The 144,179-nt window shown below is 35.0% G+C and overlaps 2 protein-coding genes, 2 long non-coding RNA genes and 1 pseudogene across 6 annotated transcripts; all 5 read left to right on the top strand.

Annotated features, from left to right (window-relative positions):
* The first annotated feature begins 7,482 nt into the window (after positions 1-7,482).
* LOC147382641 (membrane-anchored ubiquitin-fold protein 3-like) lies at positions 7,483-16,867 on the top strand. 3 transcript variants are annotated; one of them, XM_086428123.1, is made up of 4 exons: positions 7,483-7,502; positions 7,913-8,051; positions 8,837-9,007; positions 13,079-13,538. In XM_086428123.1, exons 2-4 carry the CDS (start codon positions 7,922-7,924, stop codon positions 13,129-13,131), a joined length of 354 nt encoding a protein of 117 aa, XP_086284249.1. In that variant the 5' UTR covers positions 7,483-7,502; positions 7,913-7,921; the 3' UTR covers positions 13,132-13,538. The 3 variants fall into 3 exon arrangements, with proteins under 3 accessions (XP_086284249.1, XP_086284250.1, XP_086284248.1); XM_086428124.1 differs by lacking the exons at positions 7,483-7,502; positions 13,079-13,538 and adding an exon at positions 16,848-16,867 and having other exon boundaries at positions 7,544-8,051; XM_086428122.1 differs by lacking the exon at positions 7,483-7,502 and having other exon boundaries at positions 7,547-8,051.
* Positions 16,868-47,206: 30,339 nt separating this feature from the next.
* Positions 47,207-62,889, top strand: LOC147382640 (uncharacterized). Its single transcript, XR_015173732.1, has 3 exons — positions 47,207-47,434; positions 49,684-49,960; positions 61,915-62,889. It is a non-coding gene; the product is annotated as an uncharacterized LOC147382640 (long non-coding RNA).
* A 17,946-nt stretch (positions 62,890-80,835) lies between these two features.
* Positions 80,836-84,688, top strand: LOC147382639 (uncharacterized). Its single transcript, XM_086428414.1, has 3 exons — positions 80,836-81,052; positions 83,174-83,509; positions 83,602-84,688. The coding sequence occupies exons 2-3, from the start codon at positions 83,174-83,176 to the stop codon at positions 83,689-83,691; spliced, it is 426 nt and encodes a 141-aa protein (XP_086284540.1). The 5' UTR covers positions 80,836-81,052; the 3' UTR covers positions 83,692-84,688.
* Positions 84,689-87,175: 2,487 nt separating this feature from the next.
* On the top strand, positions 87,176-89,884 carry LOC147382638 (uncharacterized). The gene is made up of 2 exons (XR_015173612.1): positions 87,176-89,449; positions 89,544-89,884. It is a non-coding gene; the product is annotated as an uncharacterized LOC147382638 (long non-coding RNA).
* A 4,682-nt stretch (positions 89,885-94,566) lies between these two features.
* LOC147382637 (pentatricopeptide repeat-containing protein At2g22070 pseudogene) lies at positions 94,567-97,627 on the top strand (annotated as a pseudogene).
* Positions 97,628-144,179: the final 46,552 nt, after the last annotated feature.

The following is a 144,179-nucleotide window of genomic DNA, read 5'->3' as shown; positions in this document are numbered from 1 at the left end:
TGTGGCTATACACATACTGTCTTGTTGTGGATCTATGTTAGGTTGAATTTCCTGTTTTGAATTAGTTGAACTTTGTTTTGAAGTAAGCTAAACTTTTTGGAATTCACTAGACAAATCCACGTCGACCTGCGAATCTTCTATTTCCGAGGTACTATTGTCTTTCTCAAGTCGTTGATCTCCATCATTGGAAGTAGTAGGATGTTCTTTGGACCTATCATCAATATTATCTTCTAGCACTTCCGTTTCCACTTGATGACATTGACACCGTGCAGACTTCCTTCAAGAGCTTCTTGGGTAAGAATTCTAGAAGAGTAACTGGCACACGGGACTGTTGCTGAAGGATGTTTTCAAGGTCTGCAGGCGGAAGTCGGAAAGCCTTCTTCTTTGTTACTCTCTTTCGTTTCTTTAATCCTATACTTTGTTTTGACTTTCTTCTCTTTCTCTTTGGCTTCAAAATAGAAGGAGTTGGTACATATGTAGGACGTATTTTCTGACGAGTGACAACTGTTCACCCTTCGTCATCAACTGAAGCAGACTCTAAGGTCTGACTTTGAATTTGAAGCCGAATGAGATTGTGATCCTTGTTGAAATGAAGTGGGAAATGTGATGATTTTTCTTTGATTTGGCCTTACCCCCAGCGTGGGATGGGCCTTTTCAACATCGAAATGTAAGGATATGAGTTGTGATGGTTTAGGTAAAACTTTGGTGATCTGAGGAGATGGAGTCTGCGTAGCATATTTACTTACTAAGAGTATTTGATCAAAAGATCCAAAAGTGACAGAGGTCATGTTGGAAGTAGCAACATTTTCGACACAGTCAAGTCCAATTTTCCCTTGACGTGCCAAATCCATAATCTTCTCTTTGAAGACGAATCATTTTTTAATCGGGTGACTAATCACCCTATGATAACGACAATATTTCGGATCATTATCGCGACCTACTTCCTCGGGTCGTTTGGGCATTGGAAGTTCAATGAGCTTTAATTTCAACAACTCTTCGAACATGCCCAAGACATTAGCATTAGGAAAAGGGTACTCTTTTACCTCAAGCTCTTTGAGAGTTTTTCAAGCTTTTCCTTTTTCTTGTGTTGAATCAGCTTTTGGCTGATCTTCTCTTCTCTTACATGTAATCTTGACAGGTTTGCTGGTGGTGGTAGATAAGACTTCTTTAGTTTTGAATGACTTGTTATCATTCTTTTCTTATCTTCGAGGCTCACCTGATCGTGGAGTCTGATGCACAGCTATACTCTGCTCCATGTCGTGGGCTAAAGTAGCTAGCTCTTCGAAAGTATGTGGTTTAATTCATTTCAAGATGTAAAGGAGTTGCCAGTACATCCCTTGAACACACATTTCGATAGCAGAAGATTGAGAAAGTCGATCCATGTAGTTGAGGGAAAGATTTCTCCATCGCTCGATGTACTCGATGACTGGTTTATCCTTTCTTTGTTTGACGGCGGCAAGTTCCACCATACTCACTGTTCTTCTAGTACTGTAGAAGCAGTCAAGAAACACTCTTTCAAGTTGATCCCAACTTTCTATTGAGTTGGGTTCCAAGTTAGTGTACCAATTGAATGCATTGTTGTGGAGGGAGCGAACGAATTGTTTCACTATAAAATCATAGAATGTACTGGCGTTATTGCAAGTTTCGATGAAGTGGGCAATATGTTGCTTTGGATTGCCTTTTCCTTCGAACTGTTGGAATTTTGGTGGTTGATATTCTACCAGAAAATGCATTTGTTCGATGCGTTGAGTGTAGGGTTTGAAGTAGACCAATGAGGACTGTGGCATACCCCCATACTGAGCATGAATAGTATCAGTAATCATTGCTTGCAGTTGTTGAACAGAAAACGAAGCAACAGACCCCTGTGGTGGATCTCGAGTAACTTTTCGTAAACCAGAATAGTCTGTTCATTGTTCTTCTTCATGCGGAGTCACGTATGCTTCAGGGGTAAATCTTGGAGGATGTGAGGGTCCAACACTCGATTCATTCTTTTTGTCTTTCTGTTCCAGACGACTGACGAGAGTTGCAATTTGGATATCTTTGTCTTCCATTGCTTTTGTTAACTTGTTGATGGTGTCTGCCATCTGAACAACTTGTTCATCCATCGTTAGCGCTTCAGCTGTCATCACTGCTCTAATGGATGTGTAAGTTTGTGACGGAGAAGTGATCGATAAAGATCTAGACGATCCCTCGCTTGACTTCCAATTAGATCCAGAATCTGACGAGTCGTCTTCTACCACGTCCGCCCACGATTCCTTCGTGGTAAGTGCCGTTTTTGTGGCATGTTTCTTGGAGTGATGCTGGAGAGGCTCCACTAACTTGGATCCACCAGTCTTTGTCATTGTTCGTGTCACATGATAATCGCGACTAATAACCTAATTCAAGATTGGAAGAAAGGATTTTTTTAACTTTTTTAGTAGCAGCAGATGCGATATCGTTGATGTTGCGAGATGTCATCGATGCTTTAGTTGATGTTCTTGCAGTTAACTGAAAGATGAGAGGTTGAGACCAGTCCCATCAGGCATGCCAAAAATTTGTCGATAATAAATTTCTACGAATCTACCTCGAGATTCGTGAAATATGATCGCAAATGATTTTATTGATTTTTGATGAAAAATGACTACAGATCTTAGTGTTTCCTCTGATTAACAGTCAAATACAAAAATAGTGATGATGACGTATATAGCTTTTCTTCTCTCCGAGCTTCGCATTTTATCGGCTGAGAAGGTTGCTTGGACGATGACTTTGCTTTGTATTTGATTTTCTGTAGAGGCTTCTGTAGATTTTCTTCTCTCTTGGCTTCGCGTTTTGTCTATTGAGAAGGTTGCTTGGACGATGACTTTGCTTTGTGTTTGATTTTTTGTAGAGGCTTCTGTAGATTTTCTTCTCTCCAGGCTTCACGCTTTATCGGTTGAGAATATTTTCTTGGCTTTCGAAGAAAGGCTTTATGCTTGATTTTCTCTTTAGTCGGAGTTTGAATCTCTGAAGAAGCTTACTTTGTTTCTCGAGGAGGGCTTGAGAGCTTCTTCTTCTCTAGAGGGAAAGCTCTTGTCTTCTGAGAGAAAGTGATCCAGATCCCCTCTCAATGAGAGAGGTTCTTATATTTATAGACTTAAAGGTAATTTAGCTTTCCAATTATACCCCTAATTTAAAGAGGTTTAATTGATTTATTTAAAATACTAAATTTTTCCAAATCCAATTTTAAGGATTTAATGGATCATTATTGGGCCAAATTCATTTATTTAGGTGTAGGGCCCAATATTTAATGTATGGATCACTTGGTTTTATTTAGATCACGGGTTTTATCTGCGAAAGCCCAAATCCAAACCATGTGTGGTCCATCCCAATCAATGGCCCCAATTTAAACTTATGGGCCTAATTTTAATTTAAGGGACTTTCGTTAATTTAGAAAACGATGGGGAACCGTTTCAATTTTGATGTCTACAGATGCAAATTCGACCTCTTGGTCTGTCGAATTTTATGAAATTTGACGGTCCAAGGCTGTCCAATTTTGGCTTTTTTCACATTGTGGTGGAGGGATAAAATCAGTCCCATATTGATCATTCATGTTATATTAATCAACATGTATCTCGAGATATATTATCATGCCACATGGCATTATGGACAAATTCTTTTCTCAGGGATAAGTTACCTTATTCTGATATGGATGGATTTTACAGTTATAGGAGGATTAAAATTCCTTTTTAGGATTAGGACTTTATGTCTACTTAAAGGGGTAAGAGGCATTGTAATGGGGATCTAAAAAAAGGAGGAAAGCTTATGGACTATCATATAATAGGGAAACCATGTAATATCAAGATACAGATTATAGTGAAATAGCTCTCATGGATCCCGTAGTTGTAGGTATCTTTGTCGAACTATGTAAAATCCCAGTGTTCTCTCTCTTTTCCTTTATTTTTTTTGTGTTTTCTCCTTATGATGTTGATTGAAATCGAGATCTCGAGGTGGATTGCAAATTGTGGATTTTTCATCCACAACTTCTATCATCAGATTTTCTACAAAGTAGGTGTTAATTAAGGGTTGGGAGTTGTTGACTCATGAATAATAATGACTCATGGAGAAAACACATGATCTCAACCGTTTAGAGACAAAATCCAAGAGTTAAAATTTATACGTATCTTGATAACACAGATCTCAGAGATATTTATCCTGCGGATAAATCTTAACCATTGGATTTTGTATTTAAATGATTGGAATCATGTGTTTTTTTCACAAGTCATTCTTCATAAGTCAAGGGATCTTGACCCATTAATTAATTTGAATTTTTAAACAGTTATTAGTGATGGTGGGCTTTTCTTGACTTTGTCAATTACTGAACTTCATGGTGAAATGGGTGGTACCCACCATTCATATGTATTACTTCAAAGAACTCATCACTTTCACAATTGAAAATGTAAATTTTATTCTAATGTTCATCAACTTACATGACATCTTTTTCTACATGAGGGTACGGCATCCTTATCATATAAAAGAAAAATTAATGCTCTCACTATTTTGCTTTAGAAGATAGCATGAACCTGGCCATAGAATCCAAACTCTAACCTTACTTTCTTTGTATATATAGAGATACTTGATTTTAACATTTTCATTAACACCCATATTTAATTACACCTTGAAATTACCAACGCATGGGTAGTCTGGTCTTTATTTTTCTGTGACATTTCAAGTACCCTCCATCTCTTAAAAAATGAACCAAACCAACTCAAGTGATCAATTGCAAGTTAGACTAACTCCAACCCCTATTCACATTTCTCTCTACCCCCACTTTATTCACCCCAACCACCATTCTTTATATGTGAGTCAATCTTCACTTGCTATCTCTTCAAATGAACATGGCACACAAGTCAGATCCACTGGATGACCTCAAACATCAGATTGCATTACCTTGTGCTTGATGAAGTTCCATGAAGAAGTCAACAAATCCGATGGTCAGGATCACAATTCAACTAATCTATTTTTTTGGTCTTTTGGATTATATTCCATCTTGTTTATACAACACAACTTCAAAATTTGAACAGCATTTTTTATTTTTAATTCTTTTACTTTCTTCTTGTTTTTTATTGTTCTTTATTCTTGGTGATAGTGATTGCTTTTGGAAAGCTTAAAATATGATTAATACTCTTTACTATTTCATTTGACAATTTAATAACATGTCATGAAGTTTGTGGGTTCTTATATCAATAACCTCAACTTGACATAAAATAAGTTTGTTTACTTCCATGTAAGGTGAAACTTTTCAGACCTACTTCTTTTATAGGTGTAAAAGTTTGGTCAGCTCCTAAATACTAGTTGTTGACTTGGATTTTATATCTACTTTTGCACTCAACTATGTTGTATCTAAATTTTAGGTAAGTAGACTTTTGCACTCAACTATGTAGTATCTAAATTTTAGGTAAGTTTTCTACTTACCCGAGTCACTAAATTTACTAAAATGCCATTTTATTTTTTTATGGTTCATATTATTTCAGCTTCAACTAATTTTATTTTTCTTTTTATTTTATTTTATTTTATTTTTTAGAAAAGCCTATTTCATGCAGAGAATATTTGTCACATCAACATCTTTTTTCTCCTTATAACTCACGAAATAATGAAATTAAATATGATATCTAGTCTAAGGTGCAGATAACTTATCTATTTTCGATATTTTGTAATGACCCTACCGTATGTTAATTTCTTCTTCACGAAAGAAACTCTTTGCTTTGGTATCTAGTTAAGCAAGCAAAGCTCGAAAAACTAGAAAGGGATTGATTATGAGAGAGAGAAAAAGAAATTTAAAAAGTTGGTCGTTTATCTAATTAACTTCAAATTTGTCCTCCTTCACAATCATTTTCTTGCATGAGTATAAATTGAGATTCAAAAGTTGAGATTTATTTTAGAGATCCATGATGTATATTCTCTCTTTTATCCCAATTATTGGATTTCACATATACACGATTGAGATTGTGTGTGAGCACATGAGTTCATTTTTCATGAGTTTACATATCTAAACCCATTAAAGCTTAGTTCTTGTGATTATTATTGTTATTAAAATTTGAATTAATAGGAATTAGAATTGTTCTAAATGATAGAGTCCAAATTTGTACATTGACATAAAAACTAGAAGTCTAGAATAGACCCATAGATATTTTTTTAAGAGTCGTGTTGGATGATCTCAAGATTGTACCTCATATCGCACATCCTGACGTGAAAATGTGTAGATAGATGCTTTTTGACTCGCATCTCAATGAAGAGCATCTATGGTTCCTACATGCTTTCATATTTGGATGTGCAATATGAGATATAATCTTGAGATCACTTCAGCATTATTCTCTTTTTAATGTGTAATAATATAAAAAACATGCTTGCCAATATTTTTCTCACAAGAAACTCGTGAGAGCATAAAATTTACCTTTCAATTTAGGCAGACATATGACACTAATAGATTGTACTTATCTTGGGGATGAATCCTATCATCGAACCGATACAAATATTGATGTTAGTTTGCCATTAATCCTAAACAACGTGGGAGTTATAAAACATCTCAATTATGTGAGAATCACAAACTCTTCTCAGTCACTAAGAGTTATAGTCTCGTCAATCAAAGAATTGTGAAAAAGAAAGAGTCTGTTGCCTCACCAACTTTTACTAAGAGCACCCCAATTCAAAAGATATCAACAAGGAATTGGCACATATCTTGGGGTGCTCTTGGTAAAAGTTGGTGGGGGCACTAGAAGCTCTCTAAAAAACCTCCTATTGTACATGGGGAAAAAAGATGAAAGGATGAAAAGAAAAAAAGAGAAAAGAGAAAAAAAGAGAAAAGAAAAGAAAAGAAAAAGACAAATGAATTAAGTCAGGCCGATTTTATAAGAATTATGTAGGTTTGATTTGAAAATTAAAAATGACACAAATTGATGCAACAACAATGTAGGGACCAAAAAACCATTTTCCTCAGAACTAGTAAAGTTACTAAATTAAGGCATAATGACCCGATACAACCCAAGTCAATTAGGATCAAAATGGATCAGATCAAGCCCAAACGTGTTTACTAAGAGGTTTGGCCTCCTTGGCCGACCCCTCATCCGAACTTGCTTCACTAGGAGGTTCAACCTCTTAGGATGACCCCTCATCAATACTTGCTTCATTAGGGGGTTCAACATCCCTGACTAATCCCTCATCCAAACGTGCTTCACTATGTTGTACAACTATCAAACCAAGGAGTAATCTTGAGAATAATATTAGGAGGAGGAAAAATCATCTTCTCATGGGGTGGGATGGAAAAACGCTTAATTTAAAATTTTTGAATTAGGGAAATTATAATAGGCAGTTGTTTATTTTGAAAATAATCTTATATACTAATAAGGTTCAATGTTGATCCTAAAATGATAATTTTTTGACAATTTATCTTTCCTTTGAAATTTCATTTTCTCTCTCGCACACAGACGCTCTTTTCCTCTTTTGATCTCCCTCCTTCTAACATCTTCCCGTTCACTGGCTCTCTATTTGTTTATTTTATTTTATTTTTCTTTTTTAGGGTCTCTTTGATTTTTCTGAGAAACCCTTTCTAAGAAAGTTTAGAGGATAACTTTGGCGTCTCTTTAACCCCAAGGGGTTGGCCTAGTGGAAAGTCGAGCCGTGATAAGCTCCTGTTCTCTGAAACAGTAGGAAAAAATATTTGATCTTGAATGAGCATATTTTGTGGGCAAGAGAGGATTTTGTGAATCTTATTGAAGAATTAGATTTGGGCTCTGGTTGATTTTGTCTAAAATTATGAATAAGGAATAAGGAATAAGGAATTTAGAGGGAATTCTTTTAATTTGATTTATAAGAATTTAGTTTCTTTTCTTTTTTTGTTTTTTGTTTTGTTTTGGAGTGAAGATTATGAGAATTTGAAGTGGATTTTTTTCTTCGAAAGGTTGTTGTAATGGCTGGAGAGGATTTGATTGAGCTTAAATTCAGGCTTTTCGATGGAACCGACATTGGTCCAAACAAATACAATCCAACTACCACTGTTGCATCTCTGAAAGAAATCATACTTTCTCAATGGCCTCAAGGTTTGAAAATTTTTTTTTTCTCTTAATTTTATGCATAATAGATCTTTATATGTTTGAATTGTTTCAAATTGCTTCCTTATTTGTCCTTTTTTTGTTCAAGATTCAAAGGGTTCGAACTGATGTTTTGAAGATCTATATGTAATGTACTAAGGCTTTTTTTGTACTTCCATGTATTGTATCTTAGGTGGATCTATTGTGACTCTCTTCTCTTAAAATATATTTATTGACATGTTTGTTCTATGTGGCTTTATTTTTGCATTTTCTCTATTAAATTTAGTATGTTCTTTAGTCTATAAGAGGAATGATAATCATCTCAGATCGTATTTATGGTGTTTTTCTTGATTTCCATCCCCTCCTTCCCTATATCTATATATGTATATATCTCTTCTTCTCTGTGTGACTGTGTGGGTATCTTCAAGGGGTCAATGAGGATTGAATTCATAGCAAGTTAGTTTTTCAATGTGGGACTAACCATTTGAATCGAGGTGTGTTGAAGATTGAGTGATAATTGGAACTTTGGGGATCTTTTGGCATTTGTTTCTGAGCTTTCATTAATGTTTACGACTTGCTTCAGACTGCAAAACTTGGGTACATCTGTGATTGAAGTAGTCTGATTTCATTTGGTTATTTTTCTTCATTTCGTGCTTCGATTTTCTCTTACTCATGTTATGTCTCGTTACACTTTAGAAAGGAAGGGTTCTTGAGTTGGTTTTGTAGTTCGATTTCTTGGTTTCTCTTTTATTTGGTTAATGATTTTCTCACTGAAAGCTGTCTTCTTTTGGTAGATAAAGAAAATGGTCCAAAGACAATAAACCATGTAAAGCTTATCAATGCGGGGAAAATACTGGAAAATAACAGGACCCTTGCTGAGTCCAGGGTGTCAGTTGGTGATCTCCCTGGTGGAGTCATTGCTATGCTTGTTGTCGTGCAGCCTCCTTTATCAGACAGGAACAATGGTACTCTACAAATCACTTAGTGTTTCATATTTATTATAGTTATGCAGACACACACACACCACACACACACACACACACATGCATTCATTTACCTAAATATACACCAACACCTTTTTTTCTCTATGCAAGCGAGATTAGTGGTCAATAATTAGTAGCTGAAGCTGGGTTTTGGACCCAGTAACGTATTGGGAATCAGTCACACATCATGGCATGTTTATTTTAATCAGTTGTGTGGTAACTTAATTTCTTTCCTGATATGTTAATTTATATTTTAATTATATTATAAATATTTCTCAATCCTATTAGCTTGAAGAAGTCTTAATATTTAGCTAGCATATTTGTCAATATTTAAATGGCATCTTGTAAGTTAGCTAAATATATTAAACGAGCAATGGAAGATGTTCTTGGGGAATCTATGAAAAAAGTCACACATAAGGAAACTTGATGGTGGAAAGATAAGGTTCATATTAGAGGAAAAAAATATCTATTACAAGTTTGTGAAATGACTAGAAATGGATAAAACTTTGAAAAGGTATCAAAATGCTGAAAAAGAACTGAAAAGAGTGGTAAGTGGAGCTACACATAAGAATATGATGATCTATATGATAGTTTGGGACTACGAGTGATAAGTAGCTTTATAATATAGAATATATTGGAGTAGGGAAAACCAAAGACTTAGATTATGGTAAATGCACTAAAGGTGAATATGACTCTTGCTAAAATACAAAGAGATTAAGAAAAGGTGGTGGGTTTATTTCCTAAAATTATTAAATAGTAACTACAGGGAGGATAACCCCAAGGAGTTGGCCTATTGGCAAAGCTGAGCCTTAATAAGCTCCTCAAGAAGGGTAGGTCAAATGTTCGAAACCCAATGAAGCAATGAATTCCTTGGGGCCACCCTCCAAGATCCAGTTGACCCTCTGCTCAACCAGTTGCACATAGGACTTTGCGAGGGGGCGGTGTGTGACCTTGGGATTAGTCTGACCCGAAGGCTGGGGATACCCATGATAAGCACAAAAAAAAAAAACTACATGGAGGCTTAGGACTATGTGAAGATATGAGAGATCAGAAAACACTCACTTCTATTGAATTAGTGTATTGGAAGTGAAAATAACTCTAGAAAGATGAAAAGATGTAGGACTTTAACACCAAATAATGTTTTGATAGAAATATGGAAGTAAATGGGATATATTAAATTTTCTTAGCTAACTAAGTTGTTCAGTAATATTCTGAACACAAAAGATATCATACGAATGCGAAAAGGAAACTACCTAGTACCTATAATGGAACAAAGGAAACATATCGAGTTACATTAAATACTGGGCGTCAAACTTATGAGTGATACTATGAAATTATGAGAAAGAGTGATGGAACAAAGATTAAAGAAATAATATATCAGATAACCAATTAGATTTTATGACAAGGAGGTTAACCATCAAAACCGTATTTCTACTTAGAAAAATGATGGAGAAGTGCAGGGAATTATCTTCATTCTATTCTACAGAAATATGGAGAAATTGAGAAGGACATTATCGACATAAGTAAAGCTGGATTGCTAATGTAGAGGTGTGCTTTTGGAGAGCTATGTGATATATGCATCTAAAATCAAAGGAATTTATATATATATATATATATATATATATATATAAAATTAGCTGAATGTTGGGTATTCAAGAAACAACATATTCATAGGTTGAGGGTAAGAACGATGAGGTTGAGTTGGATGAGTGGTTAGACTAAGATAGATAAAATTAGAATTGAAAGCATTCATGACTGTTTAGGTGTCCCCAAATAAATGATGAATTAAGGGAAAATCAATTGAGATGATTCAGTCATGTGTAATGAAGACCACCGACGATCCTAGTTAGAAGTTCTAAAAGCACAAGGGGAAGACTAAAAAGTTGTGGATTGAGGTAGTGAGGGTGGATATGAAAGCACTTAAACGAAAAAAATGACTTGAGACAGAATTGTACGGAGGAACATTCCTCCATTCATTAAGATTAAGATTAAGATGGCCCCAAAGTTTTGGAATATGATGGAGTGCTTTTGTGGCAAAGCTATGCATTGAGGTAGTTGATTGAGGGATGCTCGTTTTTCTTTAAGTCCTTTAGGATTTCTAAGGTTTCGGAGTTCAATGTCCAAGAATGATGCTTGATTGCATCAGGAATGTCTGTTCGATCATCTGTTTTTAGGAGTAGGCTTCCATTTTAAAGGAACGTGTTTTGAACACTAATTATATCATCTGTGGTAAAGCTTAAATTTTATTGGCAAGATCACTGCATATGGAAGATATCCTCTCTCTTCTTTTTTCTTTTTCCTGTTGACCAACTTATATTTCTGTTAAGAAAGAAAAACAACGTAAACCAGTCCAGCTCTGGGTATAGTGCACATATGTTTGTTGTGATTCTACTACCAATTTCAGGGTTGCAATCAATTTTCTTGTCTAACTTTTGTTTAACCTTGGGAGAGACTTATTCATCCTATGGGACATATGGCCCAGATGCAAAACAAGCGCAAGGTAAATCAGCTCTATATATGTAAATGCAAGTGAAATACACAAGCCTGAAGTTCACTCAGTTAGACAATAAGATGAAGGCTATTATTTATATATTAAAAAAAAATGGCTCCATTAGATAGGTTTCTGAATGTGGGCATTAGAGGTAAAACTAGTTAGACCATAGCCCCCTAAAAGACATGGTTTCGATTAAATTTACATCCAAATTCAAACAACCCACAGGCGACAATCCCATGGATGGGTATAAATTGTGACATGCATTTCTATTTTGGAAAACTTGGTGTCAGCCATTGTTTTTCAAACGAAGTCTAGATATACACATTTAAGATTTACATGATCTAAGAGTCATTTGGTATTGTGTGTCTGGAGGTAACTCTGATGATATTCTTTCCTCTTGAAATAAAGGGTTAGTAGATCCTCCTTGGGAAATGCCTCCTTCATGGTGATCAAAATCATTCTATGTGGTGTTGATCACCTTGTTTTCCAAAAGAATGCAAAACCAGTTTTGGAAATAATTTGAGAAGCACTTCCAAGATCGGATCTTGATGTGTTCAGATTCTTTGGAGTCCTTGTCACCATGTTGTCCAAAAGAGTGTAAAACCAGTCTGTTTGTGTTTTTTTTTTTTTTTTTTTCTGGATATGATTTGAGAAGCACTTCCAAGATTGGATCTTGATGTTTTCAGATTGTTTGGAGCCTCCTTTTCGATATGTGGCTAAGGGTGACCATTTTGTAACAAGTAAATCTTGGTAGGACAATTATGAAATCTTTTTCCAAGTCTTGTTTTGGTTGAGTGAAGGAATTTGCTGATTGTCAGCTAGTCAGCCAACTGGTTTGAATCAAGTGCACTTTGCTAAGTTGATTAGTTCTGTGGGTGTTGATACCATGGAATCGGGTCGAAACCCATCTTTACACTTGGGCTCACTAACCCTTACCTGTTTGCCTTCCCAAAAAAAGGGAGTAAGATTGAAATGCTTCTCTTCACATCTGTTGGCATGCAACAATAAAAAGATCATGACAGGACCGATTTATTAATTCAAAATTGAAGGCAAGAGGTTTAATATCCCCGTTCTTGCATTTCCATTTTTTAATGGTTCCCACAAATTTTAGATTTTTATAATTTCGTGGTGGAGGTTATTGTGTCTTGGGAAGCTGAATGTTCGTGCTTGGGTGGGGGTGTTATACTATTTGAATATGGTTTTGAGGCCAAGATTTCTACGGAAAGTGATTGCTCCATTGGAAAGTTTGAAGGATTTCCTATACGTGGGTTTTTTATTCACTTTTCAGGTTGAAGGTTTTCTCCTTTAATGTTACATCTTAGGCATGTAGAAAATAAAGGGTCCTTTCTACTGTATTTGTGATTTGAGCTATGGGATGGATAATTTTCTTTCATTACTGCCTTTGAAACCTAATCTCATATTTTTATTTAGCCCACAAGCACGTACACGTGCACATGCACGCACATATTCATACTAGCGTGCACGCAAACATAAAAGCCAGATGAATAATGCAAGTCCCAACCCATTTTTTCCCTAATACTAGAACATGTTTGTGACAGAGAGACTGCTAATTGATTCCCCAAAGAACAGATGTTCATGCTCAATCTTGTGACTTCAAATAAGAACAACAACGCTTCTTCACTAGTTCTTCAGATATCTCGACGAGTGTTATGGTATTTTCCTTGCTGAGATGAAGTTCAAAAACCGATAATATTTGGGCGTTCAATCAGAACTAGGTGCAGTAAAATCTTTCGGGTTTCAGCTGTGTATTCTCCTTCATTCACTTGTGAAGGAGAAAATGGATTGGGGACTGCTGAACTTGTGAATCAATCAAGAATGCTTTCACACACTGAAAAAAAAAAAATTCTGAAAAGGAAAAAAAGGGACAAGAAAATAAGAATATTTATCTGGTTTTGTTGGGGTTTTATACTTGACTATGATGAATAATTATTCTCATGACTTGCAGGCATTGTTTCAATTAACAGTTGCAGTATAGTGGTGACGTACTATTATGTTTCATTCAATTTCATTTGTGATTTATTCCTTTTTTTTTTCCATTATTTAAGAAAATCCGACAACTAATCCCCACAATGTAGTTCAAGAGATTGTTCCAATGCTGATATCCAACGAAGGATTTTATTTTAAAGTCTGACATCATTTATTGTTTTTAAAATCATTTAAAGATAAATCTAACTAGTATTTGAGAAAATTCTAATGGTGTACAAGGTTATAAAAGTGATGTGACGGAAGTGTGTGAATCAATAGATTCAACACGTAAACAAGTAAGTTAAAAAAGGTAATTAAGGGAGAAAAGATAGTTGAATTAATATATTTATAATTGATTGAGTTAAAATTGAGAAAAGAAAATTAAAATTATTAATTAGTTTTAATTAGGCTTTAAAGTTATTACATAATCTAAATAGGGGAAAAGACTCAAAAGGACATTTAGACTTATTTAACACTCCCCCTCAAGTTGGTGCGTGGATATCAATAACGCACCAACTTGGACAGGACACTTTCAAATGGTGGAAACACTGTGTGCAGATGAAAAGGTACTTGAGTGGGTAAAGGTAGAAATCAGCGGGGATGAGGTTTCTATCTGATTGAAGAATATCCTAAACTTGTCAAGCTCGACTTGGGATAGAGATATCGAATCCGATGAGGAGGTAGTAGTCGAAGGAGGTACTAAATCAGTTGTTTGCTGAAAGACTACATGAGCTGAAGATCGTTGAGACTATTGACGATGCTGATTAGGACGACCATGAAGTGCATAACAATGAGCCTTCACATTACCCAATTTTCTAACATGATCACACTTATATCACTGACGGGTAGGCAAAGATCCACTGGTTAGCTGTGGAGAAGATAGGCGAGCAAGCATGCAGAATGATCTCCTGAAGAAAGATGTTCCATATCCAATAAATGTAGACGACTCTCATCAGCCAAAACATAAGAATACGCAGTCTGTAGGGACGGAAAAGGTTCCATACCCACTAAATGAACTCTTGCATACTCAAACTCATCCCGAAAACCTGCTAGAAACTGAAAAACCCAATTCTTATCCATAATTGATGCATTCGATATCTCATCAATAGGGTCTTTCTAAGTGTAGGACGAGGAATAGAAGGTCAACTCTTCTTATCGAGCACGTAGCTGTGATATATAGGTAGTAACGGAAGAGTCACCTTGCGAAAGACGAGAAATCTCACGTTCTAAGTTAAAAATTCGGATGTTGTTTTGACGTTGCAAGTAAATACTCTTTGTAGAATCTCATATATGTTTTGCTGTCGAGGAGAACATAAAACTGTCTGCAATGTGTGTTGCATAGATGTAACTAGCCAAGAACGGACCATAAAATCATTAGCAAGCCAATGAGAGTAAGAACTGCCGGTTTGTGCAGGTTATTTGTCCACCCCTGTGAGGTAACCGATCTTCTCTTTTCTACCAATGAACATTTCAACCGATCGTGCCCAAAGGAGGTAGTTAGGACCATCTAATTCACGATAGTAATTTGAATGCCTGGAAAATTGGTGGAATAAGAAGGAAGACCACTCGATCCATTACTAGAAGCAGTGATCGATGATGAGGCCATCAAAGAATCCAAGTACTTTGGTTTGAAGAGAGTTCAAGTAAGATGAGGGTACGACTCCCAATGATAAAAATGATCTTAGCACCCTAAAGGTGACAATGCATGATCGTAAGAGTTGTAAAGGCTGATTAAACACTATTGTGGGTGACCCAAGTAATTATTACCGCAAGTGTAGGGAGTCAAGGAGCAAGATAAATGTGAGAACAACCTCAAATAACACCTTGCTATGATTAAAAAATTCTATAGGTATTCAAAAACACTGCCAGTACCCTCATATAACCACTACGGTGATCGAAAAATAAAAACACAGCCACCTGCTGTGTCGCACGAGGCAGAGCAGTCACCTACTGGTGTCGTCTGCTAAAAAATGATAAAAAAAAAACAACATTTTACAGCCACCTGCTGTGTCGCACAGGGCTCAGACAGCCACCTGTTGTGTCGTACGAAGTAGAACAACCACTTATAACCACCGGTTGTGTTGCACAGGGCTCAGACAACCACCTAGTATGTCGCACGAAGCAAAACAGCCACTTACAACCACCGGTTGTGTCGCACAGGGCTTAGATAACCACCTCCTGTGTTGAAAAACCTTCAAAAGATCACTTGCTGTGATCGCAGATGTCTAGGCTGCTGCCTTGGGTGTCGTAGGACTTAACTACAATCACCTTGGGTGTCGCAAGGCTGAGATACAGTCACCTTGGGTGTTGCAGGCCCTAAACAACATCGTTGTTGTGAGTACAGCCTGATCGCAGGCTCTGAATCGACTTTAAATCCCTATTGCATGATGCGATTAAGGTTTGTAGCAATAGAGAACCCCCGTAAGGGTGATATGGGTTGAAAACTAGAGGTTTGGAGTTTTGTTTTAAGGAAGAATGGGTGATGGAGTTTGTAGCAGAAGAAGAAGTGGGAGTTCATAGGAGGTAGAGAGAGGAGGCTCTGATACCAAGTTAAAATTGAGAGAAGAAAATTAAAATTATTAATTAGCCCTAATTAGGCTCTAAAGCTATTACATAATCTAAATAGGGGAAAAGACTAAAAAGGACATCTAGACTTATTTAACAGATTGAATGTCTTTTTTGAAGCTCCTTATATAAATAACTTCATCATAATAAATTACCAATATTCTGAAATACTAAAAATGTAATTTTCCTAACCTATCTATAACATAATGCTAATTTTCTAAATCTATTAAAACTTAATTTGAACACTTCTAAGCACTTTTAATTGTAGTCTAAATAATAAAAAACGGATTTAGATAAATAAAAATCCTATTAGAACTAGAAAATAGAAATTTTACTAAAAATAAAAAATAGGAACAAATGCTACTAAAACTATAGATGTCCTACATCAAAAAGTCTTTTGGAAGACTTTACTTTATACTTCTAAATGAATATAAGAGAAAAAGAAGGCCAACTACCAAGACAAAGAAAAAAAGATGTTTGACACAGAAACTAGCCATACAAGTTGGTTTCTATTAAACCAAAAGTCATCAAAGAAAACCTTTTGAATTCTTTGAACTTCATATACAAAAAAAAAAAAAAAAAACTATGGATGTCAGAACCTCCTAAAGAGAGGTCAAAAAAGTTTCCCAACATACGACAATTGGAGACAAAAACATCATTATGTATGTAAGAAACCTCCATATGGACTACCAAGGGCAATGAAAGAATTTGATTTACTATACAACATAAGGAATTACAAGTACACATGTAATTCTGTTTGATCTGGTAACTGACCAGGATAATGAGCGACTTGGCATTTGTTATATACATAAACCGATAGTACGTCTTAGCTTTGGACAGCAGCAGCTCAGAAGCCCACCAGTCTAACCTAGAAAAAAAGGTCAACCCATGGATCGGTCAGAATAGAAGGAAGATGTCTCGAGACTTACAGACATGGAGGGAGGATATCCATTGTAGGGACTAATCTTGTTGCTAGGAAGGATCCTCTGAACTGGTAGATGTGGAGCGATTCAACTGTTTTCGAGTCTTCTTGGACACTCTAGAGTTCTTTAGTGCCATCACAAGCTTTTGTCTCTCTCCTTCCACTGCTGCAAACTGGAGGCTTAGTTGAGAGTAACGGTCATGCATCTCCTTCAGCTCTGTTTCCACTGCTGTATACCTTCCCTTCAGTACCAACATTTCTCTGATCAACTCATTAATGTCTCTGAAGCTTTGGAATATGGCTTCCTTGTCACTGTGTTGTTTCAGGAACGAATTGAAACCAAAAAGAAAAATTCTAATATTTCCACTTTTGCAAGTTCAGCACTTTAAGGTTTTAATCAGTCCCTTTAAAAGTGGAAACTTATGGAATTGTATGATAACATATGCAGTCGCTAAAATAAAAACATTCAGGGTTGTGTGATTCTACTACGACAAAAAGAAAAGAAGAGAGGAAATTAAGGATGGTTGGGATTATGATTTATGATTTATGATTTAAGATTTTAGGTTGTACAGAATACATTTAAAAATAGTTATATATATACCAAGTGTAACTGCAATAATTCCCTTTGTAAACCTTGATAAGCCGGATCGAAATTATCTGCATCTTGTGGAGGAAGAGAAGCCATGTTCTCATTTTTCATTCTTTCCAACTGAAAGCATATGACAGGTTTAGCATGGATGCTCAATTTTTTATTTTTTGGAACATTAACATATAGATACCTCTTTATGCAAGAATTCCATGCTAGACTTTAAGGTTAGGGCTTTAAAATATTCTTTAATAAAAGCTAAGTGCTTCAGGTCATCCTGATCCATCAGAGCTTGTCTTGAAATTTCAACTATACTTCAAGGTATGAGACCATCCTGTTATATGGTTATGAATACATATTTAGTAAGAGAGCGACCCCCAAAATATAAATAGAGTTGCAAAAGGCTTCAAGAAGAATGATACAGAAAAAACTATGAAACAGAGATGTAAAACTTTCAGGGTTTTTTTGGTTAGTGTTTAATACCTATAAAAACAGATGCATGTCAACCCTTTTTGTAATCTCTGATGAAGAGAGCTCCATGAGAAAAGGCTCTTATCACAAGGATGCATTGGTGAAGAGTATATAATATGCAGCTTCAGTAGCAAAGTCTTAGTACTACAAACGCACAGGCAGATAAAGAGTTGTGAGGAGCTTCCAAAGAAGCACTAACATCCCTAAAGCAGCTTAAAGCAAGCCTAATTGAAAATGAATAGAATTATCGATTGTCATAAAGACCTTCATTTCACACCCCCAATCACCCCATCCCCTCTTCTGCTGCTGGAATCGTGCTTCTAAAAGATCTTTTATGTTGTACCCAATCCCGAAATTTGTTCTATACTTATGATCAACAAGAAGAAAAATAAATGTCACATATACATGTTAACGACCAATGTGGGTCAGCCATAAACTTTGTGTGCGCGGATAGAATTCCCCGGGAAGGATCATGACTAATAATGGCAGTCTCCTGCTCCTTAGGAGGTACCAAATAAATGACTGCCAATATTGAGGTTTTGGGCATAAATATTCAACTGACCTACACAAAATGGGATGTGGTAATACATTTAAAGAAATTGATACATCAAACGTACTCCCCATTAGATCCAGGAATAACGATATTAATAGATCTTTATCAATTATTATAGTGTTCTTTTGGAGGAGTGCACAAGAAGAAGAAGTTAGTTTAAGCTTGATGCAAATGGGTAAAATATCTTTCACTACATAAAAATAAAACAAAAAGTAAATTTACATATCAATGCTTGCATCTCCTTCAACAGATGGACTAATAGCTAGTTTGGTATGTTGGGAGATACCAATATTGGTGAACCTAATATGTACATTTAAGTTGTGTGGATAAAAGAGTAGTTGAGTAATTTTTTTTTCTATGAATGCAAAAATATTATTAAGTAGAAGAAAATGGAGTCAAATTATGAATACAAGAGTAGTTGACTAATAGCTAGTTTCGCAAGCCTGTACACACTCAGCATCAGCCTTGTCTTTAAGTTCTTTTAAATGTACGCACAAGTTCTTGAACTCTTCTGTTTTTATTAATGTATCTACTTGGAAGACTTCCTCCAACAGTATTGACCAAGTCTTGTGGGGACGTTTTCACATCTCCACATTAATAGGAACAGCAATACCATCTCCAGTTGGTTTCTTGTAACTCTCATAGCAGGGATTCTCTATCCCTTTGACATGTGTAATTATCTTTCTGCTGTTACGTTTATCTTCTGTAATCGATTTAAATAGTCCATCAACTCAATACAGAAGCACAGAAAAATATTTTCATCTCAAATCCTTCATAGTTTTCAACATTTGTTCCGAAAGTCTCTGAGCAAGCTCATTCTTCTGGCTCCACAGCATCATCAGTTTGTTAAAATTTTCCTCCAGCAACAATGTCTGAGCACAGTGTTCATCTAATTTGGCTCTGAGTACCAAAACTGTGATTTTCAGTTCATCTCTGGAGGACTGCAAGCTATCGATTGTGTCTTCGGTACTCAACAGCTCATGTTTCAATTGTTCAATCTTAATAGCTATCGATTGTGTAATTTTGCACTCTAACTCAACTCTCAAACCTTTCTCGGAATGCAATTCATCACTCATACACCTCAAACTTTCTTTTATACGGCAAAGCTCGATTGCCAGATGCACAGATTCTTCATTGCCAGCCTGTAGAGACATCATCAAAGAATGGTTCTCACATGTAGAATCAACAATAGTCGACTTGGCACTTTCAAGCTCTTCATTGACACTCTCCAATGCCAGGATCTTTTAAGCGATGTCCCTGTTCTCAGTCGTACGATGTTGCAGCTCAACTTTGAAAACTGCAAGTTTTGAGGAAAACTCTTTGGACTGCACTGTGTATCTTTCTTCAGCTTCTGAGCTGATCTTCAATTTATTGGCAACATTTTCTAGTTCTAGCTGAAGCTTTCCCACAAGGGCATTGGAAACATCTAGCTTAGTCATCATATCTCGAATATCAGATTCATATTTCTGTTTCATGAGTAGAATTTCTGAAACTTTGCCACTTAATGACCACTGAGCTACATCTCTTTGTTCCTCAACATCCTTCTTCTCTTGGGTGAGTTGAAGAATCTTTTCATATGCTTTCTTTGGCAACTCTTCCAAATTTAAGATAGTACTCGTGAAGTTCTCCAATTCTTGGTTTACAAAGAAGGGATGGTCCGTTGATCTGCTTGTTATAAGATAACATGGTTGATCTCAGATCCCCCTACTTATCTTGCAGAAATGAGACCATGTTCTCCAGATTGCCTTTGACTGAGGACTGCTCATCAAAATCTGCTTTCAAGGTTTTCAACTCTTCATGCACTGAGCTTACTTCATTCTGAAGATGGTATTTCTCCAGTGTTTCCTGCTTTAACAAATTCACCAGTTCTGTTTTTCAGCCGTGCAAGCCTCGTATTTGCTTCTGTAGTTTCCATATTCCATGATCATCCTTTCATATTCAGTAACCTTTTGTGTAAGAAAATAATTTTCATCGAAAATCCTTGGAATTTCTCTTCCAGAACTTTATTTTGCAAAGCCAATTCATCACACTTAGTGATGCAATTAGCCTTGCAGTCCTGTGTGTCTACATCATCCAGTGCAGTCTGCAGCCTAAGCATCAGCACTCCTTATACTCGACTGAATGTGCTTAGCTTCTGTGCAAGTTCATCCATATTCTCTTTCATGAGCTTCATGTTATTGCTTGCTTCATACAAATTTTCTAGTAAAACCATTGAAAACAGATCCAAATGTATGTTTATCACGTGCATTTCGCAAAGTTCGGATTCAACCTCTTGATAAGGCTCTTCCTGCAAATGAAGTGGTCTTTTTGGGTCATCTAAAAGGATTTCTCCACCCAAGTTTTGTCTCTTTAGCCGTGCATTATGGCTCTGACACTGCAAGATTTCAGCAGTATCAGAATCCAAATCTCTCAGAGCCTCTACAACTAGATTCGCATGTACTTCTGAGTTCTTCTTTTCCTTGATAATTTTCTGAAGGGAAGCCACCTGATCCAAGGCCAGTACATGCTCGGTTTTCTGAGATACATCAACCTCTGCTTGAAATACAATCACCCTTGTTTTGTACTGCTTTTGAAACAATGAAGCATAATCCTTCTGCAAGCATGAATCTACTGCTTATGAATTCTCATCCAGGTATTCCTGGAAACAAGCTTGGGAAGCATCTAAAAAAGCTTGCCTAATGAGGTATTCATTTGTCTCAAACATTGACAAAACCTGGAAAGAAAGCAGTTCAAGATCCTTTTGTAACTGATCCACTGCAATAGAATGATTCCAGCGGGCCCTTTTGAGTGCTGTTTCTGCAGCAATGGCCCTTTTCTTATGTTCATCGTGAAGAGATTCTAAGGCACAGCTTTCCTCAGAAAACTTTGAGACCTGTTCGTTCATGTCCTGGTGCATCTTTTCCATCTGAGTTTCGAATGAAGAAATTGTGTACAAGCCAGTGGAGTGCTCGCTTCTAAGGTTTTGCAACTCTCCCACCATTTGCTTTTGATTTTCCTCGAGTTCATGAATGAGAGATTTAGTAGCACTCCATCTGCTCCATTTTTCTTGTGAGGCTGTCGCGCTCAGTTTTCGGTTCTTCTAACTCCCTTTCGAGATCACAAATCTTTTCTTTCAAAGTAGTGGTAGCATCAACAGGGTCTGCTCTTTCTCCTGGTTCCACATTTAGCTGAGAAATTACATGTGTTGTTCCTTGTTTAAGATCCCGCAAAACTTGTTGCAATACTTCTATGTCTGGGAGAAGGAAAGTGAGGCCTGTTTCATGGCATCTGAGGCTTTCCTTGTTTTCAATCTCTCTTGCTTTATCCTCCAAAACCAGAAGACCTTGTAGCCACCTCATCTGTACATCCTGGAACAAGTGAACCTGGTCCTTCGCATCAGTCTCTTGGCCAGTAAAATAATTACTTAATGTAGAATGCTTAAGCTGTTCAACATCATCTTTGAACTGTGAACATTCTAATTTCAGCAAAGCTACTTCATTCGCCAGCTCTTCTCCTGAAGTAATCTCTGCAGAGAGTAATTGGGCAAAATTCTGTGTTTCAGCATCAAATTGATCTGCATGGCTTTGTAAAGAGCTCACTTCCAGCTTAAGCTCTAACATAGAAGACTCAGCCGCCTCCAAGCTTCCTCTAAGTCTACTGTTGTCTTCGTAAGCAGTTGCCAAGTCATTGTCCATGGAATAGTCTGAACTTCAGTCATGGACCCAATCGTTGGTCCCATGTGCCAAGAGCCGATGATTAGATGGATCTCCTTTCTAAGGATGTCTGACTAAGGGAAAGCCCACCTAAATCGCCAGATATTGTGCTCTTGAGGCTATCGATTTCATGTGTGCTAGAATCATGCTTTTCGGCATATAAACTTTCTGAAGTGTTTGATGAATCATCAACCCCCACGGCCGAGTCTGCATAATCTTCATTCAAACCTACCTCCTCTTCAAGTGAAGGAAGTTCTCTAACTCTTGCATTGACCTTTCAGAAGAGAAAAAAAAGGGAAGAAATGATCATCTTAGCATTTTTCATCAAGAAAAAAGAATCTATGAATGCATCAGCAAGAAAATAATTATTCATAGAAGATGCGTCAATGTGTTCTATAATTATATTTACCAAGCACGAAATAGACATGAAGCTCATCATAAAATATAAATATATGAAATTTCCAGCCCAAGATGTGGGCTTTCAAAATTATTTATGTAAGATAGTAACAAACTTCTAAAAAAGAAGTGGAAACCTTATCAACTAGTTTTATAATAAAAGGAATTAAAAATCTGTAGAAGATGGAATAATAGTAAAATATCTGTATCCTAAGTGGACATAATGAACCAAAGTTCCAATAAAAAGAACGGGTCTCATCCATGACAGTATGATTCAAAGGATCTGAGAATGATCATTGTGCAACAAGCCTTTACCCAAAGATTTGGGGTCAGCTTGAATGATCATTTTACCCAAAGAAAGAATAAAAAATTGAGGCCATACTGATGGCGAACGGTCCAGCATATTTGTGATTTCCTTATGTTACCAGAATTTCTTAGTGCGGATAATGGATCTCCTGCCTGCTTCTTTAGAAGCAGGAGAAGCTGAAACAAGGAGATCCAATTTTCTCATTCCTCTTCAATTACAACATTCTGCAATTAAATTGTCTTCTTCAAAAGGCACAAGCAGCAGATGTGACTGAAGATGGTAGAGGAAAAAAATGTTGATATGGGAGGATTACATGTTAAAATCCAGCCTGAGTTATGTAAGAGGATTGCCTTAAGGACTGGATAAAGGTTGCTCCAGTTTTGGGAGGATCATTGTGTGGTGCGTCACCTCTTCATGTGCAATTTCCTAATTTGTTTCCTACTTCTTCGGATAACAAACAACTTGCCTATTCAAAACGTCATGGTTTAGGATGGAAGTGAGGTTCGTCGGATTTCAGCTTTAGGAGAAACTTCAATGTCTGGGAGGTTCAACCCATCACTAGCATCATTAGGTAAATTTCATGAATTCCCATCTATCAGGCCAAGGAGTATTGGAGGGTGTGGTATTGATCTGGGGATGTTGTGTTCTTGGACAAATCTTTCTTTTATTCTCTAGCAATTGCATCGTTCTCTACTTCAGTGGAGTTTACAACTACTGTTGTCTAGGGCCCATAGGTCTTGTTGAGGGTAGCTTTCTTGCCCAACGGTCTTGGCCAGGGTCTTGTCCATGGACTGCATCATTGCGTGGGGAATTACTTTCGGTATTTTTCTATTTACTGTGTAAAGCTAGTGGTTAATATGCCAACCAATTGCTTATTCATTGCAATTTTGCTTGGATGATTCAGGCTAATTTCCTTTATGATGGTTAAGGAGTCCCAAACATAGCACACCTTCGAGAGTGTCCTCATAGAACTGGAAAATAACACATGAAGGGGAAAAAATCTCCTTTGTCCAGAGTCCAGAGGAAGATTGATAATACAAGAAGGATATAATGGTAAAAGATGGAGCATACTTAGGAGATTGATGAACTCCAAGAATGCAAGGACTCTATTATCATCATTTTGTCTTTATTTGATTTACTAAGGAACTTGTTGATGGCAAAAAGTAAGTATAACCTAGTCATGGCGAAAAACCAAATGCATGCCACTCGGACCATTGACAATCTTGATTTGTATTCTCGATGACTTTTGACAAAGCATCATGATATCCTCGAAAAGGAGTCTCATGTAAACAAGATGAAACCTACTTGAAAGGAAAATAAACCTATCGCTGGCCGCTTAAAAACCTTAAAGAGTACTACAAAATGTGGCTTAGGTGAAGATTTAAATTCAAGAACAAAACGCTGCCTTCGTTGTAAAAGACTTTTGCCATAACATTGGTGTAGACACCCCATTTTTGCACTCGCCTGATTAATCAACTCGTCAATCCGATCGCAATGATTCCCAATGATGGATGTGTATTTCTATTGCTTTATTTTGTTACTAGATGTGTTTCAGAAATCCGGATGAGGTATCTCGAACTAACAAAACCTTAGAAACCACGCTACGCTAGGAAAATATGGTCCCAGAAACCTAGAAATCATCATCTTGTAGACCAAAAAGAAGTTTCACAATAAAAATCACTAAAAATTGGCCAAATTACCAAAATACCCCTAACCTCAAAACAACCCTAGAGCCTACGTTACGCTTAGGAAAACCCATTCGAACACATAAAATGACAAATCGAAACCAAATAAATCATTTCGCCAATTTTCACAGAATTCGACAAAATTATGAAAATGCCCCTCATAAAGTTCACAATCATTTCACATAAAAATTTTCATAAATGACACAAACTAACATTCTCATTGAATTCCTTACGAAAAATCGATTCTAAAACATCCTAGAACATTAAAAATCGACTTAAAACGTGAAAAGTCCTCTCCGGGGACAAAACGGTAATTTCACAATTTTCATAATTAAAAAATTCGAAATTAATAAATAAAACATTAAATAATTAAATTTAAACATTAATGGAATTAATTTAAAAATTCGAACCTAAAAAATCGATTAATCGGACTCTCAGGCAAAATCGTTGAGGGTTCGTGGGATATTTCTTTAAGGACCCCTCAATTTGGGGGTCCAAAGAATTAAAGATATTTTAGAGGGGGTTCTCCAAAAATTAAAAGTAAATCAAGCAAGAATAAGGTCAATGTATTAAAGTCAATCAAGTGAGACTAAAGTCAAAATTAAAGTCAATTAAGCAAGACTAAAGTCAAGATATTGAAAGTCAATCAATTAAGACTAAAGTCAAAACATTAAAAGTCAATTAAATAAGACCAAAAGTCATAATAGAATTATAATTAAATAATAACTCTATCTAATAGAGTTCTAACTTAAAAATAATTCTACCTAAAACAATTTGAATTAAAACACAATTCTACTTAAAATAATTCTAATTAAAACACAATTCTACCTAAAATAAGTCAAATTAAAACACAACTCTAATTAAAAAATCTCTAATTAAACACTAACTCTATCCAAATCAACCCCTAAAAACATCTATAAATAGAGGTGCTCACACCCTATTTTGGTATCAAATCATAAACCTTAAGAGAAGTAGGTCTAGAAGCTCCCCTAGCCCCCCATAAACCCTAGTTTTGGAGCCCCAACTCCTTAGCTAACATCCCCCCTTCAATTTTAGTCTAGAAAACACCCAAAAGCCTTCCAAAAACACCTCCAAATCCGTCACAAATTTGAAGAGTTCAGATCCAAAAACAAGGAAATACCTTGATCTAGGAGATCCGAAGATAAATCCGGAAACAGAACGAAGCAAGGGAGCACGGTACAAGGAGCTCTTTTTGTCAGATCTGAGGGAATAAAGTCCTTGCATCGAAAAGGTATTTTTTTTTTATTTCTATTTTTATCTAGGTTTTAGCAATGTAGTTTACTTGGAAATTTAGTAGAGACCGGCTTTGGCCGGGCGGGATTGGTGCCTAACACCTTCCAATCCCGTAACATGATCCCCGAATTCAGTTTTTTTTTTTTTGGTTTTAGATTAGTTTTTATCCGTTTAGAGTCATTGATCGGTTCCTAGACCGTAATAACTAGGTGGCGACTCCCAAACCTCAAGGGTCAAAAGCGGATCCGCGCACCCCGCGGATCGAGGGCGCTTTCAATGGCGACTCCACTGGGGACTATTGAGGATCAAACTTGAAAAACCCCAAGTATGGGAGCATTGCCAAGATGACCTAGTTTTTTTTATATTATTATTTAGTTGGATTTATTTTATTTATTTTTTCTGTTTATTTATTTTTTTGTCTTGATTGTAGATGATTTTGGGTGTTACATTTTTTTTTTCCAATTAAGGATTACTTTTTGATGATCCCTAAATAATGAAAGATTCTGTTTATTTAAAACGTTTTTAGAAAATATTCTAGTGAGAATTAAGTCTGGGAGCCTCTTAATAAAACATAGATCTTGTCGAGTAGATTAATTTAGAATCTGAGTTCACTCAATTTCGTTATCGGAAGCCTTAGATATCATCGATGCAAGTTCAATCTGTAAATTTGGAATTATTTCTGAATGGAAGTTGGGACAGCAATGTTAAAACTTTTTTAGAGAATATTCCAGTAAGAATTAAGTCTGGGAGCCTATTAATAAAACATAGATCTCGTCGAGTAGATTAATTTAGAATCTGAGTTCACTCAATTTCGTTATCGGAAGCCTTAGATATCATCGATACAAGTTCGATATGTAAATCTGGAATTATTTCTGAATGAAAGTTGGGACAGCAACGTTAAAACTTTTTTACAGAACATTCTGGTGAGAATTAAGTCTAGGCACCTCTTGATAAAATGTAGATCTCATCGAGTAGATTAATTTAGAACTTGAGTTCACTCAATTTCGTTATCAGGAGTCTTAGATATCATCGATGCAAGTTCAGATTGTATTTTCCTAATTTACAGAAAATCTGAATTTATCTAATGTTGGCACAATTAATGTTCTTGAGAGTGAGCTCATCTCAACCATTGTCATTCTATCATCAATGTAACACCTATTGGAATCTCGATTTATTTTGGATCACCCAAAAGTGATCATTGATTGGATCTTAAAAATTATAAAAATTATGCCTATTGCAATGTTTGTTTGATCATTATCATATGCCATATTTATTGATTAATTTACCATGATCTTGCTTGAAATACATGATTGATGTTCATCGTAATGTTAATGTGCTTATGTGATGGGAATAATATGATCTTAATTGAATATTCATATGATTTAAATGATTTTGATTTTGATTAAATGTATGATTGGTTTGATTGGATCCATGGGCCCATTTGTTTGAAAAAGGTCCCGGGCACACCCTACCCTGTTTTGCACACACCACATGCACGTTTACTGTTTTACTCACTTACAAGTCCCATTTAGCCAACGTGGCACTAGTGCGTGGCCCGGTCTCTTCGGAGATGCGACGTCATTCATGAAACCCACAACTCCAGTCACGTACCTTAGGGTATATCAAACTGGGGGCATCAATACCATCTGATCAGGTGATTCTGAGAAGTATGTTGATGCACCCAGGCTGGAGCGACCTGAGCCTTTGTCCTATTGTGAGCCACACAGTCACATGTCCCGATTGCCAACGTAGTACTAGTACGTGGTCGGTCCCCTCGCGGGATGCCAAACCATTTATGAAAGCTACAACTCTTGACTCGTACCCGTAGGTATAAAAGGTAATCTAAGTATATCAATTGCACTTCTTGGTCAAAACCGGTGCCTAAGCAAGATCTTGCCCCGCTGTACCCTACTGTACGAGGGGGATAGACTGCGTCTATTCTAGACGAGAGGTATTTAAGTGGGCCCTTGCTCAGCATTGTGCGCCACCTCTCAACTGGAGATCAAACTGGCTGTTTTTGGCTTCAGAGAAGTGAATTAAGGTTTTAGATTATCACCTATACGGTATATCAAACCAAGTCACCACGTATCGAAAGGTATATAGGTGTGCTTGGGCAAGGGTGGCCAGATAAAAATGCATTGCACGTAGTAAGCTTAGAGTCTAGAAACCTTCCCAGTAGGTCACGACTCGAACTTATCGTGGGTGTTCCCGGGTTGTTCATTGAATGAAATCTTATGAGACTTTGTGATTGATATGAATGTATGTGAATGATGAGATCAGAATGCATGTGAATGATGAAATGGATGTATGTGAATGATGAGATCAGAGTGTATTATTGTCCTCAAGGATAAAAAATGTTATTTTTGAAAATCAAAATGGGTGCACCGACCCAATAAAAAATCCATCTCTTGCAAATGACCCAGCCCAACTCGATCCAACAATCCTGATGGACCGGGCCATTTCAATCCAAATAGAAATCAAATTTTCAAAGAAGAAAAATAGTTTACAAAGGGAAAGTATTTTTCAGAAAAAATATTTTCCAAAAGAAGTGTTTTCTAAAAAAAGTGTTATTCTCTAAAAAAAAATGTTTTCTAAGAAAAAATGTTTTCCAAAAAATATTTTCCATAAAAACAAGATTTTCCAAGAGAAGATACTTTTCAAATAAAAATTATTTTTCAAATAAAAAATTATTTTTCAGAGAAAAAATATTTTTCAGAAGAAAATGTTTTCCAAAAGAAAAGAAAAAGAAGGAAAAATAATTTGCAAAAGATCTATTTTTGCATGAAAAGTTTTTATAAATCGTGGAAAACTACCAAAAAATGTTGCAAAAAAATAATCAGATTTGTGAAATAAAAACATTATTTTCCAATATTTTTCAAGAGTGCAACATAATTATTTTTCTTCTGAATAATCATTGAATGGATGAATTTTTTAATGGATTGGTGCACAAATTCAATAAAATCTCAGGGTTTATTTAAAATGTTATCAAGGGGGTGACACTGAAATTGGTTAAATTCACCTTCAAAGAGGTTTAAGGGTTATCATTGTATCTAAGCTCAATCGTCTATCGTCTAGCTAGGGTTGTAAATCCGGTCAGTTAGAGTAAACGTCAATATCAAGTCAACAGTCAGAAATGACCTCAAAATTTCTCAATATCATCCAGTTGTTCTTTGAAAATCATAGTGCTTCAATCCTACCGGTTGTAAGCAATGTCTCAGTTCTCATCAAGCCCGTTTTGGGTAGTCTTGAGTTTTCATGAGTCATTTGGGTTAACTCGAGTCCTTTTTCCTAGCAAGGTCATGTCCTCCTTAGATTAAGTCTACTCTTTCTTATTGAGTCAAGTTAGTTCGTCGAGTCTATAGAGGTGTTTATCGCCCCTTCTGAATTTGATTGGATAAAGGAAATTTTTGAATACCTCGAGCGCATTAACGAGTTAACTAATAACTGGCTTCAAAGAGAAATTCCTCTAATAAGGAACCCCCTCCTGAGCAAGAAGATAAGAGTCGGGCTCAAGAAAACAAAGGTCATTGACCTCGGAAGAAAAATAAATTCCTAAAGAGATTTAAATAGAAACCATCTTATCTCTAGAGGAACACAAGGGGATAATGAATTGACTCAGAAATTTCAAAAGACTTGTTCGTGTGATCATATGAGGGTATGCTAGGTACAAGCTTGAGTGTTGTTCAACATGGAATGGATACTCGTCTATATCAATGGAATCAAAGAAGATGTTATAAAAATGTATCAGTGCTATCCTCACTACATCTTGAGTTTCAAATCATATATTATCAGTCGATATGGGAGTACCTTTTGAACTAATCTCTGATAATGGGTTGTACTTCAAAGCATAAATCATTATTCTATGTTTAAAGTTGAAGATCCGGCAGCACAAATCATCTCCCTACTGTTCTCAGATCAATGGAACGGTTGAAGCAGTCAGTAAGAGTCTCAAGACTATCATCAGGAAAATATGACAATCACATCGAGATTGGTTAGAAAAATTATCATTCACGCTATGGACATATCGAACTTCAATTCGATCCTCTAGTGGAGCTACTCCCTACTCCTTAGTGTATGGCATGGAAGCTGTCTTGCCAGTTGAAATGGAAATTTCGTCTCTGAGGGTCTTGTTAGAAAATCATTTGTTAGAAACAGATTGGGTTCGTCAGCAGTATGAAGAATTAAACTTGATCAAATAAAACGAGTTAAAGCCCTGTACCATGTGCAAGCTTATCTAAGAAGAGTCACCCGTGCATTTGACAAGAAGGTCAAAGCTCATCATTTACAAGTCAAAGATTTAACTATCAGACTTCAAAGAAAATTGAACACTCCTCCTCGATTATAGGAGAAAGTCTAAATTGGAAAAATTCATTCATTAAGGAAATACTGTCTGGAAAAGTCGTCAGACTTCAAGATCATGATGGGGGTGAACTACGAGAACCAACCAACCTTGACCAGATCAAGCGGTACTACATTTAAGGAGGCCATCTTTGACCGAATCAATTCTCCTGTTACCTAGTTCAATATATCCTTTCTCAACCCCTTTGCAACCTTTTTCAAAAAGAAAAATTATGCCTTTTTCTTTCTTAACCCGATCACCTAACCTAGGGGAGGGAAGATTCGAACTACGTTTTGGTCTGATCCCAAAATTCTGGGGTACGTAGGCAACCTGAGAAGTTACTTCAGGTCCGACCACATCAAAATAAAAAAAATCTATTTCCCCACACAAAAATCAAAAAAAAAAAAAAAGAAAATTCAAAGAAAAAGAAATTCAAAGTGGGAAAGAAAATTTAAAGAAAAAGAAACAATTGAAAAGGAAATGCCACACAAGGGGCATTTGGGTTTTTGAGCCTCAAAATCCCTTTTCTTTTTATACCCAATCCTAAGCTTACCCATGAAAGTCCTCCTAAGTACCGTGCGAGAAGTCAAGGAAGATAGCAAAGCATGATTAGACAGCGACTCCAGAAGTTCAGAAGAGAAGAAAAAGATAAAAAATGATGAAGCCTGCTAAGTTGAAAACCCGAAAATGGCGACTTAGGCAAAAATTAAGGCAAGCTCGCAAGGTTGAAAATCTGAAAGGACAACTTTGGCAACAATTAGAGCAAAGAAAAAGAGAAGAGCTCGCTAGATCGAAAACCTGAAAAGGCGATCTAGGCAAAAGCTAGAGCAAGCTCGCTAGATTGAAAACCTGAAAAGGCGATCTAGGCAAAAGTTAGAGCAACAAAGAAAAACAGAAGAAAATCCCAAGCTGAGAGCGGTTCGAGCTGAAACATCAGAAGTCCGAATAATCAAGTTCAATACTTAGCTTAAACCAGGCATAGACTCAGAAGCCACAAGTATCTTGTCTACGATCGATCTGAAAATATTTACTACCCCAAGTGAACCAAGGGAGATAAGGGTGAATTCTATGATGAGTCTCGAAAGGAAATAATTTTGTACTCTTGAGCCTGACTCAAAACCTTCAATAAAATTAATCAAAATTAAAAGTTGAGTCTTTATTGCGCTTGTGGTAATCAATTATTTCAAACCTTCATACAAGGGGCATTTTCTTTCTTTTGTTAATGTAACTTTTCCCCCTTATACTAGGGGCATTTTTTTTTATGATATGGCCATGGTCATTGTCAAACTAGGGGCATTTTGTCTTCGAGCAATGTTAATCCTAAAAAATAATAGGAACCCCAAAGTTAAGGTTACCCTCTTGATAACAGTTCTTTCGAAAAACTTTTGAGGTTCAAAAGAAATAAAAACTCAGGTTTTAAATTCATAAAACTTTTTGATAAATCCTTGAGGTTCAAACAAAAGCATATTGGATCTCACATAGGAGATATAACATTCTTTCGTTCTCCAGATTCTTTTCCAGATTCAATCATTCTTGGAATCAATCATTTCTCTTCCAGATTCATTATCTTCCAGATTTATTCATTCTCCGATTCGTTCTAATCAGTTTTCTCCAAAATTCATTCATTCCTTTGCAAGTTTTGCTCAGTCTCCGCCAAGGGTTATCTTGGATTTTGCTCAGTTGCCGCCAAGGGTTATCTTGGATTTTGCTCAGTCTCCGCCAAGGGTTATCTTGGATTTTGCTCAGTCTCCGCCAAGGGTTATCTTGGATTTTGCTCAGTTGCCGCCAAGGGTTATCTTGGATTTTGCTCAGTCTCCGCCAAGGGTTATCTTGGATTTTGCTCAGTCTCCGCCAAGGGTTATCTTGGATTTTGCTCAGTTGCCGCCAAGGGTTATCTTGGATTTTGCTCAGTTTCCACCAAGGGTTATCTTGGATTCTGCTCAGTTTCCGCTAAGGGTTATCTTGGATTCTGCTCAGTTGCCGCCAAGGGTTATCTTGGATTTTGCTCAGTTGCCGCCAAGGGTTATCTTGGATTTTGCTCAGTCTCCGCCAAGGGTTATCTTGGATTTTGCTCAGTCTCCGCCAAGGGTTATCTTGGATTTTGCTCAGTTGCCGCCAAGGGTTATCTTGGATTTTGCTCAGTCTCCGCCAAGGGTTATCTTGGATTTTGCTCAGTCTCCGCCAAGGGTTATCTTGGATTTTGCTCAGTTGCCGCCAAGGGTTATCTTGGATTTTGCTCAGATGCCGCCAAGGGTTTTTTTGGAATTATGCTCAGATGCCGCCAAGGGTTTTCTTTGAACTATGCTCAGATGCCGCCGAGGGCTTTCTCGGAATTATGCTCAGATACCGCCAAGGGTTTTCTTGGAATTATGCTCAGATGCCGCCAAGGGTTTTCTTGGAACTATGCTCAGATGCCGCCGAGGGTTTTCTTGGAATTATGCTCAGATACCGCCGAGGGTTTTCTCGGAATTATGCTCAGATGCCGCCGAGGGTTTTCTTGGAATTATGCTCAGATGCCGCCAAGGGTTTTCTTTGAACTATGCTCAGATACCGCCAAGGGTTTTCTTGGAATTATGCTCAGATGCTGCCAAGGGTTTTCTTGGAACTATGCTCAGATGCCGTCGAGGGCTTTCTCGGAATTATGCTCAGATACCGCCAAGGATTTTCTTGGAATTATGCTCAGATGCCGCCGAGGGTTTTCTCGGAACTATGCTCAGATGCCGCCGAGGGCTTTCTCGGAATTATGCTCAGATACCGCCAAGGGTTTTCTTGGAATTATGCTCAGATGCCGCCGAGGGTTTTCTCGGAACTATGCTCAGATGCCGCCAAGGGTTTTCTTGGAATTATGCTTAGATGCCGCCAAGGGTTTTCTTGGAACTATGCTCAGATACCGCCAAGGGTTTTCTTGGAATTATGCTCAGATGCCGCCAAGGGTTTTCTTAGAACTATGCTCAGATGCCGCCGAGGGCTTTCTCGGAATTATGCTCAGATGCCGCCAAGGGTTTTCTTGGAATTATGCTCAGATGCCGCCGAGGGTTTTCTCGGAACTATGCTCAGATGCCGCCAAGGGTTTTCTTGGAATTATGCTCAGATACCGCCAAGGGTTTTCTTGGAATTATGCTTAGATGCCGCCAAGGGTTTTCTTGGAATTATGCTCAGATGCCGCCGAGGGTTTTTTCGGAACTATGCTCAGATGCCGCCAAGGGTTTTCTTGGAATTATGCTCAGATACCGCCAAGGGTTTTCTTGGAATTATGCTCAGATGCCGCCAAGGGTTTTCTTGGAACTATGCTCAGATGCCGCCGAGGGCTTTCTCGGAATTATGCTCAGATACCGCCAAGGGTTTTCTTGGAATTATGCTCAGATGCCGCCGAGGGTTTTCTCGGAACTATGTTCAGATGCCGCCGAGGGTTTGCTCGAACTATGCTCAGCCAGATGTCATCGAGGGTTTGCTCAGTTTATGCTCAGCCAGTTGCCACCGAGGGCTTTCTCGGATTATGCTTAGTCAGATATCGCCGAGGGTTTTCTCAGATTATACTTAGATAGTTCATTACTCTTTCACCCCGAGTAGGTAGAGTAGAACTCCAGGAAATTAGTCCATTACTCTTTCACCCCGAGTAGGTAGAGTAGAACTCCCAGAAAAAATAGTTCATTACTTTTTCACCCCGAGTAGGTAGAGTAGAACTCCCAGAAAAAATAGTTCATTACTTTTTCACCCTGAGTAGGTAGAGTAGAACTCCCGAAAATAGTTCATTACTCTTTCACCCTGAGTATGTAGAGTAGAACTCCCGAAAATAGTTCATTACTCTTTCACCCCGAGTAGGTAGAGTAGAACTCCCGAAAATAGTTCATTACTTTTTCACCCCGAGTAGGTAGAGTAGAACTCCCGAAAATAGTTCATTACTCTTTCACCCCGAGTAGGTAGAGTAAAACTCCCAGAAAATAAGTCCATTACTCTTTCACCCCGAGTATGTAGAGTAGGACTCCCAGAAAAAATAGTTCATTACTCTTTCACCCTGAGTAGGTAGAGTAAAACTCCCAGAAAAAATAGTTCATTACTCTTTCACCCCGAGTAGGTAGAGTAGAACTCCCGAAAAAGAATTCATTACTCTTTCACCCCGAGTAGGTAGAGTAAAACTTTCCAAAAAAAAATTGTTTATTACTCTTTCACCCATGGTAGGTAAAGTAAGACATTCAATTTTTTTATGCTCAATTTATGCTCAGTTGTGCTTAGTTTATGCTCAGATTTTACTCAGTTTCACACAGTGCACACACTTGCACACTTGTTCTTTTAGTCAGGGAGAATTCTTTAAAATTCAAGGATCTGACGCCATCAGTGAGAGCTCTCGCTCGAGGACCTGACAACGTTTTAGTTCGGGGAGAGCTTTACCCTCAAGGATCCGAACACCCCGACGAATTGCTAAATCAGGCTGCAAAATGAACTGTCACTAGCTTTGACATTCGGATATCGCACTATCTACCAAAATAGATTTGCTATCTAGTTTGCTTCAACCCTCTACCAAAGAGGGGCATCTGTAGACACCCCATTTTTGCATCCGCCTGATTAATCAAGTCGTCAACCCGATCTCAAAGGTTCCCAATGATGGATGTCTATTCCAATGCTTTATTTTGTTACCAGATATGTTTCAGAAATCCGGATGAGGTATCTTGAACTGACAAAACATAGAAACCACGCTACGGTAGGGAAATACGACCCCAGAAACATAGAAATCATCATCTTGCAAACCAAAAAGAAGCTTCACGATAAAAATCACTAAAAATGACCAAATTACCAAAATACCCCTAATATCAAAACAACCTTAGAGCTTACATTACGCTTAGGAAAATCCGTTCAAACACATAAAACAACAAATCGAAACCAAGTAAACCACTTCGCCAATTTTCACAAAATTTGACAAAATTATGAAAATACCCCTCATAAAGTTCACGATCATTTCATACAAAAAACTTCATGAAAGACAAAAACCAACATTCCCATTGAATTCCTTACGAAAAACTGATTCCAAAACATCCTGAAACATTGAAAAACGACTTAAAACGTAAAAAATCCTCTCCGAGGGCAAAATGGTAATTTCACAATTTTCATAATTAAAAAATTCGAAATTAATAAATAAAACATTAAATATTTAAAGTGAAACATTAATGAAATTAATTCAAAACTTTGAACCTCAAAAATCGATTAATTGGACTCTCAGGCAAAATTGTTGAGGGTTCGTGGGATATTTCTTTAAGGACCCCTCCATTTGGGGGTCCAAAGAATTAAAGATATTTTAGAGGGGGGTTCTCCAAAAATTAAAAGTAAATCAAGTAAGACTGAAGTCAAGGTATTAAAGTCAATCAAGTGAGACTGAAGTCAAAATTAAAGTCAATTAAGCAAGACTAAAGTCAAGATATTAAAAGTCAATCAATTAAGACTAAAGTCAAAACTCTAATCTAAACTAATCGAGTCAATCTCATAAGACTAAGGTCAAAACCCTAATCTAAACTAATCAAGTCAATCTCATAAGACTAAGGTCAAAACCCTAAATCCAAACCCTAATCTAAAACTAATCAAGTCAATCTCATAAGACTAAAGTCAAAACCCTAAAACCCTAAAGACTAAGTCAAAACCCTAATTGAAACCCTAAAAGAAACCCTAATCAAACCCTAAATGCTTCTAAAAACTTTATAAATAGGAGCCTCCACACCCTATTTTCGATAAAAGAAAAAACCATAGAAAAAGTAGGTGAAGAAGCCTCCATAACCTCCCCAAAACCCTAATTTTGGAGTCCCAACTCCTTCCCTAACACCCCTACTCCGATTTTAGCCTAAAAAACACCCAAAAATCTCTCAAAAACATCCCAAAAATCCACAACAAATTCGAAGCATCCAGATCCAAGAAGGAGATACCTTACCTCGGATATCAGAAATCAGATCCGGAGATAGAACGAAGTAAGGAACACGGTATAAGGAGCCATTTTCACCAGATCTGAGGGAATAACACTTTTGCAGATCAAAGGTAAGTTAATTTTTATTTATTTTTAATCTAGGTTTATCATTAGCGATGTAGATCTATTTGGGATAAGTAGAGACCGGCATTGGCCGGGCGGGGTTGGTGCCTAACACCTTCCAACCCCGTAACATGATCCCCGGATTCAGATTTCTGTAGTAGATTAGTTCTTTTTTATCCATTTAAGGGTCAATTTGGTTCCTAGACCGTAATAACTAGGTGGCGACTCCCAAACCTCAAGGGTCAAAAGCGGATCCGCGCACCCCGCGGATCGAGGGCGCTTTCAATTGGCGCTAGCCTGATAGATCAGAACTCATTTCTTTTGCTTTTCCCTTTGAGACTACAAATGTTTTATGTCTAATATCTTCTCAGTAAATAGTACAGGACTTCTATGTAGGAACAAAAAGTAACTTGTATGCAAAAGCATCCATTTAAACATTCATTATGAGGGTTCCCCAATTCACAATAATGTCAATAAAATCTCAAAGAATCATCCTAAGCAAGACAGTGAAGGAGTAAGAAGTGTCGAATGATTCACATACCTCTCCAGGGAGTATTTCCCAAGGAAGTCGACTTGAAAAGAACAAGAAACCACAATCTCAAGTATGGCACAGGACATCCACAACAAAAAAATACACCCTCCAAGAATTACAAATGCTTGCCGAGGTATCCTCATACCTTGTTCACCTAGGAAAATTCTTTAGCCTCAAAGAGAGCTAACAACTAATGTGTCTTCTTGGGAAACTATCAGAGGCAAATACAGATTTTGAGAGCATAAACAAGCTGCCTCCATGGAGAAATTTCCATAACCATGAGGGGAGGGGCTACAAAGCAAATGTAGGATTAGCGGATAAGGCTGAATCCAGTATAAAAAATATCCCCAAAATGAATAACATGAGCATCCCCAAGTTGTACCAATATGAGGTTTTCACATTTCAGAATGGCGTCTTAGATTTGACTCAGAACCTCTTACTCGGGCCAATGCAGTAGTTCTCCCTTCCTGACAGGCAAGACTATGTTTTGGACAGTCAAATGGGAGGAAAAGTTAACTTCAAACTCTAGCAAGGAGAGTCTAGGAGTAGTGCCAGGAGGTACACAAATACAGCTCAGTTCACTACACATAGTTCAAAGATGTCAAGGGTAACATCATCTTAACCTAACTACCCTCTCAGACTTCACCAATCAATAAACTTCAGCCTTCAACCCATCCAAAACACAGTTTCACACAATATTTAAAATAAAATAAAAAAACATTGCATGTAGCATTTCAAATATCCTTTTAGCCAAAAAAAAAAAAAATGAGGGCATGCGATTTTGGAAACTAAATTGCAGTGGTTCCTACTCTGTTAGATCTTGTAATTAGCTACTTGATGATTACTAGAATTGTTCTAGTTTCCCCACTTCAATAATTTGGGTGACCAAAATCCCAAATAAAGTTCCCACTTTGTTTGATTACTCGCCTTAGAAAAGATTTTGAAGTCGTTCGTCCTATCTCTCGTTGGACATTATTGCAAATCAGTGTTTTGTGTAAGGCTAGTGAGGAGTACTAGATTAATTACCTTCTCATATGTTGTGATTTTGCTTATGAAATTTGAGCTCTCTTTTTCTCTCTATGCTATTCATTAGATTGTTACATTTTTCATTTTCTCTTTTCTCTAGAGTCAGCAATTTAATTTGATTGCATTCTGCCAGAAAACCTTATATATCTCTTTGGTCTACAGGATTCCATGCCTCACCTTATAGCTTCCTCGCCAAATTTTACGATGAAATACCATTCGGATACACCTTCTTAATCCTACTAAAGATACTGCAACCATTTTTCTTCTCTTTGGGATTGCAACATCTCTCCTCTTTCTTTTCTTTTCCTTCCTCTCGTTTCTTCATCTTCTTCTCATGGAACTTTCACATTACGTACACTTCAGCCAAACTGAATCCATTGGAAGACATCGTCGAAAATCAAGATAATTAAGAACTTGTGTCGGTCAGATGTGTGTAAGGTGATGAGATTATTGTAGTCTATGATGGTCTAAGGTTCGATAATTATCGAAGTATATTTTGTCTTGGTGGCCAAGCTGTCTTGGTGATCAAGCTATATTTTTATTCCATAGTTATTCTCATCGGTGACGATTTTAGTTTTGTTTTTATTCTCATGAGTCATAATATGAGGGACATTAAAAAGTGGTCCCTGTGTGCGTTGATCTCCCATGCTTTTAAAGTTAGCCATTAGCCACCACTGTGTGCCACGTCATACTTTATGATTGAAGGCATATAGTTGGAAAAATTCTGACTAATTGCCCATTATTCATTCTAAACTTTTTTTTTTATCCAACCTTCAAATCTCAAGAACAAGAGAGAAATTTTTGGGAAGTTAAAGATATGATGGGTTTTGGAAAGAAACTTGAAAACATCATTTGTATAATTCCCAAAAAGTTTACTGAAATTTTTATGAACTTATCTAAATTAACCCAACTAAATTCCATTAAATTATTGTTGAATGTGATTTTTTCTGTTTGTTTTGATGACGGGCATTCAGGATCCTTAGGCCCGATTAGTAAGAACAAGGCAACTGGCCTGTTAGAGTATTATATCTCAACCAAATCCCCTAAATATATGAAATACCACATAAATCACACATATCAGATAAACAAGGAAAAATCCCTAAGGATGACCAACGAGGGTCGAATATGAACGTACTTACCATGATTGGATGAAGAAAAAAGATAAGATATGATTTTAACAAAAAACACATTCTTGACTTAGTAAGGAAGAAAGGTATTATTAAAGTTTATCTAATGTCAAAACAAAACCTTTGAGATGCATAACAAATCTTGAGATTTTGTTTTGATGGTGGATGAGTCTTAGTAAAGCATTTTATCCTTACTAAGTTACTAATGCTGGCCGGATTCTAATTTTTAATATAGGGTTTCACCAAATTTTACTTTTGACACACCAATCTTTATGAATACTTTTTTATTTCAGAAGGATTTGTGTGTTCTAAGTAAAAGTTGGTGTGCCAATCGAACATATCTTTACAATATTAAAATATTAAAAAGTATTTTTAAGTAGATTTAGTTAATCCACCAAGTCTACTTAGCTGCTTGATTGACATTTCATCCGACTTTAATTCATCAAGTCAACTAAGTGCCTTGATTGGCATTTCATCCTAGTTGATTTTATAAGGAAAAAAAAAAAAAAAAATTAAACATAAAAAATTTATATTCATATGTTGGGGAATAACCACATGAATAATGATCAATGCATGCGGTTTTGGTAGGCGACTACCGTGGTAAGGGCAAAGAATTGCACATATTTTTCCTGTGTATCCCAATGAAAAATATCTATAATTACCCACTATTATTTTTTTCAAAAATAAAAGACTAAAAAATTTAGCCGGCCAGTACTAAATCAATATCATACTTACGTGAGAGGCTGGAATTTCAGTTGGAAGTTGCACGTGGTAGAGTGATTTGGGCAGATCTCACGATGAGATAAGTGAAGATTTGATTTAGTTTCGTTAGAGAGAAAGCGCACAAGATTTGATTTAGCTTATACCACCTGATACATGTAATTTAGTCCCTCTCTTAAAGGAATTAGAGGAAAATATTGGGTAACTATATATAAGCATAAGAACACTTCTATTTAATATGATACCAAACCTACTCAAAATGAAAAAAGACAAGAGCAAGAGGTTGGAAATTCTGTTTCAAATCAATATTTCAATTTTAATTTCCTCGATAGCTGACAATCGAGGAAAAACAGGTTTTGAAGGGATCAATACAGATTTCCTCGGGATTCATTCTTCAAATAACTTCCCATGTAAGCGGTACATCAAACTTAGTTTTTTGGAAACTAGACAAATCGTAACAATCCATGCAAGCCCAACTTAAAATACACATATTTTAATTACATTCTGCAAGAAAACCTTGTATATCTCTTTGGCCTATAGAATTCCATGCCTCACCTTATAGCTTTCGAGCCAAATTTTAGAATGAATTACCATTCGGATACACCTTCTTAATCCTACTAAAGATACTGCAACCATTTTTCTTCTCTTTGGGATTGCAACTTCTCTCCTCTTTCTTTTCTTTTTCTTCCTTTATTTTCTTCATCTTCTTCTCATGGAACTTTCGCATTACGTACACTTCAGCCAAACTGAATCCATCCGAAGACATTGTCAAAAACCAAGATAATTAAGAGCTTGTGTGGGTCAGATGTGTGTAAGGTGATGAGATTATTGTAGTCTATGATGGTCTAAGGTTCAGGTATTTATAGAAGTATATTTTGTCTTGGTGGTCAAGTTATCTTGGTGATCAAGCTATATTTTTATTCCATTGTTGTTCTCATCGGTGACAATTTTAGTTTTGTTCTTATTCTCATAAGTCATAATATGGGGCATATTAAAAAGTGGTCCTTGTGTGCGTTGATATCTCATCCTTTTGAAGTTAGCCATTAGCCACCACTGTGTGCCACGTCATACTTCATGATTGGGGGTTGTGGGCAGTAAAATTTAAAGAGACCTTGCAACTCTCTAAATCATCTAGAAATCCTTAAGATCAGGTTTTGACATACACATTTAAATTAGGGCCCATTGATTGAGATGAGTCTTATATGATTTTGATTTGGACTTTCGCAAATAAAGTCCACAATCTAAAATAAAGTTAAGTGATCCACATATTAAATGTTGGGCCCCACACCTAAATAAATGAGTTTGGCACACCAACAATCCTTAAAATTGAATTTGGACGAGTTTAGCCTTTAAACAAATCAATCAATTTTTTTTAAATTAAAGCATAATTGAAAAGTTAAATTATCTTTAAGTTTATAAATACCAAAACCTCCTTCATTGGAAAGGGGATCTGGATCGCTTTTTCTTTGAAGACAGAAGCTCTCCCTCTAAAGAAGAAGAAGTTCTCAAACCCTCCTCTAGAGGTAAAATAAATTTCTTGAAGAGACTCAAACTTCGATTAAAGAGAAATTCAAACTTAAAAACTTTATCCAAAAGTCAAGAAATCCTTTTTAACCGATAAAATGCTAAGTCTGGAAAGAAGAAAATTTACAAAAATATCTACAAAAGATCAAGTACAAGAAAATCCACCACCAAAGCAATGTTTTCAATCGATCACACATAAAGCATGAAGAGAAGAAAGCTATGCACTTCATCTTAACTTTTCTATTTTATTGTTAATCAAAGGAAAACACTAAGATTTTTATCTCCTTTCATTCAAATCAATAAAATTATTTGAGATCTTATTTTACAAATCTTGAGATAGATCTGTGAAATTTATTGACAACAGAGGTATATAGTCAGAAAAAATCTGACTAATCACCCATTATTCATTCTAAATTTTTTATTTTATCCGACCTTCAAAAACAAGAGAGAAATTTTTAGGAAGTTGAAGATGATGATTGATTTTGGAAAGAAACTAGAAAAAATCATTTGTATAATCCCCAAGAAGTTTACTGAAATTTTTACAGTGAACTTATCTGAATTAACCCAATTGAACTCCATCAAATTATTGTTGAATGTGATTTTTTTTGTTTGTTTTGATGACGGGTGTTCCAGATCCATAAGCCTGACTAATAGGTGTAAGGCAACTGACCTCTTAGAGCACTATATCTCGCCCCAATCCCTCAAGTACATGCAATACCTCACAAATCACACATACCAGGTAAACAAGGAAAAATCCTTATGGGTGGCCAATGAGGGTCGAATATGAACTTAGTTACCATAATTGGACAAAGAAAAAAGTTAAGATATGATTTTAACAAAAAAATGCTTTCTTGACTTTGTAAGGAAGAAAGGTCTTACCATCCATTGCCAAAACAGAACCTTAAGATGCGTAACAAATCTTGAGATTTTGTTTTGATGGTGGATGCGTCTTAGTAAAGCGTTTTTTCCTTAGTAAGTTAGTAAGGCTAGCCGGACTCTAATTTTTAATATATCGTTTCACCAAATTTTGACACACCAATCTTTATGAAATGTATAATTTTTTAATTTCAAAAGGATTGGTGTGTTCTAAGTAAAAGTTGGTGTGTTAATATAACATATCTTTACAATATTAAAATATTAAAAAAGTATTTTTAAGTAGATTTATTTAATTCACCAAGTCTACTTATTGGCCTGATTGACATTTCATCCGAGTTTAATTCATCAAGTCAAATTAGTGCCTTGATTGGCATTTCATCCTAGTTGAATTATTTTTTATTTATTTTAAAATAAACATTAAAAATTATAGTCATATGTTTTTTTTTTTTGAAATATAAAGATAGACGAGGCTCATTACGAGGAAGAACCACATGAATAATAATGAATGCACACGGTTTTAGTACACGGCTAATGTGGCAAAGGCACACAACTGCACATTTTTTTCCTATGTATCCTGACGAAAAAGATCTATGGTTCTGTGCCCTTCCCACGTTAGTTGCATACCCAACCACGTACCAAAACTACGTGCATTCATCACGACTTTACCCACATAGAGGTGCAGTCAATGATATGATTATCTTTACTATTATAATGAGAGAAGGTGGAGTAGAAGTGGTTCGACACTAAAATTTCAATGGTTATAAATGCCCCTACTTTTATATTTAAATTTAATATAATCAAGGTCATTTTTATAAAAAATCAAGAAAATTGCAATATAATCACTTTACTTAGTTTGTGTGTGTTTGCACATGCCACCTTCTGGTTAGTTATAACGGTAGATCAATTGATAATTTGGGTCAAATTATGATTTATTAAAGAGTTGATTTTGATCATTGATCAAGAAAAAAGTGTGGTATAATTAAGAGAAGATCATGATCATAGATCGAGATCAAATTGTGATTTAACGAAGGGATGGTCTTGATTGTTAATTTGATCACTTTGTTCAATCAGATCCTAATCATTAATCTAATCACTATGTTCGAGTCAGTATTTGCGCATAGGGACCCTTGCATAATTGCATGGCATCGATTGTCTCCAAGAAGTGCTATTTGAAATTAACCTTTGAACCATTGGAATATGTACAATTATGTTGTTTGGTGAATAGTATTTAAAAGTTATATATATATATATAATCCAATTTCTCAAAAAAGATCATTTAAAGTGGGGAGAGCTTCCGTGCTTCCACTTCTCGAGATAGGCTTTATACCTTAGTGATGACTTTGTTCTTGATCAAGATACTTTTCTTCAATTCTTCTTTAACTTCGAATTGTAGAAGGAAAGAAAGCAAAAGGAAAAGGCCCCGATGCGGTGCCTGTCAAAGATCCTTCGAAGATTAAGTTAGTTAAATAGTGATGATCAAAATAAATGGAGAGTTTGTGAGGATAAGATAATGAATAGTATATTTGCAAAGGAAGTTTTCTTTTTAGGGTGTATGAGAAGATTTTCTGAATCCTCTCTTGCACTGTGTTTGGAATAAGAGAAAAGAAGAGAAAATAAATGAGTCTCTTGTTTGGATTGTTAAGTGGGGAGAGAAGAGAAAAAATGATGAGTTTTCTTTCTGTCTAAAAGTGGAGAGAAATAGAGAGAAACCCTTTAAAAATATTTTATATATCCAACTTTGCCCCTAAATCTCTTTTATGATTTTTAAAATTCCAAACTCGTCCCAATTGATCTCATGTCAATCCAAATATGGTGGAGAGAAATTGAATTTCTCTTCTCTTCTCATCTCATCTCTTAATGTATTTCTTTTCTCCCAACTCAAACAAAGTGTTAGTCTTTGGTAAGTGTCACCATACTACAGGTTGAGGTGGAATGCCAAATGAGGTGCAACCTAGATGGAGGTTGTTGGTTTTATCTTTGAATTTCTTATTCATCTCCCATTAATATTCATACTTGAGTGTGATTAATAATGTCACAATGTAATTAATGTCGAGTTGGGGTGATTTCACTGTTTAGGAGTTGGTGGGTCAAGGAATGTCTTAATCACCTATATATTGATAAATACTTGTGAATATTGCATTAAATAAGATATTTGACCCAAGGAAGAGCTTAGATTGATATGTACCAAGGTAAATATATTTGATTTCGATTTCCTTTTGAAATTTGGGTGCAAGTTGGATACATATATTCTTTAAACAATTAGATAAATAGTCGGATATGAATATCCTTGGCAAAAGTGGGTAAAAGATCGGATATGGATAATCGAATATAATGTTGGATAAGGATACGGATATATGTTTTATCCAACCCACACCCGACCCATTGCAAGCCCTTCTCATTTCCTTCTTCATTGTTTAGTCACTACGGCTCAAATTATTAAAAACAATTAAAAATAGTGGAAAAAAACGACGGACTATAGCCGTCGTTTATATACGACGTTTTTCATCAGTCATTAGGCCCTTAATGACGTTTATAATAGTCAATTAGAAACAACTAATTTAATCCGTCATTAATTAAGTTAAAGAACCACTATTGCCATACCAACTTTTATTAATGTTACACCGATTCGTGTGGTGTTAATAACAATTGAGTACCACTATTGCCACACCAACTTTTACTAATGTTATATTTATTGGTGTGGCGTTAATAAAAATTGGGTGCCACTATTTGCTGCACCAAGTTTTACTAATGTTACACTAATTGGTGTGGCGTTAACAAAAATTGGATGCCATTATTTACCGCACCAACTTTTACTAATGATACACCAATTGGTGTTCCAGTAGTAAAAATTGAATGACAACTCAAATTTTTTTTGCATCTTCTTAGTCTAAAAAAACCTAGAATTTGAAATCTTTAAAGAACAAACCCCATTTTAGATTTCTTCTCTCCCGATTTAGAGTTTCAGTCTTACGAAATCAGGCGAGGTTCGTGCGACACCATCTTCTTCAGCCCACACGGTAGTTCTTCCTCTCTCTCTCTCTCTCTCTCTCAGGCATAATGTTTGCTTGAATAGTGGAGATTTCTAATGGTGAATAGATTGTCATTCCACATATGTTGATTGATCACTTCTTAACCTTTATTTATTCGCAGATCTCAAAGTTCTGTTACAGATTCTACGATTCCAATATTAATTCGAAGGTTGGCTCACATATATTTAGATTGTTGGTTCTACTCATCTCTTGAGGCTTAGTAGATTGAGCTTGTTTGTTTGATCTGGTTGGATATCTTCTCGATTTTTTGGTATGATTTTAACGATCCTCATTGATTTTTTTAGTTTCTGGAATGAAATTCACTTATCTCCTTTAAGAAAATTTTATCACTCATCTGTGAAATTTGCTGTTGTTTTGAAATTATGCATTTTTTTTTGTTGATTTTGTTCTCTCACGGAGAATTCAAGTTCCTGCGAGTCTGATTCGAGTGAGAAGTTTTGTGATTCTCTCATCTAAGCGAATGATTTTTTTTTTTTTTATTTTATTTTTTACACCAAAATGTTTTTAATTCCTTATCTTATAATATGTCTTGCAAAAATTCTTTACCTTCTTATCAAAAATTTCATGGAGTCATCTACTTCTCCAAATTCTATTTTGTTGTTGAGGGTAAATAAAGATTGAAGATGATACCGATTTTTGGGGAGAAAATCAAATCCGTTTAGAATTTGAATCTGAGGGCATTTGAGCCAATTATGCTAGTCTTTTATAGAAGACCATCAAAAGAGGCATGCTATCACCTTGTTAGCAATTCGGAATACGGCAAAAATCCAGTCACAAATTTGATAAATGAAAAATATGGAGCATATGCTTCATTCATGTATTATCCGTCTCATTTCAAAAATTTGAAAACAAAAAATTCGGTATTATAATAGTGATGTTAGTAATGATGGTGATGATGAATTGGTGATGTTAATGGTGATGGTGTAGGTGATAAAGGGACAAGCCCGGCATGCTGATGAATTGGTAAGTTCAATATCATGTTAGGAATGAAATATGTATATCTTGCTCATTTACATATTTGACTGTTTCATTTATAGAGTAAAGAAGATCCTCATAAGGAGATTACCAGGATAGACATATACATTACCAGTCATGCCAAGAGTCAACAAATGGTGAGAAGAATTTATTTAACTGTTTAGCACCCTTCCATGCCTTAATTTGCCAGCCATGACATGATATATATTCCTTAGATTAACTCCCGTGGGTAGGAGAAACGTTAAGATACAGTGAGAATGAAATGGTGGGTGAGTGTTTTTGAGTCCCACCTTGAACTAACTCAAATTTATCATCAATCCTTCACATACACTTCACTTTTATTGTACATTCTTCATTTTTGTTATCATATAATTATATCATTTTTGTGGCAATCCGATAAATCTATATTATTTTTGTTGTAAGTTATTGCTTAGAATGGGCTTCTTATATGCTTAGCAAAGATAAAAATAAAAATGGGCTTAGGAGGGCCTATAGTTATTTGTGATTTCTGAATGTTGGGATCCTTCTAAAAATGGGCTTAGGAGGGCCTATAGCTATTCGTGAATCTTGACCTTTCAAATGGTGGGTCGTCGCATTCTAAATGTCAGTTTAGCCGTTGATAGTCATATTAATTATTTTTAATCCATGTTCACACGTGACTATATTAAAATTATCAATCCTAATTTATGTTCTATTTAACACTAAAAATGTCAGTTACACGATTTGTACACTTTTGATTAAATTGGAAGAGATCAATCTCACAAATATGGTTTTCTTTGATGTATTATGATGATCTGTTTGTATGTTATTAGATCAGTTTTAAATTATGTAATTAAATATGTTTGTATGTTAAATTATGTTCTTTGTCATAAAGGTAGTGGTTTTAATAATATTTCTTAATTATTATTTATTTTGCAGGAGGCCATCAATAGAATGATTACTAATGACTCTTCTAATAAACATGACGATTTAGATCATGACCCCGTGGCTGTGGTATGTGCATGTCGTGTAGTAGGTATTGATATTAGTAAGTATGATATCATATCGTTAGTAGGTATTGATATTATACATTTTTTGTACAGGTTTGTGGTCCTAATAGTCAGGGTCATGTTTGGGGATTGGGTTCAGGTGTTTATAAGACTTCTATGCGTGCTTCAATTCCTTACAAGTAAGGCTTGGCATATGTGACGACAATCCTTCATAATAGAGTGGATAAGTTGACGGAAGAGATGCAAAAGATGAATGAGACTTTACAACAATCAAAATTTTCTATTAAGACACTAATGCGGTCTTCCACCAATCTCGGCAGTTTTTCACAGGTATAACATTGATTTTCAACCGACATTTTCTTGAACGTATTCGTTTCAAATTTTATACTTCCTTGTCTTTCCACCCATCCATCTCAACATTCTCATAATTGGGAACTTGGAATCTATATGACAGATATGACTTCCAATAGACCCCCATAAATATATGTGATGGGTTAATTAGTGATAAACTTGATGTACACTAAATGAAATGCTAGCCCTGACGTTTTAAGTCATTTTCTGGTTTCTTTATGTACGTTAATTATTATGCCATGTAGTTGGATGACCGTATATATGCCACCAGACTGTGAAGCTAGGTGATGTTTTAAGTTGTTTTCTGGTTTCTTTATATACGTTAATAATTACGATATCTCTTGGAGATTCCCCGTAATGTAAGTAAAACAAAAATTGCCCCCTAATATGATGGTAAAATTCTGACCTGAAAATGTATTAGTGATTTGGAACCATCATTTGGGATTTTGTTTCAATACACTTAAAGAGGATAGGGAGAACCGCTTTTATCAGATGCTATGTTCTTCTCTGTAATCATGTGAGGTAAGCTACTGCAAAATGATAGATTGAGATTACCTTTTTGTTTTGTATGAGATCTCTTTTTCTGCTACTCAACCCATCATATCTAGAATTTTGCAAATGCTTAACATGCTAATATTTAACTTGATATCGACATTGGCACCAGATATCTTTTGCTTCACATTGGGTTTTTTTGTGACACATGAACCTTCATGTCACCCTCCACTCAAATGCCACGTGCTCTTTTTTGAGCCCCACTGATTCCATGAACATTTACACCCCTCAAAATCTATTTGATTGATGATTACCCAAAAAATACCCAAATGCAATTGCTAATGACAATGATCAAGCTGATTGGTATAGGTCCGCCAAGAAGTGGTACAAAAGTTCATTAGGTCAATGGGCCCAAAAAGTGTCACCACACTGGAAAGGTGTGGGTTGGTGGACGTCAAGGTTTTTTGTTGAATGTAATGGGTCAGATGATTTTGGTCAACTGATGGTCACTTCTTTGAATATGATAGGTTTATGCCATCCTCCTTAATGGGCATAATCTATGCAATGTTGGTGGTTAACGCCAGATCTCCTTAAACTTTAAAAAAATAAAAAAATTGGTTTTAACTCACAAATTATATTTCAATTTAGTTGCTTTAAAAATTGGATGTTTGGCTTCGATTTCTTTTAGATACTTTTGCTAATTTATTTGTACATTACCCATGCAGATACGGCCCCCACTACTCATATGTTACAACTGATTTCTTCAATTTCTTTTAAAAATTTGTTTCCTTTAAAAATGCTTTAAATATTTCTGTAGATATTTCTTTTAGTGAACTTTGCAATGGTGGTGGTGGTTTTTTATGTGCACCTATGAATGGCTGCAATGTGAGTAGGTGTCCTACTGAAATTTATCCTTTTTTTTTGGCCTGATAATTCAGATTGATTTGATTCAAACAAACTCATTGAAATTACTTATAGAAGTTAAACAAATATGAAACTATACTATTCAAATGTAAAAGACTAATTTAGTAGAAGTAAAAAAATACAAATATTTTTCATAAATCGTAAATTGGGATATGAGATTCACTTTAATTAGAAAGTAAGTAAATAATAGATAAACACTAGCAAGTATTGCTTGGCACTTTTCCTCTTTTTTCACTTGCAAGCCCCCAGTCTATTGAGAGTTTTGCTGGTGCGTAACACGGGTGTACTGAAGAATATTGGCTCCTATATCTAGAATATGGAACTGAATTCTAGTTGTGGTTATCAGACATATTTAATGTATTAGAACACAAAATTAGGAAGCAAAGTAAAACCATCAGACTTGACCTCTTGAAAGCATTAAGAGGGCTTTGATATGCCTTGGATGTTTTTCTAATTACTTCTTAGATCTTTGATATTTTTTTTATACTAAAGGTTTTGGATCTCCATTGGTAGATGGTTAATAAGAGGGCTTTGATACTCAGCAATATGAGCTCATGGAGTGGGTATTGGTAGGGTGATTGATCTCAAGATACTTGGCAGATTTTAAAAAAACTTCACCTATTCTTTGTCGAAGTGTTTGTAGAATCTATTAGAATTGAACACATCACAGATCATTGATACAACAGGAAATATGATACTAGATTTAGAGATGGAGTTGGCACTTGAGCTTCTGAAGCCTTTTCCAACAAATATAAAACTTATTTAAAGGAGTGAACTATTATTACAATGATATTGTTTACATGACTTTGTAGGTAAGGCTCGATTCTTCACATCATGAGTCACATTCGGACCCATCAAACATACAGACAGGTCCTTGTAAGGTGAATCGTTTACAACGACCACATGATTGTGTTACCAAAGGAAGAGTGATCGGTGCATCTAATCTAGATTCATATAGTAATGATATCCTTATAGATGAGGTCCTTGATGGGAATGTGATTCTACAAAGTTGAGAAGGAACATTCGTTGATTTGACATGTGGTGATGTTATTGATTGGCCCAAATTTAGAATAAAGTTCTACTAAAGAGGTACTTTCTTAGTTGCATTCTTCTTTTTATATTAATATATCTTTTAAGCTTTGCATATCAGAAAAAATATTGTGAGCATGTATGTTAACTTAAAAGTCTATTCTTGGTTTTTAAAATTAATATTGTAGCTATCTAGATTTCCAATATGGTTATGTGATAACTCAAACATGTTGATTTTTAGTTTAGTGGATCTAAGGGATGCTGATCATTCATTTTTTGCTTTTAACATTTTAGTTATGATCCTTATTGCGCAGAAAACACATCTCATTGTTTCTCATGTTGGAGAACAAAAGTTTTTGAGAGGTAGTTTATCATCATTAGAGGCGGTGTTGGTGGTGTTGACATGTTGCTGAGTTGGTAGACATTTTGAAATAGTACAGTAAAAGGAGGTCTTAGATGTTGATTTTCAATTTTTTTAATATGTAATCTTTCTTCGAGATTGGAAATTTTCTAATATGCATAGGTTGGATTACTTATTTTTTTAGTAATGAACCTTGATTTTAGTTGTAACTATTTGGATCAAAACCTATATCATGAAAACGAAGTATTTAACTGTTCAATGCAATTTTCAATTTTTCTCACGTGAAAAATATTAAAAACGACAAACAACGATTTGTTATTTCTGAATATTGATTTCTTATGGCAAAGAGAGAAGAAGTTAGAATAAATCTTAATTTCGAAATTGAATGTAAAAGAAAAATATTACCTAAAAAGAAATTGTTGAGGCGTGCACAAAGCACTGTCCTAAAACGAAATTCGCCCATGCTACGGTACCACAGTCTGTAGGTGTTCGTTCTGCAGGATTCAACAACCCACATATCCAAAAGGGTACTCTAAATTGGAACGTAACTTCGAACTCGACGATGTTGTGTGCTCTCACAACGAATAATAGATTACTGATAATTCGAAATATAAAATAATAGAGAAAATCAAGTAGTTTAAATCGATTAAACAATTGATATAAATAAAAGAGAAAGTGACTGTTTAAAACAGTCACAAACTGGTTCCCAACAGACACATTGTGCTGGTTCAGAATAAACACACTGGTTCAAAACAAAATTTAAATTTAAAAAACGTCTAGAATTTTTAAATAAAAACGGACCTTAAAAATTAAAGCAAAAACGGGCCTTTGCGCGTACCCACGTGAGGTGTAAATCCGAGAATTTGCACCCCCCCTGCGCGCACGCATTAAGGTTTTCGGACCGGTGGATCCAAATTCCAATTAGAACCATGGGTTTCCCTCTTGGACTCCCGTGTGCGCACGTGAGCCCGCCCACTACTTTTATCCACTTTAAAGTTATTAGAAGTACAACTACTTAATAATTGCAAATCAATTCTTCTCCTAGTCGATGTAGGACTAAAATTACTCAAGGCAAAATTAAAACATTCAACTAAACATTAAGCAATAAAGTAAAAAGCATAAAGCATAAAGTAAAAAGCAAAAGCAAACATGGGATTTAAATACCCTATGGTTAATAGATTGATTTACCATATGGTTGCAATTAAATGAATATTAAAGGGTTTTCTAATTCAACCCTCTAAATTCCAACAATCCCCCACATGAATGCAGAAAATTCAAAATAAAAATATATAAAATATATAAAGAGAGAGCACTTTGAACAATCATGTTTCAGTATAGGTGTCTTTTGGACTTAAACCTTATCTAGTATAAGTCTATCGGATTTACAAGTCGATCAGTGGACTTTAAGCCTTGAACTGTCAATCTTTAGTGTAAACCTAAACAATAGACTATACACACAGATTACTCAATCAATTATCAAGTTCTATCGATGGTGTTCATTTTGGCCTTAAACATATCCTGGTATCATGAGTGCTTTAGAGAGCTTATCCTTAACTCTCATAGAATCGGCTCAATTCTACACTCATTTAGGTGTGCCTATGAGAAGTACCTTGATATACTCCACTTTTACAAGTATAGATAACATTAAAAATTATAATTCAACCTTTCTGTTTTACAAGCAACACTAAACACTTCATAGGAATGGATTTGGAACACTCTATTCCATTAGTGTTTTCTTTTTAAATTACATTCAACTGGTTTTCCCATTGAACTTAGTTTTTGGGATCTCCAATCAATTAGGTTGGGTTTCCATTGAAATAATTTTTAATCAGTAGACTTTAGGCCCATTCCCTTCGAAGTTGTTGCAACTAACTCACTAGATAATCCTTTTGTTAGAGGATCCGCCAAATTTTCCTTAGACTTTACAAAGTCAATAGAAATAATTCCATTAGAGAGTAGTTGTTTTACAGAGTTGTGTCTCCGTTTAATATGCCTTGACTTCCCATTATATACATTATTTTTTGCTCTTGCAATGGCAGCTTGGTTGTCACAATGAATAGATATTGCAGATATTGATTTAGGCCAAATAGGAATGTTAACAAGAAAATTCCTTAGCCACTCAGCTTCTTCACCAGTCTTGTCCATGGCAATAAACTCAGATTCCATGGTGGAACGAGCTATACACGTTTGTTTGGTGGATTTCCATGAGATTGCTGCACCTCCAAATGTAAAGATATAGCCACTAGTGGATTTCGACTCTTCCGAGTCTGATATCCAATTGGCATCACTGTATCCTTCTAATACGGCAGGATATTATAATGCAGCCTATAAGTCATGGTATACTTTAAGTATCTCATAATCCTTACCAAAGCTTCCTAGTGATCATGTCCTGGGTTGCTAGTGTATCTACTTAATATATTTACTGAATATGCAATATCAGGTCTAGTACAGTTCATAATATACATTAAACAACCAATAACTTGAGAATATTCTAATTGAGAAACACCTTTACCAATATTTTTCATTAACTTACAATTTGAATCAAAATGTGTTTTTGCAGGAATACAATCAAACAGATTAAAATGTTTTAGAACATTTTCAATATAGTTAGATTGTGATAAACCAAATTCATTATTATTTCTAAAATTTTTTATTTCAACAATTACATTAATAGGACCTAAGTCTTTCATGTCAAAATTTCTAGACAATAATTTTTTAGTTTGATTTATAACATTTATATTAGATCCAAAAATTAGCATGTCATCTACATATAGGCAAATAATCACATAAGAATCAAAGATAGTTTTATAATAAACACATTTATCAGCTTCATTGATTCTAAATCCATTAGATATCATTATAGTATCAAATTTTTTATGCCACTGTTTTGGAGCTTGTTTTAAACCATATAAGGATTTAATTAATCTACAAACTTTATTTTCATGTCCTTTAATTACAAATTCTTTCGGTTGATCCATATATATTTCTTCATTAAGTTCTCCATTTAAAAATGCAGTTTTTACATCAATTTGATGAATTTCTAATTTATAAATGGAAGCTATAGCAATAAGAATTCTAATAGAAGTGATCCTAGTAACAAGAGAATAATGTTAAAAAAATCAATGCCTTATTTTTGCTTGTACCTTTTAGCCACTAATCTGGTTTTAAACTTATCTATAGTTCCATCAGATTTTAATTTTATTTTAAAAAACTATTTACAACCAATTGTTTTATTACTAGGAGGTAGATTAACTAATTCTCAAGGGTTATTACTCATAATTGAATCCATTTCACTATTTATAACTTCTTTCCAAAATGGAGCGTCAGGTATTGAAATTGCATCTTTAAAAGTCTAAGGATCTCCTTCTAAGAGAAAACTAATAAAATCAGGTCCAAATGATGTTGCTATTCTAGTTCTTTTACTTCTCCTAGGTTCTATATCATATTCTTGTTCTCTAAATTCATTATTAGATAATTCAATGTGAGATCTTCTTAATGGTTTTTCAATTTTATCCTTACAAGGATATACATCCTCAAACAAGTCAGCATCCTTGGATTCAATTATAGTGTTACGATTAATATCATTTATATCAGATTTATATACAAAAAATCTGTATGCACTACTATTAATAGCATATCCAATAAAAATACAATCTATTGTTTTAGGACCTAATTTTGTTCTTTTAGGTAAAGGGACAGCCACTTTGGCTAAACACCCCTACACTTTCATGTATTTAAAAGTAGGTGTTCTACCGTTCCAAAGTTCATAAGGTGATTTTTCATAATTCTTTAATGGAATTTTATTTAAAATATAACAAGATGTTAAAAGAGCTTCTGCCCATAAATTTAAAGGTACACCTGAACTAACAAGTAAAGAGTTTACCATGTCTTTTAAAGTTCTATTTTTCCTCGTTGCTATACCATTTTATTGGGTAGAATAAGGAGCATTAGTTTGATGTATTATTCCATTTTCGTAACAAAATATAGTTAGAGGATTAGATTCATATTCTCCTCCTCGGTCAGATCTTAAAATTTTAATTTTATTTTCAAGTTGATTTTCAACTTTTAATTTATAAATTTTAAACATTTCCAATGCTTCATCTTTACTACTTAAAAGATATATCATACAAAATCTAGTGTAATCGTCAATAAAAGTTATGAAATATTTTTTACCGCCTCTAGATTGAATGTATTTGAGATCACATAAATCAGAATGTATTAATTCTAAAGGTTTTGTACATCTTTCAATATTTTTAAAAGGTTTTTTAACAAATTTTGATTCAATACAAATTTCACATTTTTTATATACATCAATATGCATTTTAGGAATCATACCACTATTCATTAACTTGATAACTAATTTATTATTAACAAGGCCTAATCTAGCATTTCAAATATTAGAATACTCAGAAACATAAGCAAAAGAATTAATATTATTAATAGAATAAAAAATTATATTGAGTTTAAATAACCCATCACATAGATAGCCCTTGCCCACAAACATTCCATTCTTTGTAACTATACATTTATCAGACTCAAACACCATTTTGAAGCCTCTCTTGCTTAAAAGAGAACCTGAAACCAGATTTCTTCGAATGTCTGGAGCATGAAGTACGTCATTTAGAGTCAGAACTTTGCCAGATGTGAAATTCACATTCAATTTTCCTTTTCCGATCACAGCGGATGTGGAAGCATTTCCCATGAATAACTTTTCATCTCCAACATTGTTATAAGAGAAAAATATGCTTCTTTCAGAGCATATGTGTTTGGTGGCTCCCGTATCCAACCACCAATCATTGGTATTTCCTACCAGATTCACTTTTGAAACAATCGCTGATAGGTTCTGAGTTTCAGTCACATTGGCTTGTTCATGTTTTTTATGGTGTTGCTGATTTTTCCTTTTGCAACAGTCCTTAGCCCGATGTCCATGTTTATTGTAAAAATAACAATTTTCCTTGATTTTCTGGATATTGGCTTTTAGACCATGCAAGTTTTTCTTTACATATTTTTCTGAAATCTGGGTTTAAACTTTCTAGTGAATTCGAAAGGTTCTTCTTCCATTATATTCGCTTTAGAAATCATAGAGTTTGTTTCACTCTTCTTCTCATTCTTTCGGTTATCCTCTTCAATTCTAAGTCTTATCACTAGATCCTCGAGTCCCATTTCCTTTCTTTTATGCTTCAAATTATTTTTGAAGTCTTTCCAAGATGGTGGTAATTTTTCAATTATCGATCCAACTTGGAATCCTTCATTTATACTCATGCCTTCAGCATGAATCTCATGAATAAGGATTTGGAGCTCTTTGGATTGTGATACAACTGACTTAGAGTCTACCATCTTAAAATCTAGAAAAGGCTCACCAACAAATTTCTTTGTGCCGGCATCTTCTAAAGTATATTTCTTTTCAAGAATTTCCCACAATATTTTAACAGACTCAATAGAGGAATACACCTTATAAAAAACAGTACTTAATCCATTTATGATATAATTCCGGCACATGAACTTGGAATGTTCCCATTTTCAATATTCGGTTCTTTTGATTTGGTCATCCTCATCATCATCTAAAGAAACTGGTTCTTGAGTGATGATATGAGCCAAATGTAATGTTGTTAAATAAAACAACATTTTCTGTTGCCAGAATTTAAAATTCTTTCCATCGAATTTATCGAGTTTTTCACTATGCACGGAATTAGAGACTGTCTCCATAAAAATCAGTAAAAAATAAAATTTCGTTTTAGATTGTTATTTCTGAATACTGATTTCTTATAGTAAATTCTCGGATTTACATCTCACGTGGGTGCGCGCAAAGGCCCGTTTTTGCTTTAATTTTCAAGATAATCGATTTAAACTACTTGATTTTCTCTGTTATTTTATATTTTCGAATTATCAGTAATTTATTATTCGTTGTGAGAGGACACAACATTGTCGAGTTCGAAGTTACGTTCCAATTTAGAGTACCCTTTTGGATACGTGGATTGTTGCCTACAGACTGTGGTACCGTAGCAGGGGCGAATTTCGTTTTAGGACAGTGCTTTGTGCACACCTCAACCATTTCTTTTTAGGTAATATTTTTCTTTTACATTCAATTTCGAAATTAACATTCTTGTGAGCTCTTTTGTGCCTTATAAAATTTTGAGAAATTTACCATCCCTTGGACAAAAGATCAAGAAATTACGATGACATTACACATTCATATGATATTTAAGAAATCACATTTTTTTACTATTATAATACTTTAAAAAAAACACAGTACGATAGAAGGGCAAAAATTATATTACAAAAAAAGCCAGGTTAGCCTGATTAAAGTAGTAAGATTTCAAATCTTACCAGGGGTGGTTGGCCCCACAAGATCACCACATTGTAGGACTGCAACCTGGGTGGGCTGGCCCAAGCTTAACCCATGCTCAACCGGATTGATGAGTGAGCCAAGGTTAAGTTATGGGGAAAATTAGTTGAGCCTAAGTTAGAATATCTCAACCTGACCTCAATTTGAGCTGAGCTCGGATTGAGGGACCCCGATTCAACTCGAATCCTACGCTTATATACTAGAATAAAAATATTTTCAAATGATTAAGTATTTTTTTTTTTTAACTTTTTGATTCCATCTTAGTATTATGGCTTGTAGACAATTGGATGTTATTAATGTGGACTTTAATTAATTATAGTTTATCTATATATTCTCTCAATGATGGATTTGGGGGTTATATGCGATTTTATTCACTACGTCAAAATGCGCCCAAAACAATGACTCTGGGTTGTTGTTTTCCATTTAATGATGGCTCCTAAAGTCACAAATGTCGTCGTTAAAAACATAGTAGCTTTTGTACAATGACTGACAATAATTGTCAAAAAAAATGACTGTCCATAGCCGTTGGGAATTCTGGGAATTTTTTATTTTAACGACTACCTAGAACAATCTTTTTTTTTTTTTTTTTAATTTTCAATTAAAAAAAATTGGTCACTTTTTATTTGTGAATTGTGATTCCTGCACAAACACACAAAACTCTAATATTCATGAAAAAAAATCACATAAATCAAGAAAAAATGGTGACTAGGCAATATGATGCATACTAAGCTCAAGTGAAACCACCAAGCCCTTTGATCAAGTAATATTCATGAGAAAAAAAATCTTAACTGCCAAATGTCTAATTATAGTACATTGATGGAGGATGAGAGAAATTCGACAGTTCTAGGCTGCTGAATCTAGAGAACATCACAAATTATCGGACCGTCAAATTTTGATTTTTAAAATTTATGGGCCTTGGCCCATCGAATTTGACTAAATCCAAGCAAATTCAACAGACCTTGAGATCAAAATTACCCTTTTTCCACTTGGTGATGGTAGTAAACATGAGCCCCATGAGCCCCATGAGGTGTTATTTGGTCAACATGGTAGTCCGCATGGGCCCATGATTGAAGATTAGCTTCAATCTTTTTTTAAAGACGTAATTTTTTTTTTTTTTGAAGACTATGGCTATGCTTGGTATTCTGCAAATTTGGGTATACTACAAATCTTTTCCAAATGCAAATGATTTCTTGGCAAATCTTTTGTATGGACCACCTAAATTCTTGAGAAATTCCTACAAATGGTTGGCAGCACAAAAAGTATGGCAAACCATTTGCATACATGTATGACACCAACTTGTGCATCTTCTCCTCTATTAACAATTCCAAACAAATCAAAATTAATTAAATGAATACAATCATCCATCTCGGCCAAAATTAGAACGTTCCTTTATAACATTTTGAAAAGAATGAAACTTGGAAGAGTTGTGAAAATCTGACTTACCCACGTTAGATACTGAATTGACACCCCTGACTTGATAGGTTCGAGAATCGTATATCTGCTCTCCTCGAAATACAAAACTGCACCTTTCTATGAGGAAGTGTAATTTTGTATGCCAAGGAGAGCAGATCTATGATTCTTGTATTAGGAAAGCAGATTTCTCACATTAATGAAATCTCTTGATTTATGCTTATTAGTAAATTACCCACATATGGTTAGCCTTGAATTGTGGATTTGTATATTGACCATGACTTGATGTACTTGTATATATATTAGACTATATCAATGGAAAAGTTACTGGTTACACTATCATATTATATTCTTCTTTATGGTATTAGAGCTTATTGGGTTAAACAAGCATTATCTTCTTTCTGTTCCTCTTCTTCTTATTATTCACTTCTGCCAAAATGTCTGAAGAAAATACCAAAATCAATTAAACAAATCTCATTATTTCAAATTCCCTTAATCTTGAAAATAATTTGATTTCCATAAACTCTGCTGCCCAAGCCCCTCTCAAACTTATTCCAGAGAATTATATCTCTTGGCACACACAATGGTATTCGCTTCTCATCGGTTATGACCTCTTTGGCTATGTCAATGGCACCATTTCTTGTCCTCTTACAACAATTAAAGAAAACACCAAAGAAACCATCAACCCCAATCACACCTTTTGGATCCGACAAAATCATCTCCTTAGAAGTGCTCTTGTTGCTTCCCTCTATGCACAAGTCATAGCGTTTATGGCCTCTACAAAATCTTCAAGCGATATCTGGTCCAAACTTGAAACCATGTACGCCAAGCCGACTTGCAGATGTATCATGGGCATCCGTGACACATTAAACAAGACAACCAAAGGCACCACAAACATCTCTGCCTACATGCAAAATATCAAAACTCTTGTTGATTCCATGGTAATGCCAGTGTACCACTGGATGATGATGAGATCGTCTTCCACGTTCTCAATGGCCTTGGGGTTGATTACAAGGAAATAGGTGCTGCCATTCATGCACGCGACACCATTATTTCCTTCAAAGAGTTACACAATATGCTTAGCGATTATGAGGCTTATCTCAAATGAGAACCTCAAACTCATGCTATTCCCATTACTGCCAAATTTGCTAACAAAATTGGCGAAGCAACCACCATCAAAATAGGCAAGGCAAAAATGACAATTACTTCGGTGGCAATCAACAATGTTACGGCCAAGGTCAAAATTACTAACACAAAAATGGTAATAATTACAATCACAATTTCAACAAAGTTGTGTGCCAATTTTGTGATAAGCTAGGACATGTTGCAAAGAATTGTCGTAGACTCCCTGGAGCTATGCTATGGATGTCTCAACCATCCTACCAGCCGTATTCACCAAATTTTGCTGCATAGTAACACCCTTCCTCTACTCCGCCTCATGCTTATGTTGCCGCTCAACCCTCTCAAACCGCTCCTAGTTGGCTCGTTGATTTAAGTGCTTCACATCATGTGACCTCTGATCTTAATAATCTGTCTCTTCACTCAAAGTATGAAGGTCACGATGACATTATGATTGGTGATGGTAAAACTCTCAAAATTACTCATACTAGCACTACCAACCTCTCTTCCTCCAATAAAACCTATTTTCCTTTATGATGTTCTTTGTGTTCCCACCATGACAAAGAATTTAATTTTTGTTTCAAAATTTTGTTCCACTAACAATGTTTCCATTGAATTTTTACCATCTTCATTTGTAGTAAAGGATCTTCATATGGGGGCACATCTAATGGAAGGAATGAATAAAGATGGCATTTATGAGTGGCCTACCAATCACCTACCTCATCTTTTCCAATTCTTTCTCTTGCTAATGTTAAAGCGACTTTTCAAGATTGGCATAATCGCCTTGGTCACCCATCTTCAAAAATTTTGAGTCATGTTATTCATGCTTCTAATTTACCTTTATCATCTTTTGTTCGTCATTTTAAGTCATGTAATTCATGCAAGCGTAATAAAATGCACAAGATTCCTTTTTCAGTTTCATCTCTTCGCAGTAAATCTCCGCTTGAAGTGGTTTATTCTAATGTATGGGGACCCTTTCCAATATAATCTCATGGTCGTTTCAAGTATTATCTTTTATCTTTTGATCATTTTATGAAATACATCTGGTTTTATCCTATAAAACAGAAATCTAAAGTTTCTGTTATCTTTCCAAAATTTGAAGCCGTTGTGGAGAAATACTTTTAATGACCATTAATTTCAATGCATTCTGAAAATAGGGGGGGATTTCTCAAAATGAAAGCTTTCTTTGAAACCAATGTTATTTCCCATTTTCTTACACCTCTGTACACTCCTGAACATAATGGGACTACGGAGCATCAACATCGTCACATTGTCCAAACAAGTTTAACCATGCTCAGTCAAGCCAACCTACCACTCCACTTCTAGTCTCATATTTTTCTTACAGCTGCTTACCTCATCAATCGAATGCCTACACCAATTCTGTCTATGTTTTCTCCTTTCGAAAAGTTGTTTGGGACCTCTCCTAATTATGGCAAGCTTCGAGTATTTGGATGTCTTTGTTATCCTTGGCTTAAACCATATACACATAATAAATTAGAAGCTTGATCAAAGTCGTCTAACTTTCTTGGATATTCTTCCACTCATAGTGCATTTAAATGCTTTGATCCCTCTACAAAAAGAATCTGTGTCACGACATGCTGACTTCGTCGAGTCTACCTTCCCTTATAAGTCTCTTGATACCCTTTTACCCAAAAATTCATCTGAAGGTCTTTCACATTGGTTACCCGCTATCCATGAGCCTACCCATACTTCCTTTTCTATTCAAAATCCCATATTTTTCTTAATCACCCATGTGGGAACTCCTTCCCATAAAAATACCTCTCAAATCTCTCCACCAATCTCTCACTCTCCATGTAATCATTCCTCATTAATTCCTAGTGATCAAATCCCTTCAAATACTCCACAAAATTCTCTACCCTCCTCTTCGTCAACTATCCCATTAATTTCTCTTCCTATTTCGGACAATAATCTTCCTTCCATGGTGCATGGTTATTTGTCAACGCCCTCTTCATTATGTTCCTCTATGAGCAAGTCTCTGCATAAAGATTTCACGCCACAAACGAAGCCGCCCTATGAGCAACAAATCAATGCTTCTCCGCCTTTAATTTCATCACCTACTATTAACCAACGACCACCACCCTTTCCACCTGTTATAAGATCCAAAAATAATATTTTCAAGCCTAACCTACGACATTTCACAGTTGACAAACACACTAATGACCCTATCTTTAAGCCCACCTCACCTACTCAAGCCCTTAAACTCCCGCAATGGCGTGTAGCAATGTCTGATGAGTACAATACATTCAAAATGGTACTTGGCTACTTGTTCCTCTTGCACCCAATCAAAATTGTGTGGGATGCAAATGGGTGTTTTGAATCAAAAAACACCCTGATGGCTCTATTGATCGTTATATGGCACATCTCATAGCAAAGGGTTTTCATAAATGACTAGATTTGGACTATACTAAAACATTTAGTCCGGTTGTATTTCTTCTAGTTGGTCCTTGAGTCAACTTGATGTTAACAATGTCTTCCTTCATGGCCATTTGACCGAGGATGTTTTCATGCAACAACCACCATGTTTCATTGATGCCAGCAATCCATCCTTTGTATGCAAGCTTCATAAGGCTCTCTATGGTCTTAAGCAAGCACCTCATGCTTGGTATAATGAACTGTGCTATTATCTCTTATCTCTTGAGTTCTCTAACTCTCAATATGATAATTTGTTGTTTATATACTCACATGGGAATGTTATGTTATTATTCCTCATTTATGTTAACGATCTTAATCTCACCGACAATTCTCATGTGTTGACAGGTTTTCTCTCAAAGATTTGGGTGCTTTAAATTATTTTCTTGGCGTTGAGGTCAATTCTACCGCAACGGGGCTCTTTCTCTCCCAATAAAAGTACATTCGTGATTTACTTGATCATACCAAAATGCTTGATGCTAATGATGTGCAAACTCCTCTCTCTACAACAGCTACTCTTTCCTTGGTAGATGGTCCTAATCTGGCAAATGCTATTAAGTATCGTCATGTCATCAACAACTTATAATACTTGTCATTTACACGATTGGATATTTCCTACGTCGTCAACAAATTATCTCAATTCATGCACAAGCCAACAACAAATCATTGGGGTACAGTTAAACGGATTTTATGATATCTAAAGGGCACGTTGCATCATGATTTATTCCTTCACAAGAACTCCCTTACCATTCTACATCTTTTTTCCGATGTTAATTGGGTGGGTAACAAGGATGATCGCACCTCCACTAGTGCCTATGTTGTTTTCCTTGACAAAAATCCTATCTCTTGGAGTTCAAATAAACAACGATTTGTTGCCCGCTCCTCTACTGAAGCTAAGTACCTATTTGTTCCTTCTATCACAGCTGAAATATGTTGGATCCAATCTCTTCTTCTTGAACTTCAAATCCCTTCCAAGCCATCGGTTATCTATTCTGACAATGTTGGTACTACTTATTTATGAGCAAATCTGATCTTTCATTCTTGCATGAAGCACATAGCTGTTGACTTCCATTTTGTTTGTGACAAGGTGCAGAATGGTGCTCTTCATGTTACTCATGTCCCTTCTAATGATCAGCTGGCTGATGGACTTACTAAACCTCTCTCTCGACAACGCTTTCACTTTCTTCGATCCAAGATTGGTGTCTCTAATGGGAGCACCATCTTGCGGGGGCATATTAGGAAATCATATTTCTCATATTAATGGAATCCCTTGATTTATTCTTGTTAGTAAATTATCCTACATATGTTTAGCCTTGAATTGTGGATCTGTATATTGACCATGACTTGATGTACTTGTATATATATTACATTGTATCAAAGGAAAAGTTACTTGTTGGATCATCATATTATATTCTTCTTTATCTTGAGCTTGTCAAATCAGGGGTGTCGATTGAGTATGCAACGTGGGTAAGTCAGATTATCACGATTCAACTTGGAAACCATGAATATATTGGTCTCGGGGACTTGAGAATGTCATCAGAGACTCTATGGTTTGTGACTAGGAGCTTAAATAAAAGGAAATAAATGAAGATCGAATAGATGAGAAACTGTTGTGGTTGTCCCTCTCATGAGGTGGGACCAAGAAGTGGGTTGGTAACCAACCACAAACCAATGTTGACTATCTTGGAGTGGTTGGTGAATCTTATTCTCCCCTTTCATCTATAAAAGGGGGAGCCCTTGAGTTCATTCAACACAACAACAATATCACAACACAATAAGACAAAAAAGTTCTCAGTGAGCCACAATTAGTGAGGGTGTGAGTAGGAATCCAAGAATCAATACGTGAAAACTGGAAAATTTGACAGACAAAATTGATGGGCCAAGGCCCACGAATTTTAGAAACTGAATTTTAGCGGTCTAGAGCATCAAAATTCTTGATGTTCCCATATTTGATGGCTTAGAGATGTCGAATTTCTCCATCCTTCATTAATTTGACAGTTTTGACCTATCGAAAAAAAAAATTGACAATGAAAAATTCGATGCCAATTTGACCCCTTCGTCTGTTGAATTTTATGAAATTCGACAACCTAGGGCCGTCAAATTTGGGCTTTTTTCACATTGTGAGTGCATTTTTCTCTTGAAGTTGTAATCCTCCGATTTTTTCTGGATAAGTTATCTTGTTTTGTAACCCCATTATATTCATAGTGGAAGAATTTCCTGGACTAGCATGCTGTGGTTTTTTACGTTCACATTTGAAGGGTTTTCCACATTAAAAATCTTGGTGTTCTTTTGTGCATTTACATTCGACTTCAATTCTGTTTATTCGGCATTTATCGACTTTGGGTGCATTCCCATTGATTTGCACATAGTGGGAAAGGCGTCAGGTTTCCCCAACAGAATCAATTATGTTAATCCTTGAATGACTTAATACACGACGAAAGTCGAAATTCCCTCACTTTGCAACATGTTATCAACAATTTCTCCATGATACAATACAATGTAGTTGCGGACAATTTGCTTCAACTTGCACTACTTTGTATAAAAGATCAACTAAAACGGGTTGATACAATTGCTCAAGAGTGGGCACAAATCTGTGGTTATTCATTATACTGATCGAGTTTTATGATTTGGGGTTGCACCTTGTAGAAGTGAACATCAACAATCAAGAAAGACTTATTAAACTCCTCTCGACAATAAACATGTCAAGTGCAAAGTGAAGCTCATAACTAGGGCTGTTAATGGATCGGACCAGACCCAAAATCCCTTCCGTTCCGATAACTTCGGGTCTAGATGGATATTTTGGATTCCGTTAAGGATCCGATCCCATAAGCTTTCAATTTGATATCTTATTAGATCGGATCTAGATCAACCATTTCCTGTTCTCATAATATGTTAGAAAGTATATAAATTATGTTATATATCTGTTGAGATGTATAAAGTTTAATTGGATTTTGTATATAGAATCGGATTTAACCTGATTCGATTGTTAATGAATCGGATCTTCATATTTAGTTCCAATAGAAAACCCAATTCGATAAGGGTCTGATCTGATTCTTATCAATTGGATCAGTCTTGGATCTGATCCTTATTGGATCAGTACCAAATCAATTCTGATCCGATCCATTGACAGCCCTACTCATAACCACATTACCCGCTTGTGCGCACAAAAATGCAACAGCTTCGCCACGGCACCACCTGATACATATAATTTAATCCGTCTTTTAAAGTAATTAACCAAAAAAAAAAAAAAATAGTGGGTAACTAAGTATAAGTATGAGATTATATATATTTTTTCTATAGGAAAGAACAGGTTTTATAGGGATCAATTCAGATTTCGTATTGATTCACGCTTCGAATAGCTTCCCATCTCAGCCATACATCAAACCTTGCATATGGAAATTAGGATTTTCTTTTATAAACAAAATAAAAATATATTACAGATCTTAAGTAACAACCCATGCAAACCCAACTTCAAAAAATAACTTCAAAATACACATCTTTGTTTAGAAAACAACTTCTAAATCTCTTTGGCCTACAGAATTCCATGCCTCACTTTATATCTTTCCAGCCTAATTTTAGGATGAAATACCATTTGGATATACCTTCTTAATCCTATTAAAGATAGTGCATCCAGTTTTCTTCTCTTTGGGACTACAACTTCTCTCTTCTTTCTTTTCTTTTTCTTCCTCTATTTTCTTCATCTTCTTCTCATGGAACTTTCTCATTACGTACACTTGAGTCAAACTGAATCCAGCCAAAGACATCGTCGAAAACCAAAATAATTAAGAACCTGTGTGGGTCAGATGTGTGTAAGGTGATGAGATTATTGTAGTATATGATGATCCGAGGTTCAAGTATTTATAGGAAATTGTTTGTCTTGTTGACCAAGCTATACTATTCCGTAGTTGTTCTCATGGGTGACGATTTTAGTTTTGTTTTTATCCTCATGGGCCATAATGTGGGGGACATTAAGATATGGTCCTCGTTGTGTTGTGTGTTACTCTCCTTTTAAAGTCATAACCCACTGACCACGTCATATTTATAGTAAGAAAAATTAGAGTCGTAATAAATGCACGCGGGTTGGATACGCAGCTGATGTGGCAAGGGCACAGAATCATGAATCATTTTCATCGGGATACACAGGAAAAGATGTGCGGTTTTGTATCCTTATCCAGTCAGCTGCGTACATGCATTTATCCTTATTCAAAATATTATGGATTAATGGATGAATATGATAATATCTTTAGAGTCGTGTTTGGGTGACTCTGAGATTTACTGCGATTCTCACATTTTTAACGAGGGGTGCTCACATAACTGTAGATGTGTTTTCTTGGGATAAAATTAAAAGCATCTATGATTATGTCTGTAAACTCCACGTCATAAATGTGAGAATGATAGTAAATCTAATGTCACCCTAGCGTTAGTGATATTTGTAAGAGCATTTCTGTGATGCATTAGGATTTATTGTGAATCTCACATATCTGACGTGGAAGCACACATAATCGTATATGTTTTTTACTTATATCTTGGGAAACATATTTATGGTTATCACATCAACACAGTGATAAACAAAGTCTCCCCAAGACTTTCCTATTTTAAATAGTCATGTTTCAAATTTTATTTTCTCTGACATTCAAATCTTGAAAACATAAGGGATTGAAAACATAAGGGATCGAATTCGTTTGATTCTACGTGTAAACGTGGTCTAGATACATCTTTTATCTCACACACCCCTATATTTTAAAATGCAATTTTTATCATTAAAAGAAATTTTAAAATATTTATTTAATTCATCAAAGGTCATTGACCAGTCACTGACTTAACTTGATAGACATTCCATCGGAGTTGACTTTTTAAAACTGATTTTTAACATTTAAAAATTTAAAGTTAAATGGTGATTTGTTTTTTCAAACATAAATCAGACTAGCTTATAAGGGTTGACGTAGATACTTGAACTATCCCTCAAATGGCTCAGGAGAAATGTGGAAATATTGAAATAATATAGATAATAGTCAGGAGATCAGATGGTTAGGATCATTTGATAAAATACCTATTTTGATTAATATTCTTGAAAAATTAGTTGTAACATTATGGACCAGATAATTATTATCATTCTTCTTTTCTCTTTGTTATAGGTGTTCGAGAGTAAGTTATCCCCTTTAGGTGTATTCATCTTCTTGCCATCAAACGAGTTTTCTCAGTGGGTGACACATGGGAACATCTTGACGCGGTCGTGGGTGCATGCTTATAGATGCATTTCTCCGAGATATAAGTAAAACGCATATACAGACATGTGCACGCTACCTCATCAAGGTGTCGCCGTGTGTCCCCTGCTAAAGTCACTCTAGCACGACTCAATAATTAATTTAACTATCATGTTCTAATTTTAATCTCATCAACAACCTTACTACTAGCACCTTATTTCCTTCTGCATTGATTGGTAATCTGAATGTGGTACCGGTCTTTCTTGACCTAGTGAAGTATTGCATGTCCATGCATACAAATGGGCTCACAAAGATATTGGTAACAGTAAAAGATAGATTCCAAAAATTAGTTAGATTAAGAGATGTTTTTTTTTTTTTTTTCCTTCAAAATATTTTCCTAAGTTTTTATTTTATTATTTCTATTATCTGCAAAGAAATAATAGATGGTGTGCAAAAATGTATAGTAGTTGAATATCAACCGTTCGACGAGGTGAGTACGCATTTTACTGATGCAATATTTTATTTGGGAGGAGACATCATTCAAGAAGCATTCCCAATTTTAGTACCTTCTTCTAGTAAGCAAAGAACTAATGAAGGAAATCATACTGTAGACACGGGATTTCGTCATTACGACGATCACATCTACAATGGTTTGGAGTCGCCACCATTCATTTTTGTAAGTGGGTGTGAATGGTCACCCGATGTGCATTTTTTAGAGAAGGTGACATTTTCGACGTTTAGTGACTTTCGATGGATAATGATAAATCAACCCTTGAGATTCGGGTAAGCGACTCAGTTGGGGAAAAGGGAAGGTGTTAGGCACCCTTTTCTCCCCGTCAAATGGCGGTAACCTCAAAGAAACTTGGTCATTTTTTTATTTAAAAAGATGTGAAAAACAATGTGCCACGTGGGTGCATTTGTACCCTAGATAGGGATTCATTTTCGGCTTGATCATAGGGTCATTCCATTAATGGAAATGACCCTTATAGACCTTTAGGCTTGGGGTCCATTCATCCTAAAAAATAAAATGAAGGGGAGAGGGGTGATAGAAGAGGGAGGAGGAGAGGATAGAGAGAGGGGGGGATTGCCTTGAACCCACCTTGTATCTTCTTTCTTCTTTTCTTCTTCTTCTTTGAGTCTTTTTGAGTCCTTAGTATTTTAGGAGAATACAACTCTTGTTTGTTGGAGGAGTAAAGAAGAGATGATGAGAGAGATGAGTGTAATATGTGATTTTTTTTTTTTGTGAGACTTGGGGAGAGAATTGATAATATTTTTTTTAGTAAGAGTGGGAGGGGAGAATTTTTGTAGTGAAAAGTTGAGGATTTTTTTAGGAAGAGGATGAGGGCATTTATAGATGTTGAGGAGTTTTTTTAGGGGTAAAGTTGGATGAAATGAAGAAAAATGATAGAATGGTTATAAGTTTGAGAAAGAAATGGGTGTAATTTAGAGGAGATTAGAGGGTATTTAGGGAAGGGGGGGGGGGTTAAATGGGTGAGTTTTGACTTAAATGATTTGGATCCTACCCCAACCCATTTGGGTGGAGTGTTTGGTGAGGTGAGTTTAAGATGGTGGTTATGATTAAATGGTATTTGGTTTAAGAGAATGGAGAATTTAAAGAGGTGGTTGATGATATTTTGGGAGGGTGAGGGAGATGATGCCATGTGTCAAAGTGGGTGGAAATGAAGGGTTGAGATAGGTTGATGGGAGAGGTTGAGTGTTTGACTTGAGAGGATGGTGTAGGTTTAGGTTGTAGATGTGAGTTTTGTAAGGAATGATGAGGGTAGATTATGGGAGTTATAAGTTAGGGGTGTGGGTAGATGTGTTTGATTTGAGAGAAAAGGTGATGGGTTGATGTGTGGGTAGATGAGGTTTAAATAAAATTAATGAGGTAGATAGTTGGGTGAGGGAGGTGAGATGGGGTGATGACATGTGTCATCTTTTGATGATAAAAGAGTGATTGGTTGATGTGGGTTGGATAATGAATTGGATATGATTAATGATTTGTGGGCTTTGTAGTGTTGGGCTTGGGTTTTAGAAATAGTTTTGGGTTTTAGGGATTGGTTGAGGGTTATTTTGAAATGGATTTTGAGGGTATAGGTTGGTTTTAGATTTTAGGTGATGTGGGATTGATTTTAGATTAGGGGTAAGGTGAGAAATTGATTTTGGAAAGTGTTGAGGGCTTGTGGGCCTAAGGTGGGCTTAGGGTTTTTGTGGATTCAAAGGCGGAGCGGTGGTAGTAGAGAAGGGGTAGGCATCCCAAGTCTCACATTTTTTTAATTTATTAATTTTTTTGAGATTTTTGAATTTGTTGAAATAATCAAAATGCCACGTGTTGGCAAATCGGGCTTTTTAGGCCCGTTGGTGAACTTTATCGAAAATTTGACGTTTTTTATTTTGGAAGAGGAGCGGTGAATATTGGGAAAGCGTAAGGTAGGCCGAGTCCTTTTGGTGGACTCCTTAGACCCTTAGGGGGTCTTAAGGGCCTTGATTCGATTAAAATGTCATATTTCGATTGATTTAGGCTTTTGAGGCCCGTTGGCAATTTTTATTAAAAAATCTGTATTTTTGGGCCCTTTCGAATATGGGCCCGTTCAAATTGGTGTGTCTACACATACCATAACTATTCCAAGAAAACATTTCTTATTCCTTAGCTTTAGAAAGAATAGGTAAAGGAACATGAGCTAAAAAATCAATGGATCAAGGTAAATCAACCAAAGTTGGACGCGTCATCCACAATTGTGCTGCTAACCCCGATGCTTCATTATGTATCACAATCGCAACGAAAGTCAAGACAATCTCATTTCGAAGAGATTTCTTCAAAGTCCAACTTTTTTGTCTATAAAGTTGAATTAGAAATGCTGAAAAAAGAGTTAATCCTTCCAATTACACCTTTCCAAAAATCTTACATTATAAGGACACTCGTGAAAAATGTTATCCCAACTACATCAATCGCAAAGAACCATAAAGACAATCTCACAAAAATAAAGTCCTAGAGTTGGTTTAGCCCTATAGTGGAGGTCATCAATGAGTCTGTTAAAAAAACACCGATTCCACGTATATCGATTTTTGATCGAATTGGTAGTCACGTCCCGACCACATCAGTATTTGACCGATTGCATACTTTAAATTACCATCACAATACACAAATTCAAAAATCTCATGCATCAACATTGTTTATACTTGGTCAGAGACGCTAACATAAGTAAAGAAATAAACATGTTAAGTATAAAGATAGTAGTAACTTGCATAGCACTATTCCGTCTTGCATGAAGCGACAAGTAACTTTAGTGATCTCAATATCAGATGCATTTGTTGTAAAGCGAAACACCATCATCCATACAAACTAAACAACCAACAGTCGAGTTTTTACTAGGAAATAAACAATTTCGAAGATGTCGTTTCTGTAAATCACATCACCATTGAGGAAGTTATTGAAGAAGATTATTTATCGTCAGATGAAAAACTCGAAAATGTTCCACCTATTTTCGAAGAAGATGGACATGCCACTATCGACGACTTGAAAGAAATAAACCTCAATACAATGGAAGAGTCACGACCCACGTTCGTCAGCTTTTTTCTAAGCTATAATGAAAAAGTCGAGTACTTCAGGTTGTTACAGAAATACAAAGATGTTTTTGCTTGGACTAGAAATGTCAGGACTTGACCTGAAAGTTGTTATTCATCAACTTGCAATCATACACAAAGTTCACCCAATAAAATAAACACAATACTATTTTTTACCAAAGTTGGTGTCACAGATTGAGACAGAAGTTAACAAGTTAATCGAAGCCAGCTTTATGGGACAACTATTCTTCGTTGGTATCATTGCCTCCATTCTATAGGCCATGGCGAATAGAGACGTCCCGATAGAAGTCCTAACAATTGTCTTGTAGGCCCATAGTACTCCGTGCAGGATTACTGTCTACTTACCATTCGCTTCTCCCAATTTCTTCTTCAGCATATCTATCATCACTTTGTTCATGGCTTCAACTTGTCTGTTGGCCTATGGATACTGTGGTGTGGAAAATAATCACGTTATCCTATGCTCTTTACAAAAATCTTTGATCTACTCTCCTGCAAATTGTCTCTCATTATCTAAGACTATTATGCGTGGCAGATCAAATCGAGAGATTACATTCTCCCATATGAACTTCTGTAATTTTTGTTGACGAATTCTGGCTAGAGGAATTGCCTCTGCCCATTTCGTGAAGTAATCTGTTGTCACTAACAAGAATGTTAGGTTTCCTGGAGCTCTAAGCAGTGGACCTACCAGATCAATCCCCCATTGTGCGATCGACCATGGGCTGATTAGGGAATTGAGTTGCATTTTAAGCTGATAAATAATCCTTTCATGTCTTTGGTAATTATTACAATGCTTAACATACAGAACTGCGTCTTTTTGCAAGTATGGCCAAAAATACTCTTGGGAGAGTACTTTATGAGCCAAAGATCATGCCACTAAGTGATTCCCGCAATCTCCTTCGTGGATCTCGATCAACACTTCCTCTATTTCTTTTGACATCCAGCAGCGTAGGAGAGGTCCCCCAATAGATTTTTTGTACAACTTCCTGTAGACACCCCATTTTTGCATCTGCCTAATTCGACAATTCGTTACCCGGTTACCGTGAATTCCTAATGATGATCGTAAAGAACTCAAAGGCTTGTGAGTACTGTCCCTGATTCCCTTCGTTTCCACTCTTTTCATCTCCCCTACTCGTTGCGACTCGACATAGAAATTTACGCACGCTTAGGATCGCCATACGTCACACTTGATTTAGCAAGCATACACGCTTAGGCTCGCCATACAATTCGATAACCTAGAGACCTCGCCACGCTAGGAAAATACGACTTTGAAACATAAAAATAATCACATTGGGACTAAAAGAAACCTCACACCAGAATTCATAAAAATTCACAAAAATCGACAAAATGACGAAAATACCCCTCATAAATTTCGGACCTTCGAAAGACTTCGAAAATACCTCCATTGCACTCAGAGCATGATTTCGAGTCTAACGGGACCCAAATCGATGAAAACAGAGAAATTTAGGAAAAATCATAAAAATGACCGAAATGCCCCTCGACCTCCAAACTCAACTTAGAAACCTCGACCGTTAGGAAAATGTAACAAAAGCAAATCTAATTAAAAATCCACTAATAATAAAATTCAAATTAAAAAAAAAAAATCAAACAATTCAAATTAAACAATTAAACAATTAAACAATTCAAACAATTTAAACTAAAAATTAAACAATTTAAACAATTAAAACTAAAAAATTAAACAATCCAAACAATTAAAACCAAAAATAAAACTCAAATTAAAAAATTCAAACAACTAAAACTAAAAATAAAACTTAAAATTTAATTCGAAATTAAACAATTAAAATTAAAATCAAGTAACAATTAAAATTAAATAATTAAACAATTAAAACTAAAATCAAGCAACAATTAAACATTTAAAAAATTAAAATCAAACCACCGATAAGATTAAAATAAAAAAAAATAATCAAGAAATTAAAATCAATAAAAAAATAAAAAATAAAAAATTCTAAAATAAATCGACCAAAATTCCAATTTACCAACCATTAAAATTAAATTCAAAAGCTAATCAACAAATTTAAAATCCAATTAACACAATCCAAAATCGAATTAATACTCAACCAATCACAACCCGGTGGTAGATAATGATTGTAATGCGAGTAGCGTGGGATTGCCCCACCACCACTCTCCCAAAAAAGAAATACGTGTTAATTGAAAAAATTAAAAAAAGAAAGAGAAATAAAAAATTTAGAAGGTTTTTATTATAAAAACGTCTTCTTCTCCAACGTGAAGGGAGAGGGCTTCATCTTCTTCTCCAACGTAAAAGGCAGAATTTCCTCTTCCTCCTTCGTCTCTCTTCCTTGGATCACGCCCTCAACACCGTTCTCCTCTTCGGCAAAACACAGCCCTCTTCACGTCTTCTTCTCTTTGGGCTGCAAAACAGCTTATGAGGACAATCCCTCTTCATGCCTGATTCGTGCTCTCTCTCTCTGCTCATCTTCTTTGGACGAGCCACATAGCTCTCCAACGTCCCAACAGCTGCTGCAACCTTTCTCTTATTCTTCTCTACACTTCTCCCTCTCCACATTGTCTTCTATAGGCCCTCCTCCCTCTCCACGTTGTCTTTTACAGGCCCTCTACAGCATACCCAGCCGGCCATCTCATTCGTTTGGGGACAAAACCTTTCCCTTCAATCTTCCTCTTTCTCCCTGCTATACTCTCTTCCTACTACACCATTAGAGCATCTCCCATATTGTCTGCAACAGCCCTCATAGTTCACATCTTCTACAGTCCACGTTTCTTCTCCAGCATCACCCACAGCAGCCCTTGCTGCATCTCTTCTTCTTATCTCACTATTGGACGACCCAAGCTTGCTACCCCCCACACATCTTCCTCTTTTGGCTGCCCCAACACCCTACATCACCTCCATTTACCTGCAACATAGACTGCAGCCATCTGCCCTTTAACACAGCCCCTTTGCTCTTGCACGTTCCAACCTTCAACGTCCCTTTCTCTATGTCTATCTCCTAACAGTCCCCTTGCTGCCCAACGTCCCTCTCAGCCTCCTTTCCTCCGTACCTAGCTGCTGCATCAGGGACGTTCTGCCCATCTCGACCATCGTTTTTTGGCACACTCATCTCTCTCGGCCCACAACGTTTCCAACACTCTTGTTGTATTCACAGCACTGTATCACAGCCATTCAAAGCGCTGTAACACAGCCCCTTGGCTACCCAATCTTTTCACGCCATTATTACAACGCTTCTCTCGCTGTCTTCGTCCATCGCACCCCTGCAACAGCCAACACTCACAAGCTTTGGAGGTCGTACCTGAAGGAATCGGATTCTAGCATCCCTCTATAGGTAAGTTTATTTATTTTTTATTCTTGTCATTTTTATTTTTTTATTTTTTTTTATTTTTTTTGTGTATATCGATAGGGTTGGTAGAATTAGAAGTTATATATATATATATATATATAATATTTCTCTATGTTTTTATTTGTTTTGTGTCTCAATAGAGTTAGGATGATGTATTTTTTATATGCTTGTTTATGATTTTTCTTTTTTTATTATTCTCCTTGGCATATTGATGAGGGCAATATATATATTTTTTAGGTTTTATTCATTTTTGTATATTGATAGGGTTAGGGGTTTCTTTATATTTATTTTTGCACATTGATAAGAATAGGAGAATGTTTAGGTTTCATGCTTTGTTTTTATTCATATTTATTTTTGTTTTTATTTTTATTTTTTATCATTGCATGTTAATAGTTTTTTTTTTTTTTTTTTTTTTTTTTTTTTTTTTTTTTTTATCATGATCATTATGCTCAATTTGGATTTACATGTTTATTATGACGTTTGAGCTCTCCGTTTTATTTTGAGATTTGGAAATTTTATGCAATGATGTTTAACAATCTTCACTTTAGTAAGTATGATATCTTGGATCTTTTGTTATTTGGGTGAATTCCTAATTTGGTGATTTTTGGTCAATTCATAATCTTCTAATTCGGGACTTCATTGTTTATGTAGTTTTCCTTTCTGGAGATTATTTGTGGATCATTAGAATATTCACATATGAAAATTTTCTAATATGGGATTGCATGGTTTCATAATTTGGAAGAAAATATTCACGGATTTCTAATTTAGAAATTTCATATTTTATCAATTTCCCAATTTAGAGAATCATGCATCCTTGTATTTGGAAGGTTCACATTCATGGAAATTTGGGGATTTCAAATTTAGAAACTTACATTTTTTAGAATATTCTATTTTTAGAAAATGTATCTTTTTAAATTTTTAATTTGGGAATGTAGCATATATCTCATGAACTCTAATTTAGGAAATTTTACATTCCTAATTTAGAAATATTAAGTCCCAATTTGACAGGTTTCTATTTGTAATCTTCCTATTTAGGATATTCTCATGACTTTCTATCTTGGACAATTTGAGGAATACTTGCAGGTGGAGTTTCTTAATTAATTTCAGGTCATGGAGTGGATTGAGGCTTTTTCAAACCCTCCCATACTTTGTGGAATTCAAAGAAGAATCATGGATAATTGGGTTAATTTTTAACCATGGGATTTGGTTGGAAAATCTAGCATGAATTGATGATGATGATTGGACTGTGACCTTGACTGTAGTCTTTGCATGTTGACCATAGGACGATTTTGAATCGTAGTAGAGACCGATCATCTTGATCGGGCGGGTTCGGTGCCTAACACCTTCCGAAACCCGTAATCTGACCCCTTACCCATACCTCTGATCCGTAGATCGACCCATTATCCATTTGGAGTTATTTATGGTTCCTAGACCTAAATAGGTGGCGACTCCCTTCTTTTAAAGTCCCCCATTTAATAAATCGGACCCCTATCCACTATTTAGTGAAAACGGGTCGAGGCGATTTCACTTCCCATTTAGGATTGTGTACCTATCTACCTTGCTTTTCACATGTCTTGCCTCCTTTGGATCATCAAGCAATATTTTCAACTGTAGGAAGGCAAATATTGGACTCATCTACTCTTGATTTCCAATCACAACTACCACACTAACCAACTTTTGTTCATCCATCATAGGCCTTTCTTGGTAGTCTAGTGGCAGTTCTCTCTTATCTTGACCTGTCAGCATTGAGACTGTGAAGGGAAAAACGTCTACATATCTATTGTTTGCTTTTGATATGTGCTCTATTTTCACTTCCCTAACTCGAAGTATGGTAGATCTGATTTTTTCCAAATAGAGTTGCATCTTGGGATCTTGTGCCTCCAACGTTTCGTTAAGATAATTAACTACTAACTGCGAGTCACTATATATTATAGCTTCTGTTACCCCCAACCTTGTCAACATATTGAGGCCGTGCAGTATTACCTCATACTCTACTTTATTGTTTGATACTCTGAAGCCAATTCTGACTATCTTTTCTATTTTAGAGTCGTTAAGAATGACTAGTACCACCCATATTCCTGACCCTTTCAGATTTGAAGGCCCATCCACGTAGGCCTTCTACCTTGGATGGTTGCTCATCTCTTGTCCATCTTCAATATTCTCTAACTCTTCTACCGGTAAATCTTCTTTTTTCTACTGGAAAGTCTGCCAAGAAATCAACCACTACTTGGCCTTTTAGCAAGACTCTAGGCTTGTATTCAAGCCTGAATTCTACTAGCTATACAACCTATTTTTCTATTATTCCTACTCTGATCAACTTGTTCACCTCTTCATTTACCGTTTCCCTGAAATGAGTTGCTAGTATTCTTGGCTTTTGCTTTATTGGCTTTACTATTGACTCAATGTTTAAGTGATAGCAAATCACTTCGGAGCTAATCCCCAGCATCTCTTCTATGAACCAGGCGTAAACATCAATGTTCCTCCTCAAACAGTCTACTAGTTTTTCCAGCTCCTTTGGATCTAGTTCTGCCCCTACCCCGATCTGTCTTCCTTCTTTCATGTTCACTATTTAGATGTTCTCCAAGCATGGGGGCTCACTAGGCTCAGCTTTCTTTCATGGTAATTGCTATTGTTGAATTTTTTCCTCAGAGAGCTCTTTCTTACCCAACGTGTATACTTGGACTACTACCTAATCCCCTCAAATGTCCCACATCCCTTGCGGTGTTAGGAATCTCAAGACCTAGTAGTATGTTTTTGGTACTACTCTTATCTTATGGGTCCAGCGTTTGCCTAGTATAGCATGGGAGCTTGCTTCAATGACCATAAATCTAGTCATCAAAGTTATCGGCCCTACCTGCACGAGCAATATTATTTCCCTCCATGGTTGGCTCGTTCTCTCGTCGAACCCAATTAGAGGGGCTCTTGCTTGTGTGAACACATTTCTACTAAGAGCCATATTTAGAAAAGCTGAGGTGTATAGAATGTCGATTAAGCTATCACTATCAATCAACACCCTTTTTAGAGTGAAAATGCCTACTTTGAGGGTTACCATCAACACGTCATAATGTAGCCTTGCTACTCCTTCCAAGTCTTTTTCCATGAAGGTCACAATCTGTTCTTCGTAAGACTCCATCTACTCTGTGGACCCACTTTTCATTGTATAGACATGAGCAAGGTGCTCTGCCAACATCTACCTTTTGACTCTCTCACCAGTCTTGTCCAGCTCTGACCTCTTAGATTCTTACTTTAGGAAAATGTGAATAACTATTGTCCTTTCATCCTACCCTTCAATAGGTAGTTGATCAAGCCTTTGATCCCTATTTCGAAGATGATTTTCTCTCCCTCTTTTGGGCAGATCCTTCAGTCGACCCTACTATGCCAATCTCTACAGGAATCTTCTCAAGGCCTAGTACCTATTGGTAGTGTAGGCCTGCACCTTATGATATTCGTAGTATTGTTTATCTTGCTTTATTTGATTTCGAGAAGATGTGTTAGCCACTCGAAATACGGTTCATTCATGATGAGGGGTAGGATCTCACTAGGAGGCATAGATAAGTATGTTCCCTCTCTCCTCTGCTCTCTACCATGTTCGAGAGGTCTCTTCCTACTCTATTGTTGTGGCTGCGGTTGCTTGCTGGGTTTTGCCACAGTGTGTATGACCTTGCTCTTTCTAACTAAATTTCGAAGGTCATCTTTCAACTTGATGTATTTATCTGCTCTTCTGAACAGTTCACTTAGTGTTTCTGGTTTCCTCTTCACAAGAAACCTGTACAACCCTGAGCCAAATGACAAAGAGTTCTTGAATGCCACTATTACCGTTATCTCATTACAACTTTTTAGGCCATCGCTTCTTCCTTTATCTGCTTGTAAAATCTCTGAGGCTCTCCCTAAATTGCAACCTTGAAAGTGGAATAAGTACTCTACCAGGTTTTTCATCCCAGAGTAAGTGGTGAAATGTGGAGGTACGAACTTTTTCGAAATCTCTTCGGCCAAGATCTCTGTTGTAAAAGGGAATTTTTGAATACCCCAGATGACTTGTGCCGCCACTGTGCCAATATCTACATTTTTCATAGTCTCATCATCATTCCGGATCATCTCTTGGTTTAAACCCATTGTTGGTTCAACTTGAGTAGTAGTAGTAGCAGTGACAACTTCCGTTTGTCCCTCCAAGTTGGGATCTGTGGTTGAGAACTGCCTTTCGCATTTGATGCGTGATCATTTCCAACAAGAGGCTAAGGATCCCGCGATGAGAGTTCTTGTCTTACTTTCTTCTGGTTCTACTAGACACTGACTCAAATTTCTATTCTGTTCAATCAAGTCATCCATCTTCTTCTACATATCCTCCTGCTACTTCCTCGTGATTTCTAACATTACTAGAAGGTGAGCATCTGCAACTGGTTTCGTGGGTGGGGGAACATTGACTTCAATTGTTCTAGTGAATCTCCCCATTGTTTCTATTAAAATCAATATGTTGTTGGGTTTCCACGGATGGTGCCAGATTTGTAGGGTTAGATTCCAGTGAACAATGTTGATGGACTCTGCCTCACATATCCTAAGTCGCTCATTCCACCTCCCTGTTAGCACCTGCATGATACCTACAAAAAACTTTTCGACGCTCAAATTAGAATAGTAGAGGAATAATAGATACTACTGGTTAGACTTCCAATCGACTAAAAAGATCCCTAAGCTTATGTTCATTGTGTTATTTCTAGATCCTTCCTCTGAATTAGGGTTTCCCCTTCTTGTGGGAGGTGATCCCCAAGGATCCCCTGATTCCCAGGATCCTAAATAGAATGTGGATCTTTGGGATTGAATATGTTATATTGGGGAGATCTCTAAGCTTGACATACACAAACCAAAATTATGGATATTCTTTGACTAAATCTGCCTTACTTGGCAGATCATGACTTGTTCAATGTTGTGCTACCCTTCTAGCTAGGCTAGACGTTCTCTACCTTGGCCCATCCTTCTACTGGGCAGCGTTCTGTATGTTAATTTGCGCATAGTACCACTTAACCAACTTGGATACGTGTACGGTTTGGATGATTGCGTGAATATTACCCTCTACAATAAATTACCTGCAAAAAAATGTGTGTAGTTTCCTTTTCTAATTTACAAGATTAATTCAACTTCAGAATTCTCTTTACTATGATCTTTTGAATCCTTGATTCAGTATTGAAACCTTTCACATTCACAAGTTCGGAACAGCAAAAAAAAGTCTAGTGGTGTGAGATTTGGTGTGCCTCTTCTCTTCATTTACAAACAAGGATAAGAGAAATAAATAAATAAAAGGTTGTGAGTTACCTACTAAAGTGTGGACGTTGCCTCCCACGTTCCAAGAACGAAGAGAAAACAATTATCAATGGAGACTTAGGCTGTGTTTGGATTGAGAGAAAGGAAGGGAAAGGAAGAGAAGACATCACCCTTTCTCCTGTTTGGATTGTTAAGTGAGGAGGGAAGAGAAGAAAAACGGAGGGAAAGGAAGGGAAAAAAGTGAAAATTTTGTTCCCTCCAAAAATGGAGAGATTCGGAGGGAAGAGAAGAGAGCTCAATTTTTGTTCCAAATTTTCCCTTATTCTTTTCAAAATTTCCAAATTTTGTTTATATTTACAGGCCATTTATTACTACATACACCCCAAATGATAAAACACATTAACCTGATTTCAGAAACCCTAGAAACGAAGTAGCCGAACTTCGAACTTGAGCTTGAACTCGAACTCGAGTAGAAGACGACCTCTCTCTCTCTCATTCTTTTGGTTTTCTTCAAGAAACCTTCTTCAACATCACCCATATTTCTCTTTTTGAACCTCACACATCTTTCTCTTCTTCTTCTTTTTTCAAAAACCCTCAAAAATCTGATTTCAAAAACCCTAGAGAGGTGTAGAACGAAGGAGTTGAGTTGAACTCGTGTAGGAGACGACCTAAGGTATCCTCTCTCTCTCCCATTCTCTTGGTTTTCTTCAAGAAACCCTCTTCAATGGCACACATTTCTCTTCATCTTCTTTTTTCAAAAATCCTTACACCCTCTGATTTTTTTTTTTTGTTTTTTTTTTTTGTAATAGTGAGAAGTCATCATCTTCGATCTCAAGGTCATCAAGAAGGTAAATTTTTTGAAAACCCAGATCTGTGTTTTCTTGAAAATCAAGAAAGTTTGATATTAGATATACTTTTCTAGATAGTTATATTTTTCTGCAATTGGATTCTCCATTAGAACAGCTGGAGTGTGAATTGTTCATGGATTTGGATTCATAAATATGGGTCCAACATGCATTGGCACTGTGAAATTATTTGGCTAATTCAGGCCTAGACCCATAGCTAAGTTGGTTTGATGGATTACAAACCAACTTTGAGGTTGTGGGTTTAGTCCAAAATTGTGTTTGCTAATCTAGGTTGTGCTTAAAAATGTGTTTGTTGATTTGGATTAGAATTTCTTTTCTGTAAATTTTGGAGGTTTATAAGTGTTTGGTGGTTGGGAATTTGTAGTTGAGAGTTTAGAGATTTGGGTTTTACTTAATAAAATAAATTGCTGATTTGATATCGGTGAAGGCTCTCTGCAACTGATGAAATCTAAAAAAAAGATCACTAATTTTAGGAGGAATTTTATAGCTAATAAAATAGAATTTTAAATTTTTTATAGATTCTATACTTCAGACTCAGATCATGAAACCCAACCAACACATATCAACTATGTGAACTTCGAGCTCATCAATGCTTTTTGGATTTGACATTCTACTTATTTTTGTGTTGCTTACTTGCTTTAGATGCATTGTGGACTTGCTTTAGAATGGTTCATAAGTTAGGAGATAATTCAAGTTATTTCTAATGTATTCAGAAAAATATTTTTCTTATTTGTTGTAGTACCTAAAAGAAATTAATCCAATTTCAATTTTAAATTCATTGTAAGATCTTTTTCTCCATTTCATATTTTTAGATATGGTTTTTTTACAATTTTTTTTTTTTTTGATTTCTGGTATTCTAGGTGTTAATCCATCTTTGTTTCTAGTTAGGTTCAAATTATTTTTTAATCAAATTCGAGTTCTTCGATTATAGTGGAATTCTAGGCATCATTCTATCAGTTTTCATTTGGTTGGTAGCTTCTAATGCTAATATTCATTTTTTTTGTGGAAGGAACCCAATTGACTAAAGACAAATCTAGCAAAAAAAAAAAAAGAGAGACCTTATATTATTGGTTATGCAATCGATTATGACACTGGATTGAATATTGATTGCCCTTTAAATGGTTCACATGTATATTTAAACTTTTTTTTTACAACTCTTTGTGGTGTTATCGTGTACAATTACTTGAAGTTCAAGGAATCCCCTACATCTCAACTTCCTATTAAAAGTATCCCTGAAGAAGCAATAAAGGTCAGTTTTTTTTTTATTTATATATTTCATTGAGTGTGTATTAGAAAGTTCATCCAATAAATTGGTTTTTATTCTCACTCCTATTCTTGCTGATGTCATACCCTCTATTAGTAAGAAGGCTTGCTACTTTTTTATTGCTAAATATAAAATATTTTCTCCTTTAAATAATGATTTTACCATAACCGACTAAACCCATCCAATAGTCCAATGCTTTGCATTATCGAATTTGGCAACCTTTGATGTAGGGGATCTCCTCTGTGATGGTGTTATTGAATTTTGATTTTTTTGCTTTGGGTTCTCTTTGATTGTATACCGTCTTTTAATTTTCATTAAAAAAGGGGCATAAACATATAGATTGTACATGTTCATCTCACCTATATAGATTAAAAAATTTCTCGTGTTATAATGTAGACATATATGTGCACGGTTAATTACTACATAGTTGTTATAATTATTATTGTAATTGTTGTAGTTTCTAGATGGATAGAGAGGAAGAATTGGATGATTCGTTTTATGAAGATTTTTTTCATCGTTGTCAAATTTGGAAAAAACTTGTTGTGGAATGGGATCGAAGGCATCGTATGGCTGCACACGTGGTTTGTCTTGTGGCTGCCTATTTGGTTAAGCAGTCTGAGTATAGAAATTATGTGGATCGCTCTATAATGCCGAACAATTTAGAAAGAGAGTATGTGAGACACGAATTGATGAACGAACTTAAGACTAATGAAAAATGTCGTGATATTATACGGATGGGGCCTGAAGCTTTTGAAAATTTATGCAATTTGCTTCAAACTTCTGGTCGACTTACTCACACTCGACGTGCTACAGTTGAAGAGCAAGTTGCTAAATTTCTTCACATATTGTCACAAAATGTAAGGAACCGCACCATTTCATTTTTTTTTCGTCGTTCTGGTGAGACTATAAGTCGTCATTTTCATTGTGTTCTACGAGCCATAATATCATTAGCCGAACTCTATCTTAAACAACCTGATGGATCAGAAGTTTCTCCAGAAATATTCAACAATAGTAGATTCTACCCATACTTCAAGGTAAACATAATTATTACTTCCTTTTATATAAATTTCATTTAAATAGTAAAAATATTATTTTCGTAATAGAATTTGATATATTACATTAATATCAGGATTGCATAGGTGCACTTGATGGAACACATATTCGTGTCAAAGTTTCTAGTACAGATGCACCAAGATATCGTGGAAGGAAGGAATATCCAGCACAAAATGTATTGGCAGCATGTACTTTTGACTTGAAATTCACATACGTCTTACCTGGATGGGAAGGAACTGCATCAGATTCAAGGATAATTAAAAATGCACTAACAAGAGAAGATAATTTAAAAATCCCTAACGGTAATCTATTTAACTATTAATATATATTTCTTTTATCTAATTAAAAATACTATTGTAATAATGACTTTTAATCTTAATAGGTAAATATTACCTTGTTGATGCTGGATATATGCTTAAGAGTGGACTTATGACACCGTACAGAGGTGTGCGTTACCACTTGAAAGAATATTCTACACATGCGCCACAAAATCCTCGAGAGCTATTTAATCATCGACATGCCTCCTTGCGCAATGCAATTGAAAGATGTTTTGGAGTATTGAAGAAAAGATTTCCTATTATAAGAAGCACGACAGAGCCCACTTACTCAATTGACACGCAATCAGAGATAATTTTAGCATGTTGTATTCTCCACAATTTCTTAATGGGTGTTGATCCTGATGAGCGTCTTATTGCTGAAGTAGATAGAGAAATCATGAATGAGTTTGAATCTCAAGAAGATGTTCATTTTCGAGAGAATGATGATGAAGACTCTAGACTAGGAGCAATTTTAAGAGATAACATTGCAGCTACCATGTGGAGTGATTATGTATTGGATTAAGTGTGACTTTTTATTGTTTTTTTTCTTTACATGCAAAATTATAACTGGATGATTGTATTGTAAGACTATGTTAAGTATTGGTTTAAATTTTGACTCTGAACGTATTTGATATTGGATATCCATTTTAAATGTATTATCTTGTTTGCATAATAACTTTTATGTTACAAATTATGCCTTAATTAATATAATTCTTTATTTCTGTATATATTATAGATGAGCAAGTCTTACAAAACAGATAAGGAACAAGCTTTGAAATGGAATGAGCAAATGGATGCGGTTCTCATTGACGCATTTGTTCATCAGAACGATAATGGAAACAGAGTTAATGGGACTTTCACAACCACGGCATACGAAAAAATTGTGGTTGAACTGAATGAAAGGCTTGGGTACGAATTTAATAAGCAACTCGTGAAGAACCGCATGAAAACAATTAAAAAGAACTTCAATGAGTGCTACGATATTTTCAAGGGTGGCTTGAGTGGTTTTGCATGGAATCAAGAGACAAAGATGATGGATGCTGAGCCTGAAGTTTGGAAGGCTTTGATTGAGGTTAAATTTTATTACTAATTTAAACTATGTTACTTTAATTTATTTATTAATATGCAATAATGTTTTAAAATTTTTTTTCTTTATTGTTGTAGGCAAAACCTGAAGCAAAGAAATGGATGAATACACCTTTACCTCACTATGAAAAACTAACAAAGCTCTTTGGAAAGGATAGAGCAACATGACAAGGTGCTGAAACTGCATTCGAAAAAGTGAAGCGATGGAATAATGAGATGCAGACAGGTGGGGGGATAGAAGGGAGTGGGCGTGGTGAAACACTTATTGATGATATTGATTATATGGTGATAAATGATGATATATGTTTGGAGGGCTTTGAAGGTTCACATGATATGCATGAAGAAGGTCGACCAACAACTCCTTATGAATCAGTTTCTAACAAGTCTGCTACTTCCTCACAATCCAAGAAAAGAAAGGCATCATCTTCAACAGATTATTCAGGAATTGAGGATTCAATGAAACATATTGCATTTGCAATTGAAAAAGGAAATGAAATTCTTAGCGAAGGAAATGAAACTCTAAAACACGGAATTCGTGAAACAAATGAGATTCTTCAGAGGACTCGAGCACGCGTTTACTCAGAGGAGGATGTTTTTGATGAGTTAGTAAGATTAGGCATTGATTCAGACTTACTTGATCGTGCCTACTCATTTCTCATCGAAAATCCAGGAAGAATGAGGGCGTTTTTTGGTAACCCAGCTGAGAGGCGTGCGCGATACTTGATGACAATGTTGAATAGTGCTGGAGATTCTTGATTTAGTTTGTTAACACTTTTTGTGATGTAACTTAATTAATACTTTAGAGATGCTTTTGTGATGTGACTTGTTCAATGTTTTGGTGATGTGACTTTTTGTGATGTAACTTGATTGACACTTTTTTGTGTTGTTTAAGATGTTAGTACCCATTACTCCTTTAATGTTATCTAAGTACCTATTTCGATTTTTTTCATGATTTAAGTGCTCTACATGTTATGATTTTCATTTTTCTTTGGGATTTGGTATCATTTCTCCTGTTATTTGAGAATGCCCAAGTACCCACCTCTCCTTTTAATGATAAGTCTTCATCATCATTTTCTTCTTCGTATGTTTGTTTTGATTTATTCTAGATTTTCTTCACATATGCTTGCTTGTATATAGATGTTATGATGCAGATTTTCTTCTCATTTTGTGACTTTGCATTTGGCAGAGAAGGGCTAAATAATAATGGTGAAAGATGATGATGGTGGTGCTGCTGCTACTGGAATGAAGGAAGCACTCCCAAAATACTATCCATACCCACCTCCTTTGACTTTGGGAATTTAATTATAGGATCCCAATTATTGGTGGAAAAGAATTAGACTTGCATCGGTTGTTTGTGGAGGTTACTTCTCGAGGTGATATTGATCAGGTGAGATGATATAATCGACTAATTAGTAGTTTCACATTGTCTTTTCTCATGATTGGTTTGACTTTGTTCAATCCCCTCTCATATTTAAGATGAATGGCATCCGTAATTATTCCAAGATTGTTGTTGCTTTGAATTATATACGTATGTGACCATACTAGGTAGGATTTGAATCCATGCTATGCTCTAGACTGGGTAATTTTCATTTTTATTGCATTTTAATGCCTCTCATACACACACACACACGCACACACATTTATGTATAGTGTGTGTGTGTGGGTGAACATCGCTTTCGTTTGAATTTTTTCAAGTGTAAAGATAAATGTTCTTTTTGGTTGCCTATGATGATTTCATTAAGTAGATTTCTTTTACACAAAACATTGTTAACAAATTTAGGCAACCTGTTCCATGTCCGAGACATTTCCCTTACCCGTGCCCATATTGTGTTACTTCAACATGGGCACCCTGGGGAGTTATTATGGGCCTGGTAACATTGGTAAGATATGGTCACAGCCTATAGATGCTCTAATAAGACTGTTTAAATGTTTACTGTTTGTATGATGGTAGTTAACCATCATCCTCTAGGACAGAACCTTAGTGTTTAAGAAGACCACAGGCCTTGATCAACTTGCAAATCCTTTCTTTTTCTTAAAAAAAATGTTTGACACGTGACACACTTCTAATGTTATAAATCTGTTTTTATTAATCTTTTTAAATTTTTTTTTATTTTTTGCTCTTTTGAAACAGCATATAAATAGCAATACATCTTCTTCCAATACAATAATCTAAATGAGTGTCGATGTCAAAGTCCTCAAGTTCCTATCTCCTAATATTGAGTCATAATACATGGAGAAAATAGAAAATAAAATGGAACAGTTCTACCATTCGGGTCTGTATGATTCTGAGGAGAACTTTTCAGATTTGGACGAAAAACTGAAAGATAAAGAGCTAATGTGCCTACTCTGCTTTGTACATATTTGAGTTTTGGATCTCTAATAGTATTATTTTCTAGAGTCAAGATCCCATACGGTGTCCCCATTCCTATAATAGGAATGGTGTCTACGTGGCACAATTTGATTTGGAAACAAATACATTGGCTAGCGTGAATGGCTTGAATAAAAGCCTGAGTTGTTTTAAACACCAACTAAAATGTGCCACGTAGACACATATAGGTATTTAATAGGAATGGAACACTGTATTAGATCCTGAGTCTATTTTCTATTATTATGCCTTAACTGTGATGAAAATAATTGAAAGTGATCATCTTGAACAACTGAGGCTTTTTAGACTTCAATGGCATCATGTTCCTATTCATGGTTTCCAACCTTAGTAATTAGTTTTATGTTTGAGCAGATTTGAATTTCTCAGTTGGGAGTTGGACGCTAGCATCTTAATAGAAATTTAGAGGCTAGGACTCTTAAGTCCCTCCTGATTTGTCTCATTCACTTGCACCATTACAACAATTCCCAACATGATTGAAAAAAAACAAAACAAAAATCAAAGCATTGGAGTATAGTAGAGAAGTCATGCATGGGTGACAAGGTCAACTTAAATCTTTGCTTAAAATAGATCTATCAAGTGTACTATTTCTACAGCAAACTTTTGTCTTGAACTGTCCAACTTTATGTTGTAAACCAAGACAATGGATCACACACAACTCTTTTAACTCACCATCGCTCTTGAAAGTATGCTCATTTTGGCCATGAGCATTCCTAGGCTTTCATGAGCACTATAGATAATCACCCAAAATTCACATCAAACCAGAGTATCACTTATTATAAGTGATAAGCACTCATATAAGTGCTTCTATCAAGAGTATCACTTATTATAATACCCCATGGGACTTCCAACCAGAGAAAACATTAATAGTCATATAAGCTTATTCTCTCAATGATAAATGTGTACGACTATTCCATAGGGATGGGTAGTGTAGTACCACCACAAACTACTCTTACAACTGGTTTACTCCTTGAGCCTAGATCTTGAGATCTTCAGTCACATAGTTTGGGTTCCTGTTGGTGGTTTATTGATATATAGGCTTAAGCCCCATCTCCCTCAACATATTACGGACAAGCTCTCTAGCAAGTCTTTACTTGTGGATGTGCTAAATTGTATTTTGACCTTGCAAAGTCAATAGCAATGATCTCATCTTTTGACAACCATCACAACAGTGTTGTATTTGCGATAGACGTCTCATTTTATTTTTTCTATTGACTTGTGTGATTTGTAACTTCTTCATCATAATTGTTACTGTCTGTCTAGTTCACTGTACACTCAAGTTGAAAGTATCTGAAGATGTGTTTCAAGGTGGTAAATTGTCCAATGCTATTCATTAGAAGTGATGAGCTCAATGTAGCCTGGACACTTTTCACACCATTGTTGAAAGAATTAGAAGAGAAGAAGATTGCACCTGAGCTCTACCCATATGGCAGTAGAGGGCCAGTAGGAGCACATTATCTTGCTGCCAAGCACAATGTCCGTTGGGTAGATCTTAGTTAATGGTGAAGACTCGTAACTAGTCGGAATTCTGTTATAGAAATTCATGTAATCCAACCCCATCTTTAAAACTCATGTTATCTCTATGTAGTGATCTATAAGAGGATGGGTTTGATTATGTTCTTTTTTTTCTTTGTAAAGCTGGCTTGCTTGTTTTCTTGGAATTAGAACTTCCTTCGATTGTCCCCGAGTTGTTTCTTTTGCCTTGTTTGCAACCCTAATTTATAAGGAAAGATTTGAAGATATAGTTCTAGATGGAGTTGAACAGGGAAATGATTCATGTTTCCGACCCCAACATTTGAACTAGAACTTAGAATATGAGCAACATAGTCGAACTTTAATGGGAATTTTTCACTGTTTCGATTTTACTTGAATCTAGCTTCGAAGATGAGTTTTTATTATTATTGTGATATGTGCCCAAGGAGTGGGATGGAATAAAATATGTAGTTTCTGTCTTAGTTCTATTTAGGATTCAGTTTCTAGTTTGTTTTGTTTAATTGTTTCTGTTTGTGGGTTTAGTTTCTATTTCTGTTAGTTGTTGTTTTTCGCTTATTAAGAAGTTTATATAAGTAGGAAATCATCCATGTCTGGAGGTAACAAGAACAATCAGTCTATGATTTAATAAATTGAAGGTTTCCCCCTTGATGTGGGAGTTAATTTTCTGCATCTTCTTCCTAGTTTTTATCACATTGGTTTGTATCCTAGGGTTTCATTTGTTCTTGATATTAACTATACCATATTATATAAGTTTTGAAATCATCCATGGTTATGGTTTCCTGTAATTGAGAATTTTTATGTGATTGAAGTTTTTATCACAAAAAAAAAATTCAAATATCTCTTATTGGGTTGTAGTTCTAAGTCTTCACATATATATATTTTTCTCTTTTCCGTAGGTCTGTAATGCAAATTATGAATCATATTGTTCTTTGATGTATAAATTTGGGTTTATATATATAGCTTTCAGTTTTTATAAAAGATTTCAGTTTGATTTATTAATTCTATTTTGCTTGGTTTGGCATCTGAGTAGCAAATTTGTTAAAATTGTCTTATTGTTCATATTTCTTCAATTCTGCTTTGTTTCATGTTGTATGTAAAATGGGTTTTCTATTATCTCAATGCTGTCCTCATACTAAAAAAAAAAATTTGGCATGTTTCTGCATAAGCAGCTTTCCATTCATGTTGTATCCTGCCCCAAATTTTGGGTATGAGGCATTGATGATGATGGGTTCATGTATTGGTTAAGTTTTTTAATCTTCTTATAAGGATAAGCTATTATCTATTATATAGGGCTTCTGAGATAGTATAGCTGGGTTTCTATTTGGAGTGATTAATTTAAGTGTTTAGGACTTTTTTTAGAGTAAATCATAGGTTCAAGGGTGCTGGTTTAGGTTATAGAGTTAATAAACTAGTAAATTGGTTGTTATTTCCACTCCTATTCTTACTAATGTGTGTAATATATCATGCTGTTTGGAAGTTTTGATTTTAATTCAATAATTTTTTCCATTAATGTCTTCTTTATGCAGCTATGATTTTGCATTTGTTGATGCTGAGAAGAAAATGTATCATGAATATTATGAGTTGCTGTTATAATTGGTAAAAATAGAATTTATGGTTTCGACATTCAGTTATAGAATTATACTATTTGATCCAGATTGCTTAATCTGATGTGTCATTTTGATATCCTTTTGATGGTAAGGGTTGGGGGTGTAATTGTGATGGATAATGTCCTCTGGCATGGGAAAGTTGGTGATCCAATGGTACACCAATATATAATCTTGAAACTTTACCTATTGTGAAACTAAGTTTTATGCAGTAGTATTTTGTTGAGTAGGTAAATGACCCAAAGATTATCAGCATAAGAAATTTCAATAAAAGTATAATGGAGGTCACACGTGTTAGCATTAGTATGGTGGGTATATATACTTTTTTGTTGAGTTCTTCACTTTGTTTTCATCAACAAGTTCTACTCGTAAAACTTGGGAAAAAATTTAGTTACCCATTGGAGATGGCATGACAATATGCCGACAAAGGTGACATATTAACAAGGTCTGTTGGTTTGCTCATGCTTTTGTGACCACTTTCTTAAAGAATTTCTCGAACCCATTTGGTTGATGATACTTTTTTTTTTCCTTGGTGACAGAATATACAGCACTCCCAGTTTTGACATCATGCAACAAGAACAGTGCATCAAAAGCAATTTAGTTCTAACAGTTGCCCATGATATTGGGTGAAACTCAAATTGTGGATTAGCATTCTGTTTAGCAGACGTGAAGATTCATTGAAAGGATGGATATCGTACTTTTGAAAATGCAAAGATTGTCTGAAATAGAAATGGGAGTTGAGTTATTTGATTGTAAGATAAAATTTCATCCAGCTCAGTAAACAAACGTTAGTCCTATAGTCTTGGTATAGAGTTCATTATTGAAATCGGATATGGATTTTTATTTTATTTTATTTTATAGACTCAGTTTGTTGAGTGTATTATTATTTTATTTTTTATTTTTTGTGGGGATGGGGAGTGGTTAGAGTGCCCTCCCAAAATTCTTTATGTAATAGAGATATAATTTATCAAACATTCTTCAATATAGAGTTTTATGAGGCATGTTTAATAAAATCATTTGCTGTACTTTTTATATCATGACATCACGATTGAATGCCTTAACCGTTCGAATTCAACATTTTCATCTAAAAATTGGATTTTTGACATCTCAATTGAGTTTCGGAGACTTCATTCAATCAAAAAGGATTTAAGAAAAAATAAGTCATTTTCAAGGGTGTTTCTCAACCATTTTGTAGATGTATGTAAAAAATTAGGATTTTTTTCACTTTTTTTTTTCTTAGTTTTTGAATGAATATCAATCAATAATGGTTCTTTTTTGGGTTGAAATCATTTAAATAAATCGTTATCTCAAGTTTTAAGTCGATATTTCCATGTATTTTAATCGAAAAAACTCAAAAATTGAAAATGGGTGGGTTTTATCAGTGTTGAGTTCACAATTTTTTATTTGAAAAAACGGTGTATTTGATAGTTATTAAAAAAGCGTTGAGTTCGACAGTAAATAAATAGTGAACTCGTCAATAAATAGTAGTGAGCTCAACAGTAAAATGCAAACTCGATACTAAATAACAAACCATCAAGTTCAATAGTAAAAATTATGAATTCATCAGTACAAGAGACCGTTAAGAAAGAAAAAAGTTTACTAATAAATGTCCTATCAAGCTAACACGCAAAACTTAGGGATTATGTAGAAAGAAATCCTTCTACGTGGGTCCCTTAAGTAATTTTCCCTAAATAAAGAAAATTGTTATTAATTTAAGTGTAATGGTTATTTGTAGACTATGAAGGGTATAATAGTCATTTAGACTAAAAATAATTTCTTGTATGATATTTGGTTGGAAGATGAATATTTATCACGTTCTTTATAAATAAATTTAGGTGTCTATATTTTGTATCATTGTACAAGTAGAATTTTGTTCTTTAGATTATGAATGGTATAATAGTCATTTGGATTAAAAAATAATATTTTGATATGGAATTTGGTTGGAAAATGAATATTTATCATGTTATTTACAAATGAGTTTAGGTGTTTATATTTTGTATAATTGTATAAATAGAACTTTATTTTTTAGACTATGAAGGGTATAATAATCATTTGACAAGAATAATTTCTCTTCTCTTCTCTTATGAATCCTAACCAAACAGGAGAAACTTAGTTATTTCTCTTCTCTTCTCTTTCAATCCAAACAAGGTGAGGAGAAACTAGTCTTCTCTTCTCTTCTCTTCCCTTCCCTTCCCTTCTCTTAATGAGTTTCTCTTCCCTCCGCTTCTCTCAATCCAAACAGAGTGTTAGACTCATGTGGAGTATCTGCAGAATTCATGGAGAATTAGATCTCGTAAAATAAAATGGAACGGAAACCATAAAACCCTACCTAACCAAGGAAACTAGTAGAGGGGATGATGTCCGTCGAATGAAGAGGCCCTTGAAGGTAGCTAGCTTTACTTTCAGACATGGTTTTGATGAGAGATACGTGTCCTAACGAGACATCTAATGTCAAAATGGACGACATCTAATGTCTTGTAAGACATTGACCTCAGTCTTTTGGGCAAGACCAGTCAATGGGCTTAGAGTATGACTATTCATTCAAGGGAGGTGTACTCTCCACGTAGTGACAACATTTCCAGAAATAAAACCCCTGTGATGCATGTCGAGGTAAGAATGATCATAATAAAAGGGTGTATTGCACTAGGGTCCAAAATAAGTACAAAATTGAGTCAACTTATCATTATGACCTGAATTTTGCATTTATTACCAGATAAAAACACAAAAGGACACATGGTAGCAATATGTGGAGTCTTGAAAAAGGCATCACAGAGAGTTTGATATATTGTCCCAAGTTCAAGTGCCACACTTTAAATCTACAATCTCCGGGATTCGCGGTCCCCTAAGTGAGACTCGCAAGAGAAATAAAGTCAAAAACGTAGAAGAAGCATATCCCAACATTCAAGCAAGATCACCAATGAAATAGTCAAATGAAAGTGCTCTTTTAGGTTCAAGTATTTACACATCTGTCAGTACGATCAAGGACACATTATCTTCACTTACTTTTCGACATTACGTCCTTGACAGGGCATCTATTTATAGGTATCAAAATTTTGTAAAGATTTTCCAACTCTTTAAATTATTCAAAAAATTCTTAAAATCACACTTGGCCTATATATTTTAAGGGTAGCGTTATTTGGCCAACACTTTGGCAAACATTTTGACAAACACATTTTTCAAAACATGGGTTAGAGGTCTTGGAATGGGCTGATTTTTGGTGAGGATGATCTCTACGGTGAGGTGATCATCATCACCAAAAATCAGCCCATTCCAAAACTTCTAACCCCATCAAAAATGGTTTACAAAAATGGACGGTTCACGATTTTTCAACTTGTAAACTGGGGCTAGAAGTTTTGAAATGGGCTGATTTTTGGTGAGGATGATCTCCTCACCGTAGAGATCATCCTCACCAAAAATCAGCCCATTCCAAGACCTCTAACCCATGTTTTGAAAAGTGTTTTGCCAAAATGTTTGCCAAACTGTTGGCCATTGAACGGGCCCATATTTTAATTAGGACATATGGACTGACCTTCTAAACATTGGGATTTTAAATCTTCATAAATAAAACCCATGGTCTAAAATAAGTCTAAGTAATCCACATATTAAAGTATTAGATCCTACACTCAAATAAATGAGTTTGACCTACCAACAATCAATAAAATTCTTAAAATTAAATTTGAATGAGTTTAGTCTTTAAATAAATCAATCAAAGCTATTTAAATTAAGGTATACTTGGAAAGTTAAGCTTTATTTAAGTTTATATGTATCAAAGCATTCCTTATTGGGAAGAAATCTTGATAATTTTCTCTTAGAAATCAAAAACCCTCATTTCAGAAAAGAAGAACCTTTCAAGTCTTCCTCTAAAGACAAAGAAAAACTCTTCAAGTGACTCAAACTCTAATTAAAAAGAAGATTAAGCTTAATATCTTTCTTCAGAAGTCAAAAACTCATTCTCAATCGATAAAACACAAAGTCTGAAGAAAATAAAATCCATAGAAATCTCTACATAAGATCAAATACAAACAAAGTCATCGTTAAAACAATCTTTTCAATTAATCATCCTCGAAACCTGGAGAAAAGAAAACTACACATGTCACTTTACCTTTTGTACTTAACTATTAATCAAAGGAAAATACTAATTTCACGAATCTTGAAGTAGATTTGTAAAATTTGTTATCGACAATAGGTCAATTACTTAAACATATTTCTTTGATCCAATGGTTAATATTATTTGATCAAAACTTTTAAGACTTGATGAGTCTCATTCGATGGTTTAAAAATTGTTTGAAACCAAAATGGCTTACTTGAGTTATCTCGATATAGTTCATGGCTGAACGAGATTTTCAATGTGAATCGTCCTTCACATCGAGTCATTTAAGATCCCATATTGAAAATCTTTATCATGTCAATAAAACTTGGTTGGTTCGATTGAATATTTATATTTTTGAAATAACTATATTTTAATGATTTAAATATGGGGACTATTAACGTCCAAAACCTCATAGAGATGTTAGCCTTCTCCACCATAGGCACTTTCCAAAAATACTATTTTCATTGTATTTTTTAGTGAAATAAGATAAGTGTATGTTAGTTTTTTACATAGTAAATGTTTATTTTGATACTAAATGCCTCGATTGCAAAAGTATTTATTATAGATAAGATATTTAAATTTAAAGATTAAAATATCTTTAAGAAAATCATTTTTTATATCAATATACCTTCAGATTCCAAATTCCAAAGTGTATTTCTTACACTTTAACAGACCAATATTTATATTATGTAACAAATAATCATTTATTATTTATAAGATTAACATACCCTTATCTTTTTACTAAAAGACAAAATGCTTAGAGTATTATTGAAAAGTGAATGTGATGAAGTATTTAATGTTCCCATTAGATCTTGAACATTAACATTCTCCTTTAAATATTTATTATTTAAATATGCATATAATCTAATGATAGAACATCTTTAACCCAACTTTTTAATTATTTAAGAGAGATTCTATTGTCACACCAACTTTTGCCAATACCATCTCAATTCATATGTAATTACACACATTTGGGGTTGGTGTTAGCAAAAGTTGGAGTGGTAATAGAAGTCCTTTTATTTAAATATAAATATAAGGGGTCTCGTTCAGCAACAAACATTTTGGCAAAACTTTTTTCAAAACATGGATTAGAGGTTTTAGAATGGGCTGATTTTTGGTGTGGATGATCTCTATGGTGAGGAGATCATCCTCACCAAAAATCAGCCCATTCCAAAACTTCTAACCCTAGTTTACAAGTTGAAAAATCGTGGACCGTCCATCTTTTGTAAATCATTTTTGATGGGTTAGAAGTTTTGGAATGGGCTGATTTTTGATGATGATGATCTCCTCACCGTAGAGATCATCCTCACCAAAAATCAGCCCATTCGAAAACCTCTCACCCATGTTTTGAAAAATGTTTTGCCAAAATGTCTGTTGCTGAACATTTCCCTAAATATAAATATACATTAACAACAACAAAAAAATGATCGAGTTATACAATTTACCTTGTGCGCGACGAGATGAGTCGGGCGAGTCAACTCGGTTAGCAATACGAAACGGAATACCAAGTTTTAAAACTGTGCAGTCTTCCCCTTCCCGCTAATTTATAGTTTAAACTCTCACTCAATAATCAATAGTCTTTGCCTTCGTCAATTTGCCTAAATGAGAGAAAATCTTTTAAACCAAACCCCTTAATGGGTTTTCTTCTTGAACTTCCTTGTCTTAGAAATCTCTCTAATGGAGCCATCAATCCCACCAACTCTCGTATCTCCATCAGATTTCTATGCATCTCTGCTCCAAACAAGCCTAAAGACCAAATACCCAATTGTTGGAAAATCGATTCATGCACGAGTGATCAAAGATGGGCTTCACCTTGGCGTGTTCTTGATGAACAATCTCATCAATTTCTATGCAAAAACTGGATTAATTTCCGATGCCCACCAATTATTTGATGAAATTCCTCTTAAGAATACCTTCTCTTGGAACACTATCCTATCTGCTTATGCAAAACAGGGAAGGCTCGATATAGCCCGTCGTGTTTTTAAGGAAATGCCTGATCGGGACTCGGTTTCATGGACTGCGATGATCGTGGGTTATAATCAAATGGGTCGGTTTGAAAATGCAATCTCTATGTTTCTAGAGATGATTTCTTTTAGAGTTCCACCAACCCAATTCACATTTACCAATATTCTTACCTCGTGTGCCGCTTTGGAAGCTTTGGATTTGGGGAAGAAAGTTCACTCCTTTGTTGTTAAACTTGGTTTGAGTAGTTACATTCCGGTGGCTAATTCCCTACTCAACATGTATGGAAAATCTGGGGATCCAGAGACAGTGAAAGTTGTTTTTGATAGAATGAGATTACGGAGCACATCAAGTTGGAATGCAATGATTTCGTTATATACACGGTCTAGCCAATTTGATCTTGCTTTGGCCCACTTTGCACAGATGCACGAACGAGATGTTGTTTCTTGGAACTCGATAATTGCAGGCTACAATCAATGCGGGTTTGATCACATGGCATTGATTTTTTTCTCGAAAATGCTGAAAGAGTCCTCTGTAAAACCCGATCATTTCACCTTTGCTAGTGTTCTATCGGCTTGTGCGAATCTCGAGATGTTGAAACCTGGGAAGCAAATTCACGCCCAAATCATTGTAATTGGACTTGATACTCATGGTCCGGTTGGAAATGCTTTGATCTCAGCGTACTCCAAGTCTGGAGAGGTGGAAATTGCTCGAAAGATTGTTCAACAAAGCGAGACCACCAATCTCAATGTGATATCCTTTACGGCTCTACTTGATGGGTATCTCAAGATTGGGGACATTAACCCTGCGAGAGATATCTTTGACTCACTTAAAGATCGGGATGTGGTTGCATGGACAGCCATGATTGTAGGCTACGTGCAGAACGGCTTCAACAACAATGCAATGGAGCTCTTTAGATTAATGTTGAATGAAGGTCCTAAGCCAAACAACTACACTTTGGCTGCCATGTTAAGTGTTTGTGCAAGCTTAGCTTCGTTGGTTCACGGTAAGCAAATTCACGCTAATGTGATGAGATTGGGAGAAGAGTTATCAGTTTCCGTAAGCAATGCCCTTATTACCATGTATGCTAAAGCTGGGAGTATTGAAGGTGCAAGACACGTGTTCAATCAGATGTATTGGAAACGAGATACGGTCTCTTGGACTTCCATGATCGTATCTTTAGCTCAACATGGTCTTGGAATAGAAGCTATCGAACTTTTCGAAAAGATGCTAACCCTTGGAGTCAAACCCGACCATATAACTTATGTTGGCGTGATCTCTGCGTGTACCCATGTAGGATTGGTAGAACAAGGCCAAAAATATTTCGATTTAATGCAAAATGTACATAGAATTGAACCCACCCCTAGTCATTATGCGTGCATGATTGATCTGTTCGGGCGAGCTGGATTGCTCCAAAAAGCACAAGAGTTCACCGAAAAGATGCCGATTGAGCCCGATGTAATAGCTTGGGGAGCACTTTTAGCGTCTTGTACGGTTCATAAAAATGCCGAGTTGGCCAAAGTTGCGGCAGAGAGATTGCTAAATATTGAGCCGGAGAACAGTGGAGCATACTCGGCCCTCGCTAATGTGTACTCTAAATGTGGGAGATGGGATGATGCTGCGAAAACAAGGAAATTGATGAAGGATAGAGGAGTGAAGAAAGATCAAGGATTTAGTTGGATCCAAATCAAGGACAAAACTCATGTTTTTGGAGTTGAAGATGGGATGCATCCACAAAGAGATGCAATCTACAAGATGATTGGAAAGCTTTGGAAGGAGATTAAGAAAATGGGTTTTGTTCCGGATACTGATGCGGTGTTGCATGATCTTGACCAAGAGTTGAAGGAGCAGATACTGAGTCACCATAGTGAGAAGCTCACGATAGCATTTGGGTTGATTAGTACTCCTGAGAAGACGACATTGAGGATCATGAAGAACCTTAGAGTCTGTAATGATTGTCACTCCGCCATTAAGTTTATCTCAAAGATTGTAGAGAGAGAAATTGTGGTGAGGGATGCTACCCGCTTTCACCATTTTAAGGAGGGGTCGTGTTCTTGTGGGGATTATTGGTAGGAATGACATGAAAATTCCCCTGAAATTCAAACTGCGTACGCGTGAATCACAGCTTGATGGGTCCAATCGTAGATTAAGGGTGCAGATTCAATTCCAAGCCCAATGAGAAAGATGAACCGGAGGCAAAAGCGTCGTTACGATTGTATTGTCTTCTATAAATATCACCTCTCAGGCCCCTTGGTAGTTGGGGGAAAGAGGTTCAGTTTAGGCCTCAATTCCATGAGGTTAGGGTTTCACCTAGATGTCATTCCGAGCCTAAATACAGAGATGAAGGTACGTTGGCTGAATTGGTGTAAATTATCATTTATTCATAATCCATAATATCATGGTAGATGGCACGGATCTTTTTTTTCTCCGTCAACTCTATTCAGAGCTACTTATTCTACAAAGGCACATGATTTAAGTATTCAACTTGCAACACAAAGTGCTTCTTGTTAGACCTTTAGTAGTATTTGTTGTATTATGCCTGTGTCCATCCCAACTATTTCAATTGATTTTCATTCTTTTTAATCTCTTATTGTTACTATTACATTCCCTCATATGTAACAATAATGTATGTTACTGGATAATAGGCCATCAAGAAAGGCTCTGATGTCCTATTTTTGTGTCAAAATATGTCCTCACATATGACATGCTGACTTCTAAAAAAATGGTTAGTTGTTACATTATATGCTTCTACAAAGTGCCATTAGTGTTCACTTACATAACATCTTGGATCCTACTTGCTTTTGTTGGCATGAGACATTATCGGCATCTTGAGGGGGGAGCATTTTGTTGGAATTATTATTTTCATTATTAAAATTATTTTGTGGCCTTTTCACATATACAAATGTTATATAAATACTGGATTGTAATTTGTTCAAAACATTAAGGATAAAATTGGAAATCATGCTAGTGGTCTAGCATTGGTTACCAACATCAAATATGATGGGTCAGTGAATATCCTATCAAAATTTAAGTGGTATTCACCCAATACTAGAATTCTATGATGGGTAGAAAATCTAGTATCATCTTTTATAAATAGGTGGTCGTCCCCCCTTCTCTACACATAAATTATTCTATTATTGAGATAGAGGTTCCCATCACCAAAAGTGTAGGCAGAGTTGGGGTAGTACACCTATTCTTCGCAGATCAAGATCAACATATTCTTCATGGATAATCGGAAAAACGAATCCAGGTGTTTTACAATTATTACTTTCGATTCGATTATTCTATTATTTGTTTAAGATTAAATCGTAGATCTATGTTTATTATGTTCACAGTATTTTAGAAACAATTGGTATTAGAGCCTCTTCGGATTTGTTATTGTTCAAAACTGTTGATTAAATCTGAGTTGAATAGATTTAATTTTGAATTAAATATTATTTATTTGTTTAAAGTCGATTTATTCGAAAATAAAATCTGCCATTTTTTTTAAAGAAGATTAACGAAGGCAAAGATTCTAAATCTCGTTCTACCAATCTAAAAGAACCAAACTTTGATTAAATTCTAAGTTGAGTTTAAATCGATCTTGATTAAATTTGGTACGAATCCAGATTTATTTTTTGAAATAAATTATTAATTAGAAATCGAAATCAATACAAACTAAAGTCGAATAAATAAGATAGAACAATTGTGAAACTTTGAAATTGAATAGAAAATCTAGATCTGTTTAGATCGAATAAAAAAAAAATTGTTCGATTCTCAAATCAGTCGATTTGAGTCGTGGAGTTTCAATTGGAGATTACCAGACATTTTTCGATGACCGTAGATGTCGCCTGACGCCGTCAAACAGCCTGTCGGTTGGACGAATGGGTGGTGACGACGGCTAGGGTTTTACAGCAGGTTCATCTTCTTGATGAAGAAGACGATCGGTTGGGTTTCTTTGTTCAATTGGGCTTTTAGTTTTGATTGGGCCAAGCCCGATTGATTCTTGATTGGGCCAAGTTATAACCTTTTTTTTTAGTTTTGAGCCAAGCCCGTTAGTTATTCAGTTGGGCTAAGTTCGATTCATATTAAACCAATGTTTTAAAGGTCTGTTGGGTTAAACCTGTTTTAGACTCGAATCGACCTACTTATCTGACTCGTTTGGGTTAACCCTGTGGCTCGATTCGAGTCAAATCGGTCCAGTCGAATCGGTTCAGTTGGTTCAAGTTAAACCAGCCCATTGAAAAATCATTTTTTCCCTATAAAACTTTGAAAAATCATAACTAATTCGTTTTAATTCTGATTTGGACAACACAAGAGTCCATTTTGAATATTTTTTCGAGATCTATTCAATAAAATTGTTAAAATAATTTTTTTGATAGCAACATATAATAGTAAAGTTCAGATTAAGTTGTACCATTTTGGAGAATATATCTATAATTACTTTCTTTTATATTAAAAATTTAATTGTTATTTTTTAATGTACCCATATGCAAATAAGAATAATTAGAGAGCAAATTTAGATATATTAGGGTATAGAATTTGCCTATAGGGGTTTAGGAAGACACTTTGAGTGATCGTTTAAGGAACGTGATGAAAATATGATAGTAGTCTGCTTAAAGGTGATCGTTCTATGAAAGTTACGGGTTCTTGAATTTTGAGACTTAGTATCTCACTAAGATTAGTTTGTGGCACTCTTTTGCATGAAATCACTAATTTCTGCCTAAAGGTGATTTAGGGATGTTTGTGTAGATCGAGTGAATAGAATAGTCATAAGTGGGAAGGGGAGAGAAGGATAACCCTCTTGCCTAAAGGTGTGGATAGTGTCTGGATTGAATTGGAACATGAGTGGCTAAGTTTATGTGCGTACTTCAACGCAATTTTAGGGAACATATAGCATATTAAGATCTTAGCCCAAATGTGAGTCTTGATGATGTGACTTGTTTGTACTTGCAGAGTGAAAACTTTTACCCTTAATAAAACACTCTGAAATGATTCGACCAAAACCCCTGGTACGAATTGAAAGAATTGAATCCCACAGTATATATTAATGTTTGACCATATCTTATTGCAATTATGGATGGGTCATTGATTCAAAAGAGTTTGGCAGGGATTGAACCTCTTAATGGCTCTAATTACTCACCTTGGAGGATGAATATTGACATTTTACTGGGATGCATGGATTTTGATTTTTTTCTTTTTCTTTTTGAGGACATACCATCGGCTCCATTTCCAGATTCTACGGAGTTGGTGAGTGAAAGTGCCCTCTATCCGCGAGGTGCGCGGATCCACTTTTGATTTTTAAGGTATGGGAGTCACCTCCTAGTTATTACGGTCTAAGAACCGAATACTGACTCTAAAAGACAAATAATACTAATCTACGAAAGAAAAATACAGGTCCGGAGATCACGTTACGGGGTTGGAAAGTGTTAGACACCAATAGTTTAATTAGAATTCTATTAGGATTAGGGTTTGACTTTGGTCTTATTAGATTGATTAAGGTTTTGACTTAAGTTTCACTTAATTTGACTTAAGTCTTACTTGATTGACTTTAATTGTAGGATATTGACTTGAGTCTTACTTGATTGACTTTAATTTTAATTAGGATTTCACTTTACATTAATTAATATTTTAATTATTAATTTCAGAATTTTTAATTATTAAAATTGTAAAATTACTGTTTTGCCCTAAGAGAGGACTTTTTGTATTTTAAGTCGTTTTTCAATGTTCAAAGATATTTCGGAATCTATTTTTCATAAGGAATTCAATGAGAATATTGATTTGTATCATTTATGAAATTTTTTGTACGAAATGGTCGTGAACTTTATGAGGGGCATTTTCGTAATTTTATCAAATTTTGTGAAAATTGGCGAAATGATTTATTTGATTTCGATTTGTTGTTTTATGTGTTTTAAAGCGTAATGCAGGCTTTAGGGATGTTTTGAGATTATGTGTATTTTGATAATTTGATTATTTTTTAGTGATTTTTATCGTAAATGTTCTTTTTGTCTGTTAGATGATAATTTCTAGGCTTTTAGGATTATATTTTCCTAGCGTATTGTGGTTTCTAAAGTTTCGTTAATTTGAGATACCTCATCCAAATTTTTGAAACCATCTAGTAACAAAATATAATATTGGAATAATCATCCATTATTGGGAACCGTTGCAATCGGGTTGACGAGTTGATTAATCAGGCGAGTGCAAAAATGGGGTGTCTATAGATGCCCCTCTTTGGTAGAGGATTGAAGCAAACTAGATAGCAAATCTATCTAGGTAGATAATGCGATATTTGAATACCAAAACTAGTGACAGTTCATTTTGTAGCTTGATTTAACAATTCATCGGGACGTTTGGATTCTTTAGGGTAAAACTCTCCCCAAACAAGTTTGTCAAGTCCTCGAGTTTGAACTCTTACTAACGATGTTAGATCCTCAAATTTTAGAAAATTTTCCCTGACTAATGCAAAAGTACATGTGTGTGCAATGGTGTGATACTTATTGAGTAAAAATGTGTCAAGTCCTAGAGATCTTCTCTTACTAACAATAATGATTCAAAATTGAAATGTGTTTATGCAACGAAAGCAATCATGGCAAGGTTGAACAATGAGGTAATTGGAGTCATAACATTGTAAGAACTTCGTTAAATCCTATTTGAAATTCTTTGTTAGAGTTCGAAAAAGTTTGAGTCTCGTTTATTGGACTTGAGCCTATTGTAGCAACGCTTCTCGGGCTAATGAACTTAAACAATCCTGTTAATTCATTCCATGATTCAAAAAAATTGGAGTCTCGTTTCTCGGACTCGAACTTATTAGAGTTATGCTTCTCGGGCTAAGGTTTACAGGAACTTAAACAATCCTGTTAATTCATTCTATGATTCAAAAAAAGTTGGCGTCTCATTTCTCGAGCTCGAACTTATTGAGCCACGTTTCTCGGGCTTAGATTTATAGGAATTTAAACAATCCTATTAATTTATTTTATGATTCAAAAAAAGTTAGAGTCTCGTTTCTCGGACCCGAACTCACCAAGCCACTTTTCTCAGGCTCAGATTTATAGGAACTTAAACAATCCTATTAATTCAGTTTATGATTCAAAAAAAAAAGTTGGAGTCTCATTTCTCGGACTCGAACTTAGTAAACCACGTTTCTCGGACTTAGATTTACAGGAATTTAAACAATCTTATTAATTCATTCTATGATTCAAAAAAAAGTTGGAGTCTCTTTTCTCGGACTTGAACTCACTAAGTCACGTTTCTCGGGTTCAGATTTATAGGAACTTAAACAATCCTATTAATTCATTCTATGATTTAAAAAAATTGGAGTCTCATTTCTCGGACTCGAACTCACTAAGCCACGTTTCTCAGGCTTAGATTTATAGGAACTTAAACAATCCTATTAATTCATTATATGATTTAAAAAAGTTGGAGTCTCGTTTCTCAGACTCGAACTTACTAAGTTACGTTTCTCGAGCTTAGATTTTTAGGAACTTAAACAATCCTATTAATTCATCTTATCATTCAAAATTGAGCTCAAAGTTTGAAAGATCGGACCTTTATTGGCTTATCATGCATCTGGATTCATAATTGTCATTGGACTTCATCAGATTTTTAAGAAAGATTTTCTTTTTTATCATGTAATTAAGAACAAAACTTTGGAATTAAATGACTTTAAAAAATTCTCTTAGTTTCAAGATTGGCTTTAACTGGAACTTGACTACGAGACTGATGGAATGGATTACGTTTAAAAAATATGGACTCTGATGTATGATAGATAGAAGAATTGACATTTTTTTAAATTTAAGACTCTTAAGATTATCATATGTGCAATAAGGGATTGATCATTTTCTTTCGAATTTCTTTTGAAAAATATTTGAGCTGGACTTAAAAATTTTGATGAATATTAGAATAGAAGATCTTTCTCTTCAAAGTGGTTGATTATTCTATATCTTGCACTAGTGAACACTTGAACAAGTAAACATACTCTTGAAGATCTTACAATGTTCAAGATGACTTCTGATTTTTTCTACTTCAACATTCTTTTCATTGAATGTTGTGGCTTGAATGGTTCTGCATTTCCTAGTTTTTGTACAAGCTTCATTCTGAATTTTTCTTTTTAGTGGGACTTTTTTTCCCATTTGATGATGTCTTAATTTTTGCTGAGGTTGTCTTTCCAGGTTTTCAACCTAGTGGATTTTTCTTTCTTTTTCTAAAAATGCCTTGATTTTTGCCTAGGTCGCATTTCCAGGTTTGCAACCTAACAGGCTTTTTTTTTTTATGGTTATTCCCTAATTTTTGCCTAAGTTGCCTTTTTGGATTTTCGACTTAGCGGACTTCTCTTTTTATCTCGATGATATTGAATATTTAACTCGATAGTTTCTTGGTTCCCTACACCTTAATCGAGTCAATTAGCATTCATGAGGACTTAATCGGTAGGCTTAAGACATAGTTTAGAAAGAAAGGGTAAAAAAACTCGACTTTCCAAAATGCCCCTAGTCTAATATTATCTTTTCTTGTCATTCTTTTGACTTTTTTTCTAATGCCCCTAGTTTGGCATTCTTTTCTTTTTATCAATTCTTTTGATTATTTTTTCTAATGCCCATAGTTTGGTATTATTTGCTTTTGAACCTTTCAATAGGGGATTTTCCATTTAGATAACATTTTTCTTAAGAGAATACACTTATTCTTTGCGTGACCAAACCTGAAATAACTTCTCAAGTTGCCTACGTACCCAAAATATTTTTTTTTCTTTTGGGATTAGGTCAAAATGTAGTTCATACAAAGATTCCCTCCCAAGGTTGGTTGGTGTAATTTAGAAAGAAGAGGCTATTAATTCTTTTTTTTTAACGATTGTAAGGGGTTAAAGAAGGTTATCTTTTTCTTGGTAAGACAGGAAAATAGTTAGACCAAATAAGGCCTCCTTTGGTAAAATACTACTTGATTTGGTCAAGGTTTTAGGAACTTGATGTCTTGATGGCTCTGTCGAATAAAGTCTTCTTTTGTGAATAAAAAATCTTCAATCTTCTTCTGAGAAAGAGTAATATTAAATCTTCTTCTACAAAATTGAGTGTGATTGAATTCTTTGTATTTAACTATTCAACTTTTCTAGAACTTCCAGAAAATCTTTCATTCTTTTGTGAATGAGAACTCTTTTTCTCGAGTAAAAAACATGAGGGATCCCTTTTTGTGGGTCTTAACATCTTTGTCGATGGTTTCATCTACATCATTCTTAACCGATAAACTTCAACTTTGAAGTTCACCCTCGACTTTATGTCTTGATTTATTCTGGTGCAATCTATTCTGATGAGACCATGTAGGAATATTGTTAAATTTCTCAAGTAAATTTATTATTCTCTCATGTTCCCATGAGGATAATGTATCACCAATTTGCACTTCTTGAGCATACTCTTTAATTCTAATAGTTATTAAGTTTGATTAGTGAGCTCTAAGTCAATCCTCATGTTAGATATTATGCTCAAATCATTATTACACGCATGATAATCAGAAGTTTCTATATTTTATTAGAATTGAAAAACATAGATTGACAAACTCGACTACAACTTGAAAATTGAAGAAAGACTAACGTAATTAAAACAACTAACTAGATTTAAAGACTGACGAAAACAGGATTGAAACTCAAAGAAAATTAGGGACAATTATCTACAAAGAGAGAAGGTCCTTGTGGGTGGATGGATTACTTGGACTTGACATTAGTACTTTAACTAGACGACTCTTTTGAATAACCCAAAATGACACAGATGAGGGTTTATAATATTTAGGGGCACCTAAGATTAACTATTGATTCTGAAGGTTTGACTCTTAACCACATGATTAAAATTTTGATATAAATTAGTCCTTCGATTGGAAATATCGAATCCAAATACACTATAAGTCTATATTGACCAAGAATGTGAGAAAGATTAGTCACGGGTTTACCCCTAATTAGGATAGAACCTTTGATTAGACAAATTAATTTGACCCTAAGATCGAATCTTTTTGGTATAAAATGGTCTGAATCTTTGAAAGTAAAACCAATTAGTCCAACCAGCTTGATGTTGATCAGTTTGATCTATTTATTGATTGGGCCAATTGATTTACATTTCACACATTGGGTCGGACCGATATTGCGGGTCTAGTTTGAACGTTCTGGATCGGTTCGCCTACTTACCTGTTAGTTGGATTGATTAGAGCAACCTGGGAACACCCGTAGTCGGTTCGAGTCGTGACCTATAGGAAGGTTTTTAGACTTTAAGTTTACTACGTGCAATGCAATTTATCTGACCACCCTTGCCTAAGTACATCTATATACCTCTCGATACGTGGTGACTTGGTTTGATATACCGTATATGTGATAATCTAAGACTTCAACTCATTTCTCTGAAGTCAAAATCAGTCAGTTTAATTCTCAGATCAGAAGTGGCGCACGATGCTTGAGCAAAGGCACTCTTAAATCACCTCTTTTCTAGAATAGACGTAGTTTATCCTCCTAGTACCGTAGTACATCAGAGCAGGATCTCGCTTAGGCACTGATTTTAACCAAGAAGTGCAATTGATGTACTTATATTATCTTTGATATACCTATGAGTACGAGTCAAGAGTTGTAACTTTCATAAATGATTTGGCATCCCACGAGGGGACCGACCACGTACTAGTACTACATTGACAATCAGGACATGTGACTGTGCAGTTTACAATAGGTTAAAAGCTCAGGTCGCTCTAGTCTGGGTGCATCAATATACCTTTCAAAGTCACCTGATCAAATGGTACTGATGCCCCAATTTGATATATCCTAAGGTATGTGACTGGAGTTATGATTTTCATGAATGACGTCGCATTTCCGAAAAGACTGGGCCACGCACTAGTGCCACATTGGTTATATGGGACATGCAATAGTTCAAAGCAATAAACGTGCTAGTGGTGTTCAAAACAGGGTGGGGTGTGCCTACGGCGTTTTTCAAACAAATGGGCCCATAGGCCTGATCATTACATCACAGTATTGATATCACATGAATATATACCAATCCGATCACATCATTAAGATAAAAAATAAGCACATATATCAAGATCATGGCAATATTAGATAGGCATTCAACACAATGACAAATCATCAAATTCAATTGTTTGAACAAGCATACAATTCTTAGTCCAAACCAATTTTTGTTTTTTATAGTCCAATCAAGGATTATTTTGGGTGACCTTAACCGAATTGAGATTCGAAAGAATATTGAACTAAGTATAGAATGATAATTGTTAGAGATAAAGAGTTATTAATTAAGTTTTTTAAAAAAATTGTTCCTTTTTATAAAAAGAAAAATTGAATATTATTTAAAATAAAAATTTTTGAAACAAACAAACCATTTTTTTTTTTACATTTTTTTTTTACTTTTTAATTTTTTAAATTTTTTTAAACGTTTTTATTATTATTATATTTTTAAATGTTTTTTTTAAACATTTTTTTAAACCATTTTTTTTAAACATTTTTTAAAACCATTTTTTTAAAACTTTTTTTTAATATATTTTTTTAACCTTTTAAAGTTTTTTTAAAATTTTTTTTAACGTTTGTTTTTCTTTTATTTTTTAAAGTTTTTTTATTTTTTGGTTTTTGATTTTTTTTAAACATTTTTTTGTAATAATTTTTTTTTTGATTTTTTTTTTTAATTTTAAAATTTTTTTTTAACGTTTAAAAAAAAATTTAACGTTTTTTTTAAATGTTTTATTTTTAACGTTTTTTTAAAGGTTTTTTTTTTTAATTATTTTTTTTAACTTTTTTAACTTTTTTTAAAATGTTTTTTATTAACGTTTTTGTTTTTTTAAACGTTTTTTATTTTATTTTTTAAAATGATTTTTTGTTTTTTAATCTTTTTTTTTTACGTTTTTTTTAACTTCTTTTTTTAACGTTTTAAAAAAAAATTTGAAATGTTTTTTTTTTTAAATTTTTTTTACTATTTTTTTAAAAAACTTTTTATTTATTTATTTATTTATTTCAACGTTTTGTTTTTAAAAAAAAAATTTTGAAAATTTTTTAAAAAACGTTTTTGTTTTTTTTTTTAATTTTTTAAAAAATGTTTTCTTTTTCTTTTTGATTTTTTTTAAAACGTTTTTTTTTTAACTTTTTTTCAATTTTTTTAAAAACGTTTTCTTTTTCTTTTTAACGTTTTTTTTTATTTTTAATTTTGATTTTTTTTAAACGTATTTTTTTTAATAATAAAAAAAACTAACATCATCCCATATCTTATCAATCGTATGACCAACAACATCAATCTATTTTGCTTCATTATTTTCTTTTGAAAAATCTTAGATTATTTTAGAGTTTCCAAACCTTTGATTGGGACCACAAAAACTTAGCATCCAAGAATATGATATCCAAACTTTTACTACTAACATCATCCCATCCTTAATTCATATGTAAGTTTGAATCTTTCATTATTTAGGGATCATCAAAAAAGTGACCTTTAATTGGATAAAAAAAATAAAGATAAATAAATAAATAAATAAATAAAAGAATACTTAAAATCCACAATCAAGCCACAATAAAAATAAAAATAAACAAATAAAATAAACTAAATAAAAAACAACTAGTTCGTTTTGGCAATGCTCCCATACTTGGGGCTTTTCAAGTTTGATCATCAATAATTCCCAACAGAGTCGCCACTGAAAGCGCCATCGATCCGTGGGGTGCGCGGATCCGCTTTTGATTTTTGAGGTTTGGGAGTTGCCTCCTAGTTATTACAGTCTAGGTACCGAACACTGACTCTAAAAGATAAATAATACTAATCTACGAAAGAAAAATACGGGTCCGGGGATCACGTTACGGGGTTGGAAGGTCTTAGGCACCAACCCTACCCGACAAACACTAGTCTCTACTAATTCCCAAAAACTATATTACTAAAAAGACGTAAATAAAGAAAAAAAAGAAAAATATCTTCACGAACGCAACGGTTTTGTTCTCTCAGATCTAATTGAACAGCTCATTGTACAACATTCCTCGATTCGTTCTGTTACCAGATTCACTTCAGATCTTTAAGACGAGGTATTTTCTTCTTAGATATGAATTTTTTGACTTTTTTCTGAATTTTTGGGTGTTTTTGAAGAATTTTTAGCTGTTTTTTGAGTTAAAGTTAAGGTATGGATGTTAGGTAAAGAGTTAGGGCTTCAAAATTAGGGTTTATAGGAGGCTAGGGGAGCTTTTTGACCTACTTTTCTTAGGATTTATTTTTTCATACGAAAATAGGTTGTAGAGACCCTTATTTATAAAATTTTTAAGTGCTTTTTAGATAGAGTTAGTGTTTAATTAGAATTGTTTTAAATAGAGTTAGTATTTGATTATAATTGTTTTAAATAGAGTTATAGTTTGATTAGAATTGTTTTAAATAGAGTTAGAGTTTAATTAGAATTATTTTAAATAGTTTTAGAGTTTAATTAGAATTCTATTAGGGTTAGGTTTTGACTTAAGTTTCACTTGATTTGACTTAAGTCTTACTTGATTGACTTTAATTGTAGGATTTTGACTTGAGTCTTACTTGATTGACTTTAATTTTAATTAGGATTTTACTTTACATTAATTAATGTTTTAATTATTAATTTCAAAATTTTTAATTATTAAAATTATAAAATTATCGTTTTGCCCTAAGAGATGACTTTTTGCGTTTTAAGTCATTTTTCGATGTTTAAGGATGTTTCGGAATCGATTTTTCATAAGGAATTCAATGAGAATATTAGTTTGTATCATTTATGAAATTTTTTGTATGAAATGGTCGTGAACTTTATGAGGGGCATTTTCGTTATTTTGTCAAATTTTGTGAAAATTGGCGAAATGATTTATTTGGTTTCGATTTGTTCTTTTATGTGTTTGAAAAATTTTTCCTAAGCGTAATGTAGGCTCTAGGGATGTTTTGAGATTATATGTATTTTGGTAATTTGATAATTTTTTAGTGATTTTTATCGTAAAACTTCTTTTGTCTGTAAGATGATGATTTTTAGGCTTTTGGGATTATATTTTCCTAGCTTATTGTGGTTTCTAAAGTTTCGTTAATTTGAGATACCTCATCTGAATTTTTGAAACCATTTAGTAACAAAATAGAGCATTGGAATAATAATCCATTATTGGAAACCGTTACAATCGGGTTGACGAGTTGATTAATCAGGTGAGTACAAAAATGAGGTGTCTACAGTGAGGACCAATTTTGTTAAAGGGGAAAGGGCTAATAGATTGTCCATAATGACCATTCGAGTATCTATTAGTGAGACTTTTTGATGTGGTATTCAGACCACAGATACAGCTAAGGAACTGTTGCAGATCATCAATTAACAGTTTATGAGAACAAAATGATTTGTTCAGTATGAGTATTTGGGTCAGTTAATGAATTTGAAGTATGATGGTAACAAAAATGTGCGGGAACATATTCTGAAGATGTCAAAGCTCGTCATTGGTCTTCGTGAACAAGGGATTATTTTTTAAGATGACATTTTGGATCACATGATAGTTTTATCTTTGCTTAAATCTTTTGATATATTTAAGGTCAATTACAGTGCACAAAAAATTAAATGGGATTGAATAAGTTGATTTCTCTTTGTGTTATTGAAAAAGTAGTTGGATAAGAAGATCAAAGCTGTCAGATCTGATAGAGGTGGAGAGTATTCTGAGAGGATGGATAATAATGGTGTAAATCATGAGAAATTTGTAGAATATTTGAGAGAGTAAGGGATAGTTCCTCAATATACCACACTTAGAACACCTAAGCAAAATGGGCTTACTAAAAGAAGAAATCGGACTTATCAAGAAGTTGTTCGTAGTATGATGAGTTACTCAGACCTACCAAAAAACTTTTGGGGTGAAGCCTTGAAGAAGACAATTTATATTTTCAATAGAGTTCCTTGCAAAGCATCTCTAGAAACTCCTTTCAAGTTGTGGACTGGCAGAAAACTCAGCTTTGGCCATCTTCATGTTAGGGGGTGTCTTGCCGAGGTAAAGCTGTACAATCGAAATTAGAAAAAGTTTGATCCTCGAACGATGACGACTTGTTACTTTCTTGGTTATCCTTAAAGGTCAAGGGGTTATAGGTTTTTCTGTCCGTCAAGAATATAGAGATTGTTGAAACCAATCGTGCTACATTTCTTGAATATAGTAAAAATAGTGAGAGTGAAAAGCGAAAGAAGATTATATTTGAAGAGAAACGTAGTGATCTACCAATATGCTTTATTCCCCAACCTTTACCTCATTTGGTGGGATCACCTGTCTATACAGTCGTTGTAGAAGATGTAGCAATCCAACCAGAACCCATTCCCTAAGCGGTGGTGGTTCCAGTTCTACAACCAATCATTCGCATTAGGAGATCTACCCGAGAACGTAGACCCGCTATTATAGATGATTATGAGGTGTACTTTCAAGAAGGAAATGCTATCAAAGGTGATGTAGATGATCCTTTAACATTCAAAAAAGTAATTGACTCAAATGAATCTCAATTCTGACAGGAAGTAAAGAAAGAAGAATTAAGATCTATGAAAAAAAATGAAGTACGGGAACTAACGACGCATCTAGAAGGTCATAAGATAATAGAATGCAAATGGACTTTCAAAACTAAAAGGGATTCAGAAGGTAAGGTCGAGAGGTTCAAAGCAAAACTTGTAGCGAAGGGTTTTAGGCAAAAACCAGTTATTGACTTCAATGAAATTTATTCTCCAATTTCTTCTAAAAATTCACTGAGGATCGTTTTGGCGATAGTGGTACACTATGATTTAGATTTACATCAGATGGATGTAAAAATTACTTTTCTGAATGGTGAACTGGATGATGAGATTTACATGGTACAACCTAATGGTTTTAAAGTTGATAAAAAAGAACATCTTGTCTGTAAGTTGAAAAGATCAATTTATGGGTTGAAACAAGCATCAAGACAGTGGTACTTGAAATTTGATTAAGTGGTGACCAGATATGGATTTAAAAAAATATTGTCGATAAGTACATATATCTCAAGATGAGTGGGAGTCGATTCATCATTCTTGTACTTTATGTTGATGATATATTATTGGCAAGTAATGATGTTCATCTCTTGTGTGATACAAAGTCTTTTCTGTTTACAAGTTTTGATATGAAAGATATGGGGGATGCTCAATATGTTCTAAAGATTAAAATTCACAGAGATAGACAAGCAGGGTTTTTTGAGTTGTCACAGAAGGCATACATTGAAAAGGTGCTCAAATGATTTAGCATAGATAAATGTGCTCTTAGTGAGGCTTTTGTGGTAAAAAGAGATGTATTCAATCATGATCAATGTCCCAAGAACAAGTTTGAGAAGATGAAGGTCGATGCATCAGAATATGCCTCAGCAGTTGGTAGTCTTATGTATGCAATGATTTGCATCCGACCCGATATCAGTTACATCGTTGGAATGCTTGAGAAGTATCAGTAGAACCCTGGTATTGCTTATTGGAAAGCAGAAAGAAAGTACTTCGGTATTTGCATAGAACGAAAGATTTTATGTTAGTATATAAAAGATCGAGTGAGCTTCAAGTTGTTGGTTATTCTGATGCAGACCATGCTCGATGTTGTGATAACTTGAAGTCTACTTTAGGTTATATTTTCATGTTTGGGCATGGAGCTATCTCATGGAGAAGTATAAAATAGATCATTCTGATAGATTCAACCATGTATTCAGAGTTTATTGGATGTTATGAAGCAACACGTTAAACAGTTTGGCTAAAGAATTTTATTGGTAAATTGAAGATTGTAGATTCCATTGATAGACCCATTATTATCTATTGTGATAACAAGGTTGCTACTGATTTTGCAAATAATGAAAGAGTGACCAGATGAACAAGTACATCGAAATAAAATACCTTTTAGTATGTGAAAAGGTTCGTGAAAGATTGATCGAGATTATTAAGATAGATTCTAGCAATATGATAGCTGACCCTCTCATAAAAGGACTCCTACCAAAGATTTTTAAGGAACATGTGACTCATATGAGAGTTATCATGTTATCTAAGTGTTGAGTTTATTTTATGCTTGTTTTGATTTATTTACTCTTGATAGACTATTTATTGCTGCGTAAAGAAATTGATTATGACTAGTTATTATTTATGCATTATTGTGTACACATGTTATCTTTGCTTGTGAGTAGATGTACTCGTAAAATATTGAATAAATGCTTGGATTAGACGTGACTTGGCATCACGTTGATGAAGTCTTCATTTTGGATAGAAAGGTGATGGAATATCACATAGTTGGTTGCTAGTAAGATATCAGAATGACATACGATGTGTATAAAGTTGGACACCTAGGGAATGTACATACAGACTGCATTGAGGAGTGTACATTGCCCTAATACCACAAAGAAAGTTCACGTAAAGATAAACTCTTGAATTCATTGATGGTACTAGTTTTGAGACCATGAAATTATTTTAGGGCTAACAAATGAGCACTTTGTTACATCCATGATTCATCATTAGTGGTATCTTTGAATGAAAGTGACAGTTAAAGATTATCTGAATTGTTTTGAATAATTGTTTTTCAAAATAGTGTACTCGATTATTCAAAAGGTAACAATCCAGAGAGTCGTTTTAAACAAAAGGTATATGTGAAAGTCAGATAGGAGATTGTTGGAATTATTATTTTTATTATTATTATTATTTTCATTATTAAAATTATTTTGTGACCTTTTCACATATACAAATTTTATATAAATACTGGATTGTAATTTGTTCAAAAAATTAAGGATAAAATTGGAAACTATGCTAGTAGTTTGGCATTGGCTATCAACATCAAATATGATAGGTCAGTGAACATCCTATCAAAATTTAAATGGTATTCACCTAATACTAGAATTCTTCGATAGGTAGAAAATCTAGTATCCTCTTTTATAAATAGGTGGTCGTCCCCCCATCTCTACACACAGATTATTCTATTATTGAGATAGAGGTTCCCATCACCAAAAGTGTAAGCAGAGTTGGGGTAGTGCACCTATTCTTCGTAGATCAAGATCAACATATTCTTCGCGGATAATCGGAAAAGCGAATCCAGGTATTTTACAATTATTGCTTTTCGATAAAAATATATTATTATTTGTTCAAAATCAAATCCTAAATCCATGTCTATCATGTTCATAGTATTTTACGAACACATTTATCTTTGGCTAATTAGCATGGTGCATTCAAAGTGCTTGTGTAGCGTCATAATGCCTCACCTATCACTGTGACATGCTACACGTATAACTCTACACCCAGCTATACAACAATAAAACAAAGAGTAATGGTTCGACAATGCGTTGATGTCGTGGTATGCACGGAACTTGGTACAATCAAGCCACCTCGATCCTTACCTGCCAATGAATTAGAATCTCACACCTCCCCTTTCACGTTTGACGATCCAAAACAGCTTGAGGATATGGAATCATAATGCCATTTTTTCAATTATAGAAGGCAATTGAGTTTGGACGTTGATGCTGGATCCCACCTTTTGCTTTAATAGAGAAATTTGAAAGATTGGATGAATTCGAGCTTCACTAGGCAAATCCAGCTTGTAAGCTACAGTTCCAAATTTTTTAATAATTTCAAATGGACCATAGAATTTAGGAGAGAGCTTAAGATTACTCCGCATAGAAATAGACATTTGTCTATAGGGTTGTAATTTAAGATATATCCAATCACCAACCTTGGTTCTTGTCTACCGCAACAACCCTAGCGGTTCTAGTATATAAGAAAGAAGCGTCGGTGGAGGACGTTCGTACAGTCAAGCTACCTCCATCTTTACTTATCTTGGACAAGTAATTAAAGGAAAATTAAGTATAGGATCGCTTCGAGGGAATCCTTTTCCTCCAATCTTAGACCTTGTTTTATTGAGATATCTTTTTAAATGGAGTGCTTACAACAATAACAAGAAGTTACAAGTCTAGATGTTAGATACATTCGATTCAAAACGGTGACTTCCACACTACCAATAACCCATAAAAAAAAAAATGAACAATAAGGTGAAGATTTATGCAAAATAACCCTACATGACTTGAGAGTGAGAAACTTTCCTACTTTCACACACCCACCTCCTAGTGCCTTTGCTTGGGTGGGACTCTTATGCTGGGATTCTTCATTCTTTTATGCGCATGTATCAGAAACATAGATGCTTATCACTTGTATCTCGAGGAATAGTATCTATGGTTCTATGCACACCTCCACATCAGCATAATGTTAAATGCAGTGTCATACAAAGTCGCTTTAGCATTTTTCTAAAGACGAATTATTATCACTAAGGTCCCCAAAAGTTGAAAAGAAGATGAAGGACAATTGACTCTGAACATTACAATAATTATAGTTACCTTTTAAACTTTATAATGCTTTTAAAGACATGTGTGACTTATGTCTCAAGGCATGCTTGAGAGTGACGCTTATTAAAAATGCTAAACACGAAGAAACATAAAAATAATGGACACTGGCACCTCAGACCAAGAGGCACCCAATGGGAGTCTTCAACCTTCTCGCAAAGGTATATTTGATTTATCTATTAATTTTTTGAAAAAAAAAACCTATTACTCGAATTTTTTTTCCTTCTCATCTATTTCATTATTGTTTCTTATCATTAAACATGATTAGAGCATTTAGAAATAAATTTGAATATAAAATATTATTATATCCTAAGCAACTAGTTGATTTGATTTGATTCATAAATAATTCTTTTAGTATTTAATATTTTGCATAAAAATTATTGAAAAATTAGTATTCAATTATATCTTGCAATAATTGTAAAACCTTCCAATTATTTAAATAAAAAAAATATATTTTTCAAATGTAAAATAGAAAATTTTTATATCATTGATGTTAGAGGATTAATTCCCCTGTTCTGTATGGTGGAAGGGGACTGCATGTGCCCCGGTGATATGTTGGGTGCTCTAATAGGCCCGGATGCCTTGGTTCCAAAAAGATGCAGGGGATTAAAACTTGAAATTTAATTATTTGAATTTGAAACTTGGAGGTTTACGCGTTATGCCTCGAGGCTCTAGCCAGTAGTTAAGCATCTCACCTCATGCCTCAGTGTTTTAAAAAAATGATTATAACTGTGAAATAATTATAAATGGAAAGTAAATAATGGCTGATATAAGTTTATAACTGCCATTGTTTCATTTTGGACAACATGCATACACCCACTATTAAAACACGACTCACAACAGTTATAAAAATTAAGATTAGCTTATATTTTCTATAAACAACCTTGTATTGTAAACAAGTAATGGAGTTGCTTACAGTTCAAGCCCCAGTCGTAAGGTAGATGCATCACCTTCAACTGAGTGTTTGCAAGCAACTCCAACAATTCCTCCGACTTCGCTAGCTCTAGGTAGTTTGCCGCATGCTTCAGTACCTCTACCTTGTTCTTGCCAAAATTTACGCTGTACCTGCAAGTATAAAAGAGTGTCAGACATATCATATTCGGATTAGTTTGACACAGCGTGCATGACAGGAAGCCAAGAAAATTGTACTCCAGAGAACACTCCGTATGTACAGCAAAGGTCCTTAGCGTCATCACAACGTAAGATACAGGTTTAAAATGGAAAACTTCATAAAAAAAAGGGAAAAGAAAATAAAATGGGAATAAACGATAAATATTAAAAAAATGTAATATATATGTATATAATACATTTGACATTTATTCTAAATTTCCAATATCATAGAGATCACCCTCACAAAAAATAAACCCATTCCAAAACTTCTAACCCTAATTTACAAGTTAGAAGTTCCAAATTGACTGATTTTTAGTGAGAATGATCTCCTCACCATAAAGATCACCCACAAAAAAATAAAAATCAAGTCATTCAAAAACTTCTAACCCATATATTGAAAAATATTTTGCACAATGTTTGGTTTTGTATATAACCCTTGAACCTGACCTTACATATATATAGAGAACATCGTTCCGTAGACAACATTTTATATAACGTTTTGTCCTATAGGACAAAAAAAGTTTCGGATTGGGCTGATTCTTTTGTGAGGATGATGTAGACATCTAAATTTGGACGGCCCTCCATGCAAAGTGCCCAAAAAGTCACAAAAATTGGAATGGGCCCCAAAGCCCCAAGCTATCAAAAATTTATTTATCTTTTCAATAATAATTTAGGTCCCCCTCTTGCTTGGCTTATGGGCTAGAAACCTACCATCTCCTAAACCATCAACACCCAACCTTAACCAAATGCAACTCAACTTAACCCTAACACGAGTACATACTCAACCCATCATCCAAGCCCATTAGACTTAAAAAACCCAACCTTATACACAGACAACTCGCCACCAAGCCCATTAGACTCAAAGCTCAACTATTATCCCAAGTCCAAGTCTCAACACAATAATCACAACCAATAACCACAATAACGTAAGGTTATCACAAGTGAACACCTGTCACCACATCCTCCACCCTCCCCCAAAAATCTACAACCACTCTCTTACACCCTCATTCTTCTAACCAAAACGTATTCCATTCAACTCACCTGACACTTAATCTACAATCAATCATTTACATTTTCATTCTTTTAACCAAAATCTATTCCATTCAACTCACCTAACACTCAACCAAAATGTCCTTAGTAGAGTAGACTTAAGATTTTTATTTTTGAAGATCTCTCTTACTTGGGTTTGGAGTGGCCACCATTCTTTTTTAGAAAATGGTGTGAATTGTCACCTCGAAAGTACTTTTCAAAAAAATTATTTTTTTGTTAATAACTCTCGTACGGATAAGGTCCATTAGTTTACCTTAAATCTAGGCAAAAGGTTCATATTAGGGAGTAGGGAAGGTGTTAGGCACCCTACTCTCTTCACCATTGGTGGTAACATCGAATTCAATCAACTTGAAAATGAAAACAAAAAAAAGTTGAGAAATAAATTTGTGTCCTTGAGTGTAAGGGATTTTGATTTCGATTTAAACCAAAAAGGACTTCCTTATTGAGGGAGGGACCCTTCTATATCCATACCTTTAAATTAGTTTGAAAAATGTAGACTTTTTTTGGTCGAGAGCCTATTTTCATAGGAAAATGGCCCAAGACTTTAGTCTCAAATTTTTTGTAGTGCGTGTATTAGTGTAGGGATTTTAGAAATGTTTTGTTTTAAAAAGATTTTCAATCTTTAGCCTTTCAATTGAGTTGAAACCCAATCTATTGGAAGAAGATGAGTTTTTTTTTTCTTATCATATCTTAAAACTGAAAAAAATAAAAAATTTGGAGTGGAAAGAAAATGGGGGAAGATTTTTTTTTTCTCTTTATCCATATCCTACCTTGTTCTTTTTCTTTAACCTTTCTTTTTTATCTCTAATTGATGAGCCTTGATTTTAATCTTGATGTGTTAGAGGTGTAAAATTCTTAATGGTTAATGGATGTCGGTATAGTGATTGTGAGAGAGGGTGGAGAGTTGAGGAGTTGAGAGAGAGAGTTGAAGGAAGGTTGAAACTTTACAAGGGAGTTCATATCTAATATGAACCAATTTGAGTGAGTGTTAGGTGAGTTGAATGGAGTGGATTTTAGTTAGAAGAATGAGGGTGTAAGGGAGTAGTTGTAAATTAAGTGTTAAGTGAGTTGAATGGAATGAGTTTTGGTTAGAAGAATGAAGGTGTACGAAAGTGGTTGTAAGTTTTTTTAGGAGGGTGGAAGATATGGTGACATGTGTCCATTTGTGATATTCTTGAGTTATAGTTGTGATTGATTGTGATTATTGGGTTGAGACTTGGGCTTGAGGTCATGGTTGGGTTTTGAGTCTAATAAGCTTGGTAGTGGATTGTGTGTGTTTAGGATTGGGTTTTAAATTTAATGGGCTTGGATGGTGGGTTGAGTATATATTTGGGTTAGGATTGGGTGTTGATTTAGGAGATGGTGGATTTCTAGCCCATAGGTCAAGTAAAAGGGGGCCCTACACTATTTATTAGAAAGATAAGAAAAATTTTAGATGGTTTAGGCCTAGGGGTCCATTCCAATTTTGTGGTCTTTTATATTTTGCATGGAGATCCCATCCAAATTTGCGTATCTACACTTAGTCCTCCAATGACTAATGAAGTTAGTTAATATTTTCCCATTCTTTTGCTTGGTCGTTTCTAAATCCCTTAGAGAGGTCTTAATTTCTATACTATACTTATATTGGTACTAGAATAATTTCAACATGTTTTTCCAAGTTTCAATTGCAATCAGGTCTTGAGACATTAGCCATCACAATACTAATCCTGATAAGGTATGTTGAAATAACAACGTCATCTGTTCATCACTGAGGCTCAAAATGTGCATGTGAAAGCACCCTCGATCAGTAGGGTACGCGAATTCACTTTTGATTTTTGAGGTTTGGGAGTCGCCACCTAGTTATTACGGTTTAGGAACCGAACATTAACTCGAAATGGAAAAACAAACAATAAATCTACTAAAAAATACTGAGTTTGGAGATCACATTATGGGGTTGAAAGGTGTTAGGCACCAACCCCACCCGGTAAATGTCGGTCTCTACTAAATCTCAAAAACGATTACATTGCTAAAAATACCTAAATAATAATAATAATAATAAATAAAAATATTTACCTTTGCAATACAACGGTTTTGTTCCCTTAGATCTGATAGAACTCCTCGTATAGTACTCCTCGCTTTGTTCTATTATCGGATTCGCTTCAGACCTCCAAGAAGAAGTACCTCATTCTTAGATCTGAATATTTCTAATTTGTTTATGGATTTCTATGTATTTTTGAGGGGTTTCTAAGTGTTTTTTGAGCTAAAGTTGGGGTATGGATGTTAGGTAAGGAGTTAGGACTTCAAAATTAGCGTTTATGGGAGGTTAGGGAAGCTTTTTAACCTACTTTTCTTACGATTTATTTTTTGATACGAAAATAGATTGTAGAGATCACTATTTATAAATTTTTTTAGGAGCTTTTTAGATAGGGTTAGTGTTTAATTATAATTCTTTTAGATAGTTTTATAGTTTAATTAGAATTTTATTAGGTAGTTTTAGAGTTTAATTAGAATTCTATTAGATAATTTTGACTTTAGTCTTATTAGATTGATTAGGGTTTTGACTTAAGTCACACTTGATTGACTTTTTAGGATTTTGACTTAAATCTTACTTGATTGACTTTATTTAAGGTTTTGACTTAAGTCTTACTTGATTGACTTGATTTTAGGGTTTTGACTTAAGTCTTACTTGATTGACCTTAATTTTAATCAGGATTCACTTTACATTAATTAATATTTTAATTATTAATTTTAGAATTTTTAATTATTAAAATTATAAAATTTAGTCATTTTTCAATGTTCCAAGATGTTTTGGAATCGATTTTTCGTAAGGAATTCAATGAGAATATTAGTTTGTGTCATTTATGAAAATTTTTGTGCGAAATGGTCATGAACTTTATGAGGGGTATTTTCGTAATTTTATCAAATTTTGTGAAAATTGGCGATATGATTTATTTGGTTTCGATTTGTTATTTTATGTGCTTGAAAGTTTCATAAGCGTAATGTAAGTTTTAGGGATGTTTTGAGGTTAGGGGTATTTTAGTAATTTGATCATTTTTTAGTGATTTTTATCGTAAAACTTTTTTTTGTCTGCAAGATGATGATTTCTATGTTTTTGGAGTTATATTTTTCTAGCGTAGCGCGATTTCTATAGTTTTGTTAATTCGAGATATCTCATCCGAATTTCTGAATCACATTTGGTAATCAAATAGAGCATTGGAATAAACATCCATCATTGGGAACTGTTGCAATCGAGTGGAAGAGTTGATTAATCTGGTGAGTGCAAAAATGGGATGTCTACAGATGCCCCTCTTTGGCAGAGGATTGAAGCAAACTAGATAGTAAATCTATTTCAGTAGATAGTGCGATATCCGAATACCAAAGCTAGTGACAGTACATTTTGCAGCCTGATTTAGCAATTTGTTGGGGCGTTCAAATTCTTGAGCATAAAACTCTCCTCGAATTAAAAGTTATTAGGTCCTTAAGCGCAAACTTTCACTAATGGCGTCAAATCCTTGAATTTTAGAGAATTCTCCTTGACTAAAATGTACAAGTGTAAGTGTGTGTATTGTGTGAAACTGAGTAAAAATTGAGCAAAAACTGAGCATAATCTGAGCATAATCTGAGCAAAACTGAGCATAATCTAAGCAAAATTTTAATGTCTTACTCTTCCTACCCTGGGTGAAAGAGTAATGAATTTTTTTTTTTGGAGTCCTACTCTACCTACTCGAGGTGAAAGAGTAATGAACTATTTTTTTTTAAAAAAAATCCTACTCTACCTACTCGAGGTGAAAGAGTAATGGACTAATTTTCTAGGAGTTCTACTCTACATATACGAAGTGAAAGATTAATGAACTATTTTTTCTGGAAGTCCTACTCTACCTACTCGAGGTGAAAGAGTAATGAACTATTTTCTGGGAATTTTACTCTACATACTCAGGGTGAAAGAGTAATGAACTATTTTTTCGGGGAGTCGTACTCTACATACTCGGGGTGAAAGAGTAATGAACTATTTTTCTAGAAGCCCTACTCTACCTACTCGGGGTGAAAGAGTAATGAACTGTTTTTTTTGGAGTTCTACTTTACTTACTCGGGGTAAAAAAGTAATGAACTATTTTTTCTAGGAGTCCTACTTTACGTACTCAGAGTGAAAGAGTAATGGACTTATTTTCTAGGAGTTCTACTCTACCTACTAGTGGTGAAAGAGTAATGGACTTATTTTCTTAGAGTTCTACTCTATATACTCGAGGTGAAAGAGTAATGAACTATTTTTCTGGGAGTCGTACTCTACAAACTCGGGGTGAAAAGTAATGAACTATCTGAGTAAAATTTAAGCAAAATCCGAGAAAACCCTCGGCGGTATCTGATTGAGCATAATCCGAAAAGCCCTCGGTGGCAACTGGCTGAGCATAATCCGAGAAAACCCTTGGTGGCAACTGGCTGAGCATAATCCGAGCAAACCCTCGGTGGCAACTGCTGAGCAAAATCCGAGCAAACCCTCAGTGGCATCTGGCTAAGCATAATCCAAGATAACCCTTGGCGGCATTTGAGCACTGAGCAAAATCCAAGATAATCTTTGGCGACATCTGAGCAAAATCCAAGTTAACCCTTGGTAGCATCTGAGCAAAATCCAAGATAACCCTTGGCGGCAACTGAGCAAAATCCAAGTTAACCCTTGACGGCATCTGAGCAAAATCCAAGTTAACCTTTAGTGGTAACTGAGTAAAATCCAAGTTAACCCTTGGCGGCATCTGAGTAAAATCCAAGATAACCCTTGACGATAACTGATTGAGTAAAACTGGCTGAGGAATGCATGAATCTTGGGAAAGAATGAATGAATCTGGAGAAGAATGATTAAAATGAATCTGGATGAGATTGAAAATGAATCTGGATGAGATTGAAAATGAATCTGGAGAATAATTATTAAATCGGGGACCGAATGATTAAAAATAAATCTAGAAGATAATGAATCTGGAAAAGAATTATCGAATCTAGGAAAAAATAGATCTAGAAAAGAATTAATAAATCTGAGAATGAAAGAATGCCCTATCTCCTGCTCTAGGTAAATGAGTTATTCTTTGGGCAAAAATTAAAATATGATATCAGAAACGCTTTTGTTTGAAGCTCAAGGTTTTTTTCAAAAATTTTATGAATTTAAAATCTGAATTTTAACTTCTTTCGAACCTCAGGGGTTCTCCAAAAATTTGCTATCAAGATGGTAACTTTGAATTCGGGGTTCCCATTATCCTTTATGACTATCATTAATCAACCTTGAAAACAAAATGCCTTTAGTTTAATAGGAAATATTGCACTGAAGATAATTGAACACAACTCGAACAATAAATGCCCCTAGTGTAAAGGGGAAAGCTACATGCTATAAAAAAAATGCCCCTTGTTTGAAATATTTGATTACCACAAGCGCAATAAAGATTCAACTTTTAATTTTGATTTTTTTATATTGAAGATTTTGAGTCAGGCTCAAGAGAACAAAACATTTCCTTTTGAGATTCATCATATAATTCACCCTTCTCCCTTTGGTTTACTTAGGGAAGCAAAATTTTTTCAGATCAATCATAGACAAGATATTTGTGACTTCTGAGATTTTGCCTAGTTTAAGCTGAGTACCAAATTTGATTATTTAGACGTCTGATATTTCGACTCGGACCGCCTTTTTAGCTTTTCAACTCAATGGAGATTTCCTTCCGTTTTTCTTTGTTACTTTAACTTTTTCCTAGATTGTCCGTTCAGATTTTCAAACTAGTGAGCATGCTCTAGCTTTTGCCTAGATTGTCTTTTTAGGTTTTCGATCTAGAGCGCTTTTTTCTCTGCTCTGATTGTTGCCAAGGCTGTCATTTCGAATTTTCAACCTTGCGAGATTGCCTTAATTTTTGCCTAAGTACCCCTTTCGGGTTTTCAACTTAATAATCCCCATTTTTTTTTTCTTTTCTGAACTTCTAGAATTATTATCTGATCATGCTTTGCTATTTTCCTTGACTTTTCGCACGGTACTTAGGAGGACTTTTATGGGTAGGCTTAGGACTAGGTATAAAAAGAAAAGAATTCCGAGACTCAAAAACCCGAATACCCATTGTGTGGCATTTCCTTTTAAATTATTTTCATTCTTCTTGATTTTTCTTCCCTATTTTAGATGATATTTCTTTTTCTTTTTATATTTTTTCTTTATCGGGGAATCTATTTTTTTATTTTGATGTGGTCGGGCCTAAAGTAACTTCTTAGGTTGCCTACGTACCCCAGAATTTTGGGATCAGACTAAGATGTAGTTCAAAATTTTCCCTCCCCTAGGTTAGGTGATCGGACTGAGAAAGAAAAATGCATCATTTTTTTTGAAAGACTGCAAAGGGCTGAGAAATGAGATATTAAATTGGGTAGCAGAAAAATTGATTCGGTCAAAGATGGCCTCCTTAAATATACTACCGCTTAATCCAGTCAAGGTTAGTTGACTCTAGTAATTCAATTCTATCATGACCTTGAAATCTGATGGTTAAATCCAAGAATATTTCTTAATAAATAAATCTCTTCAATTGGGTTCAGGCTTCCTCCTATAGTTAATGATAGGTGCTCAATTTTATTTGAAGTCTGATGGTTAAATCCTTGACTTGTTAATGGTGAACTTTGATTTTCTTGTAAGTGACTCTTCTCTGATAAGTTTACATACGGTACAAAACTTCTAGGTTGTTTTTTTTTCAATTTGGTTTAGCTCTCTGTACCCAATGACGAGCCTAGTCCGTTTTTAGCAATTAACTTTCCTTCAAGACATTGAGATATGAGATTTCCATTTTAACTGGTAAGATTGCTTCCATATCATATACTAGAGAGTAAGGAATAGTTCTAGTGGAAGACTGTATTTGAAGTACGACACCACTATAATGTGAATGATAGCTTTTCTGACCAATCTTGGTGTGATTGACACATTTTCACGATGATTATCTTGAGATTCTTACTAGCTGCTTCAACCACTCCATTAATCTAAGGACGGTAGGAGGATGATTTGTGATGCCGGATCTTGAACTTTGAACACAAAATAATAACTTAAGCTTTGAAATACGACTCATTATCAGAGATCAGCTCAAAAGGTAACCCCATATGGGCTGACAATATGTACTTGAATGAACTTTACAATTTGAGATGTAGAGAGGATAGCGTTAACATATTTTCTAACATATTCTTTGATTCCATCGATATAGACGAGTATCTATTCCGTGTAGAACACCACCCAAGCTTGTACCTAACAAACCCTCATATGATCACATGAACAAGTCTTTTGAAATTTCTGAGTAAATTCATTATCCCCTCGTGTTCCTCTATGGATATGATAGTTTCTATCTAAATTTCTTGGAAATTACTTTTTTATTCTAAGGTTCAATGACCTTTGCTTTCTAATTAAAGGTTGAGCCCAACCCTTATCTTCTTGTTTAGGAGAGAAATCTATCATTGAAGCTAGATTATTAGTTAATTCGTTAATACGCTCGAGGTATTCAAAAATTTCGTTTATTCAGATGGGACGATAAACATCTCTATAAACTTGACAAATTAACCTGACTCAATAGAAAAAGAGTTGACTTGATCTAAAGAAAACATGACCTTACTGGATTGATAAAAAAAATGAACTCGAACGTACCCAAATGACTCATTAAAACTCAAGACAAGTACCCACAATGGGATTGATTATGGACTGAGGACTTGAGACATTGTTTATAACCGACAAGATTGAAGCACTGTGACCTTCAGGGATCAGCTGTAATTTTGAGAGATTCTAAGACCATTTTTTATTGTTGACTTGGTACTAATGTTTCTTCTAATTGACAGGACTTCCAACTTTAACTAGGCGGTGGACAATTGAGTTTATGTGCAATGATAATCTTGAAACCTTATCAAAGGTGGAGTAGGCTTTTAACAAATAGAGGTTTTTTTTATAACATGGGTTAAGTTAACCCTTAAATTCAAAATCTCTAACCAATGAAATATTTCGATCAAGAAATATTACATGAATATGATTTACTGATTTAAGTATGAAATATTCAGTCCATTGAATTAAACTGGCTGATGCAAGGTGATTGAGACTATGTACCCATTTGAGTTTGGGCCGGCTCGACCCAATGGATCTGAATATTCTACTTTCATTATTTCATCTAATATTTTTAAGCCAATTAGTTCAACCGACCCATATATTGATCCATAAGATCCATTTACCAATTGGGCTAATTGGTTTAACTTGATATTGACTAGTATGTCTCATCAATTAAGTTTACTGGGTTAGACTAGTATTACGGGTTGGACTGAAACAGTGTGGACCGGACCACCCACTTACTTTTGGCTCGGATTAAATAGAACTACCTGGGAACACCCATAGTCAATTTTGATCGTGACCTATAAGAAGGCTTCTAGAGTCTTGGTTTACTATGTGCAATGCAATTTATCTGGTCACCTTTGCCCAAGTACACCTATATACCTCTCGAGCGTACTCAATCAGACGGTACGTTGTGACTTGGTTTGATATACTGTATAGGTGATAATCTAAACTTCAACTCACTTCTCTGATGCAAAAATTAGTCAGTTTAATCCTAAGATCAGAGGTGGCGCGCGATGCTTGAGCAAAGGCATTCTTAAATCATCTCTTTTCTACAATAGACATAGTCTATCATCTTAGTATCGTAGTACATTGGAGTAGGATCTTGCTTAGGCACTAATTTTGATCAAGAAATGCAATTAATGTACTTATATTATCTTTGATATACCTATGGGTATGAGTCAAGAGTTGTAGCTTTTCATAAATGGTTTGGCATCCCACGAGGGGACCAACCATATACTAGTACTATGTTGGTAAACGGGACATGTGACTGTGCGACTTATAATAGGTCAAAGGTTCAGGTCGCTCCAGTCTGGGTACATCGATATACTTTCAGAGTCGCATGATCAAACGGTACTGATGCCCCAATTTAATATACCCTAAGGTATATGACTGGAGTTGTGATTTTCATGAATGACGTCGCATCTCCGAAGAGACCGGGCCACTCACTAGTGCCACGTTGGCTATATTGGGACATGCAAGTGTGCAAAACAGTAAACGTGCATGTGGTGTATGCAAAACAGGGTGGAGTGTGCTCGGGGCCTTTTCAAACAAATGGGCCCATGGGCCTGATCATACCATCACACATTGATACCATATGAATATTAGCCAAAAGAAATACCAATCCAATAACATCATTAAGATCACCAACAAGCACATCAACTATATATCTAATCAAGATCAATGACAAATCAATTAATGACCATGTCATAGATTAATTGATCAAATCCAAACATTGCGATAGGCATAATTTTTATAATTTTTAAGGTCCAATTAATGATCATTTTTGGGTGATCCAAAATAAATTGAGATTCTAATAGATGTTACATTGATGATATAATGATAATTGTTGAGATGAGGAGTGATGAACCCTTTTTTTTTCTAATTATAAAAAATTAGAAACACATCCCAAAAGAAAATCAAAGAGAAAAATCCTAGTGCCAAATGAGTTCACTCTCAAGAACATTAATTGTGCTAACACTAGATAAATTCGTATTTTCTGTGAATTAGGAAAATACAATCTGAACTTGCATCGATGATATCTAAGGCTTCAGATAACGAAATTGAGTGAATTCAGGTTCTAAACTAATCTACTCGATAGGTTCTACATTTTATTAAAGGTCCAAGACCTAATTCTGACTAAAATGTTCTGTAAAAATGTTTTAACATTGCTGTCCCAATCTTCTTTCAGCAATAATTTTAGATTTACAAATTAATCCGAGCTTGCATCGATAATATCCAAGGCTCCCGATAATGAAATTGAGTGAATTCAGGTTCTAAATTAATCTACTCGATGAGATATACATTTCATTAAAGGTTCCCAGACTTAATTCTCACTAGAATGTTCTGTAAAAAGGTTTTAACATTGCTATCCCAACTTTCATTCAGCAACAATTTCAGATTTACAGATTGAACTTGCATTGATGATATCCAAGGCTCTTGATAACGAAATTGAGTGAATTCATGTTCTAAATTAATCTACTCGGTGAGATCTACATTTTATTAATAGGTGCCCAAACTTAATTCTCACTAGAATGTTCTGTAAAAATATTTTAACATTAATGTCCCAACCCTTATTTAGCAATAATTTCAAATTTACAGATTAATCCGAGCTTGCATCGATAATATCCAAGGCTCTTGATAATGAAATTGAGTGAATTCAGGTTATAAATTAATCTACTCGATGAGATATACATTTCATTAAAGGTTCCTAGACTTAATTCTCACTAGAATGTTCTGTAAAAATATTTTAACATTACTATCCCAACCTTCATCATTCCATCCTTTTCATATGTCAATTTGAATATTTCATTATTTATGGGTCATCAAAAAGTGACTCTTAATTGGACGAAAATACAATACCCAAAATCATCCACAATCAAGTCATAAAAATAAATAAACAAACAAATAAATAAAATAAATCAAACTAAATAATAAAAAAAATTAGGTCATCCTGGCAATACTCCCATACTAAGAATTTTTAAGTCTGATCCTCAATAGTCCCCAGTAGAGTCGCTACTGAAAGCGTCATCAATTTGCGGGGTGCGCAGATCCGCTTTTGATTTTTGATGTTTGGGAGTCGCCACCTAGTTATTATGGTTTAGGAACCGAACATTGACTCGAAACAGATAAATAAATAATTAATCTACTAAAAAATACTGAGTCTGAGGATCACATTACGGGGTTGGAAGGTGTTAGGCACCAACCCCGTCCGCTAAACGTCGATTTCTACCAATTCTCAAAAATAATTACATTGCTAAAAAGACCTAAATAATAATTTAAAAAAAATAAAAATAGTTACCTTTTCAACGCAATGATTTTATTCCCTTAGATCTGATAGAACAGCTCCTCGTATACTACTCATCGTTTTGTTCTGTCACTGAATTCACTTCAGACCTCCAAGATGAAATACCTCATTCTTAGATCTAAATATTTCTAATTTGTTTATGAATTTCTGGGTGTTTTTGAGGGGTTTTCAAGTGTTTTTTAAGTTAAAGTTGGGGTATGGATGTTAGGTAAGGAGTTAGGACTTCAAAATTAGGATTTATGGGAGGCTAGGGAAGTTTTTTGATCTACTTTTCTTAGGATTTATTTTTTGATACGAAAATAGGTAGTAGAGGTCCCTATTTATAATTTTTTTAGGAGTTTTTTAGATAGAGTTAGTGTTTAATTATAATTCTTTTAGATAGTTTTATAGTTTAATTAAAATTCTATTAGGTAGTTTTATAGTTTAATTAGAATTCTATTAGATAATTTTGACTTTGGTCTTATTAGATTGATTAGGGTTTTGACTTAAGTCACATTTGATTAACTTTTTAGGATTTTGACTTAAATCTTATTTGATTGACTTTATTTTAGGGTTTTTATTTAAGTCTTACTTGATTGACTTGAATTTTAATTAGGATTTCACTTTACATTAATTAATGTTTTAATTATTAATTTTAGAATTTTTAATTATTAAAATTATAAAATTAAGTCGTTTTTCAATGTTTTAGGATGTTTTGGAATCGATTTTTAGTAAGAAATTCAATGGGAATATTAGTTTGTGTCATTTATGAAATTTTTTGTACAAAATGGTTGTGAACTTTATGATGGGCATTTTCATAATTTTATCAAATTTTGTGAAAATTGACGAGATGATTTATTTGATTTCAATTTATTATTTTATGTGTTTGAAAGGGATTTTCTAAGCGTAATGTAGGCTCTAGGGATGTTTTGAGGTTAGGGGTATTTTAGTAATTTGATCATTTTTTAGTGATTGTTATCGTAAAACTTTTTTTTATCTGCAAGATGATGATTTCTATATTTTTAGAGTTATATTTTCCTAGCGTAGCGCAATTTCTATAGTTTTGTTAATTCTAGATACGTCATTCGAATTTCTGAAACACATCTGGTAACCAAATAGAGCATTGGAATAAACATCCATCATTGGTAACCGTTGCAATCAGGTTGACGAGTTGATTAATCAGGTGATGTAAAAATGGGGTGTCTATAGAATGTTAGTTACATACACCTTGAGATGTGTTTTTGTGCAACATATCCCATTGAACTTTTCCATCTCTAGTATTATAAATTTTTTGGGCAAATGGATCCTAGTGATTTAATTCAGAGCCTCGATGTCTGCCATTATTTCATCAATCCCTTTTATACTTTTCAAGGTTGTCTCCAATTGAGTCATTTTGTTGGCTAACATTGAACTTTCATTGAAGGGTTCTTCATTGCCATTGAGTTCATAAATCTCTTGTGGGTGTCTATTTGCTCTATTTTCTATCCCTTCCCATTTGGATCATCAGGGGATTTCTTGTTGACTCTGAGATATGTTCTAATACTTCTACTTTACTCTTAATGTTATTTATGTTCGTAGCGAGATAGTCATGACCTTACAGATTTCTCCGAGTTCAGATTCTAAAGCTATTTTTGATGGCTTACTTGGTGCTAACATTTGCCTTAACCGACCCGACACTCGATCCCAATTAAGTGGTTGATGCTTGAATTTAGGTGCAATGGTAACCTGAAACCCCATCAAAGGTAGATTATTGGTTGCAGACCCAAGAATAAGTTTAGCAATTTAGAAATAAAGGTCCATTTTGATAACATTTGTTAAATTAACCCCTTAGATTTAGTGTCTCTAACCGGTGAAACATTCCAAGCAAAAAATATTATATGAAGATGATTTGTCGATTAATCAAGAATCTTAGAAATTTTCGAACCATGATTAAGGGTTGTACCATCTTTAAAAAGTAAGATCTAGGTTGTGCTAGTTAGTACACCCCTTAATATGATTTTTTACTGATCCCAATCTTATCAATTATGAATTATTCAGTCCATTGAATTAAACTAGCTAGTAAAAAGTTTGGGCCTATTCGATCTAATGGATCCGAATATTCTATTTAATCATTTCATCTAATATTTTTAAGCCAATTAGTCTAACCAGACCATTCATTTAATGGATAATTAGGGGATTTTTAGAAAATTGAATTTGGATCGGTCTACGAGTATGAAAATGGGTAAGGAGTAAGATTATGAGTTTCAAAAGGTATTAGACACCGAACCCGCCCGATCGAAATGACCGATCTCTACTATGATCTAAGAAAATTCTATAGTCAACAAGCAAATACTAAAGTCAAACTAGAGTTCAATTATCATTATTTTATATCAATTTTACCAAATGAACCCTATGACTAAAATTCTCCAAATTTTCAAATGATTCCTCGAATCCCATGCATAAAGGGGTAAAAAAATGTGAAAAACCTAAATTTTGCTTAATGCCATAAGACTTGCGTGGCTAGTTTTCATAAAATTGATATTTAATAAAATATGCCATGTGTAAAAGTAAGTTCGTACAATTTTATTTCCATCAAAGCAAATATTATACATAATTTTCAAATTGATGAAATGTGATCACATGTAAATTTTCCAAATTAGTAAAATTTATATCACATGTAATTGCTAAATTGATAAAATATGAACATGTGCAAAATTTCGTAGTAAAATTTATCTCACCTATAAACTTTCTAAATCAATAAGATATTAGCATATGTAAGATTTCTAAATTGAAAAATTATGAATATATACAAAATTTCTAAATTGAAAAATTATGAACATATGTAAAATTTCTAAATTAGAAAATTATGAACATATGCACGATTTTTGAATTCCTAAAATAGCCGTCATAAATATTTACTAATTTAACGAATACATCATTGCATGGCATAATTCATAAATCATCACACAATTAAAATCCATCGAATTGAACAAATTTTTATTCCTAAACATACAAATTACTAAAGTAATTCAAATAATTCTAATTAAAAAATTTCAAGCAACCTTAAAAAAATACCTTTAGCGTGGGCGTATCGATATACCTTTCAGGATCATCTGATTGAGCAGTACGGATGCCCCAGTTTTATATACCATGAAAGTACAGACTGGAGTTGTGATTTTCATGAATGATGTCACGTCTCACGAGGAGACCAGACAACACATCAGTGTCATGTTGGCTATAAGGGACATGTAAGTGTGCAATGCAGCGTAATTTAAATGTGCTAGTAGTGTGTGCAAAATAGGGTGGGGTGTTCTCAGGGCATTTTCAGATGAATGGGCCCATAGGGCATATCAAACCTTCAAAATATTGATATTACATAAATATTGACATAAAATCCATAGCATCCAAAATCAAGATCAAGGCATGCACATCAGAATATATATCAATCTAGATCATGACTTATCAAATAGGCAAAAACTTATAGTACAAAATAATCAATCATTGGCCAATCGATGAAATAGGTGTAGATACATGATTTTCGATTACGACGACCACATCTACTAAGGATTGGAGTCGTCACCATTTATTTTGTAAGTGGGTGTGAATGGTCACCTGATGCACATTTTTTAAAAAGTGACATTTTTGGCACGTAGTGACTCACGATGGATAAGAACTAATCAAACCTTGAGATTTGGGGTAAGCGGTTCGATTGGAGAAAAGGAAAGGTGTTAGATACCATTTTCTCCCCGTCAAGTGGTGGTAACCTCAACTCAACTCGATCATTTTGATTGAAAATACAAAAATAAAAATAAAGTGCCACGTGTCGTGCATTTGTACCGTAAGTAGGGGTTTATTTTTTATTTTATTATAGGATTATCCCATTGATAAACCTTTGCCTTGAGGACCATTCATCCTAAGTCCATCTAAAATAAAATAAAGAGATGAGGGGATAATAGAAGAGGGAGGAGGAGAGGGTAGAGAGAGAGAGGGGGGTATTTTGTTGTACCCACCTTGAAGCTTCAATCTTTCTTTTCTTCTTCTTCTTCAATGTCTTCTAAGATCCTTAGTAGTTTAGGAAAATATTACTTTTTTTTTATGTAATTGAAGGAGTAGAAAAGAGATGATGAGAGAATTAAGTGGAATGTAATATATATATTTTTTTATGAGACTTGGGAGGAGAGTTTTTTTTTTATAATGAGAGTTGGGGGGCCCTTTTGGAAAGAGAGGGAGGGAGTATTTAAAGATGTTTGAGGATGGTTTGAGGGATATAATAGGGTGAAATGGGAAAAAAATTAATTAATGGCATATGTTTTAAAGGTAGGGGATATGAAATTAGGGATTAGGAGAGGGGTAATTACGTAATGAGGTAAATGAGTTGTGTTTTGATCCAAATGGTTTGGATCTTACCTATACCATTTGGGTGGAGTGTTTGGTGAGGTGAGATTATGGGTATTTAAGAGAGTGGTTGATTGATTAAGTGGTGTTTGGTTTAAGAGAATGGAGGGTGTAAGAGGGTGGTTGGGAGGGTAAGGGAGATGGTGACATGTGGCAAAATGTGTAGGGATTTAGATTTAATTGATGGGAGAGATTAAGTGTTTGATTTGAGAGGATGGGTGTAGATTTAAGTTGTAGAGAGGGATTGATAGGAAATGATGGTGATACATTAGGGGGAGGTATGATGATGATAGATTAGAAGGAGGTGTGGGTTGATGTGTTTGATTTGAGAGAATAGTGGTTAGATAATTATGAGGGTAGATTAGGGGAGGCTGTGGGTTGATGTGATTTTTTTAAAGAAAAGGTGATGGGTTGATGTGTGGGCAGATGAGGTTTAAAGAAAATTAATGGGGTAGGTAGTTGGATGAGGGAGGTGAGATGAGATGAGGTGATGTCATGTATCATATTTGATTATCAAGATGGTGATTGGTTGATGTGGGTAGTGGTTTGTGAGTTAGGATTATGGGAGATGTGAATTGGATATGAATAAATGTTTGTGGGCTTTTTAGTGTATTGGACTTGGGTTATAGAATGATTTTGGGTTATTGGATTGGGTAAGATTTGTTTTGGATTGGATTTTTGAGGGTGGGTATGTTTCAGGTGGTGTGGGATTGGATTAAGGTTAGGGGATAAGGTGAGAAATGTAATTTGTGAGTATTAAGGGTTTATGGGCCTTAGGCAGGCTTAGAATTTCTTCGGATTCGGAGCGGAGCGGTGAGGGGTAAGGAAGGTGGAGATGGTCCCAAGTCTCATTTTACATTTTTTATCTTTTTAGGAATTTTTAGAATTATTGGATTGATTGAAATGCCACGTGTTGGCAAATCGGACTTTTTAAGCCCGTTGGATAATTTCATTGAGAATTCTTCATTTTTTATTTTGGGAATGGCACGACGAATATTGGGAAAGCGTAGGGTAGGCTGAATCCTTTTGGTGGGCTCCCTAAACCCTTAGGGGGTCTTAAGGGCCTTAATTCGATCAAAATGTCATATTTTGATTGATTTGGACTTTTGAAGCCCGTTGGAAATTTTTATTGAAAAATGTGTATTTTTGGGTCCTTTAGAGTAGGGGCCGTTCAAATTGGAGTGTCTACAATAGGTGCAAGAATTTTTTTATTTTTTTTTAAATTTTTTTAAAATGAACTAAAATAAAATGACATTTTTTTTAATGGTCCAACCAATGATCTCTTTGGGCGACCTAGAACAATTCGAGATTTCAAAGAATATTAAATTGATGATAGAATGATAGTTGTGAACATAAGGAGTTATGAATTTTTTTTTGTCACATGGTAAAGTCTATGACCATTAGCAAGATTTAAAATCTCACTAAATTAGTGAGGATAACGTTATTTATTTGAAACCTACAACTATTAACAAAACTTAGGGTGCTACCCTCGTGAAAAGAAAAAAGAAATCGTGTAACTAGCAAGTGAGTCACTATTGCCAGAACACCTTTTACTAATGCCACACCAAATTTTATGCAAATCACTAAGTTAATTGTACACAGTTGATGTCGTGTTAGTAAAAATTGGTGTGCCAAATGTAACTCTCAATCAACAAAAGTGTTGACTTCTTTAGCAATGAAGCAATAGAGAGATATGTTCTATACATCCCTTTTTTATATGTGTTGCTGCCCCTAACATATCTTAAAAAAAAAAAAAAAATTTAAATATATGTTACTGCCAACAACACACAATTCAAAACTTTAATATATATGGGGACGGATCAGCAGCCCTAAAGTTTGCCTAGTTTGGTGCCAAACATTTTTCAAAATATGGGCTAGAAGCTTTGGAATGAGCTGATGTTTTGTCAAGATGATCTCTATGATGAGGAGATCATCCTCACGAAAAATCAGCCTATTCCAAAACTTCTAACCCCATCAAAAGTGATTTACAAAAATTGGACGGTTTACGATTCTTCAACTTGTAAACTAGGGTTCGAAGTTTCAAAATGAGCTGATTTTTTGTGAGGATGATCTCTTCACCGTAGAGATCATCCTCACAAAAAATCAACCTATTTCAAAATTTCTAAACCCATCAAAAGTGATTTACACAAAATGTTTGGCACCAAACTTGGCAAACTTTAGGACTGCCGAACCGCTCCCTATATATATATATATATGGGAAATGTTCAGCAACAAACATTTTGACAAACATTTTGGCAAAACATTTTTCAAAACATGGTGAAAACACCCTCGATTCGCGGGGTGCGCGAATCCACTTTTGACTCTTGAGGTTTGGGAGTCGCCACCTAGTTATTGTGGTCTAGGAACCAAACTAACTCTAACATGGATAAAAAGAACTAATCTACCACAAAAAATCTGAATTCGGGGATCATGTTACGGGGTTGGAAGGTGTTAGGCACCAACCCCGCCCGGCCAAAGCCGGTCTCTACTAACTTCCCAAATATATCACTTTGCTAAAAACCTAGATAAAAAAATAATAATAAAAAAATAAAAAAATTACATACCTTTTCGATAGCAAGGATTTTGTTCCCTCAGATCTGACAAAAAGAGCTCCTTGTACTGTACTCCCTTGCTTCGTTCTGTCTCCGGATTTGACTTCGGATCTCCTAGATCAAGGTATCTCATTGTTTTTGGATCTGAACTCTTCAAGTTTGTTGCGGATTTGGGGGTGTTTTTGGAGGGATTTTAGGTGTTTTCTAGACTAAAATTGAAGGACGGATGTTAGGTAAGGAGTTGGGGCTCCAAAACTAGGGTTTATGGGGGGCTAGGGGAGCTTCTAGACCTACTTCTCTTAGGGTTTATGATTTATACGAAAATAGGGTGTGAGCACCTCTATTTATAGAATTTTTTTAAGGTTGATTTGGATAGAGTTAGTGTTTAATTAGAGATCTTTTAATTAGAGTTGTGTTTTAGTTAAAATTGTTTTAGGTAGAATTGTATTTTAATTAGAATTGTTTTAGGTAGAATTGTTTTTAAGTTAGAACTCTATTAGATAGAGTTATTATTTAATTAGAATTCTATTATGACTTTTGGTCTTATTTGATTGACTTTTAATGTTTTGACTTTAGTCTTAATTGATTGACTTTTAATATTTTGACTTCAGTCTTGCTTGATTGACTTTAAATTTTTGGAGAACCCCCTTCCATTATTTCTTTAATTCTTTGGACCCCCAAATGGAGGGGTCCTTAAAGAAATATCCCACGAACCCTCAACAATTTTGCCTGAGAGTCCGATTAATCGATTTTTTAGGTTCAAAATTTTAAATTAATTTCATTAATGTTTCACTTTAATTATTTAATATTTTATTTATTAATTTCAAATTTTTTAATTATGAAAATTGTGAAATTACCGTTTTACCCCCGGAGAGGACTTTTCACGTTTTAAGTCGGTTTGTTCTAGGATGTTTTAGAATCGATTTTTCGTAAGGAATTCAATGGAAATATTATTTTGTGTCATTTATGAAGTTTTTTGTGTGAAATGGTTGTGAACTTTATGAGGGGCATTTTCGTAATTTTATCGAATTCTTTTAAAATTGGTGAAATGATTTATTTGGTTTCGATTTGTTATTTTATGTGTTCGAAGAGTTTTCCTAATCGTAACGTAGGCTCTAGGGTTGTTTTGAGGTTAGGGGTATTTTGGTAATTTGATCATTTTTAGTGATTTTTATCGTGAAGTTTCTTTTTGGTCTGCAAGATGATGATTTCTATGTTTCTGGGATCGTATTTTCCTAGCGTAGCGTGGTTTCTAAGGTTTTGTCAATTCGAGATACCTCATCCGGATTTCTAAAACACATCTGGTAATAAAATAAAGCAACGGAATACACATCCATCATTGGGAATCATTGCAATCGGATTGACGAGTTGATTAATCAGGCGAGTGCAATAATGGGGTGTCTACAGACGCCCCTCTTTGGCAGAGGGTTGAAGCAAACTAGATAGCAAATCTATTTTGGTAGATAGTGCGATATCTGAATGCCAAAGCTAGTGACAGTTCATTTTGCAGCCTGATTTAGCAATTCGTCGGGGTGTTCGGATCCTTGAAGGTAAAGCTCTCCCCGAATTAAAAGATTGTCAGGTCCTTGAGCGAGAGCTCTCACTGACAGTGTCAGATCCTTGAATTTTAGAGAATTCTCCCTGACTAAAAAGTGCAAGTGTGTGCACTGTGTGAAATTGTGTAAAATCTGAGTAGAAAAAAACTCGAGAAAATTTGAATGATATTTGAGACAAATCTGAGCAAAAGTTGGGAGAAAGTTAAATGTCCTACTCTACCTACTCTAGGTGAAAGAGTAATAAATTTATATTTTTTTGAGAGTCTTATTCTACCTACTCAGAGTGAAAGAGTAATGCACTAAATTTTTTTTTGGGAAGTTCTACTCTACCTACCTGGAGTGAAAGAGTAATGAACTATTTTTGTTTTTTTTTTGTGGAAGTTCTACTCTACCTACTCGGAGTGAAAGAGTAATGAACTAAGCTTTTTAGAAGTCCTACTTTGCCTGTCCAGGGTGAAAGAGTAATGAACTAATTTTTTTTTTGGAAAGTTCTACTCTACTCTACCTACTCGGAGTGAAAGAGTAATGAACTAAATTTTTTTTGGGAAGTTCTACTCTACCTACCCGGAGTGAAAGAGTAATGAACTAAGCTTTTTAGAAGTCCTACTCTACCTGCCCAGGGTGAAAGAGTAATGAACTAATTTTTTTGGGAAGTTCTACTCTACCTACTCGGAGTGAAAGAGTAATGAACTAATTTTTTAGGAGTCCTACTCTACCTGCCCAGGGTGAAAGAGTAATGAACTAATTTTTTTTTTGAAAGTTCTACTCTACCTACTCGGAGTGAAAGAGTAATGAACCAAGCTTTTTGAGAGTCCTACTCTACCTGCCCAGGGTGAAAGAGTAATGAACTAATTATTTTGGGAAGTTCTACTCTACCTACTCGGAGTGAAAGAGTAATGAACTAATTGTTTTGGGAATCCTACTCTACCTGCCCAGGGTGAAAGAGTAATGAATTAATTATTTTGGGAAGTTCTACTCTACCTACTCGGAGTGAAAGAGTAATGAACTAATTTTTGGGAGTCCTACCTGCCCAGGGTGAAAGAGTAATGAACTTTTTTTTTTTTTGAAGTTCTACTATACCTACTCGGAGTGAAAGAATAATGAACTAATTCTTTTTGGGAACGAACAGGAGATTAACCTCGCATTTGAATTTTTTTTTAATAAAAAGTTGAATTTTATGAAGGTTCGGTAAACATTTTAACTCTCTTTGAATCTGAGGAGTTTTCAAAATTGCTATCAAGAAGGTAACCTTTAATTCAAAGTTAACCTTATCCTTTGGGGTTGAAATTGACCAGGCATTAGAACAAAAATGCCCCTAGTTTGACAAGGAACATTGCACTAGGGATAATTGAATATAATTTGAAAATAAATGCCTTAGTGTAAAGGGGGAAACTGTACTCTTTAGAAAAAAGGAAGTGCCCTTGTTATGAAAGTTTGAAATCCTTGATTACCGCAAGCGCAATAAAGGTTTAACTTTTAATTTTGACTTTTTATATTGAAGATTTTGAGTCAGGCTCAAAGACATTGGAACAAAATATTTCTTTCTGAAATTCATCATAGAATTTGTTCTTTCTCCCCGTCGGTTGCTTAGGGACATGAAACTCTTCAGATCAATCATAGACGAGATACTTGTATCCACTGAGTCTATATTTGGTTCAAACTGGGTATTGAAACTTGATCATTCGGACTTCTGATATTTTGGCTCGGGCTACCTTTTCAGCTTCTCAACTCAACGGAGATTTTCTTTTATTTTTTGATAGCTCTAAGTTTTGCCTAGATTGCCTATCCAGGTTTTCAATCTAGCGAGCATGCTCTAGCTTTTGCCTAGATCGCCTTTTTAGGTTTTCGATCTAGTGAGCTTACAATTTTTTTTTATTTGCTCTGATTGTTGCCAAGGTCATCCTTTCAGATCTTAGACCTTGCGAGCTTACCTTAATTTTTGCCTAAGCCGCCCTTTTTGGGTTTTCAACCTAGCAGATTTTTTTCTTCTTCTTCCCTTCTGAACTTCGGGAGTTGCTGTCTGATCATGCTTTGCTATCTTCCTTGACTTCTCGCACGGTACTTAGGAGGACTTTTGTTGGTAAGCTTAGGACTAGGTATAAAAAGAAAGGGATTTTGAGGCTCAAAAACCCAAATGCCCCTTGTGTGACATTTACTTTTAAATTATTTTCTTTTTCCTTGAATTTTCTTCCCCCTTTGACAATTTTTTTCTTTTGAATTTTTTTTTTTTTAGATTTTTTTTTTATCGGGGAATCTATTTTTATTTTTTTGATCTGAAGTAACTTCTCAGGTTGCCTACGTACCCCAGAATTTTGGGATCAGACCAAAATGTAGTTCTAATATTTTTCCCTCCCTTAGGTTAGGTGATCAGACTAAGAAATGAGAAGGCATAATTTTTTTCTTTTTGAAAAGGCTGCGAAAGGGTTGAGAAAGGATATATTGAACTGGGTAATAAGAGAATTGATTCGGCCAAAGATGGCCTCCTTAAATGTAGCACCGTTAGATTTGGTTAAGGTTGGTTGATTCTGGTAATTCGATGATCTTGAAGTCTAACAGTTTTTCCAGATAATATTTCCTTGATGATCGAATCTCTCCAATTGAGTTCAAACTTTCTATGATCGAGAAGAATACTCAAAAATTTTTTGGGTAGTCTGATGCTTAGATCTTTGACTTATAAGTGATGAACTTTGACTTTCTTGTCAAACATGCAAGTGACTCCTCTCCATTGACAGACCCAATCTGTTTCTAACAATTAACTTCTATCAAGACCTTGAGATACAGGATTTTCCTTTTAACCGGTAAGATTGCTTCCATATCATACTAGAGTGACTCTAGTAGAAGACTGTATTGAAGTGTAATATGTCCATAATGCGAATGGTAACTTTTCTGGCCAATCCCGGTGTGATATGTGATTGACACATTTTCACGATGATTGTCTTGAGATTTTTACTGGCTGCTTCAACTATTCCATCGATTTTAAAATTCCAGCACTGATACATTTTATAATCCCTCCTCTGACTATGTTAGTCAATTCTGGTTTGTATATGTGGTGTTCTCATAGGATGGGTATATATTTCATGTTGAACAACACTCCAAATTTAACTGACATATCCTCATAGGACCATGTAAGCAAGTCTTTTGAATTTTCTGAATAAATTCATCATCTCTTTGTGATCCTCTGGGGATAAGTTAGTTCCAATATGAATTTCTTGGGAATTATTTTTGTTCCGAGGTCAATGACCTTTAGTTCCTCGAGCAAGACATTTATCTTCTCATTCAAGAGGGGGTTCCTTATTAGAGGAATTTCTCTTTGAAGCCAGTTATTAGTTAACTCGTTAATGCGCTCAAGGTATTCAAATTTTTTTTTTATTCAATTAAATTTAGATGGGGCGACTGACACCATTGCAGACTCAACAAACTAACTTGACTAGAACAAAATAAGAAATAAAAAGACAGATTTGATTACTAACTTGATAGAAAGAACCGGACTCAAGACTCATAAACAACTAAAGACAATTACCCATAACGGGCTTGATTACAGACTGAGAATTCGAGAAACTATTTCCAAGCGGTTAGACTGAGTTTTCTTCTTCAGATTCTTTGCATTCTTCAGACTTACTTCTTCTCTCTTGGCCAAGACTGCATTTGGTGGTGAAAACCTCATTAGGGACCGTCACTTTGGTAAAAGGAGGGCTAGGAGGTTTATGATTGACTGATCGGATGAGAAGGATTGGGTCAAACAAGAGTTGAGTATTGGATACCATGTTCAAAGTCTGAGGAGGTTGGTAACTGGGTAGAGGGTTGGTAGTAACATTCGGTTGCTCAGGGGCAGGGACAGTAATTTTTTTGGCGTCGATGAGGTCTTGAACTGTATGACGAAGAGCGACACAACGATCAGTAAGATGACCGGGATTTTGGTGAAACTCACAAAATAGGTTGGGATTGTGAGAAGTGGGGAGTGGATTTGGTAAAGGTCGAGGTTGGAGAGGTGCAATGAGCCCTTTACTTAATAGTTTTTGAAGGACAATGCTCAAAGGCATCCCAAGATTGGTGAATTTCCTACGCGGTCGAGGTTGATTAGGGTTAACTTGGTTACTAGGCAAGATAGTAGATTGGACGGGTGTAGTAGACGTATTGGCTACATAGGCGTGATCAGTACTAGACTTAGAATTGGTAAAAGGCTTTTTGAACTTGTTGTCAGAAGGATTGGAAAGGATTCCGGAAGCGAAAGCATCTTCCAATTGGCTACCAGCTTGCAATAGAGACTCGAATGTAGGAAGGTATTGGGAAACTAGATGTCGGGCATACCCTTGCGAGAGGTTTTTTAAGATAATAGCCACTTGTTCTTTCTCTGAAGGTCTATCCCACATTTGTGCAGCCTTGGCCCTCCAGCGACCAATGAAATCAGTGAATGTCTCCCCATTTTTCTGTTTAGTTGCTTCCAAATCCCTTCTTGAGGTCTCAATCTCAGTACTGTATTTATACTGATGCCAGAAGGCCTTTGACATGTTTTCCCATGTACCCACAGTAACTGGATCTTGAGACATTAACCAACGTAGTGCTGATCCCGATAGAGTTCTTTGGAACAACAATGTCATTTGTTCGTCGCTGAGCCCCATAGTGCGCATGTTGGTAACATACACCTTAAGATGTGTTTTTGCACACCCTGTCCCACTGAACTTGTCCATTTCAGGCATCACAAACTTCTCTGGCAAATGGATTCTAGGGATGCGATTTAAAGCTTCAATGCCTGCTGCAATTTCATCAATACCCTTTATACTTTTCATCGCTGACTCCAATTGAGACATTCTATTAGATAATGCCGGATTCTCATCAACATACTCTTCATCTCCGTCGAGCTCGAAGACTTCACGTGGACGTTTCTCTTCAACCTTTTTCCCCTTTAGGTCATCTAGGGGAATTCCCGTTGATTCGAGGTCTGTTCTAACATTTCCACTTTGCCTTTTATATTGCTGATATCATTGGCAAAGGCTGCCAAGATCTTACGGATCTCTGTGAGCTCAGATTCTGAAGCCATCTCTGCTTGTTGACTTGGTACTGTGGTTCTTTCTAACCGACTGGACTTACGACTCCAACTAGGAGGTGGACGCTTGAGTTTGGGCGCAATGATAATCCTATATGACCCCATCAAAGGTAGATTTAGTCAATTTCGGTATTAACCCCTTGATAACATTTTTAAGAATCCTGAGATTTTATTTGAATATATCATTTGTAAATCATTTTTCCTTCATTCTCTTTTCTTCTAGAAAACATTTTTTTTTTAAATCTTATTTTTATGGAAAACACTTTTTCTGGAAAATATATATATTTTTTAGAGAACATTTCTTCTAGAAAATACTTTCCTTTTGTAAACCATTTCTCTTCTTTAAAAATGGGTTGAAACCCGAATTTAGAAAAGAATTTGATTTCCATTTTGATCTAAATGGCCCGACCCATCATGATTATTGGATCGAGATGGACTGGGTCATTATAAATTATTGCAAAAAATGGATTCTTTATTGGGTCGGTGCACCCATTTTAATTTTCAAAAAGAAATTTTTTTTATCCTTGAGGACAACCATACATTCTTGATCTCATCATTCACATCACTCACATACATTCATCAATCACATGCATTCATTCAATAAACAACCCGGGAACACCCACGATAAGTTCGAGTCGTGACCTACTGGGAAGGTTTCTAGACTCTAAGCTTACTACGTGCAATGCATTTTTATCTGGCCACCCTTGCCCAAGCACACCTATATACCTTTCGATACGTGGTGACTTGGTTTGATATACCGTATAGGTGATAATCTAAAACCTCAATTCACTTCTCTGAAGCCAAAAACAGCCAGTTTGATCTCCAGTTGAGAGGTGGCGCACAATGCTGAGCAAGGGCCCACTTAAATACCTCTCGTCTAGAATAGACGTAGTCTATCCCCCTCGTACAGTAGGGTACAGCGGGGCAAGATCTTGCTTAGGCACCGGTTTTGACCAAGAAGTGCAATTGATATACTTAGACTATCTTTTATACCTACGGGTACGAGTCAAGAGTTGTAGCTTTCATAAATGGTTTGGCATCCCACGAGGGGACCGACCACGTACTAGTACTACGTTGGCAATCGGGACATGTGACTGTGTGGCTTACAATAGGTCAAAGGCTCAGGTCGCTCCAGCCTGGGTGCATCAATATACTTCTCAGAATCACCTGATCAGATGGTATTGATGCCCCCAGTTTGATATACCCTAAGGTACGTGACTGGAGTTGTGGGTTTCATGAATGACGTCGCATCTCCGAAGAGACCGGGCCACGCACTAGTGCCACGTTGGCTAAATGGGACGTGTAAGTGAGTAAAACAGTAAACGTGCATGTGGTGTGTGCAAAACAGGGTGGGGTGTGCCCGGGACCTTTTTCAAACAAATGGGCCCATGGATCCAATCAAACCAATCATACATTTAATCAAAACCAAAATCATTCAAATCATATGAATATTCAATTAAGATCACATTATTCCCATCACATAAGCACATTAACATTACGATCAACATCAATCATGTATTTCAAGCAAGATCATGGTAAATTAATCAATAAATATGGCATATGATAATGATCAAACAAACATTGCAATAGGCATAATTTTTATAATTTTTAAGGTCCAATCAATGATCACTTTTGGGTGATCCAAAATAAATCGAGATTCCAATAGGTGTTACATTGATGATAGAATGACAATGGTTGAGATGAGCTCACTCTCAAGAACATTAATTGTGCCAACATTAGATAAATTCAGATTTTCTGTGAATTAGGAAAATACAATCTGAACTTGCATCGATGATATCTAAGGCTCCCGATAACGAAATCGAGTGAACTCAAGTTCTAAATTAATCTACTCGATGAGATCTACATTTTATTAATAGGTGCCAGACTTAGTTCTCACAGAATGTTCTGTAAAAACGTTTTAACGTTGCTGTCCAACCTTCATTCAGAAACAATTCCAGATTTACAGATTGAACTTGCATCGATGATATCTAAGGCTTCGATAACGAAATTGAGTGAACTCAGATTCTAAATTAATCTACTCGATGAGATCTACGTTTTATTAAGAGGCTCCCAGACTTAATTCTCACTAGAATATTCTCTAAAAAGTTTTAACATTGCTGTCCCAACTTTCATTCAGAAATAATTCCAGATTTATAGATTGAACTTGCATCGATGATATCTAAGGCTTCCGATAACGAAATTGAGTGAACTCAGATTCTAAATTAATCTACTCGACGAGATCTATGTTTTATTAAGAGGCTCCCAGACTTAATTCTTACTAGAATATTCTCTAAAAACGTTTTAATATTTCTGTCCAACCTTCATCATTCCATCATTTTCATAGGTCAATTTGAATCTTTCATTATTTAGGGGTCATCAAAAAGTGATCCTTAATTGGAAAAAAAAATGCAATACCCAAAATCATCTACAATCAAGACAAAAAATAAATAAACAGAAAAAATAAATAAAATAAATCCAACTAAATAATAAAAAAAATCTAGGTCATCTTGGCAATGCTCCCATACTTGGGGTTTTTCAAGTTTGATCCTCAATAGTCCCCAGCGGAGTCGCCACTTAAAGCACCCTCGGTCCGCGGGGTGCGCGGATCCGCTTTTGACTCTTGAGGTTTGGGAGTCGCCACCTAGTTATTGTGGTCTAGGAACCAAACTGACTCTAACATGGATAAAAAGAACTAATCTACCACAAAAAATCTGAATTCGGAGATCATGTTACGGGGTTGGAAGGTGTTAGGCACCAACCCCGCCCGGCCAAAGCCGGTCTCTACTAACTTCCCCAATATATCACATTGCTAAAAACCTAGATAAAAAATAAATAAATAAAAAAATTACATACCTTTCCGATAACAAGGATTTTGTTCCCTCAGATCTGACAAAAAAAGCTCCTTGTATTGTACTCCCTTACTTCGTTCTGTCTCCGGATTTGACTTCGGATCTCCTAGATCAAGGTATCTCATTATTTTTGGATCTGAACTCTTCAAGTTTGTTGCGGATTTGGGGGTATTTTTGGAGGGATTTTAGGTATTTTCTAGACTAAAATTGAAGGACGGATGTTAGGTAAGGAGTTGGGGCTCCAAAACTAGGGTTTATGGGGGGCTAGGGGAGCTTCTAGACCTACTTCTCTTAGGGTTTATGATTTTATACGAAAATAGGGTGTGAGCACCTCTATTTATAGAATTTTTTTAAGGTTGATTTGGATAGAATTAATGTTTAATTAGAGATCTTTTAATTAGAGTTGTGTTTTAGTTAAAATTTTTTAGGTAGAATTGTGTTTTAATTAGAATTGT

Source organism: Akebia trifoliata, chromosome 16, assembly GCF_017979445.1.
Source record: "Akebia trifoliata isolate Shusen 1 chromosome 16, ASM1797944v1, whole genome shotgun sequence".
Taxonomy (NCBI): Eukaryota; Viridiplantae; Streptophyta; class Magnoliopsida; order Ranunculales; family Lardizabalaceae; genus Akebia; species Akebia trifoliata.
The sequence above is the reverse complement of the archived record's forward strand: the minus strand, read 5'-3'. Positions and strand labels throughout refer to the sequence as shown.

Excerpts from the sequence above, each read along its gene's own strand:
- LOC147382639 (XM_086428414.1), top strand. The coding sequence starts at position 83,174 with ATGAGCAAGTCTTACAAAACAGATAAGGAACAAGCTTTGAAATGGAAT. Across the intron at positions 83,510-83,601 it reads TTTGGAAGGCTTTGATTGAG|GCAAAACCTGAAGCAAAGAA; the intron begins GTTAAATTTTAT and ends TTATTGTTGTAG.
- LOC147382641 (XM_086428123.1), top strand. The coding sequence starts at position 7,922 with ATGGCTGGAGAGGATTTGATTGAGCTTAAATTCAGGCTTTTCGATGGA. Across the intron at positions 8,052-8,836 it reads ACTTTCTCAATGGCCTCAAG|ATAAAGAAAATGGTCCAAAG; the intron begins GTTTGAAAATTT and ends TTCTTTTGGTAG. Across the intron at positions 9,008-13,078 it reads TTTATCAGACAGGAACAATG|AGAGACTGCTAATTGATTCC; the intron begins GTACTCTACAAA and ends TGTTTGTGACAG.